General features: G+C 32.7%; 12 protein-coding genes and 1 long non-coding RNA gene across 21 annotated transcripts in view; 7 read left to right on the forward strand and 6 right to left on the reverse strand.

The window, feature by feature from the left end:
- The first annotated feature begins 7,713 nt into the window (after positions 1–7,713).
- LOC101250380 (protein EXORDIUM-like 3) lies at positions 7,714–9,149 on the forward strand. Its single transcript, XM_004234893.5, has one exon. It carries the CDS (start codon positions 7,937–7,939, stop codon positions 8,984–8,986), a length of 1,050 nt encoding a protein of 349 aa, XP_004234941.1. The 5' UTR covers positions 7,714–7,936; the 3' UTR covers positions 8,987–9,149.
- Positions 9,150–22,777: 13,628 nt separating this feature from the next.
- On the reverse strand, positions 22,778–25,566 carry LOC101250094 (protein LPA2). The gene is made up of 2 exons (XM_004234892.5): positions 25,069–25,566; positions 22,778–23,050 (listed from the first exon to the last, which is right to left on the reverse strand). The coding sequence occupies exons 1-2, from the start codon at positions 25,481–25,483 to the stop codon at positions 22,905–22,907; spliced, it is 561 nt and encodes a 186-aa protein (XP_004234940.1). The 5' UTR covers positions 25,484–25,566; the 3' UTR covers positions 22,778–22,904.
- A 1,686-nt stretch (positions 25,567–27,252) lies between these two features.
- On the reverse strand, positions 27,253–40,952 carry LOC101249800 (mitochondrial intermediate peptidase, mitochondrial). 6 transcript variants are annotated; one of them, XM_004234891.5, is made up of 17 exons: positions 40,575–40,952; positions 40,321–40,402; positions 40,184–40,236; positions 40,028–40,082; positions 39,079–39,217; positions 38,942–38,996; positions 37,761–37,983; positions 36,956–37,051; positions 34,063–34,182; positions 33,834–33,959; positions 32,963–33,118; positions 32,392–32,508; positions 30,046–30,168; positions 29,885–29,952; positions 29,460–29,595; positions 29,181–29,346; positions 27,253–28,153 (listed from the first exon to the last, which is right to left on the reverse strand). In XM_004234891.5, the coding sequence occupies exons 1-17, from the start codon at positions 40,742–40,744 to the stop codon at positions 27,906–27,908; spliced, it is 2,133 nt and encodes a 710-aa protein (XP_004234939.1). In that variant the 5' UTR covers positions 40,745–40,952; the 3' UTR covers positions 27,253–27,905. The 6 variants fall into 6 exon arrangements, with proteins under 6 accessions (XP_004234939.1, XP_069151172.1, XP_025885721.1 ...); XM_069295071.1 differs by having other exon boundaries at positions 32,392–32,504; positions 32,959–33,118; XM_026029936.2 differs by having other exon boundaries at positions 38,938–38,996.
- Positions 40,942–53,291, forward strand: LOC101250579 (probable serine/threonine protein kinase IRE). Its single transcript, XM_004235054.5, has 17 exons — positions 40,942–42,387; positions 42,764–42,831; positions 42,945–43,121; positions 43,222–44,502; positions 46,467–46,639; positions 46,759–47,008; positions 47,234–47,326; positions 47,463–47,603; positions 47,702–47,794; positions 47,977–48,181; positions 48,520–48,605; positions 51,011–51,099; positions 51,385–51,436; positions 51,544–51,600; positions 51,692–51,862; positions 52,080–52,160; positions 52,422–53,291. Exons 1-17 carry the CDS (start codon positions 41,991–41,993, stop codon positions 52,509–52,511), a joined length of 3,504 nt encoding a protein of 1,167 aa, XP_004235102.1. The 5' UTR covers positions 40,942–41,990; the 3' UTR covers positions 52,512–53,291.
- A 7,436-nt stretch (positions 53,292–60,727) lies between these two features.
- LOC101249532 (UMP-CMP kinase) lies at positions 60,728–64,297 on the forward strand. Of its 3 annotated transcripts, none has more exons than XM_004234890.5 (10): positions 60,728–60,893; positions 60,982–61,056; positions 61,137–61,199; positions 61,317–61,371; positions 62,442–62,559; positions 62,638–62,794; positions 62,972–63,052; positions 63,153–63,260; positions 63,462–63,526; positions 63,754–64,297. In XM_004234890.5, exons 2-10 carry the CDS (start codon positions 61,003–61,005, stop codon positions 63,764–63,766), a joined length of 714 nt encoding a protein of 237 aa, XP_004234938.1. In that variant the 5' UTR covers positions 60,728–60,893; positions 60,982–61,002; the 3' UTR covers positions 63,767–64,297. The 3 variants fall into 3 exon arrangements, with proteins under 3 accessions (XP_004234938.1, XP_010318003.1, XP_025885723.1); XM_010319701.4 differs by having other exon boundaries at positions 60,733–60,893; positions 63,751–64,297; XM_026029938.2 differs by having other exon boundaries at positions 60,735–61,056; positions 63,751–64,297.
- An 11,288-nt stretch (positions 64,298–75,585) lies between these two features.
- Positions 75,586–77,821, forward strand: LOC101249249 (21 kDa protein). Its single transcript, XM_004234889.5, has one exon. The coding sequence runs from the start codon at positions 76,997–76,999 to the stop codon at positions 77,585–77,587; it is 591 nt and encodes a 196-aa protein (XP_004234937.2). The 5' UTR covers positions 75,586–76,996; the 3' UTR covers positions 77,588–77,821.
- Positions 77,822–81,304: 3,483 nt separating this feature from the next.
- Positions 81,305–93,347, reverse strand: LOC104646378 (uncharacterized). 2 transcript variants are annotated; one of them, XM_069295074.1, is made up of 6 exons: positions 93,206–93,347; positions 92,074–92,150; positions 89,233–91,427; positions 88,519–88,583; positions 86,492–87,959; positions 81,305–81,577 (listed from the first exon to the last, which is right to left on the reverse strand). In XM_069295074.1, the coding sequence occupies exon 5, from the start codon at positions 87,678–87,680 to the stop codon at positions 86,925–86,927; it is 756 nt and encodes a 251-aa protein (XP_069151175.1). In that variant the 5' UTR covers positions 87,681–87,959; positions 88,519–88,583; positions 89,233–91,427; positions 92,074–92,150; positions 93,206–93,347; the 3' UTR covers positions 81,305–81,577; positions 86,492–86,924. The 2 variants fall into 2 exon arrangements, 1 of the variants encoding a protein (XP_069151175.1); XR_740478.4 differs by lacking the exons at positions 81,305–81,577; positions 86,492–87,959; positions 88,519–88,583 and adding an exon at positions 92,553–92,603 and having other exon boundaries at positions 91,099–91,427; positions 93,206–93,332.
- Positions 92,211–92,679, forward strand: LOC138347253 (uncharacterized). Its single transcript, XR_011220027.1, has 2 exons — positions 92,211–92,278; positions 92,516–92,679. It is a non-coding gene; the product is annotated as an uncharacterized lncRNA (long non-coding RNA).
- A 3,683-nt stretch (positions 93,348–97,030) lies between the features above and the next one.
- LOC101250284 (7-deoxyloganetic acid glucosyltransferase-like) lies at positions 97,031–100,728 on the reverse strand. Its single transcript, XM_004235053.5, has 2 exons — positions 100,015–100,728; positions 97,031–98,174 (listed from the first exon to the last, which is right to left on the reverse strand). Exons 1-2 carry the CDS (start codon positions 100,508–100,510, stop codon positions 97,204–97,206), a joined length of 1,467 nt encoding a protein of 488 aa, XP_004235101.1. The 5' UTR covers positions 100,511–100,728; the 3' UTR covers positions 97,031–97,203.
- Positions 100,729–105,401: 4,673 nt separating this feature from the next.
- LOC101249997 (pectinesterase inhibitor 4-like) lies at positions 105,402–105,986 on the reverse strand. The gene has a single exon (XM_004235052.3). The coding sequence runs from the start codon at positions 105,984–105,986 to the stop codon at positions 105,402–105,404; it is 585 nt and encodes a 194-aa protein (XP_004235100.3).
- A 6,634-nt stretch (positions 105,987–112,620) lies between these two features.
- On the reverse strand, positions 112,621–113,679 carry LOC101249439 (uncharacterized). Its single transcript, XM_004235051.3, has one exon. It carries the CDS (start codon positions 113,677–113,679, stop codon positions 112,621–112,623), a length of 1,059 nt encoding a protein of 352 aa, XP_004235099.1.
- A 5,062-nt stretch (positions 113,680–118,741) lies between these two features.
- On the forward strand, positions 118,742–119,155 carry LOC109119736 (uncharacterized mitochondrial protein AtMg00670-like). Its single transcript, XM_019212657.1, has one exon. The coding sequence runs from the start codon at positions 118,742–118,744 to the stop codon at positions 119,153–119,155; it is 414 nt and encodes a 137-aa protein (XP_019068202.1).
- Positions 119,156–137,916: 18,761 nt separating this feature from the next.
- LOC138347637 (extracellular serine-rich protein ARB_03024-like) overlaps positions 137,917–144,179 on the forward strand; it is a 6,402-nt gene continuing 139 nt past the window's right edge. Inside the window, exons 1-2 of the mRNA XM_069295942.1 lie at positions 137,917–138,200; positions 144,114–144,179. The exon at positions 144,114–144,179 is cut by the window's right edge and continues 139 nt beyond it. Coding sequence (XP_069152043.1) covers positions 137,917–138,200; positions 144,114–144,179 — 350 coding nt within the window. The remainder of the gene's footprint in view (positions 138,201–144,113) is intronic.

The following is a 144,179-nucleotide window of genomic DNA, read 5'->3' on the forward strand; positions in this document are numbered from 1 at the left end:
ACATAATTAATCATTCTATTTATAAAAACAATGTGTATCACTATTATACCAGTAAACATACATTTATACACAATTTATACTATCATAATTTACATACTTAATATATCATGTATATATACATATTATATAATTTTACTCATATTTGATTATATCATGTATAAATTTATTCCAAGTATAAGCTTAATGATACCATGTATATATACATATTATAGAATTCTCTCTCTATATTTGATTATATCATGTATACAATTATTTCACACATATATTTAATTAGATAGTGTATATATACATGCATGTTATATAGTTCTACTTTAATATTTGACTATATAGTGTATAAATTTATTTTACATGTATATTTAGTTACACCTTGTACTATTGTCGTATCACGTGTGTTTTATTCTTCGAATACCACACTAATTGTTGTCTTATTGTTCATTTCTTGTATGTTGTGTATTGTTCTTCATTTTACGTTATTCTAATACAATTATAATTGTTCTTATTTCTATACTCCCTTTCAAAATTGCTTGAATATGCTTTATTTGAAATCGAGGGTTTATAGGAAATAATTTTTTTTCATCTCTATGAGATAGAAATAAAATTTACGTACACTCAGTTTTTTTAAGACAGTCTGCAGTTTTTTTTTATTAAACTACTAAATAGTATCCCTATATTGTAATGTTGGAGTCTGTTATGAAAGTAAATATTTTCTTTATCATAACTGATAATTAATTAATGGAGTCATGTACATATGTAATAAACTGCATATTTATGTTTCACCTACACAGTTGAGACTATTAGTAAAATTTTATTAAATATAGGTATTAGTACATATTTGATGGACAGTATATTTATGAATTATGATGTGTGAATTGGTCTTCCTTGGCAGCAGATTGTGGCTTTATGGGTCCATAATTAAGAGGGACCGCGCCAGTCACGCCGTGATTAACCAAACCCTTATTTGTACTTTTAGATACACTCTAAGCCTTAACCTATCCATTGGACCATTCAACACTCACACAAATCAAAGACATTATCGTCGTGTACCAGTAAAAATAATGTATGTATTAATTTCGTATATCAGTAAATTTTTATATTATTTGTATAATTGATGCTTACATTAATTATATATTCTGGTGTGTAATAGCAGTGTCATTAATTTGTAGATATTAGTAATGCAAGAGATTTTAGTGCATACATTAGTATGGTTAAAAATCTCATTGCCTCTCAGTTTTTTTTTTCTAAAATATAACTTTTCCACTATAATAAATGATAATTTTATACAATACATACTATTTTTAATACATTAAAGTAATTAGACATGAAATAATTTACATATAATTAATAGAAGCATTATTAATATGCTTTATTTATTTAGCATTATAAGTCAAGTCATTGGTGGAGACTCTAAGCTATCAATGGGACAATTCACTACTCCCACTAAAGCATTATAAGTCCCGTCATTCATTTTTTCCAAAATCTTTTTTTTAAAGAAAAAGTAAAAAATAAAAAATTATTTACATTATAGATTGGGAAGTGGACACACAATATAATAAGATTTGGCCTATATATATTTATATATATAGAGAGAGAACTCATATCGATATTATTAGATTGTAAATTCAGTTCGATTGCTTGAGATTATCATTTAAATTATTCAATTATTGATATTTCATTTATAAAGATAATCAATCGTTTTAGGTGATTTTTTCATTTAATTTTGTCAACAAAATCAAATAGAAAAATCATCTTAAATGATGAATGAGTTTATGAATGATCAATAATTGAGTGATTTTTGAATTAAATTTTAAAAAATAATTTTTTGAACAAATTATCCTTATTAAATGTATGATCATATGAGATATTAAGTCCTCGATCACTTGTTTATCGTTCTTTTCTTTTATATTTTTTGTTACATTTATATCTAAGAGAAGGAGAGAATACGAAAAAGTAAAACTTTTTTTTATCAATTTTTAATTTTTACTGATTATGCCAAGTTGAAAGTGAATTAACAAATAGGATGAGATTGAATTATTTCTTTTTTCCTTTTAGAAAGACATGAACTAGCTAGGTACAATTTGGTTACAAGTTTGATTAGGCCTCATGTTTTATAATTATTGTCTACACTTTGGTTTTGAGTATTTCCACTTTTAATACTAAGTGCACAACAACTTTCTTTCTGACTTTCCAAGATTACATTTAATAATCATCATATATACAAGTGTGAATCAAGTAAAAATTAAAGCATTTATAAAGTGGTGTAATTGAAAACTTAATAGCTATCCAACTGTTATACACCACCAACTAATTAACATTTTGTTAAAATATTCTTGACTATTGAAATAATTTCTTCTTTTTTTACTTTGAAACATATCCAAATTAAAAATCTATTAATAATTTTTTTATCTCTATGAAATAGTAATTAGGTCTGTGTATACTTTATTTTGTTCAAATTCCCCTTTTATATAGTAAATATTTTTTTAAGATTTATACTACGTAAAGAGCATGCAACCTTAGTAGAGGAAAAAATATGTTACTGAAAAACATCTATTTTTATTATTGGTATTGAAGAAACATAAATTTGGGGCGGCAGTTGATTGAAGTGTGGGTCATGCATATGAAGAAAATGGTATAAGTCAATCCATTTTTTACTATTTGACTTTCTGTTCCCATTTTGGCTCTGCGGAGTCTGAAATTAAGTAGACTTATATCGATAACTGTTGTAGTGCAATAATAAATATTTATTTATTTTTTAATTAAATGATTTTAAATTTGAGGTATTTAAATACGAAGTCACTTTTATTAGGGAGCATTTTACCTTCAAATATAAGATTTTTCGATACAAATATAAATTTAATCGAATTTCAATGTGAATATCGAACATTGAGTGACAAATAAATTTAAAAAATCTAACTTATACTTATATGACAAACACTAAAAAGTACACAATGGACTTTGGTTTGTCTAGCCTTTGTAACTTATTGATCCGACTAATCTCAATTTATGTCATATATATATATATATAAAGGTTATGATAAAATTTTAATGCTTCCTCTTATGCCAAAAACTACATTAAAAAAGGTGAGGATTGGCTTGCTTAGAGTCTATATACGACGACTTATACATTCTATCACAATTTAATTTTATTTAAACTTTAATACTTGTGTCTTAATTAAAGTGTGAAATTATATAACACAGTGAAATAACATATAGAAATGATCGATGCCTCTAACTTTGATGTCATGATAAGAAATATAATTTGAATCTATGATAGTCATAAATACGCATAAAGTGAGGATTGTTAAAATTCATATAAATAGACTCGCGCTCATCCAACAGATGAGAGATTCGAGCTATAAATTATAAAAGATAAATTAATCTATTGATATTTTAATGCTCTAACCTTTACTTCTCAAAAGCTCATTCACAATTTATGGTTCACTTGTAAGAGCTAGAGTGATAGGATTTTAAAGTCAACCGGGAACCCTAACTTGACATACAAAAAAAAATTTATCAAAAGTCGAAAATTAATTACAATAATATTTCTGTTAGACTTTCTGCTCAAAATAAGAAAAATGTCAATTCAATTCTCGATTGAAATGAAATTTTGTGAATGATCTATTTCAATATTAATTTTATATATAAAAAATTATCTAGTTCATCGACCTAATTTCTTTTATGATTATTCAATTAATCGTCATTTTTCTCCTTCTTTACTATAAAAAACTTGTTGAAACAATTATAAGTATAAATAAAGTGACCATATGAAAAATCAAAATCCTATTCATTAGTCCCATCCATTCAAGCAAGAAATAACAACATCACATTTAAATGATTCATTATGGCAAAATAGATGAAAATCATCCAATTAGTTCCACGAACCATAAGAAGCATGAAGCACAAATAGATTAAATTCTTTGTTTCTTTTGGGCTAATTCATTGCTTGACTAAATAAAGTTGGTTCTATTTTTCATGAATTTCCTCCATCAAAATAAATATCTAGCAGATGATATAGACAATACATTAATTTTATACCCTCTTCGTTGATTTTCTCAACTTATAATGCAAAGGAAAAAAAATTAGCCAGAAAATTTTGCTAGAATAATATATTTTACTTACGTTATTTTATCTTTTTAAATATTTTACTCGTTTGAACGTTGATAACTTTTAATTAACAAATAGAACAAGATCAATTTATTTTAAAATAAAATAATATTATATATTTTTAAAACTTTATAATCAGATTTTGATCAAATTTTCTAATCATTTAGTATTACCCAGATTAGACTAGTACACTTCACATGCCAATTATAGTTTTGCATTTTTGTTAATGGTAATAGAAAGCTTTCAACTACCTAATGATAAATTAAACGCAATATGGTCATTCCCCTAATTTTTTTATTTTCCTTTTTGTACAATTGTAATTTCAATGTTGGATAAAAATAGTCTAAGATATATAAATAATTTAAATTGTGACACATGTGAAGAATAAAGGATGCAACACATGAATGTGTAGTTGAAATAGACCAAGGGTAGATCATGTAGCAAATAATAAATCATATTGTGTATATTAAGCGAAATATGCTACATCAAATAAAGGAAATATCAATCAGATTCCGTTAATCGTTATTAATCATTTCATAATGGATCGAAGAAAAATGTTGATCATAATCTCCTTTTATATTAATGTCATTTAATTAGCTATTTATTATGAATTATTGAGGGGTTAAAACTCATTAATCTGTCTCTTTTGAAGGATTGCCCCCCCCCCCCCCCCCCTCTTATATAAATTGTAAATCAATATTATGTAGAACATCAAATACTTCTTAGAGAATAGTATTACTTTCAGTACACTTTTATTCTACGTACTATTGTCTGTCTAAACTTGTCATAATATATAAATATCATTATTAATGTTGTCCTGTTTTATATTTATATCTTCAAATTTTATATCTACATAAACAAACGGTTAAATTTATATAAAAATGAAGCAAAAAGATACACACATTCTATATGACATTAAGCGTGACAATTTGTATCTTATATGATGTTCTATGTATATTATGTCACATAAGATTTATATGTCTACTTATTCGACATTATATAAATTTAAATATCAGAGTGACTTGAGTTCACAACTTTACACTATATATGGCATAAAAATCTTAAGTAGCAACTTTGTTCCTCTTAATTTCTCTTTGTGTTGCACGTGTGCAGTTCTTTTTATGTTAGTTAATATTGTTTCTATTTTATGAACATTCTATAAAGTACCTTGATATCTTGTCTCGTCGAATTGTTCGAGAAGTCATATACATTTATTTTGTAAATATTTTCTAATCAGTTATATTCAAAATCGAACCGTTAATGATTAAAATCGATAAAAATATCTTATTGATTTGGTTATTAACTTAGCGTGTTTAAAAATAAAAAATACATAAAATCGAACAAGACCGACTATACACACTCCTAACCTCATTGTAATTTCATTAGTGGTCGAGAATATCTTTCTAATTTTATAATCATTGATAAAGTGTATAAAAATAATGCATAATAGACTATATTAATATTTGTATTAGTGGTATTTGTATTATTTAGATTTGTATTAATTATGCATAGGTTACTTGTGTATCCACTATTTGATTTGATATATCAAAATTAAACTCACCTATTATATAGGGATTGTGATTGCATGGAAAATCTCCTTTTTTGCCTTCCCATACCAAAACAAAGGGACAGCACCACCTGCGGTCCCCAAAAAGCGATGATGGATTAAAAGACGTGCTACTTACTTTTAAATACCCAAAATACCCTTTTTATCCTATTTCCCGCTCAACTTAGTATAGTTGCTCTATATATATTAAAGAAATTAAAAATTCTTCGGTTATATTTTTGGGATATAAAAATATTTTCCATCAATAGAATATATATATACCCTTTACTCTAATAAAAGACTAAATAGAGACAATGTAATCTTAATCATTGATATGTTATTTAAATAAGTTTTGAATGGTAGAGTCCATATATTTATGGGTTCATTTGAATTGACGAAAAAATATATTATTTTTACTTGATAAAAATAACTTTTTAGATATATATAATAGATGTCAAACTTATTTTGGCTATTTTGTATGTGTATTTCTTCATATGTCAAATCTTCTTGTTAAAAATTCTGACTCTATCAGTAGATATATACGTATATGCTAATATATAAATTTAAATATTCTAATTTTCAAATGACAAGAAATGATATCCCAAAATATAACGATATATATCTTCATACCTATTTACGATAATTTATGAATATATTTATTTATTTTTCGTAAAATATGATAGTCGCTGATCAGATATGGTCAGATAAAATGACGACGATGAACATCATTGATATGAGGTTCCCTTTAGGGTGGGGCCCTTCACCGTTTGTGGGTCCCACTTTTTCTCTGCCTCTACACTTTTAAGAATCCCTCTGGACTCCATTATCCACCTCTAACAACACCTTGTTTGGATGCTTAACTTATTATCTATCGTTTCATATATCGTCTGTTGTATTTTTTACTCATAATATTTGAATAATTAAATTGAATATATTATGTTTCACTCTTGTGCAATTTCGTTTAAAAAATTAGAAAGGCGCATTTATTAAAAAAAAATTTAATATAAGATAAGGTTATTAATTTTGGGATTAGTAATGTAACAATTTTTTTTTAATTGTACTATTGAATTGTTATGAAATTTTCTTTTTATATAATTAAGTCTTACTCACAAAATGTCAATTTTCAATTTAAACAAGATAAATAATCTACTTTTGAGATTGAAAGACGGTACACAATAATAAAATTGAATAAATAATCTACAATTACACATGAACATTGTAGTCTATAATTTTAATATGTATGAAATTTTATAAATTATTCAAAATATAAATAATCAAAATGCGACATATATATATATATATCAATAAATAAAACATTCAACTAAGATAATAAATGATACATGGTGATATAATTGTCTTTCTATTTGTAAACGTTAAACAATTTACATTTTAAATATTATATTTATTTCTAATGAACTTATTTAGCAACAAACAACTCTCTAAATAATAAAATTTGTAAGGTTAAATATTCAAATAAATTTACTAGTACTAATACAAAACATAAAATCAAATAATAGACAAATTGATTAAAAGAATTTGAAGGGTATTCATTATACATTCCATAATATCATGTGAGATATAGATCCAAATTTTTTTATCAAATATAATAGTACTAAATAATACAATATAATACATAAATGAGTTGTTTGATGTGACTAATATGGTATAATAATTCAAAAATAAAATGCAAGACTATTTAATTATACATTTGGTTAGAGGTATCAAATAATAATAAAATTATTTATCCTATCATTTATACATAATGATATGGTAAGTATTTTTATATTAATAACTTATTTCAAAATAACTTGTTTCAATCAAACAATAACAACAAAAAAATATCTTCTACCCTTAAAAAGTATAGTTATTATTTCTCTGTCCTTTTTTTCTTTTGTAACATTTTAATTTTGATATTTTTCACATGATATGTTTAAGACAATATAATTAAATGATAAATTTGTATATTTGACGTAACTTTAATTAAGAATCATAAAATTTAAAATTCTTTTTTATATTTTTAAATTTCATGCCAAGTCAAATCAGACCATTCTTTATAAAACGGAGAAAGTATATATATATATATATGTATAAAACAAGAGGTAGTATCAATATGCAATAACCCCCAAACAAAGCTATAGCTAAAGCAAAACTCCCTTACTATTCAACTTATTTTTTGTTTGTTTCTACCTATTTGAATTACTCACTTTTTGTAATAATTTGTGCATATAAATACCCTTTATTATTCCACTCCCACACTTGATACTTTCTTCTCAGCTACTACTCTTCAACATGTCCCCACATTCCCTCTCCCGCCGGCCGGAAGCTCCGGTACCGGTAATCTTCTATTTTTTCGGAGCTGTCTTATTCTTTTTCTTCACTTTGCCTGTAAATGGGTGGCGTCCATGGCCCAACCAGAAGCCAAACGCCACTGAATTGATCTACGGCGGGTCCAAAAAGTATGAGGGGTCATCGGAGTTTGTCCATTTGAAATATCACATGGGCCCTGTTCTCACTGCAAATATTACCGTTTATCCCATTTGGTACGGCCGGTGGGGCAACTCCCAAAAGCGGATTATCCGCGATTTCATCAGCTCTTTCTCCGCCGTCGAATCTAAACACCCTTCCGTCGCTGGTTGGTGGAAAACCGTTCAGCTCTACACCGATCAAACCGGAGCCAACATTTCCCGCACTCTCCATCTCGGAGAAGAAAAAAACGACCGATTTTACTCCCACGGTAAATCCCTTACCCGACTGTCCGTACAATCGGTGATAAAATCCGCCGTCACCGCCCGTACCCGTCCATTACCATTAAACCCCAAAACCGGCGTCTACTTATTACTCACTTCCGATGATGTATACGTTCAGGATTTCTGCCAAAACGTTTGCGGATTCCATTACTTCACTTTCCCTTCCATCGTCGGTTACACTTTACCGTACGCTTGGGTGGGTAACTCGGCTAAACTCTGTCCGGGTACATGCGCTTACCCATTTTCCGTACCCAGTTACATGCCGGGTTTCAAAGCTGTAAAATCCCCGAACAACGACGTGGGTGTTGACGGAATGATAAGCGTGATTGCTCATGAAATTGCAGAGGTATCAACGAACCCATTAGTTAACGCTTGGTACGCAGGTCAGGACCCTAGTTTTCCGGTAGAGATTGCGGATCTTTGTGAAGGGATTTACGGTACCGGCGGCGGTGGGTCGTATACAGGGCAAATGTTGAACGGAGAAGATGGTGCTACATATAATATGAATGGGGTGCGAAGGAGATTTTTGGTTCAGTGGGTGTGGAATCATATTTTGAATTATTGCAGTGGACCTAATGCACTTGATCAGTAAATGTTTTGTTTACAAAATTCAAGCATTTTGGTTCTTATTTATGTTTAAATTTTGGGTTATTGATGCATATTAATTAAGCTCTGTTTTTTTTTACTATAAGATATGTGTAGTGTAATAAAAATAGTTATAATTTTGTACACAGAGTTGGTTCTGTTTGTCAAAATTTGAATTGGTTTGTACACTTCATTTTTTATTTGTAGGATTTCTACTGTATCATCACATTCCCCGTAGAGTATTCAAATATTAGGACTTCTGAGAAAAGTTGGTAGCGTTTGTCTTGAATAAAGTGTTTGGCATGAAAATTTTTGGTGAACTTTGAAAAGTACGTTTGTATATAATTTGAAATTTTAAATAAAAATTTAATGACATAATTTGTTTTTTAATATAATATTGATAAACAATCATGTTTTTAAATTTACTAAAATAGACTAGAACGAAACAAAATGAAAAAATCGACCCTACTGAATTCAGAGTTTCTCTTTGTCAGTGACTCACTCAAAACGAGCAAAATACATAAATATTTAATTATGCAAAAAAAGAAAAAAAAGATGTTTTGAATCAAATAATTAACTTAAATGTGCAGAAGAATAGTTCAGAACTTTTGTAATCTTAAAATGAGAGGAACTCCTCTATTTATAGATAACAAAGTATAATGTGAACAAATTATAGTTAAATCATACTGCAAATATCACAACTCTTTGGAAAAGTAACAACTTTTCGAAAAGGTTACAACTGTTCACGAAAGCCGCTACTCTTCATCATAATTTTTCATAAAAGTCACAATTTTTTATAAAAATCGCAACTGCAAAAGAAATACTTATAAAATTAAAAGATTAAATACCAATGTAATATGATGTGTTTTGTGTTATAATTCACATCTTATATATAATGTTTTATGTATGTCATGTAATATAAAATATATATATTTATTTAATTTCTTAAAAGGTAAATTTTCATTATGGTTCATTGACAAATTACCCGTTTATTTTTGTTATCAAAATCAAATCAAGCCGTTTTACCAGTGCTACACTGCTACTTCATGTTGACATAATTAGACAAATGTTACCGCTGCAGTCGTTTGGTAGGCGAATAAATAAGAATATCTATCTTTATGAGATTAACTATTATTTCTCTATTTTTTAAAAAATAACTTTTTTTAGTCGGTTTAAGAAAAATAACTTTATTTTTTGATAATATATTAATATTGATTTTTTATGTGACATATTTAATGTCACAAGATTAAGAGAAATTTTGTATCTTTAATATTACTTTAAATTAGCACAAGATTAAAAGGAAAATTTTATACATTTTACATAATTTTAAATTGGAACACAAGATTCAAAAGTTTTCTTTAACTTTTTAAATTTTGTGTCAAATCAAACTAAATCATTCTATTTGAAACGGAGTGAGTATAACTTTTTATTTATAAATGTAATAAGTTAATTTCATATTTTAATATAAATTATGAAATAAAATATTGTAGAATTAATTAATATTTATAATTATATACAGGATAAAGTACCTTTATAATATATTCTTGAATTAATTATTCATCAATCGTCAATCGACCCTAAAATCTCATTTTAGAAGAGGTTTTTTAATTACTTTATAGATCAATTGACGTGATGGATAAAAATAAATAGTTTCAAAATAAAATTGTTATGTTTTAAATAATTTATCTCATCACTTATATCACAGTTGTAAGATAAATTATATTATACATAGTATATTAATTTATATTAAAATAAAAAATTCTAAAATAACTTATTTCTAATAAACGACCCTGAGTGAAAGATTATAATCACGAATTATTCTCAATTTCTTTAACTTTTACTACTATCCAATATCAACGATGATCATTTTTTTTTCAAAAGAAGCTAGTTGTGAAAGTGATTGTTAAAGGGTTTCGTTGAGATACTGATTAGTCAAGAGCGGAGCTAGAAGTCATGATACAAATTTAAATTTTACTATCAAACAATTTATTTTTACTAATAAAAGATGAAGTACATATAAATATCAAATAAAATATTATTTTAAATCATTATCCTAAAATTCAAAAATCATATTAAAATTTAATTTCGATATCAAACAAAAAAGTAAAGTAGTAAGTAAAAGAATGTTTATATATGTCATCCAAATTAACTAAAAGCACAAGTAGAAGGAACAAGTTGAGAGAGAAAACAAAATCCAGGCTGTCTATTTTATCTATGAGAAACTCTTCTACTGAAGTTGACTCAACGCTATCTTTGTCGATGATTTAACATATGCTACATTATATTATTAATGCTATAATATTTAATTCTTATACTTTTTTCAAGAACACTTTTTGGTTAAAAAAATAATTATTTTTATTATCAAATTTAAGTTTTATCATAGAGAATTACATATTATTTTATCTAGGGCCAGCTGCTACGTCCCAGCAAGTGAAGCCCAAGCACAGGTCCTAATTATATTGAAACTGCAAAACTCTACTCTCTCCGATTCAATTCGTTTACTTGATTTTTGATTCATCATAAAGTTTTTGACAAAGTAAATATTAATTTTTAAATTTTATAATATTAAATATATTATATAAAAAGTTAGAAGGGAATCAGAGAGTTATAAGAAGGGAATATTATTCTTTAGTTAAATTAGTCCTGATTTATATAGCACAAAACTTGTAAGATTGTGGTTAAATATATAATGATATAGGTCATTTTCTTTTAGAGTAAAACGGAAATTATTAAGTTATATTATTTTAAATATAACAAAGTGCCTTTTTTTAGGTAAACTCAAAAGAAATTTACGTGACATATAAATTAAATAAGACAAAGCATTATGTACTCTTAAATACCAACAATATATAAATTAGGGTTAATACATTATTTACTCCACGACCGTCTAATCAATTCTCCGTTATGTAGCTCTTCTTGAGAAAGCTTTCCCACAACGATGTTTCCTCAAACTTGTGTACTACACATTTTCTTGATATTTGACCACTTTTACGAACTTGAATTTGATGAAGTGATAGAGACTGTTTTATCCTTAATAAAAGATTTCATATTTAAGTTCGATATTTTATTAGAAGAACCATCTCAAATAAGCTCAATACGTAATCCAAATTTAGTCGGAACATAGTACCAGACACAGAAAGAAACATAAAAATCACTTTTCAGTCAATTAGTGTAATCCACGCACCAACAAAAATGGGTGATTCAAGAATAGTGCTCAAGAATTTGTTTGCCAAGTCTCTTTCTAAGTGGGAAGCTTAGGCCTCACACTCCACCACATTGTTTGGTTTCATGTTTCAATTACCTTAAATATATAGAATGTTCATATAATTTGAAAAAAAATAATCATCATTTTAGATCTTATCTATGAGATTATATTAAGTACGTTATCGTTAAGATGGCAATTTCTCATTAAAAAATAATAAATAGAGTATGTTACGTTAGAGGGGTATAATCTAATATTATTTCTTTTGTTTTTCATCCGAGATTTATGTTTGCATTAGAGCTCCAACTAAATTTAAATTGCAGATTGCCGGGCCAATTTACAGTGGCACTCCACAATACAATTTTCTTCATATAAAAGACTCAAACTCGAGACAACCACCATTGCATCACAACCCAGGTTGGTAAATCTAATACTTTCTCCGTTTAAAAAAGAATGACCCTATTTTCTTTTTAGTCTGTTTAAAAAAGAATATCCCCTTTCCTTTTTTGGTAATACTTTAACTTTAACTATCCACGTGACATGTTTAATATCACCTGATTAAAAGACATTTTAGTACATTTGACATAATTTTAATTTAGAACCACAAGATTAATTTTTTTTCTTTTCTTAAATTTTGTTCCAAATCAAACTAGATCATCCTTTTTAAAACGGAGGGAGTATTCATTTGCTCCCACTAAACAATAGATGGAGTATTCATTCCTCAAACAAAGCAAAAGTAGGGACCCTAGCAAAAGGTGAGACAAATTATTCTACTATTAGGACATACATTTGATTAAAGATTTGATAAAAATATGATTAATGTTTAGACAACATTAGTAGTAGTGATTAATGAATGACAACAATAGTCAATAGTAGGAAAAAGTATAATAGCGGCGCCTAAAGGGAAGCTATTTTTTGACCCACCACACCATGAGGGATAAAATAAAAAGAATATATTTGTCCTTAAGTGCCTCGATGTTTGTAAATTAATCCATAATTATGATTATAATTGATCATATTTTGCTTTAACTACTTGATTAGCAAGTTCCATATCCAATCTACTTTGGAATTTCCATTCCCTTTACTTGTTTGGATGACAGCTAGATTTGTGTGACATTATTTTTTAAATGTTTCTTGCAAGTTGGAACCAATTAGGTGAGAAAGTATTTGAATAATAAAATTCTAAAAATAAACTTTATTATTATTTCGACAAATTGATAATTGAGGTTTGTTCGTTATAATAGTTAAAACGTAATGTATAAATTTGAGTTAAATATCATGCATAGAGTTGTTATATTCAACTTCGTGTCAAAATATGAAAAGTGTGGTAATATATTTGGCTGAACTTAATGACAAAATATCTGAAGCGCAACATTATATATTTGGAATGCCAAGATTATAATTTTAGTAAGAAAAATATTCAAGGCTAACCTTTGCAAATTATTGTATGTCCAAAGTGCAACCATTACTTAAACAACTTCCAAAATCACATATTTGTTCACTTTGAGCATACAATTACTCAATTATTTATTGATTCAATTTATTTTAATCCGTTCAAATTAATTTACGACCCCGAGACCCTAGTACAGAGACAAAGTGGCAGGGAAGGCGAGACAAAAATACTAGTAATTTTTTTTTTGAGAAATAATATTATGGTCAACTTGGTTAAGTGGGTAAGAAGAGAATAAGGTAAAGGACAAAGTCCTAATGGGATTTGATGTTAATGGTTTGGCTTTAAAAGGGCAAAGCTGGAGGCAAAGAATGACAACAATTAGGGACCTCTCATTGTTACTTTTGACATCAAAGACAGCTTCCTGGGTTTTATATATCATGTACCTATCACCTGATAATCCTAGTGGTCACCAACGTGTTAGGATATACTATTAACCATGCGTTTTGATATAGTATTAATATTGAACAATTGTTTATTTATTTATTCAATTCAATAAAGTGTTACATTAAATAGATCAATTGTCATATATGTGTCTTTAACTTATATAGTAGATGATTTGGTGTATAGAGTTTAAGCTTATACACAGAAGATTAAATCATCAGTTCTTATAAGTTAAAATTTATAGTTCACAATCATAGATGGAAATTTGGACGAAATCATCAGAAAGATTGTAGCACGAGATTAAATGTAATTTATCTTGATTATGAGAATGGCATAGTTCTAACTTCTCGTGCTAGTGCATTTGGTATGTATTGAACGGGACCAAGCAGAGATAGTTGTTTTAGACTGACTGATAAAAACATATTCTCTAAACTATTAAATGTACTTATATTCTTAATCTTGATATAACGATTATGATCTGTATATATTATTTATCATTTTGATTTATTAAAAGGTGAGATTCTAAGATGGGTCAATATGCCTAGTAAATTGGATGATAATAATATATATTGGTGAAATAATTAGTTAGTTGATGGAATCCATGTCTCACTATAGAGATTGATGATACACCTTTTATGAGAAGCTTGTAAGTTTTCATGTGTAAACCCGGCCGGTATATTTATGAATCTGGCACATGAAATAAGTTAAGTATTGCTCTAAAAGAATTTAATCATTGAATTAAATTCGTCAGTAATTTAATTTATTGATTAGTATCAGTAATCTTAACATGGGGAATCAAATAAGTGTTTAGTGGTGAATTTCGAAATAAATAGAGGAGTTCAATTACGAATTTTTAGTGTAATGATTTGTAATTTATTATGGTAAGAATAATTTAAATTAATTATTTAGAATTATTTCCATAATAGGAAGCCTCAGTAATAAATTCTGTGGTCCCTCCAGTGCCCAATTTAACTAGAACTCAGAATCCTATTTTCTAGTAGAAGATGGAAAAGTAGCGTTCTTTTTCTTTGGAGGAAAACGTGTGTTTTCAAGTTCTCCTAAAAGAAAAAGAATTGGTTTTTCCTCTCCTCTTTGGACTAGGAAGACATCTCCTAAAAGGAAAAGAATTGGTTTTTCCTCTCCTCTTTGGACTAGGAAGACATCTCCTAAAAGAAAAAGAATTGGTTTTTCCTCTCCTCTTTGGACTAGGAAGACATCTCTATAAATAGGGATTTTTCTAACCTAGATAAAAAGAGAGTATTCTATACAATACTTGCCCACCCAAGTATTGAGTGAGTTCACTTGTTGATTGGGATCACTGTAGAAGACTATAGAACTGGAGTTGGATTTACTTCAAGATATCTGCACACGCTTCAAGAGGTTATTCTGCGTTAATTTTCAGCATACTTTGTATGTTATAACTATTTGTGATTGTTATTTATATTCATGCAAGATGTATGATTCTGGAATGCTTCCGCTGTGTATGCTATTTTCTAACAATTGGCATCAAGAGCCATACTTGCATCTTTATACATAACCTAAAATATGCATATGTGAAATTATATGTATGATTCGTGATTGTGAATTTTGTTTTATCACGAAAAGGACAGAACGGATAAAAACTTGATTTGATTTGTTTTTGTTAAATGCATACGGTAATAGTTACTTATGAAAATTGATTTGTAAGATTTGATAATATTTTCATATTGTCATGCACGGTGTTCTTCGATGGATAATTTCAAGAGAAATTTTTATAGCTGCACCGATCAATTTTTTTTGTTGTCTTGTGGCAGCACTTATGTGCAATTGTATATATCAGATTTGTGTTATGGCAAGGCCAAAGAGAAGCATACCACGCCATGGCAGCAATACATGATTGCATGTGTGATTTATGTCTCGATTATGTGGCTGTTTTTGATATAATAAAATAAAAAGGTTAATTTTTTTTTGGCTCACATGTTTCAATATAGAGAGAAACCTTTGATTTTGTACGACTAAAACAAAATAGTATGACTGTAGTTTTCTTGTTCACATTATAGGCAGCCATAATTTTTTTTAATCAAAAGGTGTATTATTGAATATATATGAGATGGTACATGGAATGTACGAAGATTTGGTGTGCGTATATTTTCTTTCTGAAAATTTTTTTATATGAAATTTGGAAGAAAATAAATGGTGATGAGTAAATTTTTTACCAAGATTAAATATTAATGAAGTATTAAGTTTATGTGTTGGCTTAGACCTTCCTCCCCATCGGATGAATTTAATACAAGTCATTACGTATTTAATCGCTAGTTTGACAATTTGTATTAACTCTCCTAAGCTGAGTAATATATGATTGGATCAATGCAACTAGAGGATTTTCACTTGACTTAAAGTAACAGTAGACTCTCCAACTGAGTTAGGTCTGTATAAGTTTATAAAGTGAATAATCGGTCATTATATATGTATATTGTATGAATAGTTCTCCAATCCCAACGATTGGCTATTTAAGATGCATGAATGTATATGTATATCATGAGTTTGAATGTAAATATTCAATGTTATATGACTATGTTATTGATCTATTGTAACTATTTCTTTAATCTCAGATTCAACATGTCTCCTTTTAATCCCATTAGTACTATTTTGGGTCAAAACAAACTAGAGGGTTCTAACTATGTTGACTGGAGGAGAAATCTTGACATTGTGTTAACTGCTGAAGAATATAAGTTTGTGCTTAATGAGGAATGTCCATTGAAACCAAATGATCAGTCTAGTGATGAGGATAAGTTAGCTTATCAGAAATGGCGCAAAGCTGATGAGATGACGCGATGTTACATTATGGCTTCAATGTCAAATGTTTTGCAACATCAGCATCAAGCTATGTTGTCTGCTTTTGAAATTCTGGAGAATCTCAAACAAATGTTTGGAGACTAGGGTCGATCAGCTAAGCAGACTGCCATGAGAACTCTCATGAACACTAAGATGGTTGAAAGCACTCCTGTAAGAGACCATGTTCTGAAAATGATAGGTCTTCTGAATGAACTAGAGGTTTTGGGGGCTGAAATTGACAATGACTCCCAAGTTGAGATGATATTGCAGTCTCTGCCTGATAGTTTTCAACAATTTTGCCTAAATTATAATATGAATAAGATGAGTTTATCTTTGACACAATTGTTGAATGATCTACAGGCGGCAGAGACCCTTGTCAAAAAAAAACATGCACCATCAATGACACTTAATATTGAGAAAGGTTCTACTTCTAAACCGCAAGGTGGACAGAAGAAGAAAAAGTCTCACAAAGCTAAGGCAACTGCACCTCCAACTGGGGAGTGAAAAAGTCTAAGGGTAAGTGTTTTCATTGCAAGATGCCAGGTCATTGGAAGGCACATTGTCCAGTTTTCTTAGCCAAGAAGAAAAACAAACCAGGTAACTCACTTTCACTTGTCGTTGAAACATTTTTAGCGGCTGTTTCTACCACTTCATGGTGTGTAGATTCAGGAGCCACTGATCATATATGCACTACTATGCAAGGGTTTCAAGAAACGCGCAAGCTGATTAGAGGTGAAGTTAGCGTTTTTCAAGCAGATGGCTCTGCAGCTCCAGTTTTAGCATTAGGAAATATTATTTTTTCGTTTGATAGTGGTAGAGTTTTAATTTTAAAAGACGTTCTATATGCACCTGCTGTTAGAAGAAATTTGATTTCAGTTTCTAAAGTTTTGAGAGATGTTATGATGTTAGTTTTTCTGATAACGATTGTGTTATTAGTTATAATAAACATTTTGTCTCTGCTGGTACATTGATTGATGGTCTTTTTATTATTAATGTCTCTCCAGAACTGCAACAATTCGTAGAATTGAATAATGTTAACCTTTCAAGTAAAAGAAAACGTTCTTCTGATTTTAATGAGACTTATCTATGGCACTTGCGTCTATGTCATATAAATTTAGATAGGATTTCAAGGTTGGTTCGAGATGGACCTTTAGGTTTATTAAAAGTGGAGGCACTACCAACATGTGAATCTTGTTTAGAAGGAAAAATGACTAAGAGACCCTTTCCCTCAAAAGGAAATAGAGTCAATGATAAACTAGAGTTAATTCATTCTGATTTGTGTGGCCCAATGAACATTCAAGCAAGAGGTGGGTATGAGTACTTCGTGACCTTCATTGATGACTACTCAAAATATGGATATATATATTTGTTGCGCCGTAAGTCTGAATGCTTTGATAAATTCAAAGAGTTTAAGGCTAAAACAGAGAAACAACATGGAATATATATCAAGTCATTGCGATCTGATCGTGGTGGCGAATACCTCTCTAATGATTTTATTAGTTACTTATCAGAACAAGGAATTACATCTCAAATGTCTGCACCTAGAACGCCACAACAAAATGGTGTAGCAGAAAGAAGAAATAGAACTCTTTTAGAAATGGTTAGATCAATGATGAGTTACTCTGATTTTTCGCGTTCGTTTTGGGGATATGCTATAGAAACTGCAAATTACATTCTGAACTTAGTTCCTTCTAAATCTGTTCCTTTGACACCCATTGAACTGTGGACTGGGCACAAACCTAGTTTGAGACATATTCAGGTTTAGGGATGTCCAGCATATATATTAAAAGAGAAGGCAGAAAAATTGGAACCTAAAACAGAAGTATGTGTTTTTATTGGATACCCTTAAGGAACGAAAGGTGGTACGTTTTATAATCCTAAGAAAAGAAGGTCATTGTGTCTACCAATGCCAAGTTTCTGGAAACGGATTTTTTAACAAACCATATTCCTAGAAGTAAACTAGTTTTACAGGAATTGAGCAAAGAGAAAACAAATCAATCTACTGAAAATAATGAAAACCAAATTCAAACCCCACATGTTAGAGTTAACATACCATTGTATTATAATAGTGGGGGAGATGTTAACAAACATAAAATTCTGCAAGTACAAGATCTTGAAAATTCATTGCATCAAGGTAGTGGGAGTGATAGTGAGCAGATTGCATTAGAGGAAGAAGTTGTTGATATCTCTGCACCGCAAGATACTGAAGATAACATGGAAACTCAAGATCCTAAAAATGATGTGGTTCCACCACAAGATCATAATAATGCAAATCTCACTGAACCTACCCCTGCAACTGTAGTGTCTCGTCGTAGGGGGAGAGTGATAAGAAAACCACTTCGGTATGCACTCTTGGGAGAGTCTTTTGACAGAATCCCTGAAGAGTCAAATACCGAAACTGTGAATTACGACGAAGCACTACAAGATAAAGATGCAGAAAAATGGATTGTTGCTATGAAATTAGAAATGGATTCTATGTACTCTAACAAAGTCTAGGATCTTGTAGAACCACCTGTAGATGGAGTCAAACCCATTGGATGCAAGTGGATATATAAGAAAAAGAGAGGAGTAGATGGACAAGTGCAAACTTACAAAGCTAGACTTGTTGCAAAAGGGTTTACTCAAAAAGAAGGGATCGACTATGAGGAAACTTTTTCGCCAGTAGTCATGCTTAAGTCTATTAGAATTCTCTTATCCATTGCTGCTCATTATGATTATGAGATTTGGCAAATGGATGTCAAGACAGCTTTCCTTAATGGAAGTCTTGATGAAAGCATATTTATGCGACAACCAGATGGTTTCATAAAAAAACGAAAAGAACACATGTTGTGCAAGCTTAAAAGATCTATTTATGGATTAAAGCAAGCTTCTAGGGCATGGAACACTTGCTTCGACACTGCAGTCAAGTCTTTTGGTTTTGGGCAATGTCTTGATGAGTCTTGTGTGTACAAAAAGAGGAATGGGTGTTAAAGTTGTAGGTGCATGGTTATGAGTCTAAGTGGGAGATTGTTAGGATATACTATTAACCATGCGTTTTGATATAGTATTAATATTGAACAATTGTTTATTTATTTATTCAATTCAATAAAGTGTTACATTAAATAGATCAATTGTCATATATGTGTCTTTAACTTATATAGTAGATGATTTGGTGTATAGAGTTTAAGCTTATACACAGAAGATTAAATCATCAGTTCTTATAAGTTAAAATTTATAGTTCACAATCATAGATGGAAATTTGGACGAAATCATCAGAAAGATTGTAGCACGAGATTAAATGTAATTTATCTTGATTATGAGAATGGCATAGTTCTAACTTCTCGTGCTAGTGCATTTGGTATGTATTGAACGGGACCAAGCAGAGATAGTTGTTTTAGACTGACTGATAAAAACATATTCTCTAAACTATTAAATGTACTTATATTCTTAATCTTGATATAACGATTATGATCTGTATATATTATTTATCATTTTGATTTATTAAAAGGTGAGATTCTAAGATGGGTCAATATGCCTAGTAAATTGGATGATAATAATATATATTGGTGAAATAATTAGTTAGTTGATGGAATCCATGTCTCACTATAGAGATTGATGATACACCTTTTATGAGAAGCTTGTAAGTTTTCATGTGTAAACCCGGCCGGTATATTTATGAATCTGGCACATGAAATAAGTTAAGTATTGCTCTAAAAGAATTTAATCATTGAATTAAATTCGTCAGTAATTTAATTTATTGATTAGTATCAGTAATCTTAACATGGGGAATCAAATAAGTGTTTAGTGGTGAATTTCGAAATAAATAGAGGAGTTCAATTACGAATTTTTAGTGTAATGATTTGTAATTTATTATGGTAAGAATAATTTAAATTAATTATTTAGAATTATTTCCATAATAGGAAGCCTCAGTAATAAATTCTGTGGTCCCTCCAGTGCCCAATTTAACTAGAACTCAGAATCCTATTTTCTAGTAGAAGATGAAAAAGTAGCGTTCTTTTTCTTTGGAGGAAAACGTGTGTTTTCAAGTTCTCCTAAAAGAAAAAGAATTGGTTTTTCCTCCCCTCTTTGGACTAGGAAGACATCTCCTAAAAGAAAAGAATTGGTTTTTCCTCTCCTCTTTGGACTAGGAAGACATCTCCTAAAAGAAAAAGAATTGGTTTTTCCTCTCCTCTTTGGACCAGGAAGACATCTCTATAAATAAGGATTTTTCTAACCTAGATAAAAAGAGAGTATTCTATACAATACTTGCCCACCCAAGTATTGAGTGAGTTCACTTGTTGATTGGGATCACTGTAGAAGACTATAGAACTGGAGTTGGATTTACTTCAAGATATCTGCACACGCTTCAAGAGGTTATTCTGAGTTAATTTTCAGCATACTTTGTATGTTATAACTATTTGTGATTGTTATTTATATTCATGCAAGATGTATGATTCTGGAATGCTTCCGCTGTGTATGCTATTTTCCAACACAACGTTGGTGCAGTAGCGAGACTGATTTATTTTTTTTCCAGAACTTGAGCCTTGAGTATAGAGAAAATTCTGTTGAAAACGTCACCTCCAAATGGGTCAATGCAGTGCACGATCTGAATTTAATCAAAACTCTAATGTGAATTCCAAACGCTGAATGGAAATCAAAAGATAAATAATCCTAGCGGTGGTCTTCAAAATTCCTCTAAATACAAATCAAAGTATTACTATAATTTTTGGAACTATATATGAATGAGACTGATTAATAATATAATAGCCATAATTATTATAGTTATAATGGGTGGATGATATCTTATGACATAAAGGTAGCCATCTGCAAGCTAAGATGCACTATATACATATGAATGTGGATTTTTTTAATTAAATAGATGAATTATAAATTTATTAGGTTGAGTTTCTTTACCATAATATAAAAATTAAATTGTGAGACCGATGAATTTATGGATGGTACCAATTCATTTACAGTTGCTGTCCGGGAAACATGGTATTCATTATGGAAGTTGAAGTCACAACTTTATCTATTGCTATTTACTACATGAGTATTAAATAAACTAACTAATTAACATGCTTGGCATTAAGGTGTATTGACGGAGACAGATTCAGAATTTTGAATTTATGAATTTTAATTTCTAAAAAAAGAAACTTACTGGATTATGGATAAGCTATCCATACATACCAAGTGGATTTCTTAACACGAATGCAAGTTTTGGGAAAAAAAATTATTGACTTTATCAAACTCGTAATTAGAACTATAGCTCTGCGCTTGCTTATCGTTTATTTGTACAGTAGAAACAAAAATAAACTTCGGTTCATTCACCTTAATGTGTTTAATGCCTCATCAACCCCACAATGTCATTTTCAAGCTAAAAAAAATTCAATGACCAAAACAAAAATGAAAGAAAATTAGAATAGGATAAGGGCAGGTAAGAAATTAAGAACTTTGACTTAAAGAGAGTTTTATCTAACCAAGAAATTACTAAAGAGTTACTTCTTCCGTCCCTGTGTACTTGTTTAATATTTCCTGTTTTTATTTTTTCTTAGTTGTCATTTTTAACAAATTAAGGAAAGGGCAATATTTTTTCCAAAGAAAAATATAGTGACTAAATATGTTTGAAACTCTATCAATTAATAGGGGTAAAACGGTAAAATTTACCATACCAATCGTTGTATTCTTAATAGTGTGTCAAGTCAAAATTTAACAAGTAAATAAGGACGAAGGGAGTACCTCTTTTTCGAAGTATTTAAATTTTCTGGAGTGGGAATATGTCCAAACTAAAAACATCACTTAAACATGTATACATCCATACTTAAGTTTCCCATAACCGCACAAATCAAAATCTGTACTTCAGTCCTTCCATTTTGAGCTTGCAAATATGGCAACATCAACTCTAGTGAGTTTTTAAGAATGATATATCAAACTGTTACTGAATGAAGGAGATACAGGATAACACATTAGCCTGAGGTATAATCCACTTTCATAAGTATTTCTTAGAATTACATTGTCAGAGTTTCACATTTGTAGTTTACATGACTGAACAAACTAACTAAAGTTACCTAAATATTTGATATAACATGCAAAAAAACATCAGTTTTCACTATTAAATTTCTCATTCTGCAGGTACTTCAACACTCCATAACCAACTGTTCCAGCCACAAACAGGAAGACCGTCGGAGTAAAGGATGGATACAGATACTTCACAAAAAAGTTGTCCCAAGCTTCTGGTAAAAGGCCTAGATGCAACAGAAGAGTTAAGAAAATTTCCACGTGGAGATATACATATCTAAAGTAATTGCGCATATATTCAGCTGCAATGTCAAACTAATTCATCAAATCCTAACATTTCTATCTGTGGAGATAGTTAAAGCGAGAAAGATTTACGATGTGTATCATGACAACACAACTCATGTCAAACTACTTTAAGTAAGTTGTTCTGAAACTAAAATCTACTCACTCTGTTAGTTACAAGAACAAATATTCAACCTTTGATGAAAAAAGGGAAGTTGTTAAAAATCATGATTATAGACTGTAACAATGCTCATGCTTCCTAACTTGATGTTATCAAACATCATCATATTGTGGGAAGTGCTTGGTCCTTTAATACTATGTCATTCCAAGCAAATGCTATTAAGGAGAACTTGTAGGAAACATGAACACCAAGCTGTATGCTGCCTATTTAAACTGTTTTCATGTCCAGCATCAATACTAAAGGGGTTGTTTGGTAGGATGCACTAAAAATAACAATGCATGCCTTAGTTTTGTATTTACTTATACCGTGTTTGGTATACTTTTTCAACTTGCATTAGTTGCACTCTATTTGGTATTATGGTATGCATAACTAGTACATAGCAAACTATGTTATTAGCAATACAAGGGTTTTTAATGCATGCATTAGCATGGTTAAAGCCACAATTGTCCCTCAAAACCTTTTCCGCATCATTTCCACCATATTTGTAGAGGGTACTTTTGTTAACAATTTTTTTTTATTGAAAGTTATGATATACATGCTATTTTTAATACACCAAACCAAACAATGCATAAAAAATAATTAATACCACCATTACTAAAGGCAACAATACCAATACACCATATTCAACACTATTCGTATACGCCCTACCAAACGACCCCAAATAGAGTACTAGAAAGGCACTTGGGAGAGACCAACTCATAAGTTTCTCCTAATTTTTATATTCTCAAGTCTTCCACCCTGACCACTCTATTGGACACCATTAGGATAGTAGTTTTAAATTTATCTGCCTTTATAGAAATTTTATTCCGATGAAAGTTGCATGTCAGTGTTTAAAGCTGGAAAATCATGTTGTGGTTCAAATAACATTCTCGTGCAGCTCATAGATCAGCTTGAGGTATGGAGACTGAACACCACTTGTTGATTGACACCTTTTGTTGAGGAGAACTGGAGAAGAGAGTAGGCAATGAGCAGACCGATCATAAAAAATAGAAAACTTTGAAATGGAGATTTTTATTTGAAATGATGTAATTGTTAATCACCGATGCGTTCTTCTTAACTCAGTTAAGCTTTAACATCTGCCTTTGTTGAGGCACAACCACTTCAAAGGTTGTACACATATCACTAGAAGTTTTCAGAAGACTACCCTAGGAATTAGTAATATCATTATACATGGGATTCATGATATATCCCAAGAATAATTAGCTCATTGCTCCCCGTGACATGTTTTGCTTCGCAGGCTCCCAGCATAATAACGAGGTTATATACAGTGGTGAAGTCAAAACTTCATACTAGGGAAATAAAACAAGTACTAGAGTCACTCAGACCTAGGGTTTTGAACATGTGATCTAAAAGCAACCTTGAAACTCCTTTGCCACTACACTAGAATCTTCATTTATGTCAAGGAGATTCAACAGTTAATATATAACCAAAGAAGTTTGTTTTAGCCCGATTTGCACAGTACAATTTCTGAATATCCCGACTAAGGGAATTAGATTGAATCCTTTTCCTCCCTTTAGCTGCACCTCTGCTTATACGTGCATGGGAAGAGATAACCAAGAACAAATTGAGACAAAAACCATATACAAGTATGCATCTGTGCATCTAATCAATACGTACTTCAAGAATTAATCAGACAATCACTCATTTATATGAAAAGAAAAAAAGCTATTCTTTATAGTTACTGCAATGTGGAATACCACACTAAGAACAAAGAGAAAATGGGGCAAATTACAAATTACAAATACAATTAAAGGGTTTAAAATGAAGGGCCAGAAGTTTTACCTGAAGCAGCAAGAAGAATACCCTCGACAAGGATAATTCCACCAAGTCCTAACCAAGCAAGAAGAAACGCACTCTCATTTTTCTGAAATTCCTTGGATCCAGATTCTTCCGCCGGTTGGGTAGCTAAGCTGGGCTTTTGAATGGGTTCTCGTCGGATAATTGTATCCCTCTCTCTTTTCCCCTTTTGTTGTTTCTTCTTTACTGTGGTGGAAACCGATGACCCAAAACCTAAAGAAGTGGAGCTGGCTGCCTTCTTAGCTACCGGAGATGATGCAGTGTCCTCTGAAGAATTATCAGAAGAAGAGTTTTGGAATTTGATGGAGAAATTTCTGGGGTTGGAGTGTTGATGTGGTTGAGGGAGGAGAAGATGAAGATGAGGTCTCTTGGTATGTGGTGAGTTCAGTAGTAGCGCCATTTTCAGTTTACTTTGTTGTTAACTGCCTCTCTTATTTCCTCTTTTTCTTCCTTTAATCATCCCTCTCGGATCCGGATCCTCTCCATTTTTCTATTTACATTAATGACACATGTCATAGATTAAAAAAATAATTAAAATTTAATTTTTCAAAATAAACCTAATTATGATTTAGTTAATAAATACATTATATATCAAGTATTAAAATTATTATAATTTTTACAATCTTAACAACATATTATTTTGTCCATAAATATAGAAAAAAAAAGTTTTCTTCCTATTATTTGGGATTTTTTTCGGTTTATATAATATTTTTATTATAGTCTTTTATTAAAAGCATATTGATCCGTGATTAATAAATTACGTAGAGATAATCAAACCATTTTAACAAACTAATTTCAATTTCTTAATAAGATTACGAATACGGCAATACTAGTACATACGATAGTTAATGATAGTTTCTATACTTCTATTCAATTAATCATATAAAAAGATTATTTAAAAGAAAATTCAAAAAAAAATTACGTATAAAAGAAATTTAGGAAGAGAATTTCCCCCTATATTTATGGACAAGATAATATGTTGCTAAGATAGTTATATTATCATAATTTTTAATACTTAATTTATAATGTATTTATTAATTAAATTATGGTTAGAAATTTACTTTGAAAATTAAATCTTAACCATTTATTTTAACTTATGTCATGCTTCACTTATCCAAATAGAAACTTTATCAAAATAAAAAAAAGAGAAATGGAGATGAGTCGGATCCATCACTCTCAATTGTTTAGCACACATTTCCTTATTTTCTTATCCCATAAAATCAACTAAAATTTTAGTTAATGATTAAATTGATAATCCTATGAGATCATATAATGCATCTCTAATTATATAAAATAGTGACTTTAAATTTTTAAAGATGTTTATCATTGTTGATTTCGTGTTGCTGTTTTCTTTCTAAAGATATTTGGCTTGATAGTGTTATTTTGAGTTCGGAGCCTAAAAAATATAAAATATTAACAAAAATTCTAAAATGGTATATAAAATTTTATATTAACCAAAATGGTAAAATCACTGCACCAACAGCGACTTACCCCACCGGAAAAAGCAAAATCGCTGCCTCTGCAGCGATTTTGCAAAATATGATTTTTTCTTTACAAAAAATGAAATCGCTTCCTAAGCAGCGATTCATAGAATTTTTTTTTTTAAAAAAAGTAGGAAATCACTGGCCCAGCAGCGATTTCAAAAAAAAAAAAGGAAATCGCTGCCCCAGCAGCTATTTCATTAAAAAAAAAATAAGAGAATCGCTGCAGGGGCAGCGATTTCAATTTTTTTTAAAATCGCTGTCGGGGCAGCGATTTTCTATTTTTTTTATAAATCGCTGTTGAGGCAGCGATTTCCTTTTTTTTTCTCTCTATAAATCGCTGCTTAGGCAGCGATTTAATTTTTTTAAAAGAAAAAAAAATCAAATTTTGCAAAATCGCTGCAGACTTTTTTCGGTGGGGTAAGTCGCTGTCGGTGCAGCGATTTAACCGTTTTGGTTAATATAAAATTTTATATACCGTTTTAAAATTTTTGTTAATATTTTGTACCCTTTAGGCTCCGTACTCATGTTATTTTTCTTTTTTGAGAGATTCATACATAGAGCTACTTAACAAGAAAACAATCAAAGTTATTTTAGCAATAATGTGTTTGAATTTGCTTCTACTTGTAATTTGTGTGGACTTTTTAAAGGAGTAAATCTTTATTGATAAAATCGAAACAGAACAGGATGGAAAATCAATAAGTATTTTATTGGTTTAACATATTTACAAACTAGAAACCAATAAACCAAATCGATAATGCATCAAAGCAGATCAAACCAACCGATACATACCCCTTAACCAAACATGGTGAAAATTCATTTCACGCATTGCTCTACTCCTACTACTTGTTATTTCTCTCTCTACTTTGGGTTGTTGGTTGTTTTTTTTTCTTCAGCTAAATATTTATCGAAAATAGTGTCCTACCTCCAAGATAATGAAAGGTCTATGAGCACTTTACCCTCTCAAACTCCACTTTTGTGAGATTACACTGGATATGTTGTTGATATACTCCTAGCATCAATACATCTCTTCAGTTTTATCAGATTATAAAAACACTATCCAAATTAAGCAAAAATCAATCAAAATACACATAAGTAGTCTCTCCGAAGAATTGCTCAATAAATACTCTGGCCATGAGATGTTCTCTGAACGCCATCTTAAAGAATGACATGCTGGCCATGATGAAATCACCATATCAGCGCTATTTAGTTGTTATTACGATGGAAAGCTTCCAACTCTTCAATGGTGGGCTGCTATCTGCGTGCACAACTACTTGGCCTCGTCATGGTTTAGTACAGGGGAGGGAATACGTCTTCTCAATGCGGGGCTTAGAACTCCTTTTAGCATTTCAAGAGTTCCATTTCCTTGCAAAGGCTTGTAATGTCTGGTATTATTCCCCCATGGCAACTCCTTACAGTGCCACTCCCAGCAAGATCATTCAGTATATCAGCTGGATCTTTGGCTCCTCCATGCTGCAAGAATTTTGTTCTTAAAGCCAAACCAGTGTCCAATGATAAAGGATCCTCTTGGCACATCCTTTGCCAGATACTCGTGGCAAAGCATTTTGCATACAAGTAGCTATAATAACCTGCACAATGCAAAAGAGCAAGGGCACTGAGCAAAACTAAAAATACAATGGATATAAGCTACCGTAGAACTGATAAAATCCTCAAAAAAGAAATGACAAAATCCTTACTGCTACCATTCTCAAAAAGAATTGACAAAATCCTTACTGTTACTATTCTCAGAAAGAATTGACAAAATCCAGAGATTCAAAACCAAACATTCCAAATGCAATGTTTATTAAAAAGAAATAAGTCAAATAACATCTTCACAAATATCTAATACGAATGTTCTCTGCCTTCTGGAAAAGCTAATTATTTATTACACTCTAAACTAAATTCTTCTGCATGTACATCTTTTAAGAACAGAACTCCACAACTAGAACAAGTTGAAAATAAAAGGGTTGTATGTTATGGAATAGAAAATTCTTGCATCTGCTATTTCCACAGTTCTCCATTACACTATATCAAGCAGGAATTTTCTATGTCAACTATTGGCTTTTAGGGAACAAAACCTTTATGGACATCATTTTATTACAAAAACATGTTAATTTATATAATAAGTCGTGGCATCTCAAAATGTTGGTTCATCAATTGAATCCCCTTTTGATAAGATTGCAGAGGTCTCTAAGAGCGAAGAATTGACGTCCAGAAAAGGAGAATACATAATCTAACCACTTAGAAGAAAAGGCAAAAACGAAAATACCACCCACCATAACATCTTGCCAAAACTTACAAGCCCCATCACTGTCTCTAACTATAACTGAGTTCTGAGAATTGCACAACAAATTATAGAGGAATACCACGTCTATCAAGCAACCAATCTATCACTTAAATCGCTTTTCAAGACAGACTTTAGCTCTTAGTATTAAGTTGATAAAAATGTCCTGATTGGAGCACCAACTATGAATCATGCATTTCTAGTAATTTATGCCTCAATAGCCAAACAGTAGGTGTGCAGATGGTATATCAGACAAAAAATAGTGCAATATTCTCTCACATATACAGGCAACTATCACAAACATGAGTCAATTAACTATAATGTTCTGATACCTGCGCCATAGTTTGTAAGGTGACTGAATCGGGTATGCCAATGTGTTCCATCCACATGAGTCCAACTTGTATGTTGTCTTTTTAAATCTGCAACAATTGCCATCGTATCTATCCCCGTGGATGGCTGCTCCCCAAAGAGTGTTTGATCAACTAGTGCATAGAGAATCTGCATAAATGAGAAAGTTGCATAGGTCAAAATTCCTGCCTCAAGTTTGATAAAATGGAACTGAAGAAATGCTTATAAAAAGAGTTAACTAGGAAGGGGCCCGTAAAACATACCTGGCGTTGCAATTCTGTTGCAGCAAACATCTTTTTAGCTCCCACCATTGATTCTACAAGTTCTTTGGGAATAATATCACCAGTTGAGTAGTGTTTAGCAAATGTCTTTAACACCCGATAATCCCAGGCATAGGACCTATGGATCAACAACAGTTAAAAAGCTTTAGTAATAACTAATAAGACAGCACTAACATGCGTATTTATCCTGAAGATTGAATAAATAGCATGTATATTGCATAATAGTGGTGGATTAACCTGAAACTAGAATTAAAAGACTTTTCCATTTCGTGCCAAATCTAATGATGATGATATCACAAGAAAGAAAAAGTAAATAAACAGCAGATGATCAAATGAGCAGTGTGCATCTGAACATTTTCTTCATTGCTGATGAAAGTTATGGATCAAAGATATTAAATTTGGCTCACTCAAATAGGTTTGAAGGCGTTTCAGCAAAATCAAGAACCACCCTCGTACCGGAAAAGTGTTGGTATTCCTGCACAGGTAGCCAGCCATCAAGTGAACTCGATTATGATTTCAAAGCACAAGTGAAAACCACTAGCAAATAGAATCAGAATAAAACTAGTACCGTTCTTGAGAGCAACGAATGTAGAGCATGCCCAAACTCATGGAAAAGTGTTTCTACTTCAGAATGGTTAAGCCTCACCGGCGCCAAACTCGACCCAGAGAAATTGCAAACAAGCGCTACAACCTACAAATTAACATGCACAGATCGTTTTCAATTACTCCTCCTAGGTAAAATAGTTAACATGCACAGATCATTTTCAATTATTCCTAGGTAAAATAGTTAACATGCACAGATCATTTTCAATAACTAGGTAAAATACAATAGAATTACTGCAATGATCCACAGAATATCCATGAAGCAATGAGCATAAAGCAGACTCTAGCATGATATATGCATTTAAGGAATCAGTTCTTCTGGGAGGAGAATGCCAAACACAGGAAGTTTCATCTGGTTAAATGGGAGAAGGTTATGAGGGACAGAAAGGGCGGAGGCATGGGAGTAAAAAATCTGAAGATGCACAACAAGAATTTGATTTTCAAGTGGTTGTGGAAATATAATTCAGAAGATCAAGCATTCTGGAAGAAGATAATTGAAGCTGTCTATGGTAAAAAAAATAGATGGTTGGAGGCCTTGTCCTGAAACTCACATTCGACTTTGAGGGGATGGATTTGGAGAAACATTAACAGGTAGTGGGTTGAGTCTTGGTCACATATTAAAATAGAAGTGGGAAATGCTGAAGACATTAGGTTGATCTAAGATATCTGGACAGGGTATGAAAGCTTAAAGATCAAATTTCCAGTGATATACAGTTTCTCCATCAATAAGAGTGGTACTATAGCTGAATTTCATTCAAGTTCAGGCTAGCAAGTATATTTTATAAGAAACTTGAATGACTGGGAAGTGGATTATTTCTGTCAGATGTTGGAACAACTAGATTGAGTTACAGATCAGAACAGAAGGGAATCCTAGATAAGGGCAGAATTACAAGTTCTCAATTGACAACTGTTACAGAATTTTGACGAGGCAATCAGACTGTTGGGAACTTAATTGGCCCTGGAAGATAATTTGGAAGATAAAGCTCCCATTTTCATAGCTGAAAATAAACTCCAGAAGAGAGGTTTTTCTATTGTTAACAGGTGTTATTTGTGTGAAGAGATCAGGAACCAATAGAACATTTGTTTCTCCAATGTAAATGGGTCCAGGCAGTCTGGGATCTATTCCTCAGTATCTGGTCGTGTTTCTTGGATAACACCTAATAGCATGAGGGGTCTGCTGGAGTGCTGGCAGGGATAGGGAATTTAAAAAACTTGAGACAAATCAGGATCACTATTCCTCTATGATTTTTTTGGACTCTATGGTTGGAATGGAATAGAGCTTGTTTTGAAGGACAAAAAGCCTTTATCTCTAGAACTAAGCACAATTGTTTGCACAATCCTTTTTTCTGGTGTAATAGCAGGCAAATTGAAAGTATGGAGCAGTGTATGGATTTCTTGGAAATGTCAGGAGGAAGATAGTAGTTGCATCTTTGTTGTAGTACAATATGTACAGTAGTTTCTTATCTGTCTCGAGTCCTATACTTTTTTTTTTACCATCTTGGTACCTTTTATTGATAATACCTCACCATTTCAACAAAAAATAAAATAAAAGACTATCTTGAGATTATAGAAACCTAAAAATTTACAAGTACAAACAAACATTTTAAGTGGAACAAGTTTCTATTTGCATAAAGTAATAACAACTTCTCAGGGTGACCTTTGAAAACACAATAAAATAATACGTATTCCATCCATCTCATCTTATGTGGTGTAGTTTGACTGTGCACAAAGTTCAAGAAAGAAATTACTTTTAGAACTTGTGGTCTAAAAGAATTGTCTCATAAGAGTATAAAAGGGCAAGTTTGAAGCTAAATTGTTAGTAGTAGTAGTAGTAAATATTGGAAGGTAGTATCATTCTTTTTGGGACACACTAAAAGGAAAATGCATCGTATAAATAGGATCAGAGGAAGTAAAAATCACAAAATCCACAACTTGCAAGTAGAAACAAACATTTCATTTAAGAAAATTTTGAGGTCTATCAGAATAAAGCCAAATACTATAATAAACTTATTGGTTGGCCTTCAGAATTATTGTCCAGTTTTAAGCTAGGCAGGTGCAAGCACACTTAATTTTTACCAATTTCCAGGGAATTGTGAAATTTAAGTCCCAATAATCACATCATACCCAATATAAATAGGCAGTTGAAAAATCAATGTTAAAAGAGGTTGACTGATCGACAGAGCATTTCCCGGTGGTTCTGTAGTCCTCAGACTTATAAGTTACTATAGCTACACAGAGACACAAGAAACTACATGTGTAGCATATAATGAAAAACTGATATGAAGAAAAAGAGAATAATGCTCTTACATACAGGAAGTTGGTATTCTGTCTCAGAAACTCGCCGCCCTCCTCGGATAGCAAAATGAGCACAGATGGGATGTTTACCTTTTCTTGATTTTAGATCGAGGTATAAGTACCCCAGGTCTCCCTGAAAACACGTGTTATAAACTAGTTCAAGTGGATGGATCTTAAGACTACTACTAAATGGACATTAATAAAGGAGCCAAATGCGCATCAGGATATTAAATGATCAACTCAACAGAAAAAAGAAAGGTAAAGTTAAGTTAAATCTGCCAACATTCCAAATTATTGACAACTAGTCCATTCTTGCCATCCAAAGGTCAATATTGCAAAGAAAAAGAATGATTCATGTCCATGTACTGATAGGTGATCAGTAAATAAATAGCATTAGTAATAACAATCACAAAGGAGATTTCCCCTTTGCCACACCATATTTATCATCTCAAAAGGAAAAAGCTAAATAAAGAAAGAAAACGAATTTCTTGAAGAGGTCAGAACTGGGAATTCAGTAATCTCATAGTTAATATGACATATGTAACAATATAACAAGACAACCACTACTTCTAGTATATTAAACTTGCCTCAGTAGGATGATGTAACACTATCTTCATCACATCAGGATGCCATGATTCACCAGGTGCAAGGGGTACTCCATGAAAGGTCACACCAAATAGTGACTCAACCAAAACCTTCAAACCTTCAATACACTGTTGTAAAGGAAAATATGATGCTATAACCTGCAATATTGAAAGACAAGAATAGTTCTGTCAAGATAGAAAAAACCCTTCAGAGCATGTAAAAGTCTTCATTAGAGCAGCATTCTGCACTTCATGTGTCAGCTGAATCAGAAATCTATCAGTACTTCTCGATAGTATAGGTCTATATGGCAATACCCATTTACAACAAAAGTAAGCAGAAACAGGAAATAAGTACACCTTAAAAATTTCAAGTGTATGCTCTCTCCTCCGTCCACCTAATTTTAAAATTTACATCCAATTTCACCAACAACAAATGAAAGGTAACATTTCCATGAAAAACAAAAATAAGAATACAAGAACAAGTCCAATTTACTCAATTATGTTAGTACACATGAAATAGACTACACTTTGACAAAGCCCGAGGCCCTAACAGTGGTGCTAGATTTGCTCCAAGCAGGAACAAGGATGTGGCCAAATCCTTTTTAAAGTAAGTTATTATCTCAATGCTTTAAGTTCCAGGAGGACCCTGACCTCTCAATGCCTGGGAAACATGCTTTAGTTTTCATCTTTAGTTCAATTTAATCAATGACTTTTCATCCCTGATTAGCTATCATCAAATAAATAATAAGTTCTCATCTATCTATGGATACACGAAAATAAGAATGCAGAGTAAGAAGAGCATTGATACACCTTGATAATAAAAGCTCAAAGAGGCAGCAAAGATAACGGAAAACCATTAGGCTTAACTCTTTACCGAGGAGTCCAACTTGTATTTTGCAGACTTCATCAACCACGTGAAGTACGCCTCATCCCATGGATCCAACCCTCCATTTTGATCACCACTATTCTCTCTCTTGAAATCCTGAATCGCCTCAAATTCCTACTCAAACATATGAACATTTAGAAGAGCTTGAAACAGCTCCTGCAGAATAACATAATCAGTGTCTCATTCATATATAGTAAAATCTACTTCCAGGACATACTTGATCAGCCTTGGGTCTGACCACTTTGCTCATCTCAAGCAAAAAGGACATGACCACTTCAGGAGATGCAGCCATAGTAGAATGCAGAGCAAATTCAGCATAAGATTTATGCCCCATAAGCTGCAAATTGAAAGGGCAAGGCATATTAGTATTGACAACAATGTCTCTTTTTTCTTCCTTTTTTCTCTTTTGGGAAAGATGCTTAGTAAAATAATGCACAAGTGGAAGTAATAGTGAATAGTGAGAATCAAGGAGAGCAATCTGGCTGTAAAATATCTTTGGATTTCTTCCATTTGAAATTCAATTAGAACCAAAGATGAAAAAAAAGTACGGAATAATGATTTGTCGAATCAGGAAAATATAAATTCAAAATTGCCAATCACAAGTTACAATCTCTGCCCCGAAATAGTTATCTTACTTTCCTGTTTAGATTGTGACAAGATATTTTACTATGTATCTTCTTATGCTGCTATTCCTATGGAAACTATTAAGGGAAGGTCAAGATGTCTTCTACTCCAATAGTACCTTTTTGCATCATGTTCCCATGTTTTTATATTTTTTTCCCCTGGAAGTATGATGAATATCCAGCCTCAGTTAAAATGTGTGACCATCACATCTAAAAGCGTAAGCTATTATCCTTTTCAATTGTATTCTCAACAGGCTCCCTCATGTCCGAACCTGATTCTTTTTCATTGGTCAAGCACACAATTTTTTTTGATAATGGGCGGCGGTGAAATTTGATTCCTAGAACCTTTGCCTGCTTTGATACTACTAATACCATGTTGAAGTGCGTGATCATCTCTAAGCTATTAGAGAGAAAATAGTTTTTATTATTTAATAGTATTCTCAACACGTCTCCTCACGTGCGGGCCTAATTTTTTTTTCATGGGCCAAGTATGTGGAAAATCCATTTGATAATGAATGGGGGGAGATTTGATCCCAGGAGCTCCACATGCACTTGCACTGATACCATGTAAAGAAATGAATTTTGGGCCTAACTCATCCTCAAAAAGAATATCCACAAAGGTTGTTGCCTATGTAAATACAGACTCACGCATACAACAACTGTAAATAATATCCCTGACTTCACCCCTGTACTTGGAAAGGGTAAGGTTAAAGGACATTCCATCACCTCTCTATATAATTTGAAGTTCTACTTTGAAACAAAAATGCACAACTACAAAATTTGTAATGAAACTGATGCATGTTAGAATAATTTTGGTAAAAGCTAGATTTTCATGAAATGAATATAAGATGTGAATTGTATCTCACATCTAAAATTAGGTCTTTCATGAATTCCATTATCATTAGGCCATCTTCATTATTTTCTTATAAAATCACATGGCATCGGAACCTCTATCATATTGGTAGAGACTAAAGTAGCTTCCGTCTACTGGCTTACGACCTTATACTGCCAGTCTGGCTGCTCCAGCAATACCATGCCTCTTTGGACTGACCATTTCAACAGCACTATATATCTTTTCCAGTGATTTTTCAGCGGCGCGTCTCCTTTTCAGCGATTTCCAGCGAGATTCTAACGACTAGACTTCTCTGATGAGATTCTGCGATGATAATTTTTTTTACTGATCCCAGGAGCTCTACATGCACTGATACCATGTAAAGAAATGAATTTTGAGCCTAACTAAAAAGAAAATATCCACAAAGGTTGTTACGAATGTACATACAGACTCACACATACAACAAGTGTAAATAAAATCCCTGACTTCACCCCTGTACTTGGAAAGGGTAAGGTTAAAGGACATTCCATCACCTCTCAGTATAATTTGAAGTTCTATTTTGAAACAAAAATGCACAACTACAAATTGTAATGAAACTGATTCATGTTAAAATATTTTTGGTAAAAGCTAGATTTTCATGAACTGAATATAAGATGTGAATTGTATCTCACATCTAAAATTAGGTCTTTCATGAATTCCATTATCATTAGGCCATCTTCTTTATTTTCTTATTTGACCATATGGCTCAGAACCTCTATCATATTGGTAGAGACTAAAGTAGCTTCCATCTACTGGCTTACGACCTTATACTGCCAGTCTGGCTGCTGCAGCAATACCATGCCTCTTTGGAGTGACCGTTTCAACAGCACTATATATCTTTTCCAGTGATTTTTCAGTGGCGCATCTCTTTTTCAGCCATTTCCAGCGAGATTCCAACGACTAGACTTCTCTGATGAGATTCTGCGATTTTTTTTAACTGATTTTGCTGCAAAGTTTTCAACAACCAACTGGACTATTTGCTTTACATGTTTTCAAAATAAGCAAACTCAACTTGGTACCTCTACCATGAGTTCCAGGTACATGTTTGACTTTAGCAACATTACGTGTTAATATTAAGTTAGCCACTCATTGATTAAATTTAAAATGCAGATACATAGAACGTATATCAAACCAACAAAAAGGTGTTTCTTGTATTTCATTATATCATCAAATCACCTTTTGTGGAATATCTCACGCCAATTAATAAGTGTATCTTGTATTACATTATCATCAAAGATTCAAATCAACTTCACTCTCTTATTTCACACAATGTCTCAGAACTAAATTGGTAATTAAAAATGTCCCTTCTCGAACAACTTAAACTTTTACATAAGATGGTCACAAAATTTATCATAGAAAAACAACATGCATCGATTTGGTGTAGGATCCTTACTGCTACAGATAAACAAAATCTCCACATGCTAGGCCCAAAAAATAGAGTCAGGCTACAAACTAGGAGGCTTGTTCTAGAACTAAATAATCTAGAATTAGAAGTGCCCTTTCTCTAATAGCTTGAGTTTTTTTATGAAAAGATCACTCAATTCTTTTGATGAGAACTTAACATAATTCAACAAAAACTAATCACTTTGCTAGACCAAAAGTGTCCACACACCAACCTGTGCAAATTCGTGTCTAGTTGCAATAAGCTTATCAAGAACCTCAAGGTTTGCATGTGGAACAGAATTTCCTTGAACATATGCCACCTTCCTGACCTGGACAAGATCATGAGAAAAATACACTAAATCATTCAGTCATTGAACATAAAGCTCTTTCTTTTTTCCCAGCAGTATTTGAACGAAAGATCATGAAAATTAACAAATAAGGTAAAACATTTGAGAGAAATATAAATGTTTGAAAGTCTCCTTTTAACCTGTCAATGTATAGAGAGATTAGATGGAATCTTTTGGATGTCGAAAGGTGTTTATATGAGGAAAGCAAGGTAATTGCACTTAGTAGAAATAAAGTGAAAAATTTCACAAAGCAAAGGATCGTCCACATCTTTTCTGTTGCTATTATTTGCCAAGTCTAAAAATTAATACACAATTCATGAATTGGTGCCCTAATTATTATTTTTTCTTTGGTGGTCTTCTCTTTTCCTTTCCCTAAGTCTAAATTCGTCATTCAAGACTCCCATACATAAACCCATTAATCGTTAAAATAGATATTATGTTTAATAGGCTTCCACTGTCATCCATATTTTTTTTGACAAAGACTGTCATTCATGATTATCTATGTTAATGTAAGAGATTTACCTTGAGCTGCTAATGATTTAGTTTACCGACACTAGGAGAGAGTAAACAGGGAAGAAGTTGCTGTACTAATGTAGATATGCATAATTTTGATTGCTCTAATAACCATTTAAAAATTTTCTGAACAGGATTAAGTTATAACTAACAGAAATCCGAGGTTGCTTAATGTTACCCCAGCATCTGGTGCACATTGAAGAAAGCCTTGCAGAGTACTTGACTCAGTTGCTAAGCGAAATCCCTTTTCTTTGGTTTTATCTCTTAACCCCCAAGATCCCTTAGATGAACCTGGCAGGTTACGATGGATAGGGCTGACAAGGTGGTGCAATTTTTTAGGGATCTTAGAAGCTGGAAATATATCCACATGGCCAGGGTCAGTAATAATATTTTCATTATACCTGACAAAACGAAAAAGGAAAATGAGCATTCATTCAGTCATACGGAGCTGCATGACTAGAAACATTAAAGGGAAAATTGATACAGTATGCAATGAACAATAGTCAAAATGAAATTAAGAGCTGAATCGAGTCCTGTTCCAACAGATAACCCCGAGGTGAGTTTGCAAAGACTACATCGTTGATCCCATAACTGCCACTTACAATGAACAGAAGAGAAAAAATTGTACTGTCATTAAGGAAGAAAAAAAGGAAGGAGGAGATGAACGGCTCCTTTTGACCCTTCACCAGCTAGAGGCCTTCAAAGGTATTACTCAAGAGTTCACAGTTGAAAAGCAAAATACTGAGCAACTATTTTATTCTGCTTATGCAAATTTAGAAGCATAAACTCAGCCTGAAAAATTCGAGCTTTGTTAATGTTATAAACAAATTAAAGAAAGCATTAATTAAAAAGAAACAAAAAAATCTCAGTCAAACACCAAATTTTATTTCTCCAAATGCTAGTTCAGTAAATCATCTAAAAAAAAGTTGCACGTGCTGTATGGGTGCTCACTTGAACTCAACTACAGATCTGTGAAAATCTGAATATATTTTTTTCCATTAAGAATATGTTAAATTTGATAATCACCCAAGAAATTAAATTTAAGTTAGAATAGCATAACTGGTAAAGATTCAGTAGACTGAATCCAACATATAGTCAAAATTCAAATGTTCCATGGCATAAGTCCACTTAATTGAAGAATAAAGCTGTGATTCAAATATCAATTGATATAAAACAAACAGTACACAGGAGGGCAAGAAATAGTGGGTAAATCTCATTTCAAATACAAAACCAACTTCTAGACCAACAAGCATCATGTGATCTCTTTTAACAATAGCATGAAAATTACAGAAAACATCAAAAAGGTCCATCAGTTCATAAAATTCCAGGAAGACTAACAAGGAGGCGATTCTCACTTACTCCCTAGACAACTGAATAATGTCAATGGCAAGCTCATTAGCTCGATCCAGTTTTTCTGTGAAACCACCAAAGGTTCTTAAATTAGTGCAACAGCAACAATTTATCGAGAAAAACAGCAGTTGTAAGAAGTCAAGTACCAGAGCAAAGATGGATTCCACCCTTCTCCAAGTCCATTCGTAGAAAATGGGCAGCCCTATGCGCTTCATGTGTGAGAGAATTGCTATCTTTTTCTGCTTTGTTCACTGCCTTGTATATACTATGGTTTGTATTAAGATACTGCATACCAAGGAGCCAAAAAGTCAAAAAACCAATTCTGAGAATCTTCCAAAGCAACTACATCTTGAAGAGAATCCATCACTGGCAAGTGCAATTTCCAGAATAAGACTACCCTTATGAACATTGCCAGCTTGGAGACAGTTTTGGTTCCGCAACCCCTGGGGTGTGGGTGGGTGGGAGGTAGAACAGGTTCTACGTGAGGGTGGATTTACTTTTACCTCTTCATTTTCTATTTGGTATTAATCTGATGCTCTAGTTGCTAATTTGACAAAGACATGTGCAAAGGATAATCAGTGCAATACCACTCACAGGGAGGTAGAAGAACTTTACATTAAATTTAGCTAACCTAATAGACCACGAATAAACCAAATCCAGATCACCTCAAACTTCAGGAGTCTACTGAAGTTTAGTCTAGTTATTGGCAACCATCAAGTGCGAGAAAAAAACAAAGATCAAAAAGTGTATCAAGGAGCATACACCAAATGAGACGGTCAAGTGACATAAAATGTATAAAATCCTAATGATCCTACTTTTGTCTACCATTAGATAGTTCAACTATTTATTCTTTGACATCACTAGCTATCTGAAATTTGAGGCAATTTAGATCCAATACAACAGTCAGTGTAACGTCATTTTATATTCCTTCAACTTTTTTAAGTCTGATCTCCAGGTTTTACTTTCCCGTAGAGAGTGGGTAAGAGCTCTTGGATGGTAGGGAATTATACAGCATAAGCAGCTATTTTCAAATTTGATATAACCAGCAAGATTAAAAAAAAGTCAATAAACCCAATCAAATTTCAGGAACCTTACGTGTAAAAACTCATTTACTCTCAAGGATGCCTTGCTTGCCTCATTAACAAACTCCCTAAAATGTGACAATTTTTATGTAAGTACTCAAAGCAATTGAAAAGAAGATCAGGAACTGTAGATACGGATGCATAGTTTATTTCAGTCCTAGTTCATCACCTGTCTGGATGAGTATGTCTGCACAATTCAGCTGAATCAATTACTGAGCACACCTATCAAATTAAACAGGTCAGTTATGGTCTGGCGACGTCTTGTTTCAACAAAAGCAGAATTAGACCACAAAAATCCAAACTTACAGTATCAGAAATCTCATCCATTGCACGGATAATTTCGGGAGATGAGGGCATGCCAGCGATATAGTTCACAAGTTCTTGTGACCTATTAAGCATATGAAAATTTTCTATCAAACACGTGGAGGACATGAAACAGCAAACACTTCTTTAACTCCATATGAAGTAAAGTAATTCCTGTGACATTGCAACAAAAGACAAGCGAAACAATCGACGAACGAAAGTAAAGGATTTTTGGTATTTGTTTTGTAAATGCTTACCTCTCAACAGCATCATCAACAAATCGTTGGAAGCCTTTGGGAGTTTTCAAATGATGAAAGCCGTAGAGGCCCGTCTCTTTGATTGAGGGAGCTTTAGATGTTGAAATGTGGATGAAGTTGGAGTTGGCTCGTACATGAGCAACGGCGGACTTGCGAATTAGAGCGTGCATGACGACTGGCGTTCGCCGTAGACGAAACTGCGAACTCTAAACAACGAGGTTCTGCTCCTCTTCTTCGCTCAATCTGCAGAAGGGGCCGGCTGTAATCGGTGTCCAAGTAGTAGAAACTGGAAACTGGAAACCGGGGAAAGAAGTCCGGTGAGAAATGGCGTTTATCGGCTTGATAAAGCGTTCTCGCAGAAGGTCTAATAACAATTTTGACCGAAAATGACAAAAATGCCCCTTTTTATATTACTACACATTTTAAACTTAAAAAAAGTAAGGAAGCATACCTACCAGAGTTCCAAATGGTCTTCTTCCCCTCCAATTCAATTCAAGGAAAGAAAGTGACTTTCCTATATTAAAAAAAAAAAAAGGAAATTATTTTTCAAATCCAATTCAGACTTGAAATTCAACTCCCAACCCTCAATCAGAACTCAGACTCCTGACCTCGCCTCCAACTCAACCTAGGACACAACTCGTATTCCAAATCCAGTCTCAACGTGTGGTCAAGTTAGTCGGGTCTCGACCTAGTTTGAGATTATGGTTAAGGTTTATTAGGTACAAAGGTGTGGTTGGGGTCGTAGTCGGATTATGAATCAGGGTTAAGTCTGGGTCAAGTTGAGGATCAAGTTTTAGTCGAGATCAAGGTCAGGGGTCGAGTCTAGAGTTTCAAGTCAGAGTTAGAGTTGGGACGGAAGTGTGGTCCCAGGTCTCAGGTTTGAGTCGAGTTTCAGGATGAATCGGGAATGGGGTCAGGTCAAATCTCGAATTGTGATCAATATAAATGCTCGAATTTGTGTTAATCATTATATTTATCCATATTATACTTGACTATCTTTGAAATTCTATTTTCTTCTTACTAATGAAGCAACGTGAAATATTTTGTAGTTTCCTTCCAAACACACCCTAAAATATTTGCTTGTCAAAGATAGTTGCCAAGTTAACTACCATATGGTCGCAGTAGTTGGAAGCACGTAATATAGTGAATTAACCAACTGTGTCCATTTCCAATACACCCCTCTCCCTGCGTGTCACCCTCTAACTTCCCCCTTTCCCGCGAAAATCTCCCTCTTCCTCAAACTCTTTAATCTTCTCCCCTTAATTATCCTAAAATCTGGATTTCCCAATCCCAATTTCCATTTTAGTATCACATTTCTCTCACTTAATTAACCAAAATTGATGATTAGCGATATCAATTACTTCTTTCATCACCATGCAATTATGAACCGGATCGTTAATCCTACAATCAACTACAATGTCGACGACTCCCGCTAATCTCGAGCTTGAGAAAAACAAACTAAATCCGATCGCTACAGCTTCACATTCTTCCCACCGGAGCCAAGCGCCTTCAACGTCGCCGTCCGTCAATCTAAAGCTAAGAAAGATTCCTCCAAAACCGGGACATCATCCAGTTGCTGAAGATAGTCTTCCTGATGAAGACGCTAATGAGGAGGGAGATCATGAAAGCAGAAGTGAAACATCGTTCACGAACGAGGCTTCAGTTCTCGGCCTAAACCATATAAGGACTCGTTCCTCTCCATCACCTCTTAGGGCTTGCAATTCTTTCGTAACTCCATTTGATGGAGTCGACAGCGTAGGCTCTAAATCATCCTCCGTTGTTCAACATCCTGCTGAAAATTCTTCCGAACAAGGTGGATTTTGTGTTCCCTTTAATTCTATCCTTGTGAAAGAAATATTAAGATTCTCGGGCTTGTTTGGATGCAGTAATTTGGATTTTGTATATCTCAATTTAAAACCTGGAATATTTTCACCTCTTTGGATCTGAAATCTCAAATAACTTTGTAACTTGTAAATGTGAAATACCTTCTTAAATCTAAATGTCTCCATCCATATAGGTCATAAGAGAATTTGGAAACAACCTATGATCCCTTGTCTTTGTACTGAAAGAAAACCAGTTATTTACAAATGTGGTGGCTGCGGAAGATTGTTTGAGAATTTTGAAATTTAACATGAGAAATAACTGAAGAAACATATAACTACTACTCTGAATAGTGCATAATTTTTCAGGTAAAAAAGTTCCATGGAGTCAGTCAAGACCTTTGAAAGTGCCGCCACCAAGTATTTCAAGTGCAGAGGTGAACTCACCTTTTACTTTATTTCCTTTTGTTTCATGATTTTATATTCCTTTTGGAAAAGGTTAATTCGATCATTTGGTGAAGCAAATTCATTGTAATTTTTCTCAAAATAGGGAAGTCATGCAGCTTCTTCCAAGGAAATGCAATCTCCACGTTTTCAGGCTATACTGCGAGCTACCAGTGGTCGTAGAAAGAGAGTTCCAGATATCAAGAGCTTCTCTCATGAACTAAATTCAAAAGGAGTCCGCCCATTTCCATTTTGGAAGTCTCGTGCTCTAGGGCGTATGGAAGTATGTTTTGGTTTTTCTTAGCTCCCATTATGCCACATTTGTTGCCTGAGGCCCTTTACATGCTTATCCTTTTTTTTACTGTCTGATATGCCATTCACAGGAAATTATGGTGATGGTTCGAGCAAAATTTGACAAATTAAAGGAAGAGGTCAATTCTGACCTAGGCATGTTTGCAGGAGATTTGGTTGGGATACTTGAGAAGACTTCAGAATCTCATCCTGAATGGAGAGAGAGTTTGGAAGATTTGCTGGTTACAGCAAGGCGTTGCACTAAGATGCCACCAAGTGAATTCTGGTCAAAGTGTGAAGGCATTGTTCAGACTCTAGATGACCACCGTCAAGAGTTACCTGTGGGAACCGTAAAGCAAGCGCACACCCGCCTTCTGTTTATTCTCACTCGTTGCACTAGACTTGTGCAGTTTCAGAAGGAGAGTGGTTATGATGAAGACCACATTTTGTCTTTTCACCAACTTAGTGACCTTGGATTTTATCCAGAACGAATTAGTGGATCAAAAAGCCAGGACTTAAGTGCAAGAAGAGGTCAAAAGTATCTAGGATACGAGCAAAGCAATCTACCTGTCAAACATGACCGCACAAATGAAGTCGGAGATACCTTGGAGGTTAGCACTGCAAAAAGTGTTGCTTCTTCTGCTGCAAACAGCTATCGAATGTCGTCATGGAAAAAGCTTCCTTCTGCAGCTGACAGAAGCCGCAGGGGCAATGACTCTGCTGAAACCACCCCATCCAAGGACAAGACTGATAGTCTGCAACACAAAGAGGAGATGTCTCACTTCGGAAACACTCCATTATGCCCTTCTGAGAATTCTGAGGAAACTTCAAAGGTTAAGAAGGTAAATTGGGGAATGTGGGATCAACCTTGCTTGTCATATGAAGATTCATTTATTTGTCGAATATGCGAAGTTGAAATACCAACTGTATACGTAGAACAGCACTCAAGAATATGTACAATTGCTGATAGATGTGATTTGAAGGGATGGACAGTAAATGAACGATTAGAAAGAGTTGTGGATACTCTTGAAAGAATACTTGAATCATGGACTCCAAAGAGTACAGACACAGGGGCAGGAAGTCCTGATGTATCAAGAGGGTCTACTTTGAATATGCCTGAAGAGTTGAATGCCTTGTTAGTCAAGCAGAATGGCTTGTCTCAACGATGCTCTGAAGACATGCTAGATTGTCTTCCTGAGTCTGATAGTAGATGTCTTCTGGAAAATGCCAACAGCTTGACTGACATATCTAAAAAACAGTTATTAGCTGGGAGCTTAACACCCAGGTCACCTTTAGTGACTCCACGAACTGGTCAGATTGAGCTGATGCTGAGTGGACGCATAACGGTATCTGAACATGAAAGTTATCAGCAGGTATAGAAAATGAAATGAAATATATGGTACTTTCTTCTCACTTCTGGATGTTTTCTTGAGGTTACTCATCTTAATCTTACCGTTACATTTGCAATCTACTACATACAGCTAAAATCATTTTACTAAAACCTCTACATATTGCTGCTTGTGCTTCTTTTCAATAACTGTTAAGAAAGATATACTGTACACTGAAGTATACAAAGTATAAAGATTCAGTTTTTGTTTAAAGTATATTTTTAGCCCAAATTTAACTATTTGTGCTAAGGAGAGTAGGACATCCCAATCTAATACAAGAAACTTTTTCTTGGGCAAAGGCTGGTCTTGTTCTTATGCCCCAATACAGGTCATTATCGCAAAGTTGGTTTCTTCTTATTGAAATTTACAGGATTTGGTGTTTAATCTTTTCATCAGTTATAGATATATTAGGCTTTTTGTGTTATACATTGTTTTATCTGTTATGGTTCTTGAAATCATTCATCAAAGTTGCCTATCATATATTTTCAACTGTTATTGCCTCCTTGTCTGGCTCGAATATATTTAATATTCTTGATGGGAAGTTCAGCTAATTCATATGGTGACGGATGTTCTAATAAGAAAGTTCTATGATCGAGAGATTGTTGAGCCTTTATCTGTTTCTGTATAATTGACAGTTAATGTAATTCTGCTAGTTCTCGTTTTATAGGTTATTTTCTAGATTTGAGTTAACTTTAGTGGTTTCTTGGTAATATGAATTTGGAAGAAGTTGTGTGGGAGGACTATGACAGAATAATTATCCCTGTTGCTTTGAACGAAAAAAATCTAAAAATGGTATAAGAGCTGATATCTAGCAATTATGAGATACCAATATCAAACTGAGTAAAGTGCTATGGTTTGATTGTATGTGGTAGCTGGAGTTCAATTAAAAATAAATCATCAATGAAGTGTGGCAGTAATACAAAGGAATATTTTGGAACATGATGCACTGGCGACGTATCTTGGATTTTTACTAAAGGGCTTTGAAAAATAAAAATGTTCTCTTTGAGATTTGAACGTGGAACTCGAGCTGAATTTTGAATTCCATAACTTACTAAGACAACCTCTAGTATTATGTTTAGGGAATTCAAAATCTTTATGTATACATAAAAATAAAAACATTACCTTATATATACAATGTAATTTTTTGCATAGGGGTTCGTGTCAACACCCTCCCACCCCCTAGATCCTGCCCTGACAAGAAGGACAAGGATTTCCTTGTGCCAAGTCCTTTTGGTTCATTTACATAGTTGATACCCCTTTCAGAAGAATTTCAACTACATGTATGTGCTCTTTCGCTCTCCTCCCAACTCTTTTTTTGGTCCAGGGCATGGTTAGTGTGTCCTTCAGAAGAGAGTTCTCTTGAAAATTGCCTCTTCCAAACTTCATCTTTTCTCTCTTTCTTCTGGCTACCTCCTGTACTTCTATGTTTTATTTTACTAGTAATTCCCTAGAACCCAATAATCAAACAGGCAGCAGTCCCATATTGTTACTATTATAAACTATGGCAAACTTGTGCAGCATGCTCATATTTTGGAATAATATTTTTCTTTTGTATTTACATGAATTTGTTTGCAAAAACTTAATGTAATTAAGAGTGTTCTCAAGAAAATTTTTTGTAAAAAAAGGTAGATTGTGAGAATAAAGACAGGGGATGCAGTACCGCAAATGGACCAAGTTAGCCCTAAAATGTTGAAGTTAGTAGCAGGAACTTGAGGATGAACCTCAGGTTTGCATATGTAAGAGTATTGAACCACCAACGAAGCTACTATTGGGGTTTGCATCTTTATAAACAGTATAAGTTGTTGGATCATTATTTTCATATTCTAGTTGTTGTCATAGTTTTGACATTTGTACTCCTAGTACCACCCTACTTGCGGTTTAAATAGTATAGGCTCCTTGTTTGTCAATTGGATGTTGATTAAGTATTATATTGTGGAGAATCATGGCAGATAAATAAGCTATTGGATATTGCTCGATCAGTTTCCAATGCAAACAACAATGATTACAGTACACTGGAATACTTGCTTGACCGACTTGAAGACCTAAAATATGCAATCCAGGATAGGAAGGTGGATGCTCTTGTTGTTGAGACCTTTGGGAGACGTATTGAGAAACTATTGCAGTGAGTTTTATTATTCTTGTAAAACTGATAACATCCACAAAAATTAAGAAGAGATAATGTTTTAATTTTAATTCATCTCGACTTCAGTTCTACTTAGCATCTTTTCTCAAACTCTACAGGGAGAAATATATATTGCTTTGTGGGCACATTGAAGATGAAAGAGTGGACGCATCCAATGCCACAGGTGACGAGGACAGTTCAACAGAAGATGATTCAAGTCGCAGTATGCGTGCAAGCCCTATAAATACATTGTCCAAGGAACGAACATCTATTGAAGATTTTGAAATTATAAAACCAATCAGTAGAGGAGCTTTTGGTAGAGTTTTCCTCGCCAGGAAAAGGGCAACAGGTGACTTATTTGCAATCAAGGTAAAAATTTTATCCCATTGAAGGATAATAATTTCAAGTAATTTGCAGGAGATGTTCTTATCAGTCCACATGTGTTGCAACTAGCTGAAACTAACATACACCATGGTTCCATCCACTAATTTATTCAGAATTAAAGTCTGCAAGCTTCCTTCCCTGAATTTTTCCCACCGAGTTTAGGTTGTAGTTCCATTCATCTCCTGAATTTAACAACCCTATTTTTCACAGGTTTTGAAAAAGGCTGACATGATACGCAAAAATTCAGTAGAAAGTATACTGGCTGAGAGAGACATTTTAATATCAGTCCGCAATCCTTTTGTGGTTAGTCAATGCCAGATATACTCTTCCTTCGTGAACCAAGTTTAGTTTGTTGGAAATTAACATATATCAAACTGTTAATATAAGAAACAAAGAACTTCTAAGACACCATACTAATGGTTATCTGGTGGGTGAACAGGTCCGGTTTTTTTACTCCTTCACATGCAGGGAGAACCTTTATCTGGTCATGGAGTACCTAAATGGTGGGGATCTTTTTTCATTACTGAGAAATCTGGGCTGCTTAGAGGAAGATATGGCACGTATATACATTGCAGAACTAGTAAGGACTAATTTAATAGGCTTGCTAAACTTCGACATCCCTACCAACTTCTCTACCATTCTCAGAAGTTGTATATAGATCTTATTTTTCCTTTTCAGGTTCTTGCATTGGAGTATCTCCATTCTTTAAATATCATTCATAGAGATCTGAAGCCAGATAACTTGTTGATTAGTCCAAGCGGTCACATCAAGGTAAAAGATACTTTTATGAGACTACTACTGTTTTTAATTTTTTAAAGGTCCAAAAGCTTGTGTGTTGGAATTATTGTCGTTAAGTTGAGCTGAATTTCAGGCAATTGAGCTTGACAACATCTTATGTAACTTGCATTTTCTTTTAGTTCCTAGTTCTCACTATCTAATCCTCATAATTACAGTTAACAGATTTTGGGCTCTCAAAGGTTGGTCTCATCAATAGCACTGATGACTTAGCAGGACCATCAGTTCCAAGTTCTGCCTATCTTGGGGAAGATAGATCCAAGATGGATGAAAATTCAATCAAAAGAGAACAGAGGCAGAAAAATGCAGTTGTTGGCACCCCTGATTATCTAGCACCCGAGATACTTCTTGGCATGGGACATGGTATGGACCCATCGTCACAAACTACTCCCTTTTCCCAGTTTATGCAGCACACTTCCCTCTGGAACATCTGAATGAGTTTGACGAACTTCTACACCTCTTCTATCTCCATTACTAGTGTCAAGAATTCACATTTAGACACGTCCTGTTTCATATCAAACCAGCTTTTGAGAACTATTTTGGAAGTTTTTACTTTCACCTAAAAATTTGTTAAGTAAAACCAACACCGTTATCTTCTTAATCCAAGCTGTGTCTGATTAGTAGGAGAGAAATTGCATATATTTTTATACAAGTTGTTCCATTATGAGTTCTGCTATAATAAATCTATTTTTCTTTTCTAGGTGCCACAGCTGATTGGTGGTCCGTGGGTGTCATTTTGTTTGAGCTGCTTGTCGGTATTCCTCCTTTTAATGCAGAACATCCTCAGGTATGTTTTGTGTCTGATAATTTGCAGACATGGCCTCGGCATGCCTTATAACAACTCAGCAGTTTTATCTTTTGTAGAGTTAACTATTCTTTTACTTGTTACTTTATTTTAATGTTGAATAATATATTAAAGGCTATTTTAGATGCAAGATTATATCAATGTTGAATGCTTTTCAAATATAAGGAAAAAAAATGGAAAACAATTTCATTAATTCAGGATTTCCCTCTCTTTGCAACTTTCTTCCCACTAAGATGGATATCACAGATTTATAGTTTTGCAGGATGACCAGTCCTCATTGTAGACTCTGACAAATAGGTTGATTTGAAGCATGAACTTGGATGATTGTGTGTATCTTTTTTCAGTCTCTATGTTAAACTTCCTATATAATTTCACCAAACAGTATAGTTGAATAGATGGAGAAACATGTTAGAGATACAGAGGCGGAATCAGGATTTAAAGTTTATGGGTTCCTACTCAAATATTTATAGATATTAGTGAATTTCTTAATCAAAATTCAGTACAACGCAAACAGTACTAGTTTTGCGTGAACTCATAATAAAAACATTAGGTCCCGCCCCTTAGAGATGGATGAGAGTTTGTTCCATGATTGTAACACACTAGGGATGAGCTTTATGGTTCTGGAAGGACACAACAACTTACGTAGTGTGCCCACAAGTGGAGTATGGGGAGAGTAAGATGTACACAGACCTCATTACTACCTTTGTGGAGAAGAGAGACGGTTTCCAATAGATCCTGGTCTGAAAAGAGAAGTAAGCGTGTGTTTGGATTGACTTTTTTAAGTAGCTTATAAGCTAACAGCCATAAGTTGGTCACTAGCTTTTGGCTTTTAGCTTATTTTTTTACTTTTATGGCCTAAATATATGGGGTCCTTTGGTGTGAGGGATAAAAATAAGTGTTGATGAGATGAAATTTTTGTATCTTGTTTGGTTGCCATTGCCATGTTTGGATAATTTATTCCACCATTTATATCATAGTGATTGGATAAGTTATCCCAGGATAGTTAACCCCAAGATAACCAATCCTGGAATAACTTGTTCCCAACCAAACGATCCCTAAGTGTTTAAAAACACTTTTTGTCCCCAAACACCTCTAAAAATAAAAAATAGCTTAAGTGTCAAAAACTACTTAAAATAAGCTAATCCTAACATTCAAAGCAGGTTTGTAAGAAACCATGACAACAAAATATCGAGATAGAAGGCAAATGAATCAACCAATAGTAAAACACATTGAAGAATAAGAAACTATGTGATTTCTAAATACTGCTACTAATAAAGGAGAGGAGATGGGATTAGCCCCTGCCTCTCCCACCTAAAGTGTGACAACATTCGGCTACCTGTTAACCTTCTACCCTAATCATTGACCTCCATACTTTCCTATCGAGGATCATGTCCTTAATAAGCTGAAGTTGTCTTATGTCCATTCTAATCACCTCCTCCTAATTCTTTTCCAGTCTACCTCTCCTTCTCCTAGTTCGTGCTACAACCAACCTTCAGACCTCTGGTTAAAATATCCACATTTGAGTGTTTTTCTTTATAGTTGGGTATCCTGTTTCTTATTTTGTTAAGTTTACAGTCCTGGGGTGCTGCAACATGTAGTTATATAATTGGTTGCGCCAACTACATTGTGCTAATTTTGTCATACATTCTTGAGTGCAATACAATTATTTCTGAATGCGTCAGAATATGTTTTGGTTGTTAAAATTTGGAACAGATTGCTTTTCCGGTGCTTTTAATTCTAGGATCTATGACCAATTGTTTCGAAACAGATTACTTCATGAGGAGCGATTAGGTTCTTTATGTTCTGTTGGTGCTGCTATATTAATTGTATGAACCTATTTAAGAGCCAAATGCTTTTTAACTTTATTTTATTCGTTCTGCTTGTTATTTGGGTTTTTCAATAAGGGCTTTTCTGTGTGTGGTAGTTTTTCTTGGCTTCAATTGGCCAAATTCTCTATATTCATTTCATCTGACTTTTGAGGAAGTTTGCTAATGAGTTGACAATTCATAGTAGTTTTTTTATATCGTTTGACATGTATAGGAAAATGCACAAGTACCCCTCAACTTATGCCTGAAATCCAAGAGACACACTTATACTATACTAAGGTTCTATTACCCCTGAACTTATTTTATAAGTAATTTTCTACCCCTTTTCGGCCTACGTGGCACTAGCTTGAAAAAAAAAGTCAATCAACATTGGGCCCATAATATAGTGTCACGTAGGCCAAAAAGGGATAGAAAATTTATTAATAAAATAAGTTCGGGGGTAATAGGACCTTAGTATAGTATAAATCTGTTTCTGAGATTTCGCACATAGATTGAGGGGTACTTGTGCATTATTCCTAAAAGTCTGATAGAATCTAATATCAAGCTCCTATTTTGTTGCAGCAAATTTTTGACAATATCATTAACAGGGACATACCTTGGCCCAAGATACCAGAGGAAATGAGCTTAGAAGCATATGACTTGATTAACAAGTAAGTCTTGAAACAAAGGTCTTGGTTTTAGTTAATTACCAGAAATGATTGTGGTTCTGAATCGGCAAGGCCAACGAAACCCCTATCATCTACCCTCGGAGTTATTATATGTTTTCTTGGAAAAATACAAAAAAAAAGGTTGATATTTACCAGTTTCTTTCACATGTTTAAATATTCTATCTATACTACTCATAACAGTCTCAGTAGCTTTTATCAAGAAGATACTTGATGCCTGATTGGGCAGCTGCCTGCTTCTGTACTTAACTTTATTTTTGCTTTTGTAAGGTTGTTGAACGAAAACCCAATTCAAAGGTTAGGTGCAACAGGGTCAGGAGAGGTAAAAATCTCCCATTAACAAGTTACACTGTAATCCAGCTGCTTCTATAAATGCAAAATGTAAAAGAAATTCAAGTTTATTCCTTTTTACCTTCTTTATTTTAATAGGTAAAGCGACTCCCTTTCTTTAGGGATATCAACTGGGACACACTTGCAAGGCAAAAGGTTTTCTTTCTCTTTCTGTCTTCTCTCCACTCTCCAATAAAACTGATTTATTCAGTGGAGGAATAATAATGCTGTAATTAAATTTCGACAGGCTACGTTTGTCCCATCTGCTGATGCACATGACACTAGTTATTTTATGAGCCGTTACATTTGGAACCCAGAAGATGAGAATGTCCATGGAGGTAGCGATTTTTATGAGTTGAGCGAGAGTGGCAGTGCTTCATTTGGCAGCAGTTCATACAGCAATCCACAAGATGAAGAGGTATACCTTTCTCAGATTTGCAGAGCATATCAAAGTCTAAAATTTGATTATGACCTGGCTTTCTAACAGAGAAGGACTACTGGCTTATACCTGCCTGCCGTTTGACCCTCTGATATTCAAATACATAAATTAACATTAGAATTCTTTTCTCTATACCCACTAACTGCTGGTATATGTTGTTGTTATCACTGTTCTAACTCAGAATTTGTCATAACAGGGAGATGAATGCGGCAATCTAGCAGACTTTAGTACCCCTTCCCTGAATGTGAATTACTCCTTCAGTAACTTTTCGTTTAAGGTGAGAAATTCTTCCTTGCTACTACCCTATTGTTTGAATAACATTCAGGGATATGAAGCCATCTCTTGTTTTTGTTTTACATATTCTGATGAATTGTTGAGTATTGATTGACAAGCACATGTGACCTGATGTTCTTGCTGCTGTTTGAGAGGAACTAGTGAACACGATATATTTAGTTACTATATTTTTCTGATTAATGTACTAACTGACCTCTTTTCTCTATCTCATTTGACTTCCATCTTTCTTTCTTGGTATTTCCAGAACTTGTCACAGCTGGCGTCTATTAATTACGATTTAATTGGAAAGAACTCTAAAGAATCAGTAGAAGCTGCAAACCCATCGGTTCCTTGAGAAAAAGAGATTGTTGCTGTTGCAGTTACATGCTGTCTCTCTTTGTTTCTAAGTGCTTGAGTAGCATTTCCACGACAAAAATGTGATGGCATCAACCGTAATAGGATCTATCCTCCACCTCAGCTCTAAGGCCTCAGGTGAAGAGATGTTGATCATTTGGTTTAAAAGGTCCGCGTCCTGCCAAATTGAGGGTTGTGCTGCAAATGGTACCGCTTTGACATTCAGTGATGTATTTCAAGGAGGACTGAAGCGATCCCCAATGCTGTGGAAAATATGTAGATACCATTTAATTGCACCCTTCCCTACTCCTCAACCCCCTTTGTTAGGGATTGTTCGTAGTGGTCTTCAATATGGTAAAATTTTGCAGTTTATCAGTGTTCAGGATGAAATGGCCGTTGAATCACTGACAATGCTTGTGGCAGTCCAAATAGTAGACATCTCTGGTATTCTTGACTTTGTCCCTGCTATTGGTAACCCCAAGCCTAGATTCTCAAAATTTCAATATCAAACCCAAACTCTGGGGAAAACAAAGGCATAACCAAATCAATATTGGGAGGCCATCAAAGTTGCTCCTCCCTTACCAAGAATATAGTATGTTGATAGAAGATGGAAGTTTTACAAGCAATCAGCCAATCACTTTGATCTCCAGAAACTCTGATTTCTGATTGTTACTACAGTAAAAGACATTTGCTGAAATTTAGTTATCTAACAGTTTAGTCCTCGGATCAATACTCATCTTGATATTACTTTTCCTCCTATAATTGGACGTTCCAATAGTCATTTCATCGTTCTTCCTTGATGTTTTCTTCTTTTATCATTCATATTTCATATCTGTTATGCAACGAAAAGAAGTTGATAGAGATTTCAACGAAGGAACTCTCTGTTCGCCTTATAATTGAGTAATAATGTTAAGTAAAGCCTTCCGGAGTTGTCTGTTTCCAATATGACTTGGTTACCATCTTTTTCTCTGTCCAAGTGAGGACAGAAGTTTTTTTCTGTTTTGCTCTTCTCCTTGTATCAAATTCTCAGTAACTCCCAAAGACAGAATTAGATCAGACAAAGGGAAAAGAAGAAGAAGAAATAGTGATGAATGTAGTAATCTTGGAGTTTCACTCTCTCTCTCATTTGTAACAGAAGTATACCGAACCATTTAACTATAGAATATAAAACGAAAATGAACTTTCTAAAAGCCACCTTTGTAAAAGTGATTAATAAGACTTCACTCATGAGAATAGTAGGGGAAAAAAAACTTTGTAAGGGAAAAGAGTTTTTATTGAATTGGTTTTATTACGAATGTATGACCAAGGTCATATCTATTTATATTTGTCTAGAAAATTTTTTATAATGAATAAGGGATAGATATGATATGGCGGATAACAAATTGTATAAGGTTTCTCTTAGAATTTGCCAAGTGGATTATTGGGCTCTATTTTCAGAAAAATGGGTCAAATCCATTTATCTCTCTTCGATTAAATCTTCAATTTTTCAACATCTTTTCTTTTTCTTTCCTTTTTTTTTCTAAAAATAATTTTATTTATAAAAAATGTGAATTTAAGCCTAATTCGTCGTCCTTTGAATGTTTGATGTTATGTTTCTTTCGTGTATTGATTATTTACATTTCTAAAAATAATTATTAAAAATTATTTGTCAATTGACAAATTAAATTATATTTTTGTTTTTATTTTCATTATATTTATAATTATTTATTCTAAAATATAAACAAAATTTGTAAAATTGCAAAACAATTCTTAAGGAGTAAATTTATAAAGTATTGTTTTTATTTATAATTTTATAAAGAATCCGTAAAAGAAAAAATTAATACTCCTAATGTGAAAAACGAAAGGAGTATAAATTTTTTTTTCTCTTTCAATAAATTCATATATACTTAAATTCATCAAATATTCACAAGAAAATATAATGGAAAAAGCATAAATAATTTTCACAAATAATTATATAAGTTTTTGTACTATCTTAATGTAACCCAAAATCTAAATTTTTCATAAATATTTAAATTCTTAATGTAACCCAAAATCAAAATTTTTCATAAACATTTAAATATATACATACTCTTCCGTCCAGTGTTGTGAATGGCGAGTGCCTCATCGCCTTTGGCGAGAGGCGAGGTGAGGCGAGGCCTCCTCGCCATTCCCCACTGAGGCAAGGCGGTATGCAAAAGGCGGCCCATGGCGACCTAATGGCGCCAGAAAAGGAGGCACCTTTTTTATTTTTTTTAAAAAAAAATATTTGACTCAACAATATTAGTCAAAATTAGGGCTTTTTTTTATATTTTCAAAATTTGCTGCTGCGCAATCTTCTCCCAGGCTCTCTTCCCCTCACGATCTCCTCTCCTGGTCTCCATCATCTTCGAGTGGTTGCTGCTGAAGACCTGAGGTATACCTCTTTTTTCTGTTCTTCTTCTTTAATTTTCGTTTCAGACTTTCAGTTCTGTTTTCTTCACTACTCTTTTTTCCCTCTATTTTCTTCACTCTCTGTTTTGTCCCAGATTACTGTAAAATGCCTTCTGTTTTCACTGTGCTGTGAGTCTGTGACTGTTGTCCATTATTTTTTCGAAAAAAATAATAATTCTTTCTATAGTAATTATTATATTATTTGTAAGATATGTAATTGCTATTGAAATTTTAATTATTATATGTGCAATTAAATATTTTTAATTTTTGGTATTAATTGGCGCCTCGATTCAAAAAGGTGAGCGCCTTGCCGCTCGCCTCGTCGCTCGCCACGCCTCGCTTCGCCACTTGACGAGGCAGGACCTTGTCGCCTCTCGTCGTCCAAAACACTGCTTCCGTCAATTTATGTGATATCTTTTTATTCTTCAAATCAAGCAATGTGAAATTTAATTAATATTTTAAAGTATATTTTTATTTTTTATATTAACATAAGAACTACAACTTATAATGTTTGTTCATAAATAGTCCTTCCCACATAAGTTGCAATTCAACCAAAAATACTATAAGTTGCAATTCTTATCATGTTAGCATATGAAAAAAAATACATTTTATAGCTTAAATTTCGAGAAAAAAATAGTCAAAATAAAATGATGGAGAGAGTAGAATGAAAAACAAGAGAGAATTGATTGATATAATTTAAATAACTCTTTATATTTATTATAAAACTAAAAACAATTATTTTTTATAAGGTTAAGTACACGTATCTTAGTTTAACTTTTTTAAGTACGTAATTATTTGACTTCAAATTTAAATTGATATAAATATATATATATATATATATATATATATATATATATATATATATATATATATATATATATATCTTTGATTTGTTTTTTGACAAATGCGTATTATGAGCTAAAAAAAAAGGCAAGAAAAACAAATATTAATTTTAAGAAATAATGAGATGCTAATTTTAATATAGTATGGGACCTACAAATGTACTTTTTCTATTAAAAAACTTCCTCATACAACTATTACGTCACATACCTCATACACCATAAAATATTTTCCTTTTCCGAGGATAATTTTAAGCTAAAAGATAACAAAACAATTATTATCTACTATAAATATTTGAACCTCTAGAATATTTAGATATTTCTAAAAGATATTAATGGTATCATATTGATCTTCAAAAATTCTTTTGTAAGCAAAGAATAAAAGAGAAATTGTGGGTCATTTTTCCTTTCCTTATTAAGAATATGCTATGTATGAGTCTCACCTTAAATCCATTCAATTCAAGAGTACTTCACTTTGTAGATATAGTTATTATACTATATGTGTCAATTCAAATTGATATATATTGACACTTAAATACATGTTGTTGTTGTTTTTAGAAATTAATTTTATTATTTATCTTTCTATTGGTGGGGGAATGTTCGCATTAAAAATTTCTTTTGTAACGCAAAATATAAAGAAATTCTTGTAGCATCCTCTCTTTATTCTTGCGTGTTTTTCTTTCGCCTTTATTTTCATGTGTGATGTGAAAAAATATAAGTCTCTCATTGATAAAAAAAATATTTTTTCTCTTTATTATATAAAGTTCTCTTCTATTAGAATTGTAAAAAGTCAAGAAAAGAGAGTGACCAAGATATAAATTTATTAGGTAAAATGAATTGACTTATTCTTTTTGTGCACGGAATATACGTGAGTCTTAATCTAAATTTGATTTTGCACTTGTGAGATTTGTTGGTGTCTTATTTAGGATTTTAAAGCAATCTGAGATGGTTCAGTCATTGCTTGCAGATATTGGAAATCCACACATCATCTGCTAGCTAAGGCAAGTGAATTGTTGTACAAATGTAAATTTGATATATGTCATAATATAAGTGGAAGTTTCATCAATTTTTTTTTCGATTATTTTTCTAAATCAACTTTGAAGTTTGAATATTTATTAACGTGTCATAGGACTGCTAATGAAACATTTTTTTTGTGGTATTATGCAAACAATGACTCCTACAATTATTTTTTTTTACTTGAAAAGGGAGAGATCGCTCAAGAGGACTCAAAACAAGTAAATAATTGAAATGATGATATGCACAAACTAAAGCTCGAAACTGTGAAGAAGCATAAGCTAATGCTTGGAACCAAGACCAATAAGGACAAGTTAACAATTGCGATCAAAATCAAGATACAAGATAACAATTGGGATCAAGATAAATGAGGACATACTAAGAATTGGAATGATGACAATACTTTTGCGATCATGGAGAGAAAAATAGTCTTCAACAATTTTTCATGTAAAAATAACTCTTATAGAAGCCATTGTCTACATAATACCACAAAAAATTGTTTCAATAATGGTCCTACTATATCAGATACGTTAATAAATACTATTCAAAGAAAAAATTTCAGAAAAAAAATTAGATAAAAAATCCACTTTTACTATGTCATATCAAGTCTACAGTGGTACAACAAATTGCTTACCTTTGGAGATGATGTGTGGATCTCTGATAACTGTTAGCAATGATTTGATTGTCGTAGTAGCAATATTCAACATTTTCGAATTGCTTAAAAATCCTAAATAAACCATCCAAGATCTTGGAACACTATTTTAATTACCAATCTATTATACCTAGAATTAAATGATTGGCTCGAATCTCTCAAATTGAACTTCATTAAGAGTGTGTTTGATATGAAGAAAAATGTTTTCCAATTTTCTTATTTTTGGTTGGGACAAAAATTTTGGAAAATGTTTTCCAAATCAATTCATTTTCCTCGAAATTAAGGAAAATAACTTCCCTTCAAAAATTAAGGAAAACATTTTCCAAAGTTCTCATCCAATTTCAAATTATATTTTTTTGGAGAAAAACATCAATTTAAAAAAAAAATATTTTCAATTTCAAAATTTTATTTTGTATTCTAGTAAAAATAAAAGATGTTCCTCAAAAATATTTTTCATTCATAAATCATACACTAAAAATCATTTTCAAAAAATGTTTTCTACTCACCAACCAAACATGAGAAAATAATTCCAAAATCTAATTATTTTCCAGGAAAACTCGTACCAAACACACCCTAAAGCTTGACTCGATTCTTTTCTCGATTTACATAGCTCTGAAAAGATTTAGTTTAGATGTCATTTATACCTTTCCTTTTCTATTGTTCCTTTTTCTGTTTTTGCAAATTTTATAGGTTGGGCCTAGTTTCTTGGCTTTTCAGGCTCTTTAGACTTGATAAGTTTTTGTCTTGTAAAAATTTGTTTTTGTTTAATTCACTATTGGTGAATTTTGAAAAAAAATATTTGTATATTTTGAACTTATAAAAAAATGTCTCGCTCGATACATGCTTAATAAGCATAGCTTTTAGGTTTATTCACCGAAATTGAAAGACAATCAAAATTCATTACTCAAAATTAGAAGGTCATTATTTTCTAACATTAATAAAAGCTAATCAAAACAATTAACGTAATAGCCATTTCTATCTTAAAATCTTTACTACCCATATAGTTCACATTTTCGGATGAACTTAGAATTCTAAATTGATTACTTTATTCACTGATAGGTAGAGATCACTTTCAAAATAACGATTTATTACAATAATATTATTTGTTTATCATAAGGTTTGACTATCATAATTTCTTTTTAGTATCAATATTATACTTTTTCTTGACAATTACTCTTGTAGACTTCTAAACCTGTCCACAAATAATTAAGATATTTTATATCTCTAAAAAGTCAACTTTATTTCTTCACGTGCCCAACGTGAAAAATAAATAATAGAGAAAATTATCCGATTAAAAAATTTATACTATTTAATTACTTATCATAGACATAATTGCTATGATTAATATTCGTGACTAACATTATACATTAATTGCGTGGGCTGACTTTGAGTTTTTATAATTCGTCACGTTTGTATATGTATAATTCGTCAAAATATATAAATATATATGTATAATATACAATTATTTAACCTATACACATATATAATTCACCTCACTCCCACTTTTTGCCCTCTCTCACTCGTCTCTCTCCTACCTCTCCCAATCTCTCTCACCTCTCTCTCCTAATCTCGTTTGCCGTATATACAAATGTATATGTATAATATACAATTATATACATATAAAATTCACCTCTCTCCCATTCTCTGTCTTTTCTCGCTCGCCTCTCTCCTCCATCTCCCAATTTTGCTAGCCTCTCTCCTCCCTCTCCCAATTTTGCTAGCCTCTCTCCTCCCTCTCCCAATTTCGCTCGCATCTTTCCTCCCTCTCTCTATCTCGCTTGCTATATATACAATTACATATGTATAATATGCAATTATCTAACTAATATACCTATACAATTCACCTGTCTCCCACTCTCTGCCCTCTCTCGCTCGCCTCTCTCCTCCCTCTCCTAATCTCTCTCGCCTCTCTCCTCCCTCTCCCAATCTCGCTTGCCATATATACAATGCATATGTATAATATACAATTATCTAACTGATATACTATACCATTCACCTTTCTCCCGCTCTTTTCCGCCTCTCTCTTGCCTCTCTTCTTTCTCAGTCTCGCTCGCCTTTCTCCTCCATATAACATGTAGCTATGAATTGTAATTATTAAACTATAGCTATAAAAAAATAATTAAATTATTTTCACGTGTTTACTAATTATAATAAAAGACTATAAAAAAGCAAAACACTTTATTTTCACGCTCTTCTAGATTTTTTTCTTTTTGCACCATTAGTAATTCAAACTCATATTCAAATTAAATTTTTTTAAAAAAAGTAGCTATACTTTGAAAGACCACCTTTTCCTAGTTTCATTTAATCAGCAAAGCAATTCCAAGATTATTGTTTTTTGGGCCAAATGGTATAAGAAAGAGAGGGACTTTTTACTAAGAGGTGGGCTAGCTATTGAAATGACTAAACTTGCATGAAATAGATATTGTCCACCTAAATATATTACTAACTGACAAAACATATATCATAATTAACACGTGAAAGTGTCGAGTCAGTACTTTAGAATAGAGTTGAGTGTCAATTAATTCGAGTCAGTTTCAATTTAAAAGTCATCAAATTGATTTATTGATTATCATTTTTTTAGACATATTAAATTATTAAGATATTAATTAATTATTATCAATTTAACTATTAAAATTAAACATAAAAAAATTCTCTATGTCAATTACATATAACGGAATCTAATATAGTAGTATCTATAAAGTAATTTGAACTTAGAAATCAAATTTCATTAAATTAAACATCATCTACCAATTTAGAGTAATTATTAACAACAAAGTGCACACGATAATATTACGAAAGATATATGGCAAGTAGAAAATAACTACCGGTATATTTGATACAGAAGGAATTAGTTGATTTTGTATAATTTGCATAACCCAAGTACTAAAATACAATGGACCAACCAGATTTATCCTTCATTATTATCAAAGTATCTGTTATCTGTAAAAATATAATTTAAATTTTTACGAAATCTATACATTAATAAAAAAATATTAAATTTTTTTATCAAATCATTAAATTAATAATTTACTATGACAATTAAAAATATCTTTTTCGATTTGAATTTAAACAATCCTAATTTAGAACGAAAACAAAAAACAAAGGTGCTCATTTACGTTAAGTATATTTTATGTAAATTGTGATTTAGGGGTGTTTTTGTTTTGTTCTTAGAGAGGGCATGCATTTTAAATTGGAATTAACATAGCTCCATACCATCTTTAAAAAAAAAAATATTTAATTTTAAGTTTTAATAAATAATATATCTATCACATAAATATGTATATTATATTTTAGATAATATTAAAATTACATCATAAATAATTGAGATGGAAGCTCTCGAAATAGAGTTAATTGGCCTTGGGCCTAGCCTAAACTCAAATATCTAATTGAAGAAGGGGCAAGCCGATCTAGAAGGAACTAATCGGCCCTGAAAGTGTTGCAGCGTTTATGCGAGTGAACGTGCAGACAGGTATTGTATTGTTTATGGGACTCACGCTTTTACACTCACTCAACGTGCTTAATACAAACGCTCTTTCGCCATTCAAACCCAAATCCAGAAAACGAAACACCGATCGAAGATGTGGAGGAGGCGTTTCACTTCACTCCCTCTATTCTTTTCGCATCTTCAACAGGTAATTTTACTTCACAAATTGATCAAATCTCTGTAGTTTTGCTGCTGCAAATCTCTCAATATTGTTCTCAATTTCTCCAGGTGAGAAGAGCTGATGAGCTGAAGATTTGTCAAGCATTTTGTACTGAAACTGTCAAACCGCCGGTTATTCATTTTATCTCTCTCTTAATGTCTTGTATTTGTTTTTAATCATCTCTGAAATGTTTTTTTTTTCTACAAAATGTTATTGACTACTGAATTTTTTCCCTCGAATGCATGTAGGTAGAAGGTGAAAGTAATTCCGGAAGAAATAGTCCTTTTGTCGCTTTTGTATTGGGTAATTAATTTCGCATTTTAGTCTAATAATAACTGTGCGCTATTCGGACACTAAAAGCTAAATCTCCTTTTATCTCTTTGAAAATTTGATTAATTTATCTCTCATGTGATCTCAGTTAAATCTATCCTGATTGTAGCTCATCTGAGATAGATATCACTCCAACCTCTTAAGTAGATAGATGTGCTACTCTTTTGTAGTTGTTTGTTAAAATATTTTATTTTTCTCCTGTTTTTCGGGGGGTTTTGGTCCGGGACAGGGTGAGAGGGGATGGAACAATACAAGTTTTTTTTTTTTTTTTGAGAATTTTGACACTGATTTTCATTTTTGATAACCCTGGTGTTCGGGCCATTTTTCTGCACCTCAACTAATTCCATGTAATTTGCTTTTGTGCACCTCTACTAATTCCATGGAAATTCCTGCCACCTCCTAGCAGCAAAAGGGACCAGCTAACTCTGTCTACCACGGCTAGGACAGTTGACTAAAAATCAACTAGTGTTTTTTGTCTTTGCGGAATTTGAATTTGAGACCTCATAATTCTCAACTAATTCTTATTTAATTATGTATAACATTAAGCAAAAGATAATGAGGTACAAAGGATATCCTTATGGCGAGATGGACTTTTTCATGATACTGATTAGGTCACTCTTGTTGGAAGGAAGAGAATATGTCTAGAAGTAACATGTCATATTGCGTATTATGTCTGTTGTTGAGCTACCTATGCTCATAGCACTTTTTTTGTTTAAACCAGTTTTTAATCCTTAACGTTGCGACATATTGTCCATCTTACACATGCTTGTGTGATCAGAAATTTGTCAAGTTTGCTGAAGAGTCTGCCTTCATCTCATTCTTTGCTAGTTTGTAGTGGAAAGTGAATAAACATAGGTTCCTTTGCAGACAACCTACAATCAGTTTGTTTAATAACTATGAGGGGTTTAGTTGATTCTTTCCTTCTTAATGACAGTTTTCAGCTAAAATCACATGATTATACATGAGAATAGACAAAATGACTATTTTACTAGATTATTTGGGTAAAATATAGAATTACTGAGCAGTATTTGCTGTCCTTTTAGGAGGTCCTGGTAGTGGTAAAGGCACTCAATGCCTGAAGATTGCTGAAACTTTTGGGTTCGATCACATAGGTGCAGGAGATCTATTGAGGAAAGAGATGCATTCTGACTCCGAGAATGGGTATGAACTCCATTTCTCATTGTCGATTTTTAGTTCATTTCCAGAAAAAATTTGTAATGTCATTCTATCTAAATTCAGTGCCATGATTCAAAAGTTAATGAAGGAAGGAAGTATTGCTCCATCAGAGGTGACTGTCAAACTGATTAAAAAGGCAATTGAATCAGCTGAAAATCGTAAGTTTCTAATAGATGGTTTCCCAAGAAGTGAAGAAAATAGAGTGGCGTATGAGAGGATTGTAAGTTTCTTTAATTAGATTCTTATCTTTATTTATTATAATGAGCATTATCTATTAAGTTATACTCTAGGAATGTTTAGTTGTGTAAAAGGAACTTTTGCTAGTTTAGCCACTGCACTGTGATGCAGTGATCCTGTAGTTGATTGTTAAGATTTTGAAGTTCAGATGTAAATGCAGATTGGTGCTGAACCGAACTTTGTGCTTTTCTTTGATTGCCCTGAAGAAGTAATGGTCAAACGAGTATTGAACCGGAACGAGGTGATGTCAATACTTATTAAAAGAAAAAGTGAATGCCATATGCTTTTATGTTTTAGTTTCATTCTGAAGAGGAAAAAATAACATAACATTTTGTTTTCAGGGGCGAGTTGATGATAATGAACATACAGTCAAGGAGCGCCTAAAGGTATATAAAGCTATCACTCTTCCAGTAGCCAACCACTATGCCATGAAAGGAAAGCTTTACAAGGTACTCTCTCTAAGGATGACAAGTAGTTCAAAAATGTCCAATTTCTGCTCAACGGGCCTTTTTTATTCTCACCTCGTTTCCCTTTCATGTTGAAAAAAGGTGCTATGAATTTGTCAGTGGTTTTTGTTGACTTATCCTGCTCAGCTGGAACCAAGCTCCTTATTGGTGTAGCAGTTTTTATTCATCAACAATTTCTTGCAGGTCGATGGTACTGGAACTCAGGAAGAGATATTTGAACGAGTCCGTCCAATTTTTGCTTCATTGAGGTACATTTTGCGTTCTCCTGCTGCTATGTTGCCAAGTATATATTTGCATCGAGATCATGATTTTTCTGAATTGATCTGTTCCTTCTTGCAACTGTGTTTTCTACCTAATTAGGGTATTGCTCTAGCTTGATATCTTCTCTCTTACACTCTTTGCCTTTGCTGAAAAGTATCACTATATTCAATTTGTTGTAGACACATGTTTATGGCTCCATTTTTCACTTTAGCAGGTTGTCTACATAAACTGATTCCTACAGAAGCGAGTGATAGTAATTGAAGAAGTTGAATTTGCTGTAGAAAAGCACACTAGAATGTAGATCAATTCATGGAAGAAAAATGAAAAGGCAAATTGCTAGTCCAAGTTTACTATTTGTTCCTGCTTTTCTGGTGAAAAATCCAGAGTCAAAACTGCCAATCGTGAAGATAAAATCCGCCTCCTCTGTTGCCAATCTTTAGGCAAAGCAAACCTCTCATCCAGCAAGTTTACAGATGTGTCTTTTTCTTTTCCCTTGTTGTTTTAATTGTTTACACATTACCTTTGCTCCTTTCATGCTATAACCAATATTGCGTGTACACACGCGAAAGTGTTCAAATACATTACTTCTGCAGTCAATGTTCCTGCGAAGTTTTGATAATTTCATGAAAGATGTTGTTGTAAGCACATTGGACAGTAAATAACTCTGATCTACGGTATGTTGTTGTTGTAAGCACATTGGACAGTAAATAACTCTAATCTGATTATGAGAGAGTCAGAAAGGACCCATTATATCTGCAGTTCCCTATACGCCATTAGATTATTTAACTGGCTTATGATTTGTTCCATCTCATTTCTAAGTGTGTATGTGGATTACCTTAATATCATTATGGAAATGCAACCAATTAAATTTGTATAGCATTTCAAGATTATGAAGTTTTAGCAGCTATGGGATCACATAACAAATCTTTATGCATTCTGGATTATATTATCAGTCCGATATATGAGCTTGTAAGTTAAAAATACATACGAAAGAATATGTAACGGAGTGTATATGTAGTGTATACTTGGAACAATTTTGAGTTAGCTAGGCCCCAAAAGCTCCCCAATATCGTCAACAGGACCAAGCAAGATCCACAACAACACCATTGTTGTAGACCTTATCATCCATAGCTTCATTTTTGACTGAGAGACAAGTAGACAACTCTTCTGTTTCTCCACACAACTATCCCCATTATACCCAATGCTTCCCTCTCTTCGATTCCTCGCGCTATTATTCACATGTCTGTCCCATACACTAATTGCAATTTGTATTTCTCCATCTCTCAACACCAACTATCAGATTATACAAAGAAAAAAACCTATGTTTTTTGGATAGTTTAGGATTCAGAAACTCCCCAGCTGAGCAAGTTTACTCAACTGTAATACACTGTCCAACATAAAATAGTGCATTCTTAATCAGACTCGTACCAACAAGAACTTGGAATAACAACGAACCAACTAACTATTCAATATACCTTTGCCATAACCGAAAAACAAAACAAAAAATTGAATGCCCACCCTACTAAAAAGTAGCAAAGCATTGATTCAACATCCTAATCTGCAATATGTATAATCATATTATTTTTCTGTTTATGCAGAAATGTAGTATATATCACGTAGGTTATGAATCTCTGATCCCTTAACAAAGAAACGTAGCTTGGAATTGATTCTGTAATTGGATAAGTTGCATACATGACGTAAAATACTAAAATTTAGCTAATTACTCCAACAACAATAACAGAGCAGTGGACTCAGAGATACACCCTCAACTAAAGAAAATCGTTTTTCAGAACAAGTTTGAAAAACTACAACTGTGATGAAAGAACTGAAGTACTACCTAGTGAAGATAACCCAAGTAAAAGTGAAGCTAATCACTACTCCTACTAGTTTCATACTTGAAAAAAGAAACTACAAAAAGCTAAAATTTCAAACCATGGGAAGACTATATACTCTATGTAGAAGAAGATCCTTTATACCATGGGCATTAATTCTACATTATTTCCTTTCTAGCCACCAAAATGCCTCTATAGTAAGGTGATGGCAACACAAACGTTAGATATATAGTAACTCGTTCAGTGAATCCACCTCTATCCTTCAATTCAAGCAAACCACGGTGTTATTAATACACGAATAAGCATGGTTAAACACAAAACTTCCCTGAATTGAAAACTCTAATATTTCGATTCTCATGAATCTCCGTTCAAACAAAAAAGGAATTGAAAATCAGCTCACAAACACACGCGTTCCTTGTTTATTGCTTTTTCATTTTCGTACACCCAGCTTCTCTCTTCCCACTCTCATTCTTCATTTTATTTTTTGCATTTTTCCTACACTCATTTATCGCTGCGCTCAATTTGATGCTTCCCTCGTTTGTATTAAATTAAATTAATACCTCTTCATATTTATGAGCAAAGGTTAATATGGAAACACTTAATTATACCTCAATTTTTGAATTATCAGTTTTCCTTTTTAATGGTAAATAATTAGTTGTCCATCTTGACAAATTAAGAAATTACGAATTTTTTTTACTTATTATACCTTCAATTAATTTGCTTTAAAAATGTAGAATTTTTTTAAAATCTTAAGTTATTGATTCATCTACTTTATAATTAATAGAAATAAAATGGTAAACTCACTGTGTCAATTATTATTATTTTCTTAATAGGTATGAATGTGAATTTAAAAATGGACAAGTAATTAGGAATAAAAGAAAATATATTTTTTTTATAAGAACAACTAAGTAAAATCATTGGGAATACTAATTACAACGCTCACAGGACAGTCTTGAAGAATGAACATTTAAGTTACACTACTCATGGTATTATGTTGTAATTGGATTTCTGACATTTAAGCACATTGGACATTGCTTTATGTTGTAATTGGATTTCTAACATTTAAGCATGAGGTAATGGTAAGGTTTATATACCATTTTTATAGCTCACTTATGGTATTTTACTTATATATTGTTGTTGTAAGCATATTGGACAGTAAATAACTTTGATATGATTATGAGAGGAAGTCACAAACTAATTTGGTTCATTGATACACCCTTTCCTATAACCGAAAATCAAAAACTTGAACGCGCACCCCTACTAACAAGTAGCAAAACATTGATTCAACATCCTATATGTAAAATTGTATTATTTTCACTAAATTTCTGTTCATGCCAAAATGTTATATATCACAGAAGTTATAGATCTGTAATCCATTAACAAAGAGAGAAAACTGGGATTTGATTTGATTTTCTAATTACTACAATGGATAAGTTGGAAGAAGTAAGTTGCATACATATATGATGTAAAAACACTTTTTGAAGCTATTTCCTAGCATGTAGATATAACTATTTTTGTTGTTGCGGTCGGAGGAGTCGGTGGTTGTGGTGGTGGTGGTGGAGAACGGGCCATGGACTGGACGATAGAGGGTAATTGTGATATATTGAGAGATTTTGGAATTTTAATCCAAATTAGATTAGTATAGGAATGTGGAATAAGAGGCGGACCCCGGTAGGACGGGGAGACAAAGATAAAGATGGTGGGCACAGCCAGCCCTGTAGGTGGAGGTACACGAAGACCACACACATATGAGGAGTCTTCATTTGGCATCCATCGCCACTCCCCGTGCTGGTAAGAAAGGGGTCAACCCGGTGGCGCATCGACGTCTTGAGCGAGTGAGAGCCTTGATCCAAGGCCAGGTGCTGTCGCAATCCGCAAAAGTAAATTCAATCGAAGGTTGCGCAACTGCCAATAAAGACATTGCTCTACGACTCCTTAGAGGTTGGGAAGTAGAAGAAGATTCATCACCGGGCTGAACTTTTAGTCCTCTTAATATCTAGTCCTCTTTTATTATTTTAGGATGGAACCATCGACCTAACTAAGGGGTCGTTTGGTAGGGAGTATTAAGAGAAATAGTCCAAGTATTATGTGTGGTATTATTTAATACTATGTTTAGTAGGAATTTTCAGTTTATATATTATCAATCTAGGGATTAGTTATGAACCCTACATGATATTAGAGGGTGTATAACTAATATCTTCCATTTGGTGGTATTATCTCCAATACCATGAGATTATTCTAGGTAAGGATAAAAATACCCCATCCAATCCTTTTAGTATATTTTTTTTAATTTTACATTTATATTTTATATTTTATATTTTATATTTATACTAATAAATTTGTTTAGATAAATTGGCTTACAAATTTTATTATTTAGATATAATTTTTTGTTTCTAAAATGTGAGTTATTTAATCTATTTATTATTAATGTAAAATATTATAATCCGACTAATATGCTAATGTTGTTGTATGAATTTAAGAACAATTCATAAGTAAAATATTGTCTCTTAACGAAAGTCCATTAAACATTACACAAGTAATGCAAAACAAGAGCATATATATATACACACACATACACATCTCTAGTATAAAAATAGTTTAATTTGTTTTGCTATATTTATTTTATATTTTTATTTTATTTTATGATAAAGAGTTTTAAAAAAAATTATTGATACAAAACAAAGTTCAATAAATTTTCTCTACAAATCATTATAGTTATGTGACCTTTTGAGATATTAACTCCGATTTATTAAGATGACAATTATCTACTCTCAAATAATTTAAATAAGAAAATAGTGAACATGACAATAAAATTTTTATTCTCCTAGCTAGTTAAAAGTGTTATAAAAAATAATATTCTCCGTTAGTTATCTACCTTGGCTCAATTACATGAAATAAAAAATTTCATAATAACTCTAGGGTATAATTGGAAAGAATTTTTTTTGTAAACATTTAAACCACACACAAAATTAGGTAAGAAATAATGAACCAAACACTTGATAAAAATAATCTCTGTATTACTAATCCCCACATTATTAATCTTTGTACCAAGCGACTCCTAAGGGGGCAAAAAAAATAGTTCATGTATTAGAAGTGGTATAATTTAATATTGTGTTTGGTAGGAATGTGAGCCTATGTATAACTAATCCATGGATTAGTTAATACATCCTACATGGTATTATGTGATGTATTACTAATACCTTCCATTTTGAGGTATTAGCTCTAATACCATGGGACTATTCTAGGTAAAGACAAAAATACCCCTCAAATCCTTTTAATATTTTATTTATTTTTTTTATTTTTTATTTTATATTTGATATTTATACTAATAAAGTTATTTAAATAAATTAGCTTACAAATTTTATTATTTAGATATAATTTTTTGTTTCTAAAATATGAATTACTTAATCTATTTATTATTAATATAAAATATTATAATCTGACTAATATGTTAATGTTGATGTATGAATTTAAGAACAATTCATAAGTAAAATATTGTCTCTTAATGAAAGTTCATTAAACATTACACAAGTAGTCTAAAACAAGAGTGTGTGTGTGTATATATATATATATATATATATATATATATATATACACATATACACACACACATCTCGAGTATAAAAATAGTTTAATTTATTTTTCTATATTTATTTTATATTTTTATTTTATTTTATGATAAAGAGTTGTTTAAAATTTATTGATACAAAACAAAGTTCAACAAATTTTCTCTATAATCATTATAGTTGTGTGACCTTTTGAGTTATTAACTCTAATTCATTAAGATGACAATTATTTACTCTCAAATAATTTAAGTGAGAAAATAGTGAACATGACAATAAAAAATTTATTCTCCTAACTAGTTAAAAATGTTATAAAAAATAATATTCTCCGTTAATTATCTACTTTGACTCAATTACATGAAATACAAAATCTCATAATAACTCTAAGGTATAATTTGAAAGTTTTTTTTTTTAATACTTTTGAACCACACACAAAATTAGGTAAGAAATAATGAACCAAACACTTGATAAAAATAATCCTTTCATTACTAATTCCTGCATTGATAATTCTTGCATTATTCATTTTTGTACCAAACGATCCATGAATGTTAAAGGAAAGGCGGAAAAGGTTTTACTCAAATTTAAAGCAAAAGACTACATATATAATATGTTACCATTTAGAATTGACATATACTCTGTTGTGAGCAGATTTGCCTATTTTAAAATAAAATAAAATAATGGAGTCTAATTTTTAAAAAGAAAATAATTTTCTTTTTACGTACTTAAGATTTATATACTTTGAACGATACTATAGTACATAGTAATATATATACTGTGTTATCAAATTTTAGAAGAATTAATAAAATTTAACATTTTTAATTTAATATTGAATAAATTTCTACTAATTACCCCGCTTTCCAAAACAAAGATCAAGGATACGATTACAAAATGCAAAATCAACTCCTTTTCAGTAAAATAAATTTAAACAGTTAATTAATTAAGCTGTTAAAATTCTTAATACAGCTCAGGGAAATATTGATAAAAATGCTAACTTGAAGTTTTTTTGCAAACAATATGAAAAGGACAAGAGAGCAATAGTGACAAGTCCCGCAGGTGAAGTTGTTGACTGAAATCATCACTTACTTATTTTTTAAAAAGGATCGAAAATATCTTTAAAATATTTAAAATAGATTATATTTATTTTTAAATTATATTTTGATTAAATACATAAATAAATTTCTAAATTTATTGGATTTTTTCTCTCGGGTACCTCAACAACGTCATTTTTCAATTGAATCATTGAACCACCCATAATTTGTTTTTTTAAAACACTGTTGATTGATTTTGATCAGCTTTTCTATTGTAAATGTCTTCAATTGTGTTCGAATTGTAATAATTTTGATTGAAGGAATTAAGGCAAACTGTGTTAGTCTCATTTGTTTTCTAATGTGTTCAAATGACTTAAGTAAAACACAATTATTCTCAAACATTTTCACTATCAATTGGACTAATGATTTGTAGACAACATATGTATCCTCTATCAATACCCTTCACAAATCTGGTTCCACATCAGACAACGGAATTTGTTTAAACGAAACAAATTATGGGGGTTCAATAATTCAATAGGAAAAAGACGTAGTTGAGATACCTGAGGAAAAAAATCCAACTAATTTAGGAATCTACTTATATATTTAGCTTTATATTTTTATTTAAAACTATCCTTAAATATAAATTATTTCGAATAGTTTAAAAATATTTTGACCGTTATCCCATTATTTTTTAAGGGGAAAAGATGCCGTGTGAAATGCGTAATTGGATGTAAATTTTCTTTTAAGTGAAGAAAGAATATTTTGTTCCCACTGCTTTTAACATAATGTTTTCACATTGACTAGACTCCTTTAATTGCCGGTCGTCAAACAAAAAATAATATAATAAGGTAAGAAAAATAGCACATCTTGATCATCGTCATCAGAAATTTTCCCAACTTACACACACATGGGAGTTGGTTTGGGTTAGTATATCGTTTGAACATTACTCTCGTTTGCTAGTTGATTCGAAGATGAATAATATAGATATTAAATTTTATATAAAATTAATATAATATTTGATTTGTCATTTAAAAATCCGTTATTTAGAAATTTTGAGAATAATTGAACATAAATAATGAAATAAATAATACACAAATAACCAAGCTTCTCATAATTATTTCTTTATAACATAATATATAAATTTTCTCACAACTAATAATCTATATATTATTACAAGATCCGAATAACTCTACTCAAACTATCGAAACGAGGCATTGGTAGATAGCAATTCAAAGTTATTGTATTTTTCTTAGAGCTTGTGTGGCGAAACTTAAAAATATTTTGTTTACTGTATTGAAATGATTAGATCTGTAATAATTTGCTTTATTTTCCTACAATTTGAAAGCCACTTTTATTAGTATTAAAAAATAATTTATGTCCTGACCAATTCTTTTAAGAAAAGTGATTCCATTTAAAACTTTAAATAATTGCAAAACGACATGTACAGTTTTTACTTTACTCCAACTATTAAGTATGTGGTTTGGCCGTGCGATATCATATTGTGAAATGGTATCAGTATTTGAGTATGTTATTTTATATTTATTTTATCTCATGATTTCGTATCATGAGATGTGATATTATATTTTTCAAAAATCATGATATAAAATTACATGGTGATACCATATCATAATTTGAGATGTTTTAATACAAAAATTGATTCACGAGTTTATATTTTGTTAAAACAAACTCTACATTTATAATTACTAACCATTTGTTTCACAGGTAAATAAAATTTATGATCACATCATTACTTTTTTAAATTTATTATTTTCACTGACATAAAATTTATTATTCTCACTACCATATAATCACTTTATCTCACACTTTACGATTGTTGAGTAATAAAATCTTGAAGAGCTCGTGAAAGGTGATTCATTTTTACTTAAATATATTGATGAAGCAATAATTGGACAACAAATAATTTTGTCATAATTTAATACGATTTTATGATTTTTTGTTGATTTGATAATATTGAATAAACAATTGGGGCTATTTTAATAATTTTAGAATATATGGTAGTTTTATGTTTATAATAAAATAAATAACATTAAAATTTCTTATTATATGTCCAAACAAAACTTAAATTTCGTTCATGATATCATATCGTGATTCTATATCATAATATCATATCACATGGTCAAACATGCCTTTAGTATCCTATCAAAATCGTTTTTGTTACTTAAAGGACAACAAAATGATTCACCTTTTGAACAAAGAAAATGCAAAACACAAATTTAACGTATTAATATCATATTCAGACCTTATTTACTTTACTATAATAAAAATATGAGGAAGGGAAAGTGCATCTATACCTAAGAAAACTCACTGTGAATATGTGCTATTACGTCTTATCAGCAAAGTCACCACTACTTTAAAGTGAAAAAAATATGGTTTCTCATTCACACTTTCTTTTAAAATCCAACAAATATGATAGGACATGTCAAATATGCATCTTGTGAGATAAAAAAAAATAATAATTGAGTGGTTTATTGTTCTTAAAATAATAAAAAATAACTTTAACAGACTCAAGTGACTTTGTTATCCCCAGAAATAACTTTTAAAGCATGTTCACATAAGTTGACTGAGAATTTAACAATCTTTGATGTGAGATTTCGTTCATAATTATCACTAATTTTTGTCTTGATATATGTAACTCAAAGCAATTACGATAAATTGATGTATACACTCATAGCTAATGAGACGTGATTTTATTATAATATGTAACGTGAATATTTTAAATTCTATTATTTATAATAATAATTAATTTTAAAATTGATCTAATAATATGTGTATCAATGTCATTATCATGACTCATGATTATCCATAATGTCAATAGATTTTGCTTTAACTCCGCAGTCCGCTACGGCGGGTAGAGATGGATCACATTAATACATAATGTTCTTCAAAACCATACCCTTAAATTAATGCTTGATTATTGCATTTCTCACTGTGTATATATAGGCTTCATGTCAGAGGTGGACCCATGTTGACCAGCTGGTGCATTAATTTCAATGAAAAAAAAGTATAAACTACAATATTATTAACTATACATTGAAAACTTTTCTTATTAATTATACGGATAACACGAAATTAAATTTAATTTAATTTAATATGAAATGAATGGACATAAAGAAAAAAATAAGAAGAGAGATGGTGAAGATTCAACTTAGAAAAAATTTGATAATCCTAAAGGAGGCATTTAATGACCATTAATGGTTCATTATTCTAAGGATGGACATTTCAAATTGATGGTAAAAACTAGTAATAACAATTCGGTGTTAGAAATATTTCAATTGAGATTCATCATTAATGGATATGAATTTGTGTTGACAAGATTTAGGTTGGATTTTTTTTTTTTATGTAATTACAAGTAAAGAACGCAAATTTTGAAAAGTTAACACTATGTTGTAGGATGGTTTCTTGGTAGGATAAGTTAATTGCTAATGACTTTCTAATGATAGCCAAGGTTTAGTTATTATTTAGTATTTATGAAACTGTCAATGATTTGTTAATGATAGTCATAGGTAGTACGCGTAAAATTTAGAATTTGTATACAAGGATATAGATGACAATTATTTCGAGGTTCTGAGATTTTGTGTTAGCGAATGGGTTGAAAATCGGACTATTTCAATTATTGTTATTACAGTGCAAATCAAGTTTATTATTCTATATTGAGATAGATAACTAATTATTATCTGTATGTTATATGATTATCATTGAGTTTAAGATATTTGGAGAATTTGAGGCTTAACACCAGGCTTGATTTTTTTAGATAATTATAAGACGTGACATATTAGTTGGCACCGCAATTACGAGCTTGAATTTTAGCAATTTGATTTTAGCAATTTGATGAGTTCTTGGTTTTGGTTAGAAGTGTAGTAATACGAGTGTTTATGAACTCGCTTGCTTACGAATATTACATATTTGATAGTGGGGAACATTCTGAAGCTTTACAAAAGAGAGACAAAATCATGAGGATTCGTGACGCATGTTCAACATTCAAAGGTATGTTAAGATTTTAGACTTGTTGAAGGACGTTTTCTCAATTAAACATAAAAAAAAGAAATAGCCAAAGGGGTAAAGGCGAAGGATGGGGGTCTCGTATCAATGGCGTGACGGGCATTGGTACGAGTACCAGAATTATAAAAGGGAAAGTTAGTACTATAGAATGTGGATTATAGTTTGAGAATACCAAAACATATGGGCATTAGCTGATATATTATTGACTTGAAATCCTTGTGTGAATTTGTTTTCTTTCTTACACCCGTATAGTTGTGATAACTGGGGTGGTTATGTATTATTCTAATATAAATTGATTGAGGTGCATCATCATCCCCCTTTATTGAAATAATATTGTGTACATGCATTGACATGAGATTGAGTAAAAGTTGGGCACGTGGAGATCGTTCGTGCTGGGGATGGTGAGATGTTAAGATTATAATTTGGGCACGTGGAGACCGTCCGAGCGGAAATTGTTTGATTTTATGATAGTGCGTTGAGATTGTCCGCACAGACACGTGGAGATCGTCCGTGTCGGTATATGGACCTCGCGAGTCCCCCATGGGTCATGAACTTTCGATGTATTTCCGAGGAGTATCATGTATATACGGTTGAGAGAGTACTGGGTATTCTGAGACACATCATTTCATAGTACCATATTGCATCGCATCTCATGACATCCTTCATTTTTTTATGATTATGTGTTTTATTTGGTGGTTGAAAGTTACTTGATGTTTGATTACCTCTATTTGATGAAACTTGACTGGTAAGTGTAATATAGACTTCTATAATTAAGGAATTAATTTTTCATATATAAACTCCCGTCACTACTTCTTCGTTGTCGGTCAATAAGATATACTGGGTACACGTGGTTTCATACTCATACTACACTTGCTGCACTCTTTTGTGGTGCAGATTGGCTTCCAATTTCGGGCACGTTCTTGGAGATTGGATATGAGTTTGAATTATCTTGGAGTTGTGGTGCCCTGCTTGGGATATTCAGCAGCCCACACCTTCAATCTACCTCTATTTATTAGGTTATTTTGTTATTCTGATAGGATATTTCTTATGTTTAGATTGTTATATTAGTTGAAATTGTATCCTATTGTAGAAGCTCTTGTACTTATGACACTAAATCTTGGGATAGTTTTTTTTTCTATTTTTCGCATTTATTTTGAATACTTAGTATGTTAGATATTAGTTTGGTACTTACCTTTTCACGTTTAAGTTGAATTGGTGATATTTGTTGGGTTGGCTTACCTATCGGTTGGGAACATAGGTGCCCATCACGACTAGTGATTTTGGGTCGTGACAAAGAATGTCTTTACAATATTTACCAAACATTACAGAAAAATGTGAGTTATACAGAAATTTTCCTAGGAATTAGTATGAAAATTCGCAAAAAATTATTTTCCTGCAAATTTCATACTAATCCCCATGTAATTCCCTTATTTTTTTTAAATGTGAAAGAAGTGTGATTTTTTTTTTTGAATATTTGATTTCAAATGTAAAAAAGATATAAGTCCCCTTTTTATTATTGATGCGTGATTTTCTTATTGTTAAATGTAAAAGGGGTGTGATTCCTCTAGTTTAGTTAGATTTACAAGGATTGTGATTCCTTTATTTTTTATTGTGAAAGATATGATTCTTTAATTTTATTTTAAATTTACTAGTTAAATTTGTGATTGAGTTAAATAGTTTTTTGAATTTATAGGAACATTCATCCTTAAATATCTAAATGGATATTTTTGATAAGCTATAACGTTCTAGTGAGTTCACACCCAATTTTACGATCTTTTTTAATGATTTGTCCCATTAGATGGTCCTGCGTTCGAAATTATGAGAAGAAAAAATTACATTATATCTCAAAATACATAATTATTCAACAGAGATAAGATTAAAATTTTAACTTCGAATAAGAAAAGTATCAAGAAAAGATCTGCAAAGAGAGATTTGATGAAGAAATAAATCATTATGACTGGCATTATATAAGATCTATTAGTATGAATTTGTGGCGGACCCACATGTAGTGAAGGGATGTCGACCGACACCCCTTTGTCGAAAAATTACTTTATGTAGCTAGAGTAAAAATAATTTTTATGTATATATATATATTACATATTGACACTTCTTGGCTTTTATATGATTTTATTTAGATTTTGACACGCCTAGGACAAAATTCTAGTTCCACTACTGATATGCATGGATGATGGGATAAAAATAGTAGCCAGGTCAGAAATTCTTGAAAGAATACATCATGTAATTACAACATGCTGAATCAAAGTACCAAGATGAATTACATAAAAGAGTAATTAGACATGCAGAATGTTACTAGTTGGAGAAAGGAGTTGACTAAGGAGAGATTTTAGGTCAATTGATGAAGCTCTAGAATTGTTGGTTACTACGAGAACTGAATTTGATGGTTGACTCAAACGATATTGATTTGCAATTCTCAATCAAATATATTTTTTATGTTCTTTTGATTCTTTTGTGGATGATATGATTATTATTGGTGATGATACTGCTGATATTTAATAGGTAAAAGAATTTTTGTATACTAATTTTAGGAATGAAGTATTTGGAATCTCTCAACTATTTTTTGGGCATTGAAATTCTCACCTTTCACTAAAAAAAATCTATTGACTTTTATGTTAAGATGATAAACTTCTCGATATTATAATTTTATCGTATAAACTATAGTAAATATATTATTATTGGTATTAACATGTTGAAATCTTGGGCCGTCTCTACTTCCCTGCCCTACATATTAATGCAAACACGCCAAATACTCGAATACCGACATGCGTTTGAACAAATACTTGGTAGATAAATAAACACTAATGTGGGAATACATTATTTTAAATATTTAATTTAGAAAAATCTATGGACAAACGTGTCAGAAATATTATGGGGAAATTGGGACCGATTAGTGGGACCCTAATCTGCTCGCTTAACCCAATCAATGGGGTCTATAAAGACAGTAGGAAGAGTACCCATTCCTCTTCAGCACTACTCTTAACAAACCCAATTCAAAAATGGCCGCAGCAAAACTGTTATTTCTCGCAGCACTTTTCCTCTCTCTTTCCTACCTCACCGGCGCGGCGGGCAACGCCGCAGCCTCCAACAGTTTCATAAAAAGCTCTTGTAAATCCACTACTTTTCCCGATGTATGCGTTGCTTCCCTTTCCGGTTACGCACAAGCCATTAAAAACAATCAACTGCAGCTGGTGAAAACGGCTTTGTCCGTGAGCCTTAATAAAGCCGGATCTACAAAAGGATTCGTCAGCAAGCTGTTGAAATTCAAGGGATTGAAGCCGAGAGAGTATGCAGCTATCAAGGATTGCGTTGAGGAAACGAGTGATAGTATAGATCGGCTTAGCAGATCTGTGAATGAGCTGAAAAGTTTGGATCATAGCCATGGGAAAGCCGATTTCCAGTGGCATATGAGTAACGTAGAGACATGGGTAAGTGCTGCTATTACAGATGAGAATACTTGTACTGATGGATTTGCCGGCCGGGCTTTGAATGGCAAAATTAAGGCTTCGATTAGAAGTCATATAGCTAATCTAGCTCAGGTTACTAGCAATGCACTGGCCTTAATCAATCAATATGCTGCAAATCATTGATTAATTAGCTACGTTAATTATGTTTAGAGTGTTTGAGCTTAATTATGGGTTTTTGCCTTTTTTTCTTCTTTGCTTGTTTGGTACTCTGTAAATTGCGCTACGAGATGTTTCCTTCTTTGTCCTCTACGGGATGTTATGTTGTATTTGTATACACAACTTATGAATATTAGTTATGCATAATTTAATTGTACGCTAATTTTATTTTATTGAATAAAAATATTTACTAGTTGTATATATTACTTCTCTCACTTAATTCATCTAGTATTGGTTGATTCTATAATATTATAAAGGCTAAAAGATCTCATATATCCTCAACTTTGTAATTTAAAGCTGATATGTCCCTTGTTATGAGAGTGAGTCATATATACTCCTACTTGTAAATAAATGACTTATAAATACTCTTTTTCTTTAACGGAAATGAAAAAAAAAAATTTAATCTAATTTTTTTTTTCTAAAAAATATAATCTCTTATGAGTAAATTTAATCCTCGTCAAACATATTTTTTTTGACCTTTTTGTTTCAATGACTAATTTATAATTATTATTTTGATAATCAAATTTATTTATATTTCACAAATATTCTTGTAAAACTTATTGTAGATGACCAAATTTTTCTTCGAATGCGAAATTAAATTACAATACACACAAAAAAATAGTTTAATTTCTTTTTCTTTAAACTAAGAAATAAAAGAAAAAAACAAAATAAGAATAAGAAACTCAAATAATTATAATAAAAGAAGTCAAAAAATAATTTATGTATGTAAAAAATTAAAATATAACTTGAACTTTGATAGAAGAATCATATATACCCCTAAATAAATTTTTTTATAAAAATTAGAAGTAATAAATATAAATTTAAAACTAATCTTTTAACTTTCGTTAAATGAAGGGTATATGTGAGTCATTTTTTAACGGCAGGGGTATATGTGAGCCGTTTGTATAATGGTAAGGGCATATATGAGCCACTTTTATAACGAGGGGTATATCAGCTCCAAATGACAAAGTTGAGGGGTATATCAGACCCTTTTCCCTATTATAAATCTTGGATTTTATAAATACTTATTAGTTGTATATATTCTCTTATTTTAATTTATGAAATACAATTGAATTTGAAGAGTTAAATTTTTTTCATATTAATCATGTATGAAAACATATAATCCTTGTGATTTATGAAAAACAAATTAGATATTTAGGAGTTACCAAAAAAGTTATATAATCCACAAAATGAACTATTTAGGAATATGAATACCGGTCAAAAACTTTCTTATTGACTCAAAATTAGATCTATATCATATAAATAAAAAAAAATAAAATAATTTAAGATAGTGAGATCTTCTTTAAAATAAAAATTAATATTAAAAGAGGCTCGTCTCAAATTATCTATTATAAGTTTGAAATAATTGTCCCAAACGGTGTGTTATTTAAACATTCTAAATAAAATTAATTATTCCTTTTCCATTTGATTCTTAATTATAATTATCTTTTAAGATTATAAATATATCTCAATTGTGGAGGGATGATAGATAAATAAAAATTATATTCAATAAATTTTTTTTATATCTTATGACACAAATAAAAATGTTAGAAGAAAACTCTACATATATTTAAACAATATATATATATATATATATATATATATATATATATGAGTTAGGTGGAAAGACGATTATCAAAACATTCTTAAGCTTTATGTTGAGATTATTGCTTTCAATCAATGATAGAAAATCATGAAATCAAGCGTCACTTCACTGTATTACTAATCAATTAAATAAAGATATGGTCAAACAGAGGCAGGCGGAAAAGGTCTATTACTATTTTAATTCTCTCAATTCATTTTTCCTAAAAATAGATATTTATTTTTATTTATTTATTTAATTTAAGGAATCAAAAAATAGTTTATCATTTTCAATTTATTTTGTCCTTTTCTTAATTTCTATTATTTCCTAGTAGTTAAATATTTTATAATTAATAAAGATGATATAATATTGATTCAAATCAAATATAGAGTGAGGAAATTAATAATGGAGGCAAAATTCTATGAGTAGATCCAAGGAAAGCCAGGTTATCGTTTTTGTGTATGACAAAGACGTGTTATAAATTATAACTAATTATTTTATTGGAATATATATATTAATGCTAATAGTAGCTTTCAACCACCTCGCTCATATATAATGAATGAAATTAAATGAAATGTGTCTATCAAGTTCCTTTGTTTTTGCATGACATTGAGCTAAGATTAATTAATTTATAAATAGAAAATTTGCTGATTTTTGGAACTAAGTGAGTTTAGTTTTTTTTTTTTTTTAATAATTATTCTGAGCCCTGAGGGCCATAAACACGTAGATGTCGTTTGGCAGGAACTAGAAAGTGTTATTATCTGTGGTTTTTTAATTATATCTATTTTGAATAATTTATATAACTACATACGTGTTAATTTTTTTAATTTTATATATAAATGTAGATAATTTATTCAATTTTACTATTATTTACTGTTTTTTTGGTTTTAAAATTGAAAATTGACATATGTTGAGTGATCAATTTATTAAGTTAGAAAATTATTTATCCTCAAATAATTTAAGTGAAAAGTAGTAAATATGGCAAAAATATTGTTCTTCTCTTAACAAGTTAGAAAGCATAAAAAATAATATTGTCCGACAATTATCTACCTTGATATAATTACATAATAATTCAAAGGTATAGCCGAGAAGAATCTTTTTATAGAGTTTTAGTTCAAACACAAGATGATGTGGAAACAATGAATAAAACATTTGATAAAAATAAAATATGCATTACTAATCACGACACCACCAGTCTCTACATTACTAATATCTACACTATTGATCCCTATGTTATCAATCTTTGTACCAAACGACCCCATATTGTGTAAGATTGCCTTGAAAGTTAACCCTTTTATTTATTTTGAGAATAGGAAAGCTGATCGATAGCATATAGGGTAGGTGAAACAAATAAATTCCCTTGCTGAATATGTACTTATTTCACTTTCAAAAGGACATGCCTCGAGGGGTGGAAGTTCATACGTTCGGACAAACTCAATGACTACTGACCTATGGAGTCGCTGTAATATAAGGTTGTTTAGATAAACAATTGTTTAATGATGGACACACTTTCTTTATCTTTTCATTTTTTTTTTGTAAAAAAAAAAACAGATTTTAGATATGGCTTATTCAAGCTTGTTTTTGAACTTCTTTGCTTACATTCTGGAAAAACAATTGTCGTAAAAGTTGTCACAACGTAGAGTGAAGTTTTGAAGGTATATTTTTTAAAACAAATATGCTTTTGGTATTATAGTTCTTCTTTCTAAAGGTGCTCTATTTCATACTTCAACTTAACAAGGTATGCACGCAATATTATATACGATTTATAGAAATGGAGTTTTATTGGTTCTGTTAACATGACTCGGTTTCATATTTTATTTGAAAACGGAAGATACGTTCTATTATTGAAAAATGTCACGATAGGTGAAATTGTAATGAAATTTTTTAAAATTTATTTTGTTTACATGATTATAAGTATTTTCATATGAATATTATGTATGTTTGTAAATATCTAGAGTAATTTTCCTAGACAGTTACTGTCACGACCCAAATCGGGCCGCGACTGGCACCCACATTTACCCTCCTATGTGAGCGGACCAACCAATCTAAACCCCAACATTTCAAACATAATAAATAGAAAAACAATGCGGAAGACTTAAAACTCATCAACAAAATCAATAATCAACTTCTAAAACTCAAACTTATCATTATTCCCAAAATCTGGAAGTCATCATCACAAGAACATCTATCCTCAAATAAGCTAAGAGTATCTAAGAATCTAGAATAAGTAAAAAGCTAGTCCATGCCGGAAGTTCAAGGCATCAAGACATGAAGAGGAAGATCCAGTCCAAGCTAGAAGCATTAGCTCACCCTGAAATCTGGTGTAATGAAGACTGGCTAGAGTTGCGGTTGAGTTGAAGATGACGGCACGTTTGCTGCACTCCACAAATAACAAAGAAAAACAATTACAAGTAGGGGTCAGTACAACCACAAGTACTGAGTAGATATCATCGGCCAACTCAAAATAGAAAACAGTATATATCAGATAATATCATAAAATCAACTACAATACTCAACAGGCGGCATTTACAATTACCATAACCCTTGGTCACAACACCAAACTCATCAATGAGGACTCACGCCTCCCCATCATACTCATTTGGGAAATAGGTTCATTAAATTGAGTATATTGACATCTTTCAAGATTCATTATCTTTATTTCTCTTGTGTCGGTGCGTGACACTCCGCTCCCCTACTACTATGTGTCAGAACGTGGTATTCCGATCCCCTAATTCTACGTGTCGGTTCGTGACACCCGATCCCCTAATTCTACGTGTCGGTTCGTGACACCCGATCCCCTAATACTACGTGTCGGTTCGTGACACCCGATCCCCTAATACTATATGTCGGTTCGTGATACCCGATCCCCTAATACTACGTGTCAGTTCGTGACACCCGATCCCCTAATACTACGTGTCGGTTCGTGACACCCGCTCCACTAATCTCATTCTATTAATTCATCCAGCCTTCTTTTATACCAAGGCATCATCAATCTCATTACTTTAGTTCATCAAGCCTTCTCTTATACCAAGACATCATCATTAACAAAGTAGATTAGGGTTTCTTTTTCAAGATTTAGGATTCAATAGCTTCATCATGCTTATTTTATCACAATTATATAATCACATTCATGCATGCATACAATTAAGCATATAGAAGGGTTTACAACACTACTCAATACATATCATTCGCTATTAAGAGTTTACTACGAATAGTATAAAAACCATAACCTACCTCCACCGAAGATTCGTGATCAAGCAAGCAATTTCCCAAAGCTTTGTTTCCTCTTCGTTTTCCCTCTTCTCTCGATCGTTCTCTTTCCCTCTCCTTGTTCTTTCTATTTTTCTTATTCAAACCCTCTTTCTTTTACCCTAATTAACATATAATTAAGTATAAAAGATGACAAAATAACCCACTAATTAATTTATGGTTATCTCCTTTAACCCTCAAGAAATTGGATTATTTATATTCAACCACCAACTTTATAATTATAAGCAAGAATAGTCCAAAACGCCCCTTAAAACATTTAACAGAAATCCGACCCAGCCTGGGATTACGCAGTCTGTGACGGTCCGTCCTGCACGTCCGTCACAGAGTTCAGAGACTAGATTTTTACCAAGGGTCTGTGACGGCCCATCACGCCTGTGACGGTCCGTCCTGCCATTCCGTCACGAAGTTCAGAGAGTCGATTTCAGTACCCAAATTTCAGAATTCTAAGTGTTTTGGAACGAGACCCCCTCGACGGTCCGTCGTGGGATCCGTCGTCTCAGTCAGTTTTTCCAGAAATAAAATCTGTTACTCAAAACGACTAAACAGGTCGTTACAATAGATACCAATTTACCCATCGTTCGTCCCCGAACGATCACAAGAAGAAAAACAAGGGCGAAAAGGAGTACCTGAATCTGTAAACAGGTATGGGTATCTTTCTCGCATATCAACTTCCTTCTCCCAAGTGGATTCTTCAACTGGTCGATTCTTCCATTGAACTTTGATAGATGCAATCTCCCTTGACCTCAATTTGCGGACTTCTCTATCTAAAATGGCAACAGGCTCCTCCTCATAAGACAAATTCTCATCAAGAAGAACCGAATCCCAACGAATGATGTAGTTTCCATCCCCATGGTATCTTTTCAACATAGACACATGAAATACCGGATGCACTCCTGACAGTCCTGGAGGCAAGGCTAATTCATAAGCCACCTCCCCTACTCGCTTAAGTACTTCAAATGGTCCAATATACCTTGGGCTTAGCTTACCTCTTTTTCCAAACCGCATCACCCCTTTCATGGGCGAAACCTTCAGCAAGACTTGCTCACCCTCCATGAACTCCAAGTCTCTAACCTTTCGATCTGCATATTCCTTTTGCCTGCTTTGAGCCGCTAAAAGCTTTTCTTGAATAGATTTCACCTTCTCTAATGAATCCCTCAAAAGATCAGTACCCCAAGGTCTAACCTCAAATGCATCAAACCAACCAATGGGAGACCTACATCTCTTCCCATACAATGCTTCGAATGGAGCCATATCAATACTTGAGTGGTAGCTATTGTTGTATGAGAACTCTGCTAAGGGTAAGAAGTTATCCCAATGACCTCCAAATTCTATCACACATGCACGAAGCATATCCTCCAACACTTGAATTGTTCGCTCAGACTGACCATCGGTCTGAGGGTGAAATGCAGTACTAAGGTCCAACCTAGTACCTAATTCAGCATGCAATGTTCTCCAAAACTTAGAAGTAAATTGCGTACCTCTATCTGATATGATGGAAAGTGGAACTCCATGCAATTGAACAATTTCTGAGATGTAGAGCCTGACTAACTTTTCTGCATTGTAGGTCACCTTGACCGGGATGAAGTGAGCAGACTTAGTTAATCTGTCCACAATTACCCAAATAGAGTCAAACTTCCCCAATGTCTTTGGAAGACCAACCACGAAGTCCATTGCAATTCTCTCCCACTTCCATTCAGGAATGGGCATTCTCTGAAGTGTTCCTCCGGGCCTCTGGTGTTCATACTTGTTGACAATTTGGACATTTGGCAACAAACTCAACAATGTCGCGCTTCATTCTACTCCACCAAAAGTGTTGCTTTAGGTCACGGTACATCTTGATTGCACCAGGATGTATAGAATATCCGGAGCTATGAGCCTCTGTAAGAATAGTGTGGATCAAATCATCAACACGGGGCACACATACCCTTCCCTTAATTCTCAAAACACCTTCCTCATCCATTATCGCTTCTTTAGCCTCTCCTCGCAACACCATATCCCAAATTCGTCTTAGTTTCTCATCATCAAACCGTTTTCCCTTGATCTTGTCAAGAAAAGAAGATCTCGCCTCCACACTGGCCAAAAATCCTCCCTTCTCATTTACTTCTAACCTCATAAAGTCGTTAGCCAGAGTCTGAACCTCTCTAGCCAACGGACGTCTAGAAACTTGCAAGTGAGCTAGACTTCCCATGCTCCCTGCCTTCCTACTTAAGGCGTCTGCCACAACATTAGCCTTTCCCGGATGATACAAGATAGTGATATCGTAGTCCTTCAGTAGTTCCATCCATCTCCTCTGTCTCAAATTCAAATCTTTTTGAGTAAAGACATACTGTAGGCTACGATGATCCGTGTATACTTCACACTTAACTCCATATAGATAGTGTCTCCATTGCTTTAAGGCAAACACTGCCGCAGCCAATTCCAAATCATGGGTCGGATAATTACGTTCATGCACCTTTAATTGCCTTGAAGCATAAGCAATTACGTTCTTCTCTTGCATTAGCACTGCACCCAAATCCGAATAGGATGCATCACAATAGACAATGAAATTCTTACCTTCCACTGGCAGGGTAAGGATTGGTGCAGTAGTCAACAAGGTCTTGAGTTTCTGAAAGCTTTCCTCACATTCGTCCGACCATACAAACGGAACATTCTGCTTAGTCAAGTTCATCAATTGGGAAGCAATGGAAGAGAATCCCTTGAAAAATCGACGGTAATAGCTAGCTAAACCAACAAAGCTCCTTATTTCTGACACATTAGTAGGTCTTACCCAATTCTTCACTATCTCAATCTTAGAAGGATCCACCATCACCCCATCCTTAGAAACCACATGCCCCAAGAAGGACACTGTATCTAGCAAAAACTCACACTTGGAGAATTTGACATAAAGCTTTTTCTCCCTCAACATTTCCAATACAATTCTCAAGTGCTCCTCATGTTCCTTCTTGCTCTTTGAGTATACCAATATATCATCAATAAATACGATCACAAAGAGATCCAGATATGGCTTAAAAATCTCGTTCGTCACGCTCATGAAAGCAGCAGGGACATCGTAAGACCAAAAGACATCACTACAAATTCGTAATGCCCATACCTGGTCCGAAAAGCAGTCTTTGGCACATCCGTTGCCCGTATTTTCAATTGATGATAATCGGATCTCAAGTCAATCTTAGAGAAGACACAAGCACCTTGTAACTGATCGAACAAGTCATCAATGCGAGGAATGGGATACTTGTTCTTAATAGTTACCTTGTTCAACTGCCGGTAGTCTATGCACATCCGAAAACTCCCATCCTTCTTCTTCACAAATAACACCGGAGCACCCCAAGGATATGCACTTGGTCTAATGAATCCTTTGCTTAGCAACTCTTGAAGTTGGGTTTTTAACTCTCTTAACTCAGCGGGAGCCATCCTATAAGGGGGTATAGAAATGGGGCGAGTACCCGGTTCAAGATCAATACAGAAGTCAATATCTCTATCCGATGGCATACCAGGAAGGTCTGCAGGAAACATATCTAAAAACTCACGGACTATCGAAACCGACTCAATTGGAGGTACTTGGGTAGTATCATCCCTGAGATGTGCCAAGAACGCTTAACAACCCTTACTAACTATTTTCTTAGCAAGAAGAAAGGAGACGATACGAACCAGATTGGAAGTGTAGTCCCTCTCCCACACTAACGGATCTGTCCCAGGCTTGGCTAACGTCACAGTTTTAGCATTACAATCCAAGATTGCAAAATTTGGAGAAAGCCAAGTCATACCCAGAATTACATCGAAGTCAACCATTTCTAAGATAACCAAGTCTACATGAGTATTGCTCCCCACAAACGTTACAAGACAAGACCTATACACCTTTTCAACTATCACAGACTCACCCACCGGAGTAGAAACACGAATAGGCATGTCAAACAATTCACAATGTAAATTAAGACCAGTAGCAAATGAAGACGATACATATGAAAATGTGGAGCCAGGGTCAAATAATACAGAATCCATACAATCACAAACCAAAAGATTACCTGTGATAACAACATCTGATGTCTCCGCTTCCGATCGCCCAGGGAAAGCGTAACAATGGGCCCTATCACCTGTTTGCCCGTTGCCCCTATCATGTTGCGTTGCAGTAGTTCTAGTTTGCCCGTCACCCCGGCCGTTTTGGTGATCACCCTTACCTCGGCCACCACGTCCTCCAGAATAACGGCCTCTACCATGACTACCTCTACCTCTAGCTATTGGGGGTCTATAACTCTGTTTTAGACAATTCCTCCTAATATGTTCAGTCTCCCCACATCCATAACACTCTCTGGAGTCAAGCATAGGTCTCTCAGAGAAGTGTTGACCGGTCTGAGGTGGACCCCAAACTATAGTCTGTAGTGAAGACTGAATTGGTCGGACTGAGTAACCTCCTGAACCCTGTCCTCTAGAGTAAGAACCATTAAACTCACCTCCCTTTCAAAACCTTTTTGATGTCGATGCCATGGTGAAGTCATCTGGCTTCACTCCTTCCACCTCTATCGCGAAGTCTACCACTTCTTGAAAGGATTTTGCCGTAGCCGCTACCTGTAAGGCTGAAATTCGCAATTCTGACCTCAACCCCTTCACAAAACGGCGAATCCGCTCTTGTGGACTGAAACAAAGTTGGGTGGCATACCTGGATGATGCACGAAACTTAGCCTCATATGCAGTAACCGACATCCTACCTTGCTCTAGGCTCAAGAACTCATCTCTTTTCCTATCCCTCAAGGTTCGGGGGATATACTTCTCCATAAACAAGCTAGAGAATGATGCCCAAGTCATAGGTGGTGCCTCTGTTGGTTGACACTCAACATGTGACCGCCACCACATTTTGGCGTTCCCTTGAAACTGATTAGTCACAAACTCAACACCAAACCGTTCTACTATACCCATCTTGTGTAGTAGCTCATGACAGTCAACCAGAAAATCATAGGCATCCTCAGATTCAACACCCTTGAAGATTGGAGGTTTCAATTTCAAGAACTTACTGAAAAGTTCATGCTGATCATTTGTCATTATAGGCCCTGTAGTCAGACGAGGAAACGTGCCTATTTCCAATGAGGCATCCATGCGGGGAGCCACAGTAGCTGCATGTTGTACCTTCGGAACCTGAGGTGCTGGTGCAGAAAACACTGGAGGTGTTTGACCTTGATCAGATAACCCACTAAGATAAACAAGAACCTGATTTATCATCTCTGGGGTAGGTTGGGGTGGTAGTTCTTCATTCTACACTTGCTCAGTTTCCCCTTCCTCACCATGTCTTACTACTTCCTCAGTCGGTGGAGGAGTCACCGCCCTAGTACTAGATGGGACGGACGTTTGTCCTCTTTCCCTAAAGGACGTCCTCCCACGACCTCTACCACGGCCTCTTGCCACTGCTCTTCCTCGAGCTACAGCCCCAGTGGCTGGCTCAGACGCTTCTTGTCTTGCCGGTGTTGGTGTTGGCGCAGTCGTTGCTCTAGTTCTAACCATCTGCGAAATAGAGTGAAGATGGTCAGATACCAATTTGTATCACCTAGATACCAATTGGATCCAAGTAATAGCACGAAAGAAAGAAAAAGAGAATGGAATTTTCCTAAAGTCTTATAGCCTCTCAAAGAAAAGTAAAGGCATCCCCCTACCGTTCCTTAAGACTCTACTAGACTCGTTCTTGTGTGATGAGACCAACAAACCTAATGCTCTGATACCAAGTTTGTCACGACCCAAATCGGGCCGCGATTGGCACCCACATTTATCCTCTTATGTGAGCGGACCAACCAATCTAAACCCCAACATTTCAAACATAATAAATAGAAAAACAATGCGGAAGACTTAAAACTCATTAACAAAATCAATAATCAACTTCTAAAACTCAAACTTATCATTATTCTCAAAATCTGGAAGTCATCATCACAAGAACATCTATCCTCAAATTACTAAAGCTAAGAGTATCTAAGAAGCTAGAATAAGTAAAAAGCTAGTCAATGCCGAAAGTTCAAGGCATCAAGACATGAAGAGGAAGATCCAGTCCAAGCTAGAAGCATTAGCTCACCCTGAAATCCGGTGTAATGAAGACTGGCTAGAGTTGCGGTTGAGTTGAAGATGACGGCACGTTTGCTGCACTCCACAAATAACAAAGAAAAACAATTACAAGTAGGGGTCAGTACAACCACAAGTACTGAGTAGATATCATCGGCCAACTCAAAATAGAAAACAGTATATATCAGATAATATCATAAAATCAACTACAATACTCAACAGGCGGCATTTACAATTACCATAACCCTTGGTCACAACACCAAGCTCATCAATGAGGACTCACGCCTCCCCATCATACTCATTTGGGAAATAGGTTCATTAAATTGAGTATATTGACATCTTTCAAGATTCATTATCTTTATTTCTCTTGTGTCGGTGCGTGACACTCCGCTCCCCTACTACTATGTGTCAGAACGTGGCACTCCGATCCCCTAATTCTACGTGTCGGTTCGTGACACCCGATCCCCTAATACTACGTGTCGGTTCGTGACACCCGCTCCACTAATCTCATTCTATTAATTCATCCAGCCTTCTTTTATACCAAGGCATCATCAATCTACCTCCACTAATTCTCATAAAATTAGAGACCTCACGAGGTCTTAACTGGAGAACAAGTTTGGGAGAGGGTTCAAAGCTTTCCAATTCCACTTTTCTTTCTACCCCTAAGAAAAAAGTTAACACTAGAACTAACTTATTTTCAAAGAACTAGTTTGTTCAAAAAATTTACCTGGAGTCAAAGGGTTGGGAACGTCGACCACTGTTGCTGCTGCACGACTCGGCGGAGATGGAGGCGGCGCGACCTCCACCTGCTGAGGCCCGACTGCAAATGGCGCGCAGAGATGGAGCTGGCGGCGAAGAGAGGAGATGGAGAATGGAGAAGACGACGGAGGAGATGGAGAATGGAGAAGACGACGGCGGAGATGAAGATGAAGAAGATGACGGCGGAGAGAGGAGATGGAGAATGCTGGTAGAGAGGAATGATGAGAGAGAGAGGGACGATGACAGAGAGAGAGGGACGATGAGAAAGAGAAAGGGAAGAAGGAGATAGCTATTTTTGGCTAGGGTTTTTTTTTTGTTTAAGAGATCTCATGAGATCTCTCATTTTTTAACTCTTTCATTAAATTAAATTATTATTTTTAATTTAGCAAGTACAGACCTCGTGAGGTCTCTAATTTTATGAGAATTAGATTAAAAATTTAAAAATTTGAAATAAGTCAGGTATAGGAAAAAATAAATTCATTAAATTGACCTCACGAGGTCTCTCCTATATTAAAAAAAAATTAAAAGATATTAATTCAAATAGCGACCTCATGAGGTCTCTTATTATAGACCTATTTTTGAGGTCTCCTTTTCTAGGTCTCTTTTTGGCCTTTTTTTAGTAGTGAAAGAAACGTTACTTATTTAAAAGTCTAGCAGTTTTTTGACACTATCAAATTTGAATTGAAATTTGCAATGTATGAATGTATCAACTTTCCAATCAAGTTGTAATGTGTCTGAATTAGCTAGTTTTATTAGTTATAAATATTGCTTCTTTTGCTATAAAGAGGAGTATTGGTAGAGATAATAATGAGAAAGTGATATTATATAGAATTGGGTAAAATAAAATAATGTGATTGCCCCTTTTAAGATAGACTTGAATTTTTTGACACTATTCAAATTCGCAGTCCAAAAAAGGTCGACAAAATTGCATCTGAACTATCTTATATTCTTTGTTATATTTTTGAATTAAAAAGACTCTTCATTATTATTTTAAAAGATCATAAATATCATCAAGATTTAATAAGAATGATTTAGCAAATAACACGACACTAATTTCGCCATCTATTGACTAGATACCCACTAAAATAAGGGTCTTTAATTTGACCAAATTTATGACCCAACCCTAACCCGTTCATACTAGACCCGACGCACAAAGATTAAGAGGCAAATATCATCTTTTTATCATATTTTCACCATTCGATTTAATGGATTCTCAATTTAGAATGACTCTATTTATTCTTCTCACAAACACATATTGCTTAGAGGTGTCAAGTGAACGGGTTGAGTTGGAATTGATAATGTTAAAATGGGCTGAAGTAGAAATTAGGTTGGGTCCTAACTTAGCCAAGTTTTCTTTCACTCAAATGGACTTTAAAATGGGCTAGGTCTTGACCCGCTCAATTTGACATGTTTAATTTCAATAAATTTAATATATAGTTATTTAAGTTTTAAATTTCAACTCAAGATTTTCTTTAAAAAAAAAGAAGAAGTTACAAATGATAGATAAATCCTAGGAGATATAAAATAGATAGCAATTTATATCTTCAATATTAGCACATACATTAAAAAATCTTAAAACGAGTTAAAATTTAAAATTAAATTAGGTTTAATTGAACATTCTCTTAAAATTAGTTAAGTCTTGAATGAGTTAAACTTATACCAAATTCAAATTATCTTGAATTTAATTTTTAAAATTCTAAACGTATTTGACAGATTACTCGTAATTGGTCTCATTTTTGACATCCCAACAAAACAAATACTACTACAGAGCGATATCAATGTCACGACCCAAAACGAGTCGTGAGTGACAACCAACACATCTAAAACCCCAACATATACCAATAGTTCAACTATAAATAATATCAATAATGCGGAAGCTCCAAAAGATACTAAGCAACCAATTTAAATAAGTTTCTAAGGTTTAATACTTATCATCCCAAAATCTGATAGTCATCACATCAAGGACATCTAATCTCCAATACTAAGCCTAAGAATATCGAATACACTAAAATAAAGAATAAAATGGTATGTGTCCGAAAGCATAGGACATCATGTTATGACCGAGAGAATCCAACACGAGCTAGAAATAATAGCTCACCCTGAACTCTGATGTGCTGGAGACTGGCTAGAGCTGAGGGCGAGTCGAAGTCGATGGTACACTTGCTGCACTCCACAAAATAACAAAGAAGAAAATACAAGTAGAGGTCAGTACAATGAACACGTACTGAGTAGGTATCATCGGCCAACTCAAAATAGAAATCAATATATATTGAATAATAATATAAAATCAACTACAATACTTAACAGGTGGCAAGCAACAAACACATGAACCATTGACAACAACACCATAACAGGTACACCATCAATCAGCAAATCAAACACACCTATGAGGACTCATGCCTCCACACCATACTCATTTGAAAGATAGGTTCTTTGAGGTTGAGTATATTAAGTCACTTCAAGATTCCCTTCCTTTAATGTTATTATGTCGGAACGTGACACTCCGATCCCATATACCGTGTCGAAACGTGACACTCCGATCCCTTAATATCGTGTCGGAACGTGACACTCCGATCCAATTATCTTATAATTTTATTTCATCAAGCCTTCTTTATTCAAGGCGTACTTTTAATAGAGAGGGTTCAAGATTAGAAATTCAACAGTCTCATAATTTTAGGCCAACCACAAACCACACAATCAAAACATACAGCCACACAATCAAGTAAATAGGAGACTTTACAATATCACTCAATACATATCAATCGCTATTTAGAGTTTATCTATCAAATAAAATTAAACCATAACCTACCTCCACCGAAGAACCGAAGTCAAGCAACTACTTCTCCAATGCCTTTCCTTTTCTTATTGCCTCCGAACCCTTCCAATCTATCAAGTATATAATATACATAAGGTGTAAGTTAACAAGACCATAAACACTCCGATTATTCTGTGTCTAGCCTATACTCATCAATTCACCTAATTCTATAATCAATTTCCTAAATTTTAAACTTAAGGTAAGTTCTATTTCCTCTCATTAGCATAACTTTAATGTAATTCATATAATATACTACACCTTATATTTAATTACCTATCTCAATATATCAAAATATAATCTATAATATAATAACAACATTAAAATTTTTAAAAGTTAAAGCCACTGGTTAAGGTACCAGTGGCAGCGAACACTTCACAATATACCCACCCCTTTATATTCCAATTCTTAAAAATGAAATTCAGTTATTTTCTTGCAGCTTCATCGATCCAGCTTCTAACACAAGGCGAACCTACCTTGGATTATTTTCCATTAACTTCACGTGAGAACAGGGAGGAAATATGTACCTACGAATTCGCATGAAAATTGTATCAATTTTTTCTTTGTTCTAAAATTTAAATTGGCAGAACATTTAAACCTTTACATTGTCATACCTTACACCTTCTTTTAATTAATCATCACAATATAACAATTTTTCCAATCCCAACATGCTGCTCCCTCTTCTCTATTTTATTATTTTATTTTACAAAACAAACATTTCCATCCAATTTTATAATATTAATCAAAAGAGACCAATAATTAATCTACAGAAATCTAACTCCTTAGATTCAAAACAGAACTCCCGTTCTTCCCTTTCTAATTAACAATATATTAGGCTGCTAGTAATATTACTCTCTATTAGAAATCACCATTACATGTAACAAAAGAATAAAAATTTCAAGAACCTTAATTCATAACACACTAAAGTCAATTTTCTTTTATGTAACATGTAACTGCTGCTAAAATGTTGCAGGCAGCAACATCATACAGCCGCCACGTAGTCACAATTTGCCCATATCCCCCTTTTCCCATTTAATTAGTATAATATTCTATCATGGCTAAAATATCAACATATATCCCTATCATCAATACATATGTATAGCGCAATATTAAGCTGGTCGAGTTTTACCTGAAGGCCCACTTTACGATCTTCTTCGCAATCCTTCTGCCCCTCTCTGATTTTCTTACTTTCCTCCAGAGATAAATTATACCTAATTTCTATATAGGACTAATTATATAAATAATGAAAAGTGTCCATCACTAATTGTTAAGTTATTTTCTTTAACTATCAATTAAATAAATTATTAAAATTATCCCACTAATTTCATAATTATAATTATGAATAGTCCAAAATACCAATTTAAAATTTAGCGAAAAGTATTTATCAAAAATAATTCTACTACTCAAATCAAATCGACTAAATGAGTTGTTACAATCAATAAGTTTTATTATGTCTTTTTCAAAGGAAACAAACTCCTAAATCAAGTGCAAAAGCCAAGTTGGTGGGGTCTACTGAATTGAATGCTGAAATCAGATGAAAAGATGATGTTTGCCCCTTAATTTTAAGAGCAACTTTCACATATATAGCAAATAAAAAATTTATATTTGTATGCTATAGTTTTTTGCATAATTGCGCTCTATAGCAAACATAGAAATTGTATAATTCGCTATACATATACAGTTGAAGCAAATTATATAAAACAAAGTGTATAAAACATGAAAGAGAAAGACACTTGGGTAGAAAACTGTATAAAATGAAGTGTATAAAACAAATTGTATTATTATATGTGTATAGAATGATTATATACAATTTGAATTTATATAAAATGAGAAAGCGAGAAAGACAAAAGAGACTTGACAAGGAATATACAATTAATCGAACTGTATAAAACGAGAAAGAGAGAAATTAGATACAATTTGAAAATTGTATAAAACGAGAAAGAGATAAAGACAAAAGAAACTAGGCAGGGAAGTATTTTTATTGTACTATTATAAGTGTCTAGGACGAGAATATATGTACTAGCATGTGTATGTACAATTTTCTCACGCTTTATACAAAGAGAAACACAATGTAAACATTTCGCTTCTGTTTGTATAAGTGAGAAAGACGATGGTGGTGAGTGAGATTTGGGAGAGTGGCGAGTGAGATCTGAAAGAGGGGAGAGAGGGAACAAAAATATGTGTATTTATACAATTTTCTCTGCTTTATACAATTAGAAACAATTTTTATACACTTGTGTTTGTATAAAAAGTGAGGAAGCGAGCGAGAGATTTGAAGGAGAGTGGCGAGCGAGATATTTGGGAGAGAGGCGTCTGTCAATATTTTGCAATCGTTTGCTATGGAGCACAATTAAATTAAACACTAGCTACTCCATTTATTTTAGATTATTAATTTGCTATTATATATAATTTTCCCAAATTTTATTGGGTCTGGTCTAATAAGAATAGGTTAGAGTTTGAATTATAAATTGGGTCAAATTAATGATTTATATTTTAGTGGATATCCTAATTGGCAAGTTTAGGTGACGAAAAGTGTTACGTGATTTGTCATATCACTGTTGTTAATTCTCGAAAGTATTTGTAGTCTTTTAGTATAACAATTGTGGTATTTCTTATTTTTTAATGTATTAGAGGATATAAATGGCCTATTTTGCACAGGAGTGGTTTAAGTGTATTAGTGGCCTAAAATCAAAATCAAATGGGGCCTTAAACTTAAATAGTTAATAACTTTTATATAATTTATTTCTTCAAGTTTTCATCTCATAGTATAACGATTCTTAATTTAAATTATTTTTCATAAGATATTGTGCTCAAAATATGTCAAATTTCTTCTAATAAAAAATCATTTTTCATGAAATATTTACTTTTTCTACAAATAATATTCAATATTTATTTAAAAAAAATAACTTATAGCCTATTATTAATTTATTATAAAAAGTAAGGCCCCTTAAATTTGGGGACCTAAGCACATGTCTTTTTTTTTTAACACAGCCACCTGCTTACAAATAATTGGGAGCAATTATTTTTGATTGGTTACAATTATGACTTCTTTGCTATAAATAGGGGTGTTGGTTGAGTAATATTGTATAATAAGTTGTGTGAAATAATAAAGGTGTGTTACTCTCTTGTTCTTTTGAAAAACAAGTCAATTACATATAATTTGGTTGGAGGAGAAATAATGGAGCTGTACAAGACCCTTAGGACTACTATCAAATAATGATGCTGAATTTATGAAGATTAAGCTCGAGTATGAGAAACAGAATGAGCATGTTACATGTTGAAGGCCTTTCTTAATGCACTCACCAAAGCCCATTATTCTCATCTTTTAAATAAAGAAAATTCGTAGCCCTCATACTATTTCTATATATATATATATATATATATAAATACAAACTTCATATATTGATGGATTTAAAAATAATTTATTGGGTAAATTATTTTTATCTTATTTAATATGCGGTCATTGTAATAATTAAGAAATTAAATATTATCTAAGTTGATTGTTGCATCCTTTATATTCCGATGATTATCAAGAATCATATTAGTTTTCATATATTTATCTTTTTATCTCCTTTTCTATGGTAATTATTTTCTCGTTACTGAATATTCTAAAGTCTTACAAATGATCAAACCATTTTTATTATGCAAAATTTATTATTGTGTGATTAATTAGTAGTAGGATTTTCAATTAACAAAATTAAAATATAATGAGTAAATACACGTAGAAGTCAAATGAAGCTCAACATCTACTCTATATATAAAAATAATTTTATCCACACATAAATAATATAATTTTATACCGAATAAAAATTTAAATGAACTCCCTCGAATTTACATGGCGCCATTTGATAATACAAAAAATTTAAAAAATAAGAGAAGATTTTATTACCGATCAAGTAGTCCTTATTAAAGTTACTTTTGTGTTTACTTTTTATTGACTTCTTCACAATACCTACTATAAAAATAAAATTGGATTGATATCATTAAATAGATGTCAAACACTCCTTCTATTTTATATTAATTGAATTTATGAGACAATGCTTATCCATTAAGAAAAATATTCAAAGACATTTTGATAACTAAAGCCCAAGAAACACAATCCCTCCTCGACATTTTGCTCAAACTCCCACATTTCCCTTACATATCAATCACTGTACCATGTAATTGCTTGCCCAATTCAACCCCACCATAACCACAACAAATCTTCAAGACCACCGGAAACAAGAAAAATTCCAACTCCACAAACCGCACCTGCCTAAAACTTCTTCAAAAAGCTCATTACTCAAATAAACATTAATAATAGCGTTCCACGAATACAAATTTCTGTCACGCATTTTCTCAAACAGTTGAACTGCATCATCAAAACAATCACATTTCCTGTACATCTCAAGCAACTTAGTCTCAACAAACTCGTAGTGCTTCTGCGTGGACTTGTTTACCTAGGTTGGGGCATTTGCAGGAATCAAGAACTGAAGCATAGGTGCTTCAACTTATAAAGTCATCCAATTGAGAGAAATATAGGTGGGTTAAATGATAAATGGGTCGGGTTTAATTTGGTTAATCTAATTAAATAGGGTTATTTTTGTTTGATTTAGGATTTTCCATTCAATTGAGGTCTATGTGAAAAGTTTGTAGACGACAAGGATAAAAATAATTTCATTTTAACAGCAATGGTATATTTAACTAATAAAATAAAGTCGAGAGATATTTTTAACTCTTTTCCCTATCTTAAATTTTGAATAATTCAGCTGAGAAACACAAAAAAAATTCAAATCTTGATGCTTACAAGTGGCTCAGATATATGATAAGTAGCTCAAATACATTAAATAATGGCTCAGATACATTAGTATGTAGCCCCAATACATTAAAAATTAACCCAAATACATAATATGTAGCTCGTATACATTAAATACTGGCTCGACAACATTCAATATTTTTTTAAAAGCCCATGATATGTTACGAACAAACCTTAATATTTCACAAACTTTATTTTGAGGCTTCACATCCAATGTTTATTAAATTTTGAGAGAAGGTTACAAACCAATTTTTCATTAATAAGATATGAAGGGAACAAATTAGCAAGTTGAAGAAGAAAGCAAAAACAACACTAATATACATTTCTTTTCTCTAGTAGCTTGTCACGTTGTTATGCATTTCCCCATTCTCTACAGTTCTACTTAACCCTTTGATATCATTGATGAGACAGTCGAGGTTACTATACGATAAACCTCCTTCTTCAACACTTAATTTTGCAAGTTCTGATAATTTCTCAACTGATTTCGTGTACTCATCCTTTTTTGTTTCCATAAGATCTTTTACCAGTTTCTCTACGACGAATCTATCACAAATATCTTTCATGTCTAACCCTATCTTCCAAAATTCATTTACTAGTCTACTTGTAACTCTTTGGTCCACATATTGAGGCCAACATATCATGGGCTTTCCCTCGATGATACTTTCCAGTGTCGAGTTCCATCCACTATGGGTTAAAAACCCACCAACCGATGGATGGGCTAGTACCATCTCCTGTGGAGCCCAACTCACAATGTAACCAATTCCTTTGCAACCCTCAACAAGTTCCTTCATAAATTGATCATGTGATGCATCTCCCTTCAACATGTTAGGCCTCATTACCCACAAAAATTTAACTTTACTATTCATTAGTCCATGCCAAAATTCCATGATCTCATCTCTTGAAACAACAACAAGGCTTCCAAAACTTACATAGATTACAGATCCCTTGGATTGCGCATCGAGCCATTTAATGGAAGTATGGTCTTCTTCCCACATGCTATTTGAGGATGACAATAGTGGAGTAGCTTTAGCAGCAAGTCTAGTCTTCAAGTTCAATGGCAATGGTCCAATTGCATATGTTTTAGGAAAGTAAGAACGAATATTATAAAGAAAAGGCCCATCTAACTCTTCAAACGAATTTAATATGAGTCCATGGGCTTTTGGGATACGCTCAATTTCCTTAAAAACAGCTTGAGAATTTTGATCGATTTTATAATCTAAAAGACAAAAGTGTGGAAGATCTCGTCGTCTAAGAAAACCTTCCATGGCTGGTACATGTGTTACCAATGCATCGATGTCATTTCCTACAACGATAAATATGAAGTTAAATTTATAGTTGTGGTGTTCCAAATTTCTATTCCACTCTATTTTTTCAAAGTTTGATAAGGTTGTGCACAATTTTAAAGAAAAAATTAATTAAAAAATATATTTTAATTAATTTTTAAATTTTAATCTACTAACATCCTCTTAATTCCAGAATAATTATCGATAAAAATAAAAGTTCAGAAAATAATTATTTTTCTCGACATCTAAAAAGGAGCATGGAGTATTTCTGATTTTTCCTTTCTAAAAAGGAGCATGGAGTATTTTGTCGATATCTAAAATAATGCCCCTACTTGGGCGCATGCCAAACTGGGGAAGGTGGAAAGCTAAATTAATAAAGAAATCATCATTATTCCTCTGCTTATTATTTTGAAGAACGAACGTGAGTTAGTTCCGTTCAATAATAGTTGTTCACTATTCACGTGGTATATCCTTAAAAATAAAAATAGAAGTGTAAATTTTATTATAGTATGTTTTAAATATAATAAATTAGTGTCTTGAAAATGTAAAAGAGAAATGACTATAATTAATGATAAGAATAAATTATTAAATAAGTGTAAAATTATTTATGAATTTCATAAAGTGAACAAATATTGTTAGACATTTTTTTTTAATAGGTGGAATGACCTGATACACCCTCGTACTTGGCTTCGTTTGTAAGTTGGACCATTGTATTTCTGATTTTGCCAATTGAACCCTTAAACTCATTCAAACACAATATTTCAAACTTCTTTCTTATCATTTGTGTGTCAGTGTAATACACTCAATTTACACATGAAATTCTACGTTATTTTTTAATGACCCATCAGTATCATTATTATTTTTTAATGACACATCAGAAATTAAATATTTAAAAATAAATAATATTTTTTAAAAAGGTGCAATTTTTTCTCTTTCTATACTCATTTCCCATATTCTCACTTCATCTTCTTCCTCCCCACCCTCTACCCTTCACCCCAAAGAATAAAAATCACCATTTTCGTCTTCCTCACACAAAATTTTTCTTATTGACAAAATGCGAAAGATTATAGTTAGCTCTTACACATACTTTCAGTTCTATTTTATTTATATTTGATAAAAAAATATATCAAGAAATCTTCAAATTGAAAAAAATATATGTTTATAAGTAAATTCAAGCAATAGATCTTGAAAAATTAAGTTTTAAAATGGTGAATGAGATGTATTTTAACAAAAGTTTTTTATTATAAGTATGTTAATGGTGTAGATATCAAAAGAGAAGAAAAGAAAATGGATAAGGGCAGGGGGGGGATCTCGGGCTGAAAAAGAAGAGGAAAAAGGTGGGACTGTAAGAAGAGAGAAGGGATTGTGGTGGCGATAGATTGATTGGGTTGAAGAAGTAGTTTTTGATTATTTTTTGTAAAAGTGATGCAGGGAAGAAGATAGATTCTTTTCTTCTTTTTTTTTAAAGTTTTTTTATTATATGAATTTAATAATTTAAAATTTAAAAAATGATGCTCACTCGCCTTAAATGCGTGTTGTCACACTCTCTTGCCAAGTCAGCTATTATAATGTCACATAAGCATGGTCAATAGTCAGAGGGATTTAATATATTGTGTTTTATTTAGTTTAGTCTATCAGACTATTACACCTTTTTAATATAGTAGACAAATATTATTAAACGAAGAAAGTATATTTTTTAATTTTTTACGTTATTATTTCTTAAAAATAAAATAAGAAGAATAATGTTATTTATGTATTAGTTAAGAAACACATATTTTAAACAAGTACAAGATGTAAATAGAAAGAGAGAAAATACAATCAAGGCATTGTCAATAAGGAGACAAAATGATTTAAAAATACCTTTGAAGGGAAGAACTCCAGCCTCAATTAGTTTGGGGAGAGAAAGATAAATCCAAAAGCAGGAAGGACTAATAGTGTCAAATATAACAACTGGAACTCCCATCTCATTTCCAATATCCACACCATAATAAAACAGTCCATCAAGTATAACACATGTGATCGGCTCCTTAACAAGGCCACTAAGCATTTGTTTAAGATAAGGCTCAGCCATGGTCTGCAAGGAGCTGATAATGTCTCCGAATTGTTCGCCTGATCGCGGGTTGTCCTCAGGGAGGCCATCGGATATCGTAAGGAATTGGAATCCAGTATATTGTTTGAAACGAGATTCGACATTTGAGTTAGCAACGAGACGTTGTTGATTGTGATTTGTGTTGAGAAAACTGACTCTAAGCCCAGCAAGACATAAGAGCTCAGCTAATTGTAGATTGGAGTTTATTGTGCTTTGTAAAGGGAGAGGAAAGATGAGAACATGAGGAGTAATGGATGTCTCTGCCATGCCTATTGTGAGAGTAGGTGAAATTAATTTCCCTTTCCCACCTTCTTTCTCCTCATTATATATATATATATATTTTGGTAAATACTACTCTCTTGATAGGGACTTAAAAGAAATTTCAATTAACTCACACAATACTATTTTCTTTTTAAATAAAGAGGGTCATATATATATTTCTTAAATGAAGAGACCTTATTTAATTTTTTTGTGGAGCTCATTCCAGCTTGTGTGAACAAATAAAACAATCTATTAATATCGAGATTTGATCCATATTAGCAATTTTTTAAATTAGCATTTTCGAGAAATTAGAGCCATATAAAGTAGGGAAGTATCTCAAATCAGGGAGTCAATTCCCTTATTGATATTACCTTAAAATATTATTATATATGTTTTATTTAGGACCAAAATATCACTCAATTATTATTATTTTTATTCAAAATATACCTAACACTCTAAAAGTTTCACTCTCTCCTAGTTGACATGATATGACATTAAATTCTTTTTTTTTAAAAAATTAGGTTAATTTATTTCATTAAACTCATTTAACTAAAATAATGTGTCACGACCCAAATCGGGGCCGCGACTGGCACCCACACTTTCCCTCCTATGTGAGCGAACCAACCAATCTAAACCTTAACATTTCAATATAATATCAACAGAAAGTAATGCGGAAGACTTAAACTCATTTAATAAAACCAATTCATTAACTATTATTCCCCAAAATCTGGAAGTCATCATCACAAGAACATCTATGATCAAAGTACTAAACTAAGAGTATTCTAAAAGCTAAAACAAGTAAAAGCTAGTCCATGCCGGAACTTCAAGGCATCAAGACATGAAGAAGTAGATCCAGTCCAAGCTAGAAACATTAGCTCACCCTGAAGATTCGATGTAGTGAAGACTGGCTAGAGTTGCGATTGAGTTGAAGACGATGGCACGTTTGCTGCACTCCACAAATAACAAAGAAGAAAACATAAAAGTAGGGGGTCAGTACAAACACAAGTACTGAGTAGGTATCATCGGCCCACTCAAAATAGAAAACAGTATATATCAAATAATATCATAAAATCAACTAATATCCTTAGCATGCAGCATTTACAATTACCATAACCCTTGGTTACAACACCAAGCTCATCAATGAGGACTCACACCTCCTCATCATACTCATTTGGGAATCAGGTTCATTAGATTGAATATATTAACATCTTTCAAGATTCGTTATCTTTATTCCTCTCGTGTCGGTACGTGACACTCCGCACTCAATTCTCAAGAGTTGAAGTGTTTTGAAACGGTGGATCACGACGATTCGTCGTGACTGTGACGGTCCGTCCTGCAAGTCCGTCATAGAGTTCAGAGAGTCGATTCAGCACCCAAATTTCAGAATTTCTAAGTGTTTTGGGACGAGACACCCTCGACGGTCCGTCGTGCCCATGACGTTCCGTCGTGGGTTCCGTCGTCTCAGCCTGTTTTTCCAGAAATAAAATCTGCTGCTCAAAACGACTAAACAGGTCGTTACATAATGATCATAATATTTTTTAAAAAAAGATATATTAGTTTATTAAGAATATATTTTCATACTTGAGACTTTTTAATTTTTTTTATGTGTTGGAGAACAGGTTTTTAAAACGTATTATAATATCATTAATTTTGAATACTTATAAACATATACAATCAAAACAATATTGATGTACAAATAACTGCTAACTTACATCAATTAATCATAAATTGTATAATGAATCAATAATATTAAACGTCAATCAACTATTACAATAATGCTAATTGTGTATTTTGAAATTAATGCTTACAATATTTTTTTTTTCTGAAAAAATAGAAAGTGATATATTTAATATTTTTTTATTCAAAAAACAATAATAAATACATCAAAAGTCTCTTTCTATTCTACTTAATACGTCATGTCAATAAATCATCATTTTAAAAAACAATAGACCTATTTAATTCATCAAACTTATGTCTCTACAAAACGAATATACAAATTACATGAAAATTTATGAAGATTGTAAAAAAAATAAAAGAATCTAATTTCTTTACATATCTTACCAAACAAAATTCAATAAAAAAACCTTTGTGTGCAATTATTACTTGGTAAGTTTTAAAATTCCTAAATAAATTATTTGAAAATTTAAGATATTTTTTTCATAAAAATATACAAATAAATTCGTAAGATCAACAAAAAGGTTGATATGAAAAAATTATTATTAACTTTTTTAAAATTTTATTTTATTTTAATCTTTTATTCTACATTATATTATATTATATTATATTATATTATATTATATTTTGACTTCTCATTCAATTAAACACCAATATATATTCTTATCTCATCCCAAATTTATAAAATACAATAATTAATTGAATTGCCTATTTAATTCACTACTATACATATTATATGAGATTACTACTGATAAATAAATATCAAAATTTATTTTTTAATATAAATATTTTTTACTTTCTATTTTATTTTTTATTTTTTTAAAAAGAAGATATCGTAAGTATATATGAATTTCAAACACCTAATTAATTGACCTTTAATATTATGATACATATAATATATGATTAATTGATGTAAGTTGACATACATAAGTGCTTTATATATCAATTTTTTTTTTTTGAATATATATGTTTATAATTATTCAAAATTGATGACATTATGGTAACTTTTAAAAAACTATTTTAATTATGATAAAAGATTCTTAAGTATGAAAAATTATTTTTAATAAACTAGTACATCTTTTTTAAAAAATAATATGATCATTATTTTAGTTAAATGGGTTTAATGAATTAAATTAGTTTATTATTTTGAAAAAGACTTTAATGACGTGTCATGCCAACTAGGAAAGAGTGAGACTCTTGGAGTGTCAAGTATATATTTGGAAGGAAATAGTGATAATTGAATGGTATTTTGATCCTAAATGAAACATATATGATATTTCTAGGCAATTCCTTAAACCTGGATGACCATATAGGGAAATTGACTGCAAATCAGGATATACATTTGTTACGTACGTACTCCTTATTTTGACTGGTTTATTATATTTAAAATAATTTTTTTAATTTAATTTTTAAATTAAAAAAGGTTTATATTTTGTATTTATTTTACCTTGTTATCAATGTTTTATGACTTATAATAACTAAGAATAGTATAATAAAAAAATATTATTTGATTTATTATTTAAAACAGTGTGTTAAATCAAACATGAAATAGAAAAGGGAGTATATAAAAATCTATGCCAGTTGGCCTCTTATTTTGTAGGGTCATTTCATTTTATTTATTTTATTCTATCATACTTGATATCAAATATTCGTATTAGAGCTCTATATAAGGTCTCTTTTGAGAGAAACGCTATTACCAAGAATATGTTCGTATCCAAACTCAAATTTAATATCATTAAATCAAAAGAACGGTCTCATATGCTACACCACATTTGTTGGTGGTCCTAGGTTCCTTCTTCACCTTCTCTTATTTAAGATTTTGACACACAAGCAAAGAAAACTTTATAGTAATAGTATTCCCTCTATTCCTATTTAATTGTCCACGTTAAAATAACACACATATTAAGATAACAATAATAAGTTACAATTTTATCCTTATTAATTATGGTTTCAAAAAGAATGAATTAAAACTTAAATTTTTTCAAGAAGTTTAAGTGGAGGTATAACAGGGAAAAAATATTTGTCCTTTCATAATTTGTCAAAATGAATAAGTAAGTAGAGATAACTAAAAAGGAAAATATGGACAGTAAATAGGGACAAGGGAGTATTAATCACAAAAGTTATTCCTCTTTGATTTCAACTTATAAACATTTTTTGATGTTTACAAAAATGAAAAGAAATCAATTAATACTTAGAATTAAGTAAATTTGATGAAATTATAAGATTAACCAAACACCCTTTCAATAAAAATTGGCAAGCCTGGTATGGCTTTTTAGAAAATTGTACATATCATATATGTATATATCATTAAACACATGTGAAACGGATATATATATATATATATATATATATATATATATATATATATATATATATATATATATATATATATAATAAAGTTAGTTTACGATAAATTAATCCATTTAATGGATCTCAAATCAGGATATACTTATTCATTGATACACTACACAAAAGCTGTGGACGTTTAAATTTTATCAAATTAGTCCATAAAATTTTAATTAAAGTACTATTTAATCAGCTACAAATGATAAGTTCATTATGCAAAGTCTGAAATGTCATCTTATTCCATAGGCCTAAATTGGTGCTAGTCAAATAATGACATGACATAAAAAAATCAAGTCAAGTGAAAGAGTCAATACGATATGCTACGTGCTCAAGGTGACATATGATACTAAATCAAACAAAAACCAATGAAAATGTGTCTTTGCAACGTATTATATTTTCGATCAATCAAATATCATCATCTCAGTTAATTTTATATATTGGCTGAAAAATGTACTTGTCCTCATCTAAACTCTTTCATCCTAAATACTACGATGAATCGAGCTCTTCATAACTTAGAAAATGACCAAAATTCTTGTTGATGGATCAAACACCATAACTTTATCTACAAGCATTCAAGTATATTTGTTTACAAGTTTCAGAAATCAACACAAAGACTCAAGATCAAGCTTCAAACCCAAATTAAATAAAAGTTCAAGATCCATAAATTCATATTAATTTCAATCTTAATTATTATTTTCTGTGAGTTTCCGAAAGCATGAGATAATTAAGATTCCCGTTCGACATGTCTGGTGGGCATTCAGAAGTCAATTTGATTATAAGATCATACTCCATCATCACACAATAGCCCATCTTATGCCTTATTTATTAAAATTTAGACGTCTGAATGAATCTGAATACACATTTAAATAAAATAGGTTCAATAAAGATGGTTAATGAGCGCCAAGGCGTTGCTGGCAAGTTTGGTAATATTTGCCATGCTGCTATTTATCATTTCCTTGACAGTTGGATTTACCTCCCGTCCAGAAAACCCCTCGGTACACGAATCGGCGTCTGTTATTACTGCACTCGCATACGTTTTAGCATTAGACAACTGAAATGCCTTATCTTTATCACCTAAATGTTTCATTGCTTCAACAGCCTGCTTTAGTTCGTACACTGCATCCTTCACATCTTCTATGCAGTCTTTAATTATGGATGCTTCAATTCGGGTTATTCCCTTTTGTTTTCTCAGTGTTGAGACAGTGCTAGAGGCGTTTTTTGAGGCTTTTATGGTTACATCAAGAGCTGCTTTGCATAGCCTTGTGGAGTTGGTTTTCACTGAAGACGCATACGGAATTAGTGTTTTTTCGCAAAGGGAAATGTATGTGGTGACGTTGCATTTAGTTTTGACGAAGTTTGTGTAGGCTTCATTAGTAGCAGCTCTGGATGTTTGTGGTAGTGAGATGAATAAAGCAATTGTTAAAAGGGGAAATAGCAAGGTTTTGCAAATAGACATCTCCATTTTATTTGAATGTGTAGGAAATAGAGAAAAAGACGTGAATATATATATATATAGAGAGAGAGAGAGAAATGAATTTGGCAATGTGTTGTATTATCTGATTGTGAGAATAAAATTAGTGTAAGATACACAAAAAATGAGTTGTGAAATGTGGGGTATCAAATTATCTCGCCGTCACAGACGGTAGCAGCCACAATTAAAGTCACATGCAAAATCAAGGGGATCCTAGATATGTCTTCTAATTTACGTGTGTCTATATGCATTTAACACACCTATGTATCTAAATCAAATACTATAATTTACATAGATATTTGAACTTTCATAAGTAACGGGCCGCTGAATAAAATTAATGGTCTAAAATGATTTGTAATAAGAGGTTTTATGTTTTAATCAGAGGCTATGGTCAAGTCTTCTTGTAACTTTCTTCCTGATTTGTAACACCCCAAATGACCTAGAAAAATTTATAAAAAAAAAATGAAGAAGTAAAATTTGTGCTTCGTCTTTTTTTAATTAGAAATTTTAAGTTTGAACCGTTGGTCTCAAAATTGAATTATCAGAAAGTCAATAAAATAAAATAATGAGGCTCCCAAAATTTTGGGACCTAAATGGCTGGCCTAATTGCACACTACAGGTCGAAAGATAATGTTGAAATTAGGTCTTTAAGCCCAACTCAAATTTCAAAAGCTAGATCAAAAGGAGGAGTATTGTCCAAGCCTTATAAGGAGTCCACCCAGCTCATTAACCACCAATGTGAGACTTTTGTCATTCTTTAAGAGAAAAAATATATATCTTTGCTGGCCAATTCATATTTATTCTCTAGACTAGAAGAGCATTATGTTGAGCATAGGAGTTGTTGAACGTGGCCAGAAAATGAAAAATAAAAATGATAGCACGTAACGCTGCGGAAGTGGAGGAAATATATTTATATATTCACCCATGTGGCTAAGATACGGGGTATAAGTCTAAGCACCTTAATTCACCATTTCTGCTTTCTATTATTATATATAATATATATTATGGTATATGATTTATGAACTTTAATAATATTTGTGCCTTAATTCACCATTTGTGCTTTCTATTATTATATATATTATGGTATATGATTTATGAACTTCAATAATATTTGTACCTTAATTCACCATTTGTGCTTTCGATCATTATATATTATGGTATATTATTTATGAAATTTAATAATATTTGTGCCTTACGCAAGAGAAAATACACGTTTTCATGAGATTATTTTGCTTGGGTTTCTAAATATTATTCATAGTGAATTAGTGATTCAAACATATTACTATTTTATTCAAAATGCATGCACGTTATAGCTACTTCTTTCTTTGGAGGCGGTTTTATAGCAAAATTTTGGAGTCACTTTAATTTACCAATGTACTACTTTCATCTGGTCCAACTTATCCATGCCCCACCCGGTTAAAATTTTATCATAAATTTACCGATGAAATCTTTAATTTCTTAAAATAAAATTTATATATTTGTAAATTTTATAAAACGTAAGTCATAATTATAGGTTGTCAAATGAGCACAAATATAGATAATTCGGCCTGAACTATATGGATTGGAGTCAAAATAGTTTGAAGTGGGTTCCATCTCAATCTATTTAAGCCTACACCCATTTTAAGAGAATCTTCAATTTGAGTCCAATTTAATGTCTAATTTCAAGTTATTTTAATACTCTTTATTTGCATTGATATAATAATGTATAGTTTACAATAATCTCATAGTTTTAAAAGTAAATTACATCTTATTCCTATTTTTTTTTTCTAATTACAATAATCTCTTAAAATTTATACCTTCAAAATACATTAAAAAATATCTGGGATACATTATAACATAAACCGAATACATAATATGTAACTCACATACATTAAAAGTTAACTCGGATACATTATAAAATAAATCGGATACATAATATGTAGCCGGATACATTTAATACTAGCTCGAATACATTAATATGTACCTCAGATACTAATATACATTAGGAAGATTTTAGAGGTATTATATAATATATATGTTACTATTAAGTATATGAATTACTATCTATTTTATATGTTTTGTGATTTCTATCCATTTGTAACTTTTTTTATAAAAAAAAACTTCTTGAGATGAAATTCAAAATTGTGGCTATAGAAGTTAAATAACAATGTGTTAAAATTATTGAGATTAAGCGGGTCATGATTCAATTCATTTGGGCCCACAATAAACTTGGGCGGGTCAAGACCCAACTCAATTTCTATATCAACACATTTTAATATCTCCAATTTCAACTCAACCTTCCCATTTGGCACCCCTTATTCACATTAATAGTTGACAATCCAAAATATTAAAAAGATTTGTGAAAAATTTATGATTAAAGACAAACTTGTTAGAATTTTTTGAAATGTGTCACATAAATTGAGATATATAGAAAATAGTAAGAAAAATTGTGTTGTATCATAAATTTGTTAATTCTAGGTTTGAAACACATTTTCAATAATTTATTTATAATCTTCTATATTTCTAGGGTATTATTGTCAACCTACCATCGATTCAACTTCTTTTTTCAAAATGTCGTCGTACATCCTTCATCGTCGTTCCTGTTGTAAAGAAAGCTCAGAATATAAGAAGAAAAAGACAAGAAGTATAAGATAGAGGAGATAATTTTCTTATTCAAGTATGTATTACAAAAGGTGAATGATATCTCTATTTATAGAGTTGAGATATCACCCCAAAAGCCCCCATGATAAATGTCCAATTAGTAGGTACATAGTTATCCAAATGATTCTTATCACCTTGGGAACATGTATACATGAATACAATTAAGTCTTGAGTAAATCTAAAGGACAATCCACACAATTCAATAGATTTATAACACTCCCCCTTGGATGTCCATAGATTATGTGTCTCGTTAAAACCTTACTAGGAAAAACCCAGTGGGAAAAAGCCTAGTGAAGGAAAAAGAGTACACATATCTCATAATACGCTTTGAATGTTGCCTCATTAAAAACCTTACCAGGAAAACCCAACTTGGGACAAAACCATAGTTAAGGAAAAGAGTACAACGCGTATTTCGCTCCCCCTATGAAAACTTTACTTGATATCTCGGAGACGGCGCATTCCAATCTTGTATCTCAACTTCTCAAATGTTGATGTTGGCAATGCCTTAGTGAATAAATCAGCAAGATTATCACTTGAACGAATTTGTTGAACTTCTATCTCACCATTTTATTGAAGATCATGCGTGAAAAAGAACTTTGGTGAGATATGCTTTGTCCGGTCTCCTTTGATGTATCCTCCTTTCAATTGAGCTATACATGCAGCATTATCTTCGTACATTGTGGTTGGTATATTCTTTTTCAAAGAAAAACCACACATTTTCTGAATATGATGGGTCATTGATCTCAACCAGACGCACTCTCGACTTGCTTCATGGATGTCTATTATTTCTGCATGATTTGAAGAACTACCAATGTTTGCTTCATTGATCGCCAAGATATTGCCGTGTCTCCACATGTAAACAAATAGCCTGTTTGTGATCAAGCTTTATGCGGATCTGATAAATACCCTGCATCTGCGTAACCAATCAGTTCTGATTTAGATTCATTGGAATAGAATAAACCCATGTCCATGGTCCCTCGAAGATATCGAAGTATGTGTTTAACACCATTCCAATGTCTTTTTGTTGGGGAGGAACTGAATCTTGCCAGTAGACTTACTGCAAAACAGATATCTGGTCGAGTATTGTTAGCAAGGTACATTAGTGCCCCGATCGCACTAAGATAAGGAGTTTCATCACCAAGAAGCTCTTCATCATTCTCTTGAGGTCGAAATGGATCTGTATTGATGTCAAGAGATCTTACCACCATTGGAGTACTCAATTGATGTGAGTTATCCATGTAAAAACGCTTTAGTATCTTTTCTGTGTACGTTGATTGATGAACAAGTATTCCATTTGACAAATTCTCAATCTGTAGACCAAGAAAAATTTTTGTCTTGCCGAGATCTTTCATTTCAAATTCTCTTTTCAGACACTCAACAGCTTCTAAAAGCTCTTTACGAGTTCCAATGATGTTCAAATCATCAACATACACAGCTATTATTACAAATTCAAACCCCAACCGTTTAATGAAAATGCAGGGACAAATCGGGTCATTTTTGTACCCTTTCTTTAACAAATATTCACTCAAACGATTGTACCACATCCTTCCTGATTGTTTCAGTCCATACAGAGATTTCTGAAACTTTATTGAACAAGTTTCTCTTGAATCTTTGTATGTTTCAGGCACTTTAAATGCTTCACGAATTTTCATGAAAATGTTGTGGTCCAATGAGCCATATAGATAGGCTGTGACAACGTCCATTAGACGCATTTCAAGTTTTTCATGAACTGCCAGATTTATGAGATATCTAAAGGTGATTGCATCTACCACTGGAGAATATGTCTCCATATAATCAATGCCAGGTCTTTGAGAAAAACCTTGAGCAACGAGTCGGGCCTTATATCTCATGACTTCACCTTTCTCATTTCTTTTTCGTACAAAAACCCATTTGTACCCCACTGGCTTGATACCTTCAGGTGTTCGGATTATTGGTCGAAAAACTTCACGTTTTTCTAGTGAAGCCAATTCAGCTTGAATTGCATCCTTCCATTTTGGCCAATATGTTGTCAATCACAACATTATTTCGGTTCCACAACTTTCTCGTCGAGACATAATTCATTGAAATTTCATTATTTTCAGAAGTTCGAACCTCCTCATCATCATGTGTTATGACTTGGGTCTCATCTTGAGAAATTTCTTTCAACCCATGATCATCTTGATCATTTATTCCTTTTATCTTTCGAGGATTTTTATCCTTGGAACCAATTGGTCTACCACGCTTCAAATGTGGTCTAGACTCATTTGCCTTAACAATTTGTCCCGTCGGGATATCAACTCGAACTGGAGCATTAACAGCTGGAATATGCGATTTAGTAATCCTTGGAAGATTCGTAAATGCATCTGGGAGCTGATTTGCAATGTTCTGCAAATAAATTATTCTTTGAACTTCTTGCTCACATTGGTTTGTTCGAGGATCCAGATGAGATAGAGATGATGAATTCCAATCTATCTTTTTTCCCAATGACTTATGGTCTCCCCCTAATGTTGGGTATACTGATTCATCAAAATGACAATCAGCAAATCTTGCCTTAAATAAATCTCCAGTCATAGGCTCCAAATATTTATGATTGAAGGAGATTCATACCCAACATATATCCCCAACCTTCTTTGCGGCCCCATCTTTGTGCGTTGTGGTGGAGCAATTGGGACATACACCGCACATCCAAAAACTCTAAGATGGGAAATGTTTGGCTCTTGACCAAAAGTCAATTGTAATGGGGAGAATTCATGATAATTGGTTGGCCTTATGCGCACAAGTGTTGCTGCATGCAAAATAGCATGCCCCCACATAGACACAGATAACTTTGTTCTCATTAGTAATGGTCTAGCTATCAATTGCAGACGTTTAATGAATGATTCTGCTAGACCGTTTTGAGTGTGAACATGCGCAACTGGATGTTCAACAGTTATACCAGTAGACATACAATAATCATTAAATGCCTAAGATGTAAATTCACCAGCATTATCTAGACGGATTGTCTTTATTGTATAATCTGGAAATTGTTCTTTCAATCTTATTATTTGAGCCAGCAATCTCGCAAAAGCCATGTTGCGAGTTGATAATAAACACACATGTGACCATCTTGTAGAAGCATCTATCAAGACCATATAATATTTAAAGGGTCCACATGCAGGTTGAATTGGTCCACATATATCACCCTGTATACATTCCAGAAACGCAGGGGATTCAATTCCAACCTTAACTGTTGATGGTTTAATGATCAACTTTCCTTGAGAACAAGCAGCACAAGAGAATTCCTTTGATTGAAGGATATTTGGGCTCTTTAAGGTGTGTCCATGTGAATTCTCAATGATTTTGCGCATCATATTAAATCCAGGATGGCCCAACCGGTCATGCCAAATGATAAAATCATTAAAATTAGTAAACCTTTTGTTTACTACGGCATATGATTCAACTGTACTTATACTTGTATAGTACAACCCAGAAGAAAATGCAGGTAATTTTTCATGCACAATTTTCTTCTCAACATTAATTGTAGTAATGTAAAGGTATTCAACCTTTCCTTCATTAGCCGTCTCAACATGATAGCCATTTTGGCGAATAACTTTGAAACTTAATAAGTTTCTTTGAGACTTACTACAATATAATGCATTATCAATGCTTAATATTGTCCCTCCAGGTAGTAATAAGGTCGCTCTTACAGAGCCCTCAATTAATTTTGTACTACCTGATATTGTGTTGACATATGCCATTTTCATAACCAAATTAGAAAAGTATTTCTTTTCTTTTAATATTGTATGCGTTGTAGCACTATCAAGAAGGCATACATCTCCATTACTCATCTTGAATCCAACTGACAACTGGGGATTTCTATTAATTTTCATTAAAATAAAATACATTAAAAGAAGGAAGAAACAAAATTAACAACGGAAATTTAAATACTTCAACATAAATAACATGATAATTAAAAATACATAAGTAAAATATTAACAGACTTCATTCCCCAGCTAAAAGATCAAAATCAGTTTCGATCTCCAAAGAAGTCATCAACTTCCATATGAGTAATGTCACCAAGGCCATCAAAAACATCATCCTTTAAAGCCAAATTTGCTTCAACATCCTTATCATATTTCTGAGATGTTCCCGACTTATCATCATCTTTAAGAGTCATATGTGACTCAGCTCGAGCATTGGAAGAGGAAGCACCACTTTTATTTCCTTTCTTTTTAAAGGAATTTTGATAGAGCCTTACAAAATGTTCATGTGTGCGACATTCATTCTTCCAATGGCCTTTCATGCCACATCGACGACAATTACTTTTTGAGGGGTTATTTTGAGAACTCGTGTTGTTCTCCCTTTTATTATGACCACCACCTTGACGATTAGTGTATCGTCTTTTATCTTTGCCACGTCCCCGTGCATTATTATATCCCCGATGATCATCTCTTTTTACTTTAGATTGATCACGTGCTTCCACCACATTTGCCTCCGGTAATGGAGCAGCTCCAGTGGGACGAACTTCATGATTTTTCATTAAAAGAGCATTATGTTGCTCAGCCACCAAAAGACATGAAATTAGTTCAGAATATTTCTGAAAACCCTTTTCACGATATTGCTGCTGCAATATCACATTTGAGGCATGGAAAGTAGTAAGTGTCTTTTCCAACATGTCCTCATCTTTTATAGTCTCCCCACATAATTTTAACTGGGAGGTTATCCTGAATACAGCAGAGTTGTATTCAATTACGGTCTTAAAATCTTGAAACCGTAAATGCATCCACTCATAACGAGCTCTTGGCAACACTGTTGCCTTTAGGTGGTCATATCTCCCCTTTAAATCAGTCCACAATTCAAGTGGATCTTTCACCGTCAGATATTCAATCTTCAGGCCCTCATCAAGATGATGACGAAGGAAAATCATAGCTTTCGCCTTATCTTGACTCGATGCTTCATTTCCCTGAGTAATAGTGGCATCAAGACCTTCAGCAGCCAAGTGAATCTCAGCATCGAGTACCCATGAAAGATAATTCTTTCCAGAAATATCTAATGCCACAAACTCAAGTTTGGATAAATTCGACATAATGAAATTATGAGAGAATATGTGAATCAAATAAAATTATTTATATAATACCTTTGCAAGTAGCAACTTCGTGCTGATAACGTGTTGTAAAGAAAGCTCAGAATATAAGAAGAAAAAGACAAGAAGTATAAGATAGAGGAGATAATTTTCTTATTCAAGTATGTATTACAAAAGGTGAATGATATCTCTATTTATAGAGTTGAGATATCACCCCAAAAGCCCCCATGATAAATGTCCAATTAGTAGGTACATAGTTATCCAAATGATTCTTATCACCTTGGAAACATGTATACATGAATACAATTAAGTCTTGAGTAAATCTAAAGGACAATCCACACAATTCAATAGATTTATAACAGTTCCATCATTATCCCTCATTTTCTCTTAATCCAACTATGTTTTTCAGATCTGTTCTTTTAGATATATATAAAAAAAAAAGTTGAAACAACAAATCATTTCTCCTTCAGTTTTTTTATTTGTATCCTCTTTTTTCTGTCTCAGATTCATGCAAAAGTTGAACATAAGTCAACAATTAATGTTGGAGTTGAGCTATTTCAGCGAACGAAAATCAATTTTGATAAAAGAATTGTGAAACTGAATCCTTCAATTTTTTATCACTTATATATTAGTGTAATTTTGCATCAACATTATTCATTTTCTCGTCTAAAACATTCAATGAATAATGATGGAATTGTGCTATTTCAATGAATAAATAATTCACTGAAGAGAAATTTTGAAAATGCTCTGTTTGGAACTAAATCCATCTCAATTTTGTCTCATTTATCATGTTTTTATTTTGGTGTTTAATTAAAGGAATTAATTCACAGTAATACTTTCATTCATTTTCGAAAAGGTAGTACTTTCATTCACACGATGAACATATTATAAAACTTACTTCGATGAACATATTATAAAACTTACTTCAAAATAAAAGCAATCACAACGGAAGACACTAACTTTTGACCAAATTTAAAATTTTTTATATCATTTAAATATTTCAAAATCTAATTTAAATATTTTTGACTTTTATCTTACTCTATTAAGTTTATTTTAAAATATTTAAAAGCAGCAAAAGAATCACTTTTTAAGGTACGTTTTATTTTCGATTGTTTAAAAAAAATGAAAAGTTATAAAAAATATATATTTTTATCTAAATTAATTTAAATAAATAAGCTAGTATTTCTTATTTGTAATTTATATTAGCTACTCAATTTTTTATTGGTTTAAAAGTATTTAAATATTATATTATATTATAATTATGAAAAATAAAAATAAAAACCTAAAACTACCCCATAACCCATTCTCCACTACCCCACACAACCCACTCCCCTCAACTACAAACACGTACCACACAATATTAACATTAACAACACATCCCCACTTTCCCCTATACAATGCACACACTACCAAAATAAAATAAAATACAATACACAAAAACACAACAATACACACAATCTCCACACAGATTTGGCACAACAAAAAAACACGAGCAAACAAACAAAAAAAACTTTCACATCTCTTTTATTTTCTTTCAAAAATACATCAACTCATCCATATTTTTTTATTTCTCATTTCTTTCATATAAATACAACACATACACCATTACATGCAATTTGCAAAAAAAATCGCGGGTGTTCTAATTAAGGTTGATCAAAATTTTGCGGTACTTATTTTCTTTATTTAAGATTCTACTTTGTGTTTTCTTTTTAATTTAATCATGAAATTTGACGTAATTTATGATAAATTTTCTTATATTTTATTCATGAATTGAAATGATTAATCTGTTAGTTATTATATTTCTATTTCATGAATAAAGATAACTTAGATCGATAATTATTTATTTATTTTTATTTGTTGATTGTGATCTCTTAAAATGAACGGGTCATAGCATTGTTCTTGTCTTCATTCAGATAATAATGATAAAGTAGAAATAGTTAGGCTAATTTCTTTAAAAATAAATTAATATTATTAATATAAAATAAAAGGATATAGAAGGGATGTAAGAATTATATATTGAATCCTCAACATTTAGATTTATTTTACTTTGTTTGATTTAATGTATAAAGGAAAAAATAAATATTTTTTAATGAGTAGATGAGTTATACGACCTGTTAAAAAATGTTAGTCTCAACTAAGAATGTGATTACACATCTTTATTTTCAAACATTAAAATAAACTCAAGGATGCGGTGATGAAGTGTGATGAAGATAAGACAGTTATGTCTCCAAATGCCAAAATCAAGAATGCAGTTACACATCTAAATTGAAATCAAATAAAAGTTCAAAAATAAATATAAATGCGAACAACCCATTGCCTGAAAATATTATATCAAAAAATTTTTAAGTTAATTATAAGAGCATGTTTGAATGGGCTTAAAAGCTGATCAAACTGATTTAAAAGTCAGTTTTTGACAATTATCAAAGTGACTTATTTAAGTTAAAAATGACTTATTTAAGTCAAAAGCTAAAAGGTAGGTGAGGGGTGTTTTTTTTTCCCCAACTTAATAGTCATTTTATGTTGACCAAGTATGTTACCTTTTTGCCCTTAATTCTTTTTTTATTATTATTATTATTACTATAATTAACCATAATAATATTAATATTAATATTAATATTTTTGTTATTATTATTTATTATTATTATTATTATTACTATTATTATTATTATCATTATAATTATTTATTTTATTATCATTATTATTATTTTTATTTTTATTTTTTTAATTATTATTTTTTTTATCATTGTTGTTGTTGTTGTTGTTGTTCTAAAAAAATTGTGATGATAAAGAAATATGTGAATAATAGGAAATATTATAACTTATGGATGTAAAATTAAATTAATTTTTTTTAAATTTTTTTAAGTATAAAAACCTTAAATTAATCAACTTTTATCACGTTTACAATTTTAATGGTATTTCAGACATTTTGATAAAAAAAAAGTATACGAGCACTTATTTGACAAACACATCAACAACTTTTTTTCAACTGAAACACTTTTATCCAAACACATAACTACTTATTTTAAAAATAAATTTCAGCACTTTCAAACTATTTTTAAAAGTTGCTTTTTTAAAGCCCATCCAAACGGGCTCTAAGTCAATAACAGCGAGTGTGTTAGAACCACGGGACTCGAGGGATGCCTAATACTTTCCCCTCGATCAAGAGAATTTCTTACCCAAATTTCTAGTTCGCAAATCAAATAACGAGTCATTTCCTTTTCATTATGGATTAAACAAATAGGTGACTTCGAACACTACAACTCAATTTCCAGTGGCGGCTCTGAACAAATAAAAAATCATTTAATCAATACGTCACTTCAATAGAAAAAATCCTTCATCCGGAGCGAAAAAAGGGGTCCAACATTTTTTCAGTTGTATATCACTCACAAAGAGTCTTTGCCAGATCCAAACATGTCTTCCACCTGATTCATTTAATCTATATATCTTAGTTCATTTCAAAGTTTGAGTTTTACAAATTGCTTGTATATAATATATGATTAACTTATGAGCGAAAGCGAAGAAGTGACTTGACCACACCTTCAAATAAGGTTGGTGATCAAAACAACCGATCAAATCCCTGGCCTCAGTATGTGGCTGAAGCATATGAAAATATGTGACATCTTGTTCATCCTTATCAGAGAGTTTCAACATCTGTACATACATAGAAAATATAAGTCATCAGATTTTTTTTGTGAGGAGATGAAAACAAAATGATACCTGAATGTCTCTTTCATTTTTAGATGAAAGAATATTTGTACCATAAATCGTAATGACAGGATGATTCTCTGTTGGAGGATATGAAATAAAAGCGAGAGCTAGTATGACGGAATCATTTAATCGTAGAGGACGATAAAATATTTTAGTAGATGGATCCCACTAGTTGGAAGCCATCATAAAAAGTCGTGATTGGCTTGATTTTTTCCAATTAAAATCTTGGAAACTTATCCACGCTTATAGTGAATTTTCAAGAGAAAAGTGAGCCACCGGTTCAAGTACAAGATACTATCATTACCGCCTGGACAATTAGACATTCAACCCTTAATCGCAGCGACCCAATTGCAAGAGATTCATTAGCAAACCAGGTATTATTAGAATCAAATGGGTATAAAACCCTTTGAGACCAAAGAATACCAGGGGAAAAGAACCCATCTTGAATGGAATGAATTTTATTCACATTAAAGATGAACGCTGCTATCTCATGCTTTAAGTTCACAAAGATATTGTGTTCTTTAACATATTTAGCCGCTGCTCCGTCTACAACATCATCCACCGAATATTGAAACCGGCGAACAAAGTTGTCGAGTAATGGAGTACTTTTCCAAGTAGGTTTCCAATTCATACCCTTTTCAAGAGGCATGGATTGGAGATGTGGAAGATACATTGGTCGAAGCTTCTTTCAAGAAGTTTTTATTTCTCCAAGAACTTCACGGACACTATCAATATCTGAGTAAGGAGTCGTAATTGATTGGAAAGTGACTTTCTTCACTTTAGGAGCCACTGCAATCTATTTTGATAATCCAAACCAAGATAGATATATCCTGACCAAATAATCACCATGATCAGGCTTTGCCCTTACGTGTTTTCGTAATACCGCAGGTATGATCTTGGAAATTCCATATCGGGTCAATGAAACTGGAACAGACATGGTGTCATTCTTAGAATAACACCCAGCGTAATAACGCTAAAGGGAAACTGTACACTGTTTTAAATACAAAATAGTATACAGAAAACCTGAACGTCGTTTCAGTTTCACAACTATTTTTATGAAATCGCTGCCCGCTAGGGCGTTATTGACCATATAATAAAAGCAGATCTTGGTCCATGGAGTCCCAAGAAGGTAAGAACTCCAACCTTTCCGATGCTTCTTCGGCCAAATACGATATACAAGTGGGACCTGCACTATGAGCAAGCTGTGTGAAAAAACACTTCTTTTTCCGATTCCGAAACAACTTGGGCGAAATAGGGTTCTACCTGCCGCCCCCTACTTGCTCATTCGCAATTACTACCACAAGAAAGTCGCCCCTATCTCTAAAGGGGCTTATGCACTCCACGACTTTCATATGTTATGGGGTCTCGAAGACTGAATTTAGCTGCTTTATTTATATTTTTTCTAAGGAACTATTTGTTATCCCATTTAGGGATTTTGTGTTCTCAACTTCTCTCTGGGATTTTGATTTTAAGTGTCGGGGGATCATTTCCTCTTCCGGGCCCTTCTGGGCAAGCAAGCGGGGCTGAGTTTGAAGAGGATCATTTTGGGATTGATGTCCTCTTGGAATCATGGGAAAAATCTACGGAGACGGGCATGTTGGTGGATCAGCCAGAACCAGAACCAGGACATGTGCCGCCTGCTATTCAAGTAGCTCCCCGAGCGAACGAAGCTGGTCCACCAAATCAGCCCCCACGAGTGGTCCCCTATCCGTATCAACTGGATGAAGTGATAGGGGGGATTCCGTTCAGTCTATCCAGCGAAGGCTCCTAGCCAAATACTCCTATACTCCTCCTATCGGGATCATGTACCTGACCGAAATAGAGGCAAAAGACCTATTCGAGGTCAAGGTCGAGATTCTAAGGATCATGGCGGTCTTTGATCAAATGGAGGATTGGATGGGACGGGGAGCTCGGGCCCTCGTGCACCTGGACTATAGAGCTTCTCACCCACTAAAAAGAGAAGAGGTCGGAGAGGATCGATACACTTTGTTGTCCATCCCATGGACAACTCCTTCCTCTTAGGGCTGCAGGGAGTTCGAGGCGGCTCCAACCAAAAGTAGGAAACTGGGCGAAGTAAAGTAATCAAAGAGGAAGTCAGTGCTAGTAGTAAGGACTTGTCACAATCCATTGGGGCACATAGAATCTATGTCCTAGGTGTAGACGAAGACCAAGAGTTCTTTAAGATCTGATTCGATGGTATATCCCTCTTCTATTGTTCTTAGACAGATCTCTCACTCTTGATGAAGAAAAAGACTTCAGCTTTAAAGATCCGATCTCGTCTTCACTCACCGATTCCTTTAATAAGAGAAATGCCCGGAATGCTTGGTACCCTTTTTCTTGCTACTGGTTTATTCCTGTCCCACTTCTGCTTTCCTCACTCTCCGGCTTGCTTGCGTAGTAAAAAGAAAGAAAGCGTCTTTGGCAGATGGAATACGAGATCTAGGCAAGCCTTTCCTCCTTTGTTAACTTAAAGGCTATGTAGAATCCAAGGTTTCGCTTCATAATACCAGTCATTAGTTCCGGCTATCGCTCCAAAGTGATAGCGCCATTGAAAGATAGAGTGTCAAACAGTCAAACTTCGATACCTAAATTCATTTATCCAAAGGCTTTTCCATTCCCTGATCCGTGCCTCCTTGCTTTAACTAAGACTTTTTGAATAGTGGCTTGGCTGGCTTTCGAGTTGGGAAAGATAAGAAGAGCTTGACCGATCCATTCTGAAGGAAAGAAGCACACTGCTTAAGATATAAAGCGCAGTGCAGCCACCCCGACTTCCGTCCTTTCCCTAATAACAGACCTGGATAACAGGTAAGCTCCAATAAATAGTTCCTTGGTTAGACTGTCAGTGATAATGAGAAGAACCTTCTTAAGATAACCTCCTCAAGGAACTTTTGGCATCACTACTTTATGGCAAGCTTACTGAGTATCCACCACATCCCTTTCCAAAGATTCATTCTGATTGATTTTTGCCATGAACTCTCTTGGCAAAGTCAGGATCATCTTGCAATCCACCTTATTCGGTAAGTTACCTAATAGAACTTGAAACTTTGGCTCATTTTCTTTATTCTTTAATCTGGGTCTAACTGCTTGATTCACCAACCTTCAAGTCTTCCCCCATCAGGTCTTCTTCCGGAACCAAGCCTTCTGAAAGAAAGCTCATCAAAAAACTCCGTTGACGAGGCCTATCCATTCTCCAACTTCTTGTGGTCTTTCCCAACCTTACCTTCTACTGGGTACTTTACCATTAGACCAACATTCTGTTTCTTCTCTACTTCAGTCTGTATTTTCAATTCCATTACCTTCTTCCTCAGCATCCTCCTTTTCTGGGTCCTTGTCAGCTTAGATGATTTCTACTATGCTGGACTCTCTCCTACAGCGTCCTTCTCAAGTCTCGATTTCTGTGCGGCATGAACCCACTGATCAGTTGGTGGGACAATAGACGGTGTTTGAAATAACTATTGTTTATTCAAAATCTCATAAGAGAAGAAAGCTTTTAATGTGGGTCGGCGTACAGCCCACTCCATTCTATCTATGACGCATCGGATCAACTGAGAGAAATCCTGAGTAACGAGAGAGATTCTCCACACGAACGAACGACCCGCCAAGTTCGAACTGACATAGGTGAATCGCCCCTAGGTATTCTCTACTTACCCACCTGTGTCAGTTTCGGGTACAGGTACCCTCTTGTTTAACGTCATTCGAGCTTTTCCTGGGAGTATGACATGGGTTACTTCAGCGCCATAGCGCCTGGTATTCGAATATTGGATCGAGGCATTTTCTCTGCCCCTTCTTACTCTGAAAAAGCAGGGACACCTTACATTCTTGAACCGATAACCATCTTTCGGCTAACCTAGCCTCCTCCGTCCCTCGAGACTAACAAGGGGTAGTACAAGAATATTCACCTGTTGTCCATCGACTACGCCTTTCCTGATCTTAGGCCCTGACTCACCCTCCGTGGACGAACCTTGCGGAGGAACCCTTAGGTTTTCGGGGCATTGGATTCTTACTAATGTTTGCGTTACTCAAGCCGACATTCTCGCTTCCACTTCAGTCATTGAAGTACCAAAGGCGCGCTCAGCCCAATGACTAGGAAATGAGTTTGCCCTTGAATTGAAGTGATGAGATAAGAAAGAGGGAAGTAGGGCTCGTATTGACTAAAGGTGACCATTATTTTCATATTCGTAATAGTGTGAAAAGAAGGCCCGGCTCCAAGTTGTTCAAGAATAGTGGTGTTGAGTTTCTCAACCCTTTGACTTAGGATTAGTCAGTTCTATTTCTCGATGAGAAGGTAGTCTAGGACTACCCTAAGCCTAGAAAAGAAGTAGGCAGGACTTTCAGTTACAATGTCTAGGTTGGAAAAGCCACCTTTTGCCTTTCTAAAGCCAATCGATTATCGGATTTCACCAAGCCAACCATGTGTTTTGCCCAAGGGCGATGATAGCATTGCTAGGCCCAATGTCGTCTGACCATGAGTGCAGTCGAAGGGCGATGATAACATGTCATGCTTGATGTCGTCCTACTGTGTGTGCTTTCCAAGGGCGATGATGGAATTCGACGCCCGACATCATCCGTACCTGTGTATGCTGCCCAAGGGCGATGATGGCCTACCACGCCCTACGTCATCCTTTGATTGTGTATTGAATATAGATCCATGTCTTTCTTGTTCCATTAGCTAAGACCAAATTCTCACATGTCCCATTCGTCATTCCAACCTTCTTTTTTTCATATTTCCTGTAGAAAGCATATGTTCTTTGATCGCTAAGATATTTCGTAAAACTCTGTATGGATCCTCAATCACCAATCCTTGCATGAATATGGGTTGTGCTCGAGAGGCTATGAATCGATTGGACCTGCCAATCGAATGAATCGTAATACTCGTAATGATCGACTTTACAAAGATTCCATTGGATTCCGGAAGCTCGTAGCATTGGTCCAGCACAATTCCCAAACTTAAGAAGCTGGGGGCGTGCCCGCCGGCCCCTGACCTGCCTCTGATTACTGAAAGTGAATTCGTTTTCAATTATCCCAAGCCGGCCTATCATTCATTGGTTATGGTTAGGGAAAAAAGCTAGCTGGAAGTGATCTCTTCTTCTCAGTGAAAGCTAAAGGCCCTGGTATAGTAGAAGTGTGGTGTGTGCTATCTTTATTCTGTAGATGGTAGTGTTGATGTTTTCATTTATTTCTACAATCTAAAGTGTGATAAACAATCTCTAAAAACTAAGTTTATGCATTTAATAGATATCTTGTTTTAAGCTCAAAATAGTTTAATATGCAATATAAATAAAAAGTTTTACATAATGTCCCCTTTTTTTAGAAGAAAATGAAGAGATCCTAGTGGTCTAGATTAATTCTATTACATAAGTCACATCATAAAAATTAGTCTATTTTTTTTTATCAAATACTATCTTCATCTCATTTTATGTGGTAACATTTGATCGGACACATAAATTAAATAATAATGAAGACTTTAATATGTTAATCAAATTGCCCTACAAACAAGTAAACTGACCATTTTCTTCTTATAAATATATTAGAGCACTATTTTTCAGGCAAAACAAAGGCTCTTAACATTTCTTCGCTGAAGAATAATCAAAATTTAAGCTTTGTTATATTGAATTTTACTTAATTTTATTTATTGGATATATTGTGTCCCCTTTTTTATAAGAAAATGAAGAGACCCTAGTGATCTAGATTAATTATATTACACAAGTCATATCATAAAAATTAGTCTATTATTTTTTATCAAATACTCTCTTCATCTTATTTTATGTGGTAACATTTGATCGGACACAGAGATTAAATAATAATGAAGACTTTAATATGTTAATCAAATTGTCCTACAAACAAGTAAACTGACCTTTTTCTTTTTATAAATATACTAGAGTACTATTTTTCAGGCAAAAAAAAGGTCTGACATTTCTGAAGACTCCGTTGAAGAATAATCAAAATTTAAAATTTGTTATATTGAATTTTACTTGATTTTATTTATTGGATATATTGTGTTTAATGACCTAACAATTTCCCCTTCTTTTAGAAGAAAATGAAGAGACCTTAGTGGTGTAGATTAATTATATTACACAAGTCACATTATAAAAATTAGTCTATTTTTTTTATCAAATACTCTCTTCGTCTCATTTTATGTGGTAACATTTGATCGGACACAAATATTAAATAATAATAAAGACTTTAATATGTTAATCAAATTGCCCTACAAACAATTAAACTGACCTTTTTCTTCTTATAAATATATTAGAGTACTATTTCTCAAGCAAAAAAAAAAGCTCTAACATTTCTGAAGATTCCGCTGAAGAATAATTATAATTTAAGCTTTGTTATATTGAACTTAATTGATTTCATTTATTGAATATATTGTGTTTGATGACCTACTAACTTTAGTAGGAAAAATCATTTCGAATGATCGTGAAAAGAGGTCTGACATTTTTGGCGAGTTCGCTGGGGAATAACCAAAATTTGAGTTTTATTATATTGAATTTTAATTGATTTTCATTTATTGGATATATTGTGTTTGATGGCCTAATGTAATATTTGGTACTCATTTATTGTCTTTATAATATATAGGTCCATTATAAGGATTAATTAGTTAATCAATTAGGTGAAAGTCGTTTAAATCTTAAAAATTGGATAAAAGTAACCTATAATATTTATGAGGTTAAACATTGTTTTCTCAATAGTTATAAATATTTTACTTTTACACATTAGTTCAAGAACTATAATAGTTGTGGGATTATCTTATTTAGTCGTTCGACAACTTTCGTAATTGTTCAAACAAATTCACTAATTGTCCAGACAATTAAGATAACGTTATTAGTTGAGTTTTTTTAAATTAATATTAAAGATGAAAAAAGTAAAAAAAAAATAATGTAGTTCACTTGTACCTTTTTTAAATAATTAGAATATAATACACTTTACTTTATTTTCCCTTCTAAATGATTGATACATAGGCTAATTATTGCTAATCCAAATTTGAAATTGCTAAAAAGTATAGGACACATTAATAATGTTACATACTTTTATATTTGTTGCTTCGGGTGGAATGATATTGTTTTGATGGTAATAACTCATCTAATGACTTGCCAAGTTTTATTTTATAAGAATTGACAAATTCAAATCTAGAACAAATTACCAAGTATATAATTAGGACAACTTTCACATATAGCAAATAAAAAATTCATATTTGTACGCTATAGCAAAGTTTGCATAATTGTGGTCCATAACAAACATAGAAACTGTATAATTCCCTATACATATACAGTTGCAGCAAATAGTATAAAACGAAGTGTATAAAACAAGATAGAGAAAGACATTTGGGCAGAGAACTATGTAAAAACGAAGTGTATAAAATGAATTGTATTAAGTGTACAGAACGATTATATACAATTTGAATTTGTATAAAATGAGAAAGAGAAGACAAAAGAGACTTGACAAGGAATATACAATTGAATCGAATTGTATAAAACGAGAAAGAGAGAAATTAGATACAATTTGAAAATTGTAAAACGAGAAAGAGAGAAAGGCAAAAGAAATTGGGCAGGGGAGTATTTTTATTCTATAATTATTAGTGTATAAGACGAAAATACATGTACTTGCAAGCGTATATACAATTTTCTCTACTTGCAAGTGTATATACAATTTTGTCACGCGTTATACAAACAAAAACGCAATTTATACATTTCACTTATGTTTGTATAAGTGAGAAAGGCAAGGGTGACGAGCGAGATTTGGGAGAGTGGCGAGCGAGATCTGGAAGAGGGGAGAGAGCGGAACAAAAATATATGTATTTATATACAATTTTATCTACTTTATACAATTAGAAATAATTTTTTATACACTTGTATTTGTAAAAAAAGTGAGGAAGCGAGCGAGAGATTGGAGGAGTGTGGCGAGCGAGATATTTGGGAGAAAGGCGCCTGACAATTTTTTTTTGCAAACGTTTGCAATGAAGCACAATTAAATCAAACCCTAGCTACTCCATTTATTTTAGGTTATGAGTTTGCTATTATGTACAATTTTCTCATATAATTATTACATACTAATCAATGAAAATGGAAATATCCCCAATGTAACTTACCATAAAGTCAAAGACTCAAATAGATGATAAATCTTGTAGAATTCTTGCATTTTTGCTTTTGTTTCTACACTTATTGATCCCTTTTTACACTCTCATATTAAGTCGATGAAGTGAAATCATGACAAGTAAAATGTAAATATATACGAGGACATAAGAGATACTATTACCTCCATCAACAAATGATCCATGTGTAATATTTTTAATTTTTGATAATACGCGCAAACAATAAATTTGTTACCTCTTTCATATGACACAATATTTTAGTATCAATTGAAATATTATGATAATGTTCAATACACATCGTGATAGTATTTGTGGTAAAAGGACCAACACCATTTATCTTCAAGTTAGAGTAGTAACCTTAACAACACCATCTAACTTAATTTTTTCATTAACAACTTGTTTAATCAACTCAATCAAATCCTCTACTCTATATCCAAATTTTCCTTTGCCTTTATGCTCTCTCTCTCTCTCTCTAAAACTTGCTAATTCTCTCGGGCTCAGAAAGTCTCCAATATTTTCAGATCCAAAGATGTCTTCCACCTGATTCATTTAATCTATATATCTTAGTTCATTTCAAAGTTAAAGTTATATGAATTACTTGTATATAATATATGATTAACTTACTGGCGAAAACGAAAAAGAGACTTTAACACATCTTCAAATAAGGTTGGTAATAAAAAAAAATTGATCAAATCCTTTGGCCTCTGTTTGTGGATGAAACATATGAGAAATATATGATATCTTGTTCATTTTTATTAGAAAATTTCAACATAATCTTCACTTGAAATTGTACATACATAAAAAATAAGTCATCGGGTTCTTTTTTTTTTGGGTGAAGAAATGAAAACAGAACAACACCTGAATTATTCTCTCATCTTTAGAGGAATTGATAGTTGGACCATAAATTGTCATGATAAAAATGATCCTCTCCTGGAGGCTATGAAATAAAAGCGACAACTGATATGATGGAATCATCTAATCGTAGAAGACGAGAAAATGTTTTAGTAGATGGATCCCACTCGTCGGATCCATCATGAAAAATCTGTGGTTGCACAAGATTTTTCAAGTTAAACCTCGGAAACTTATCCAAGATGATAGTGAATTTTCAAGATGGTAGTGTTGATGTTTTCATTTATTTCTACAATCAGAAGTGTGACCAACAATCTCTAAAAATTAAGTTTTTGCATTTGATAGATTTCTTGTTTTAAGCTCAAAATAGTTTCGTATACAATATAAATAAAAAGTTTGAAATTGTCATTTTTTTTTTGTAGACAAAAAATAAAGAGACCCTAGTGGTCAAGATTTACTATTATGCAAGTCACATCATAAAAAATAGTCTATTTTCTTACCAAGTACTTTCTTCGTCCCATTTTATGTGGCAACATCTGACCAGACACAGAATTTAAAAATTAATGAAGACTTTGAAATGTTTACCAACTTGTCTTTCAAAATAGTTAACTCACTTTTCTCTCTTCTTATAAATGTACTAAGTTGTTATTTTTAAAATAAAGTGGAATCAAAATAGATAAAAAAAAAGATTGATATCTTTAAATACTTATTGTATAAATGAAACGTGACTTTTTTGAAACGAAAAAAAGGAAATGGTGCAACATATAATGGGACGAAGGAGCATTTTTGACAAGTTATTTTTGGGTAAAGTTTCACCATATTTTTAACCATAGATTTTGAAAAAAGTATTTAACTTTTTTTAAAAAAATAATAATTTATACCTATTATTTCTAAAAACTATTAAAATGAACACATTCCGTTTAAAAGGAACGAGAGCAGAGAAATGTTAAAATATTAGAATTTTAAAAAAAATCATTCGAGTAATAATTTGTATATACCCCAAAGATGGTGAAATAGTGAGTCTAAAACTTTTCACCAATATACATGCCTATAACGTTTTGATTTAGATACACATTATAAATGCTTAAGAAATAAAAAAAAATAGTTTCATCCACAAGAAAATAATTTCAGTCCACAAAATGATTAACTTCAATGTAATTTCAATTCCTTAAACACTTTTTCGAAACCTGATCAAAGACATCAAAATAAGAATATAAATGAATAATCATTAGTTAAGTTAATAGTTGAGCAAAATAACTTTTATTATCAAGAAAGAGTAAGGACATGGGAAAAACTATAAAAATTTACATAAATTATTCATCCAGACAACTCACAGAGCAATGATTGCGTTCGAAAGTAGAGAGAGAGACCTAGATAAAATTGATGAGGAGTTATACCGATGGTTGAGCCAAAATGACATTCTATATCTCTTAATTTGACGATGAAATGAATTCTGATCTGGACAAATGAAAGGATCATTCAACAGCATGACGTTTCCACCATCTTATCTGAATTTTAAAATCGAACGACATGTTTTTTTGGAGAAGGTACTTTTCCATCGCTTTTTCCTTCACCATCACCTCAATAGTCGATCCATCTGGTAATGTATGTGTATGTGATTATGTGGCACTCTTATTGATATCCTTAAAATTAACAATTGCACTTCAAATTTCCATCTCTAACTGAGATTGTATACTGAAGACACAATGCTTTTCTTGATTTTCGATCTTCCATTTCACGAGAATGACACATTTCACTTACTAATTTGGGACTTGTGTCTGAAGGTCTACATATTCATAGCGCAAGGGGAAGCGAATTAGTCAAGAAACTAAATTAAACAATTAATTAGGGCATCTATAAATTTGGCAGTAAACGTAAGAAGATAAAATAGTAATACAAAATACTAATGAAAATAATATTATATACCATGAAGAATTCTACTGACAAACTTATCTTAAATTTACTTATCCTAGTACATATTACAAGTCATGTAATTTTGTTGAAAAGGAATTCATGAAAGGTGAACAAAAGAAATAATAAAAAAACTTACTTTTCAGTGATTAGTTTCGACATCCAATTGTAGCAAGTTGACAATTGCCCTCGTTAATAGCCTTTGGTGTATCTTTCCGGAGTACAGAATTGTAGCAAGTTCAATTTTCCACCATGTAAATTAGGCTTAAAAAGTCTAAGGTGACAGTACATTGTGGATTACTAATATAGTCAATCTTCCAAAGTAACATTGTTTTTTACCATGCGGATATTTCATGTGATATCAACTTAAATCATAGAAATAAAACTCCCCACACCTAAGTATGTGTATTATATATTTAAGCACGAAATACTTTGGAAGAAGTACTGACGTACTTAAACTAATGTTTCGTCAATACAATGAGCACAAGGCAAGGAAGTTGATAAACAAAACTTCTTTAAGTGGTTCAGTAAAAATGATAAAAGGGATGAAATTGTGAGATGATCAAGCAAAAATCATGGTCCAATCCTCTTGTTAAAATTAAGCAAATATTGTATAAACATTCTAACGATGCGTAAGAGTATATCTTTAAATATATTAAGTATGGTAATATATATATTTAGATATTACATGTATTTTATTTGTTTTTGCTTAACTTCTTGTGTACAAATATGGTTCTAGTCTCTTTTACTCACAATGAACAAAATTATTAATTTTCTAGGTTTTCTTGTGTTCTTCTCCGTCTCATTTTCTAACATGGTATCAGAGCCGGTCAGGGATGAAGTTATGTACAAAAAATTGAACACTGAAACCGTGGTCATTTGACTAAACTCGATATATTACTTTATAATTATTAAAAAATGTTATTAAATTAAAACTTGTAAAATACGTTCTTAAAATGGTTGGATGGTTCATTGGTACAACTTGAAAGAAAATAAAAATATATATCACTTTAATTTTGGAGTTCGCGAAGAATATATGCGACCCACATGGTCTCAGCAGCAAGAAGAGCAAGGGCGCGGTATTCAGCTTCAGTCGAAGACCGAGAGACCTTGGGTTGTTTTTTTGTACACCAGGAGATCAGGTTCGGTCCCAAAAAAATGAGAAACCCCGATGTAGATTTTCTATCATTTTTATCATTCGCCCAATCTGAATCTGATAAACCCCAAAGCTCCAAGTCCCCGGGTCGAATTAGTAAACCACGACCAAGAGTGCCAAAAATGTACCTGAGAATGCATTTTAGACAATGGTAATCATGTTCACTTGGTTGATGCATGCGCTGAGCAACTCGGTTGACAGGAATGAGGCTGCGAAAGTGGGTGATATCGGCAAAGGGGGTGTCGGCTCCATTCGTAAACGAAGAGACTGCCATCGGTGTTGGTTGACTGGTGCATTTTTCCAGTCCAGCTTTCTGCAAAAGATCTCGAGCATATTTTGACTGACGAAGAAACAAGCCGCTGCCTGTCCGAGAAACCTCCATTCCCAGAAAATAATGTAATGGGCCAAGGTCCTTCATTTTGAAGGTAGTATGCATAGCTCGAGTGACATCCTGAATGAGAGCTGCAGTAGAGCCTGTAATAATGATATTATCTACATAGACAAGAAGAATGACTGTACCGTGTGCTGAATGTCGAGTAAACAGACTCGTGTCGTGTACGCAACACGTGAAGCCGACTCCCTGGAGGAACGTTTTCAGACGTGTGTACCAAGCACGGGGGGCTTACTTGAGCCCATACAGAGACTTCTGGAGTTTACAAACATGTTGAGGGAAGCGGGGATCAACATAGCCCGGTGGTTGCGTCATGTAGATAGTTTCATCAAGCATGACATGAAGAAAAGCATTGCAAACATCCAACTGATTGATGAGCCAATTGTTGCGCACGGCGAGTGACAGTACCAGGCGAATGGTTCCCTGCCGAATAACTGGACTGAATGTCTCGGAGTAATCAAGCCCATACTCCTGATTGTAGCCTTTAGCAACCAAACGAGCCTTGTACCTGGAAATACTGCCATCTGCATTGTGTTTAATTTTGTACACCCATTTACAGCCCACTGGGTGCCGCCCATGGGGCTTAGGTATAAGGACCCAAGTTTTTTTATTAGTCAACGCCTTAAACTCGTCATCCATAGCATGACGCCAATAAGCATTTTTTTAGGCAACAGAGTAGGTTGTTGGTTCACTATCGGGAAGGGGTGTATTTGGTAGTATGGTAGCCTGAAAGGTTTTGGGTTTAAAGATACCGACTTTGCCACGCGTTAACATGGGATGAGTATTGGGGGGTGGCACGGGCGGTGGTGATTCGGGGGTGGCCGGGAAGGACCCAAAACGGATCGGGCTGGAGATGTTGTGGGTATGGGGTGGTTCGGGTTGGTTGTGAGTGTTGGTGGTTGCGGGTGTATTGTGGGTGACGGTCGAAGGGGCGATGAGGGGTGGTTGGGTAGTGGGTGGAGGTGTGGGGGAAGGTGGTGAGGGACCCTGTAAGTATGTTGGAAAAAGGGGAAGGACGCCAATGAATGATGTATTTGTGGAGGAGGAAATAGACTCGTAGGGAAACTCATTTTTGACAAATTTGACATGACGAGATATGTAGACTTTATGAGTTTGTGGGTCAAGACAGCGATAACCCTTGGAGGTAGGATGATAGCCCAAAAAAATACAAGGACGGGATCGGGGTTGTAATTTATGAGTAATATGAGGGCGTAGCCAAGGGTAGGCAAGACACCCAAAGACGCGGAGGTTGTTATAATTGGAAAGTTTTTGGTAAAGGAGTTGATAGGGTGATTTGTTGGAGAGAGTGTGACTGGGCATTCTGTTAATGAGGTAGTTTGCGGTGGCTAGAGCTTCTACCCAAAAGGATACAGGGAGATGAGATTGATGTAGAAGAGTAACCACCGTTTCAATGAGATGGCGATGCTTACGCTCAGCCACCCCATTCTGTTCGGGAGTGTATGGACAGGAGGTTTGATGTATAATTCCCAGGGATTGCAGAAACTGGCCAAAGATGTTATTGACATATTCCTTTCCATTGTCACTTCGAAAAAGTTTAACATGAGAATTGAATTGTGTTTTGACCATTTTTTCAAAAGTGACAAAGGTGGTGTATGCCTGTGATTTGTGTTTTAGTGGGTACAACCAAGTGTATTTTGTAAAATCATCCACAAAACAAATAAATAGCGAAAACCAGCAAATGAAGGAACAGCAGTAGGACCCCATAGGTCAGAATGAATAAGTTGAAAAGGTGCAGTTGTACGCTTCTCAGATAAAGTAAAAGGTAATTTATGAGATTTAGCAATTGAACAGGAGTCACAATTGTTTACATGAATGGAAGAAAAACCTAATTGAGACATTAAAGAATTTATTATTTGAGTAGACGGGTGACCCAGACGACTGTGCCACAACAGACTGTGGCCATCAGTCGAAAGAGCCACCGGAGCCACAGGAACGCTTTCTGAAACTGGGTGGGCAGACGAACTTGTGCCAGGAAGAACGTACAGACCATGCTCACAGAGGCCCTAAAAAATCACCCTCTTGGTAGTATTGTCTAGGATTTGAAAATCATTAGAGGTGAACAAGAGTGAACAATTATTGTCTTTTGTGAATTGGTGAACTGAAAGGAGATTGGTTTTAATAGAAGGGACGTGGATAAGGTTACCTAGGTGAAAGATAACGGTGGGGGTTTTAATGGTACCCGTGCCAGTGTGAGAAATATTAAGGAACTCAACGTAGCCAACAGTAATACCATTGGAGCCATGATATGGATTTGGAGCGTTAAGCTTGGATAGATCAGAAGTAACGTGCATGTTGGCCCCAGTACCCAACAGCCATTCAGAGGAAGGGCCGGCTTGAGATGCATAATTGGCACGGTTATCACTATTTCGGCTCTCCTCATACCGAAACCAGCAACAAACAGCGGTGTGTCCTGTTTTCTGACAGATTTGACAAGTTGGACGATCCCGCTCGTAAGTGCCCTGCCCGCCGCTGGAAGATGACTGTCCGCCGCTACCGAAGGAGTGCAGGCTATTGTTGCTGCCGTGCTGCTGACCGTCGTACGGCGGACGACTGCCCTGCCGACCGCCGCGCCCGCGGCCTCCGCTGTTTCTGCCGTAGCCGTCGCGGCTCCCCTGCTGGCCGCCACCACGCCCCCCGCGATAGTTCTGGCTTGCGGTGAGGGCAGTGGCCGGCTCCATAACAGCGACTTCTCGGAGAAGAAGTTTGCTCTCCAGATCCACATTGATTTCTTCACTTTTTAGCCACGAGGAGAGAGTAGCCAGGTCAACGGGCGTTGGACTGATGCGAACCGCCTGTTTAATGGAGGAGTAAGCTGATGGGAGCCCCGGAACGACGCATGTGACGAGATCTTTTTCGGGAATAATTTCGTTCACGGTGTCGAGGGCTGTGATGATGGTGGAGACCTCTTCTAAATACTCCGCCATAGTTTTTGTGCCTTTGGTAATTGTGTGGAGATGATCACGCAATTGAAAAATATGAGAGTGGAAAATTGATGCATAGCATGTTGCGAGGTCCGTGCACAGGGCTGAAGCAGTTGTGTAGGATCGGACGTGTTTCTGGACCGTGGGAGAGATGACCGCAATCAAACATGATCGGATCTGGCCATCCACGGCTTTCCAGGCGGCATGGGCCGGATTGGTTTTTTCTGATTTGTCCGTGGCGGTGATGACTGCCGGCAGCGGTTCTGTGCTTCCATCGACGTATTTGAGAAGGTAATTGGCCTCAAGGGCTGTATGAATGGTGATTTTCCATGTAGGGTAATTTATGTCTGATAATTTTTTGGGAATCAGGGCATGAAGATGCTTGATAAGGAGTTTAACGCTAGAAGGAAGTGAATCGAGAGGATCCACCTCAGTTGTCATGGTTGCCGCCGCCCAAGAGAAGAGAGGGAACGATCGGTGCCCTAAAGAGAGAAAAAAACCTAGAGAAAAGAAGATCTAGGTTTCCTGACTCTTGATACCATGAAGGAATATTGATTGTATTGAAGTGTTGAACTAATAAGGGAATACATGGGAGATATATATAGGAGATATAGGAATGAGTACTAATCCTAATAGGACTAGGATTAAGGATTACTAATCCTAATAGGACTAGGATTAGTACACAGTAAATACTAATATTATTTAATACTATTTATTTAATACTATCTGTTATTAATTATTGTAGATTTGCATCAAGGTTAGCTTAGTGGTGTAAAGCTTACCCTTGTTTCTTGAAAAGTTTGAATGATGTCTATATCTCTTCGGTTTCTATATCCATGATATTGGTTCATGTCCCGTGCTATCATAATTTTCTTGCCTAGTTGCATCAAACTAAGTTGTCTAGCGTTTCTGACTGTAATCGATTTTTTTTGTCGACCACTAATTATTTAAGCTCGTTTGTATTTCGAAAAATAAAATCCAAATCTAGGTCATGTTGAAATATTTTTTAGAACGTCTCGAATTCTTATCTCCTGCTAGTGTGTTATGGTGTGCATTTCTTAAGAGCTAAATAAATGTTAAGTCGATTTTGACATCAACATTAGTGGCTGTCCAGTTTCCTTGTAGATTTCGATAAGATATCTTCATTATTTTAGCTCAAAAGTTCCCTAGAGAATCTGTGTTTTGACTCCTAGTCCCTTTGAACCTAAGTTTTTATTGATTAATGGTTGTTTGTTGTATGATTACTACTGTCTATTGGCATTTAGTCAAAATAACACTCTGTAAATTGATTGCTCAATGTTAATAACACATATGCATACATTTCTTTAAATGGTGAACAAGAAATATCAATCTAAGCAGTTTGGTGTACAAAACATCCCAAGTTAGCACGGTTTGGAGAAGTTCTACACTACAAAGGGAGCGAGGTGGACAACCTAATCAAATGCAAGTATTAGTGGTTTCTTTCACGGCTTGAACAAGCGGATCTAAGATTTTGAGATTTTGGGCGCCACACTATTTTTAGATTTGATTTATTTTGAGCTTTGGTTCGGATAATCTTTCTTTTTTATTTATATAGACAAGTCGATCTAACAAAATAATTTGATAATTGTGATACTTTTGAACAAAGCATAAAAGTTCAATTATATTACTAATATCAATAAAAATATTTTATGTATTTATAACTGGCCTTGACAAATTTAAATATTTTGGAGTTATCAACTCAAGGATGGACATCTAGAACTAAAAGTCACTATAAATGCATATTTAGAGCTCAAAGCAAAAACTTAATAATCTTTATGAACTTAAAAGAGAAACTAAGGGGTTTACCTTCTACTTCGAACTCGTCGCATAGGCTTGTCTAGTGTGGGTTACCTATCTTATGTGGTTTGCGAGCTATTGTATAGAAGCGGGGATTTTATCGTATGCGCACTCATATGGTAGTGATTGCGGGTTTCTATTGTCATATAAAAAAGAAGAGAAAATAACCAAATGACCCCCATCTATTACGAAATTCCAAATTGCACACCTATCCTCCGCGGGAGTCGTATACCCGCCTAATCTACTTTAAAATGGAATAATAACCCCTTAAGTGTTGAGTTGGCATAGAGTGTATTTTACTCTCTTTAAATGAGTGAGTTGCCTATTTATATTTAAATTTCCAGTTTTATTAATTTTCTTTTCTCTCTCTCTTTCTTCTTGTTTATCTATACAACATTTTTTACCATTATCATTGTTGAAGTTTTTTAAATGGATGTTTGGAATAAAAATTATCAACAACAAATGCATTTAATGAATAAATAATTTTTCAATTAACTTATTTAGAACATATCTAATAAATTAAATTAATTTTTTTTAAAAAATACCCATTGATTATTTTTTTTTAAAAGTGATGGATTCAAGAGTAATAAAAATCAAAGTGAAGTGTATATTTAAAAAATATTTTCAAACTTAATAAAAGAAACTAAAACAAACCAATTTCTTCTACATTTTAAAAGAATAATCAAAATAAAAAATTTAAATTATAAATTAATCATGATAATTTTAGAGGGAGAAATAATAAAGAACGGCGAAAAGAGAGAGATTTTACTCAAATTGGTCTTCTCATCTGCGATTATTTTTGAGTTGTCGGCGGAATATTCAAGGGATGAACCAGAACTCGAATGTTCATGACCCACTTAATGTGTATTTGAAAGTGTCTAAGGAGTAAAATCGAACGAAATGTAAATATATGTGAAAAATTGTTGAACTAGTTGGATGAATTGTCCACATTTTTACAACATATGTTGAATTTGCGTATAATAGCATCTACCATTTCAACATCTATATGGCCCCATTTGAGGCCTTATATAATAGGCATTGTCGCTCTCTAATTGGTTGGTTTGAGTCTACAAAGCCTAAACCATGTGACACACAAACTTGATTTAGTAGGCTTTGGAGCAGGTAAAAGTGATTCAAGATAGACTTTGACCAGCTCAGAATAGGCACATGAGTTATGATTGTAAGTGACGGCCTTTGAGGCTACCTCAATAACCGAACAATAGGCCCATAATCAGAAGGCTAGGAATCATTCTTTATTTAGCATTAACATATTAAAATGGGCAACTTTTCACATATAGCAAACAAAAAATTCATATTTGTATGCTATAGCAAACTTTGCATAATTGCGCTCCATAACAAGCATAAAACTGTATAATTTGCTATACATATACATTTGTATAATTCGCTGGCCTAAATTGTATAATTCGCTGGCTTATTTCGCTGCAATTGTATAATTTGTTTTGCATACAATTGAATCGAATTAAAATGTATGTATATTGCATAATTATAAGTGTATAGCAAGAAGATATATGATTTTCTCGCTTTATACAAAAACAGAAACACAATATATACACTTCTGTTGTATAAAGCTAGAGAAAATTATATTTCACTGCAATTGTATAATTCGTTGGCCTTTTTTTTTCTGCAATATTTGAAGTAAAATGTTTGTAAATTGTATAATTAAGTGTATAACACGAAGATATACATTTTTGCATGTGTATATACAATTTTCTCTCGCTTTATACAAAACAGAAACAGAATTATACACTTCTGTGTATAAAGCGAGAGAGGCGAGCGAGAATGGAGAGTGGCGAGCGAGATTTTTGGGAGAGAAACGCTAGCAAATTTTAGCTAATATTTGCTATGGAGCACAATTAAATCAAACCCTAGATATTCCGTTTAATCTAGATTATTAATTTGCTATTATATACAATTTTCCATATTAAAATCTTAACACCAATTAATGACTACAATTCAAATAACTTCCAATTTCTATAATTATATAATTGTAATTAACTAAACTTCACTCTAACTCTTGGCACATACACATCAGATGAAGCTTCTCTTTCTTTTTTTTCTTTCCATTTGTTCATGTAGTCTCAAATGCATTTCTTTCTTTTTCTTTGTCAATTCCAAGTAATACTTTTGGTGTTGATTTGCCAACATTATCAAATGGTTATTATTTTGAAGTAAGGTTATTTATTTATATACTTTACTTTGCAGGAAGGATTAACTAAGGCAACACTGATTTTTACCTTTATCGACATTGCTTATTTTGGCCGTTTAACTAAACAAAAGAAAATTTCTTTGTTTCACATTATTAACACATTAAAATTTAATTTTTGATAATGTGATTTGAATTTTGACTTGTTCATTAGCCCTCATTCTCATACCTTCAGATGTCTAGTCATGGATTATTCGATATTTTTTTTCGATAACTCAAATTTATAATTTTAAAATAAAAATAGAAAAATATTTACCATCCAAATCAACTCCTCCCCTCTTTATTGATAAGGCCCAACCATTTGAGTTGTTACATTTTTTTTTAATGATCTTTCCACAAAAAATCATTTTCAAGCTACCCACGTGACAAAATAATTCAAATTCCCAGCCAATATTAGTTGAACGCCAAGTCAAAAACACTATTTGACCAAAATATTAATCAGAATTTGACAAAGTTTGGATGTGGGTCACACAACAATTTGTTGGACGAGTTTTCAAACCACGGTACACCTCCATGTTAGTTCGTTTGATTTGATTCGAAATAAGAAAAGTTAAAAAATAAAGTTTACATATTTAAAAATTATATAAAAATATACTATAAAAATAACGATAGCTATATAGTTAAAATATTTTAAAAAAATATTATTTAACCATTCAAATAGAGACAAACAAATCCAAATAAAAAAATATTTTATTTTTATATAACGATTTAAAATTAGTGGTCGCTCAAATTTGTAATAATATATACAGTATATTAGTTGTGGAAGATCATTACCATTAAATGCTTCCACCTTGAGTCTTGTAACACATGTAATGACAGAAAATTAAGGATATAAAATTGGATGAAAACATCATATAATTACAAATTCCAGTTGACTTCTCATACTTCTCAAGTTGGCAAATCATTCAAACCGTGTTGAAGAAAGTTTTATTGACTTCTCTTCTTCTTTATAAAAAAATTGTAAAATCATGCTTGTTTGCTTCAGCATATATATCTAAACTTTTTTTTCTTACCCACAAAGAGAGACAATAACAAGCTCAAACAACGAGAATCTTTATAGTATTGACTATTGAGAAGTTTTTTTTTAATCTTTTCATATCTTTTACATTGTCAACGTATATAATAAAAAGGTGTGGGAGTTGTGAAAAAAAGATGAAGAGCGTTATGAAGGTTGTGATTGTGCTTTCTATCATCGTGTGCATACTCCTGACACCTACCGTTGCGAAGGGGGGTAGTAGTGGCCGAAGTGGTGGAAGTAGACGATCTGGTGGTAGTGGAACCAAGTCTAGAGGTGGGTCTGGTAGCAGTGGAACTGCAACCACCACATGGATCCCATCAGCTCGTGCTCGCCCGACGATGGTCGGCAGCAACAGCAATAGACACAGCAATAGCTCATCATCCACCTCCTTTGGCTGGTCTTCCATGGCGATGACTTTGTTTGCTTACTTTACTTTTGTTTATTTTTGAACTATTTTTTATTTTGGTCTGCCACATATTTGAGCTCCATTTACCCATTTTGAGTGATACTCTTATTAGTATATTTTTTCATATTAAGAGTGTAAATTCGATATCTTTGGTTAATGATGGAGCAATTTCACTACTGTATATTCTTTCAACAAGTTCATATAATCAGCGTAAATATAATTTATTTTTTGTGTAATTGATGTGGATCTATATTGTCATGACTTTGTAATGACCCAATGGGTCATTTTTGGAAATTTTTATAAAACTATCATTTTGTCCCTCTTCGTATTGACCCCAAGTTTTTTTGTTTGAGTTTTGAAAGTTGGTTCAAACTTTGCACAAATGTATAGCAGTATTTTGACATATATAAATTTACAATTCGCTTCTCTCTCACTCTCTTGCTTGCCTTTCTCCTTCCTCTCCCAATCTCGCTCGTCAATCTCTTCCCTATAACGTGTAGCTACGAATTGTGATCAACAAACTATATCTATAAGACGTAATTAAGTTACTTTGAGTGACTAATGCGAAAGTTTCTCAATACGAAATAAATGAGATAAGTAAAATAAGAATGACATAAGAGTGGAAAACTTATTCATTCTAAAACATAACCCCAAAACTTGATTCTCACGTGTAAAAGTCATTGATATATAAAGTGCGGAGTTGAAAGATAATCACAAGTCTCACTGTCTTTTTTTCTCAAATTGATCAACAAAATATAAAATAAGAAACAAGAGGGTGCCGGAATGACAATAATTACCTATCATAGTCCTCTGAAAGTCTCAAATATACAAGAAGAAGAAGAAGATAACACCGGTCCGGATCTAGGCTCAAGACATATACAAGTTTCGAAGTAAGGAGTGAGTATCAACCAACATGGTATTCAGCATGCAACCTATCAAATAAAGCAAAACTAACTAAAAAATGAGTATTGCTTTCATCCCAACAAACCTCCTCAAACTACAACTTGCATTGAAATCATCCCTGCATAAAAGCTTCACAATGTAAGGTTCACAAGGCTTAACAATCATAGTCCAACAATCACAAATCAACAACAGACAAGCATCAAGTGCTCAAGTATCAATTTCATCGAATCATAATAGTCACTAGCTGAAACCATTTTCTTTCGACGTTATATCTCATCTATAGTCGGCACCATTTTATTTTGGCTTCATGTCACATTATTTGTCGAAATTATTTTCCTTCGGCTTAATATCACATGTCTCATCGCGAAGCACAAAAATCAATGCAACTAAGCAATTTCACATTATAAGGAAGAGACACCAATTCTTCAAGCAATTGAAGTCCACAAAAATGTCAGCAAAGCATTTCATCAATCAACCAAACAGAGTCCACAACAAGACAATTCACAAAACATTATAAACAACGCGTTGCTTTTTTCATTAAGATTACCCAAGCGGAACAATGATGTCATCACTTTATTATCATCACTCCCCAACACATACAACGAAGGAAAATACACACAATTTTACAAATTATATAAGGTTTAGGAGATCACTTCCCTCAATTCAATAAAAGTCAATTCAAGACTTCAGTCTTTCTCTTTTAAACCATGTCTAGAGCCACACAATCTAATTCAATTATGTAATCACAATAAGATTTTGGAAATAAAAATATCATATCATACATTTTGAAAATGTGGTTTGAATCCAAAAATTTTTACTTGAAAATATTATATAGGACATTTGAAACTCATTGGTGAAAATCATTTGAAAAAGAAAATTAAATCAGTTCACAATTAATATTTTAATTTAGAACTCAAGTTCTTAAAAAACCTTGTCATTTTTCCAATCAAAATCTCAAGTTTTGATGTTAAAATCCATCAATGATAAAAGAAAAATAAACTTTAATGGTCACAAAAACTTACCCAAATGATTTAGCACTTTTACAATCTCCTCCACTGATTTCTCAAAAATGAAAATGGGAGTTAAACTCTAAAATTTCAAATAAAAACCCACTCCTATGTCGATTAAGAAAAAGGGTTCCCCCTAAGTGAGGCCTCTCACTAAGCAAATCTTCTTTGTTTCTGCGAAGATCACTTAAGTGACTGGCCTTCGCGAAAGCGAGGCTTGCAAACACCAGCAAACACAACCAACTTTCAAATCATTAAAATGTATCTGTGGGATTCGTTTGAAATTCTATACACACAAACCATATATGCAATTTGACTATACCTAACGATTTGAACTCATTGAAACTGTTGAAACATGAATTTGAGATCTCCTTATCCTGACATCCCTGAAAGTCATAAGAAACTAACATAAAACCTAAAAAATCTCGAGACCTCTTAGAAATTTAACCATGACCTCTTTTAGGCTTTGTCCCTCGAATACTTCGACGAAACTCTCAGAATTTCGATCCAAGCATCCAGATCCCGAATATTGACCAAAAGTCAACCTTAAGGCTAAAATTTTAATAATTACCAACTTAAGACCTCAAATCTTTTATTAAAAAAAAATCGAATCTGAAATCGATTACTCTTTTGGACCTATTTCAACATTCAAGACCGATGGAATCGACAGTGAAACTTTAAAAGATACTAGAAACTATTTTTAACAACTTTAGTCTTTCAAATTTTCAAAATTCCTATTTGGTAACTCAAAATTTAAAGCCAATTACAAAACTCATTCAAAAATAACTTCAAACCACTATCGGGAGGGATAAAATAATAATTTTATGAAAATTTCTAAAAGTAACCGTTCGGGTCATTACACTTGCTCCTAGATCTCGTTCGCCGCCCTCCTTCTAATAGTTTGTTTCTGATACAGATCAATTATATCAATTGTATTTTGCTCATTTCTCTCCTTTTTTAACATGTATTAATCAAGCTATAAATATAGATCTCCAATTAAGCTCAGATAATAATCATTTTTGAAAGCATCACATTCTTTTTCAATCACTGTGAACTTTCGTTTTTTATGTTTATTTACTGACTCAATTCAATCAAACTTGTTTAATTAAGTCTAACTGAAAATTTAGTGGATATGAAATTTAAATTGACCAACAAAATATCTTTTGAAATGTTTTTTAATTTTTATATATCATATATAATCAGTTAATCATATTAGCTCAAATTTAATCCAATTCACTTATTTATACCTTTGCTCCATTAGTTGATATATTATAACGATATTTGCAAGAAGACTTAAATCGGAATCATCGGCGGCGAGGCGACAAAATAATTCAAAGTCTAATATCCTGTCAATGTCTCATTTGGTGTCTCTCCCACTTGTAATGTAATGGTAAATTAGATAAACATCCCATTTGATATTCATTATTAAACGCACACCAACTAAAATTATTGTATCGTAGAAAAAACAATAAGAAAGTGGGTCAACGACACTTTTTTGTTCTAAACATTAAATGAATTTTCAAACTAGCATCTTTTTTGCCCTATATATTTATTTAAAATTATAGTCACCATTCACCACCCAAATTTGTAACAATATACTGTATATCTTTTAATGATGATAATGCGAGATTTCATTTGTTTACACTTAATGCTTTAATTTTAATTATTTAATTCTCCTTATTATGTATGTTTATTTTTTTAGATTGAATTTTAATTATTCAGATTTATTTTATTAAGTTGATTTATTTTATTTTTTTCTAGGTTTTTTAATGATTGAATATATCTGAATGAATCAGATTTGTAGCACACTCTTAACATCATTCAGACCTAAAAAAGAAGACTCTTATATTAATTCAACTACAACACAACAACTCATAAAAAGTTGTTTCTTATTTAATTAATGTTAATTACATGCTTATCTTTACAATTCTCTTTATTCTTATTAACTTATTACAGGTCTTTTATTTTCATAAATTAATCAATATCCGTGATATAATATTTAGCACGATTTTAGAATATAAGAAAGTATTAATTATTTGACCGATAACAATAACAAATGTCTATTATAATAAAATGTTTTCATAAACATTATATTACTACTATATATCAACTGTTTTAATTGCATTATATTAGATTCTCAAAATTTATGAGTGCAAAGAATAGTCATATTACTGATGTAACTTAATATTAAATTCTTAAAAGATAAATCATACTACCTTGTTACGATAAAATGTTCAAAGTACTATTTTTATTTTTAAAAAATATTTTATTAAAATGAGGTTTTTTATAATATTTTGTTGATATAGCGTTTAAATTCATATACACATTAAGATATTGCAAATAAACAGGAGTCCGGAGCCTAAAGGGTACAAAATATTAACAAAAATTTCAAAATGGTATATACAATTTTATATTAACTAAAACGGTAAATTCGCTGCATCAACAATAATTTACTTCACTGAAAAAACAAAATCGCTGCCTCTGCAGCGATTTTACAAAACATGATTTTTTTTTTAATAAAAATGAAATCTCTACCTAAGCAGCGATTTTAAATTATTTTTTTTTCAAAATCGCTGCCTTGGCAGCGATTTAGTCACTTAAATCATTCCCGTCAAAAAAAGTTTCACGATTGAATATTGTAATTCACATATTGGGTATTGAGCATTTTAATATCAAATATTGTGTTGAAGTGCTATCATTTTACAATGTCAAAATGTGCTGCTGCACGTTGGTAGCATTTGTTATGCATTTATTTGTCGCATTTTTTTTAAGTTAATGGTATAATATACGTGGCATTTTATGAAACTTCTATAATTTCTGAACTTTTTATTTTATTACTATTTTATCTCTATGTTTATAATGTATATAACTTTTTAAGGATTTTTTTTTAATTTACACACATTACAATCCCACCTTCGTTTATTTAATACTTTTTCCGCCCACTATTATTTGTCATAATTTCTATTTTTAAAGTTAAATTATAAAAAATTTAATTTATATTTAATGTATTTTTTTATCATATTAATATAGAAAAAAATGCAATTTATAGTATGTTACATATAGTTTTGAATATTTAAATTTTTTGTTTAAAATATTAAATTAATATAATTTAATTTAACTTTAAAATTAATTAAATTGACTTTCGAAAAATATAACATGAAAAAATAAAAATAAAAATATAACATAACAGATAAAAATAAAAGGAGGGAGTATGAGAAAAAATATGTCGTCTATAAATAGTGACAAGTTTTAGGAGTATATTATATTATATTATATTATATTAGCTAGGTATAAGAAAAATACAGAGTACATGAAAATTATTAAAAAGAAGAGCATTTAATTGAAGAAAAAATAGTTTTTTTATCAGAGCTTTGGTTTCAACTCGTTTCCTAAGTTTATTGATTAATTATACAATGTCTGTTCGGCTATTGTAGAGACAAGTCAATAAGAACATTATTTTTGGATCGATAAAAAATTTTCAAAATGAACCTATATCTCTTTAGAAACAGTGAAATATACGCGTCTCAACATAGATAATTTTTTTGTTTTATGATGAAAACATCACTATCAAATAAAAATCTATATGTTATTTTCAGTTTTCACATGTCAAAATTTCCTTTAAAAACTCTATTCAAATTCTTATAGGTTGACTAATTCTCTGCTTCTCAAGTTGGACACTAGGTCAAATAAAGTTCCTAATCCTCTGTTGCCAAATTGCCTTTCTATATAATGAGAAATTACCAGCTCCCTTGTTCCTTATAAATATATAAATGTGTTTGTTGCTTCAAATTCACTTATTCTCCTATATCCAAAGTGAGACAATAACAAGACAAAATAGTAAGAACGTCAAGGAAAAATATAATCTTGATAGTGTCTACATTTTTTTTTTATCTTTTAGACGCTCAGTACAATACAATTTGATAGTATATTAGCAAGATCTAAGAAAGAAGATGAAAAACGTTATGAAGATTGTGTTTGTGCTTTCTATCATTATGAGCATTCTATTGACACCTAGCGTTGCAAAGGGCGTGAGTGGTGGAAGCAAGGCTAGTACCGCGTCTGGTCGTACTGGAACTCCAAC

This window comes from Solanum lycopersicum, chromosome 3 (genome assembly GCF_036512215.1).
Source record: "Solanum lycopersicum chromosome 3, SLM_r2.1".
Lineage (NCBI taxonomy): Eukaryota > Viridiplantae > Streptophyta > Magnoliopsida > Solanales > Solanaceae > Solanum > Solanum lycopersicum.

Coding starts and splice junctions, on each gene's coding strand:
- LOC101250380 (XM_004234893.5), top strand. CDS start 7,937: ATGTCCCCACATTCCCTCTCCCGCCGGCCGGAAGCTCCGGTACCGGTA.
- LOC101249249 (XM_004234889.5), top strand. CDS start 76,997: ATGGCCGCAGCAAAACTGTTATTTCTCGCAGCACTTTTCCTCTCTCTT.
- LOC101250284 (XM_004235053.5), bottom strand. CDS start 100,510: ATGGCAGAGACATCCATTACTCCTCATGTTCTCATCTTTCCTCTCCCT. Junction 98,175..100,014: donor TGGAGTTCTTCCCTTCAAAG/GTATTTTTAAAT, acceptor TTATCGTTGTAG/GAAATGACATCGATGCATTG.
- LOC101249997 (XM_004235052.3), bottom strand. CDS start 105,986: ATGGAGATGTCTATTTGCAAAACCTTGCTATTTCCCCTTTTAACAATT.
- LOC101249532 (XM_010319701.4), top strand. CDS start 61,003: ATGTGGAGGAGGCGTTTCACTTCACTCCCTCTATTCTTTTCGCATCTT. Junction 61,200..61,316: donor CTGAAACTGTCAAACCGCCG/GTTATTCATTTT, acceptor GAATGCATGTAG/GTAGAAGGTGAAAGTAATTC. Junction 63,053..63,152: donor GAGTATTGAACCGGAACGAG/GTGATGTCAATA, acceptor TTTTGTTTTCAG/GGGCGAGTTGATGATAATGA.
- LOC101249439 (XM_004235051.3), bottom strand. CDS start 113,679: ATGTCGAATTTATCCAAACTTGAGTTTGTGGCATTAGATATTTCTGGA.
- LOC104646378 (XM_069295074.1), bottom strand. CDS start 87,680: ATGATAAATCAGGTTCTTGTTTATCTTAGTGGGTTATCTGATCAAGGT.
- LOC101249800 (XM_004234891.5), bottom strand. CDS start 40,744: ATGCACGCTCTAATTCGCAAGTCCGCCGTTGCTCATGTACGAGCCAAC. Junction 30,169..32,391: donor AGACAGAATACCAACTTCCT/GTATGTAAGAGC, acceptor GTTAATTTGTAG/GTTGTAGCGCTTGTTTGCAA. Junction 29,953..30,045: donor ATTCGTTGCTCTCAAGAACG/GTACTAGTTTTA, acceptor CTACCTGTGCAG/GAATACCAACACTTTTCCGG.
- LOC101250094 (XM_004234892.5), bottom strand. CDS start 25,483: ATGGCGCTACTACTGAACTCACCACATACCAAGAGACCTCATCTTCAT. Junction 23,051..25,068: donor TATTCTTCTTGCTGCTTCAG/GTAAAACTTCTG, acceptor TGTTGCATCTAG/GCCTTTTACCAGAAGCTTGG.
- LOC101250579 (XM_004235054.5), top strand. CDS start 41,991: ATGTCGACGACTCCCGCTAATCTCGAGCTTGAGAAAAACAAACTAAAT. Junction 47,009..47,233: donor GTGACTTATTTGCAATCAAG/GTAAAAATTTTA, acceptor TATTTTTCACAG/GTTTTGAAAAAGGCTGACAT. Junction 48,182..48,519: donor ACTTCTTGGCATGGGACATG/GTATGGACCCAT, acceptor TTTCTTTTCTAG/GTGCCACAGCTGATTGGTGG.
- LOC109119736 (XM_019212657.1), top strand. CDS start 118,742: ATGGGGTCTCGAAGACTGAATTTAGCTGCTTTATTTATATTTTTTCTA.